Raw genomic sequence first — 101461 nt, forward strand, 5'->3', positions numbered from 1 at the left:
TTCAGACGGGCCTGGACATGTACTGGCTTAAGCAGGGGGACACGTCTGGCACTGCAGGATTTGAGATCTTGCGTGGAGCCCCAGATCAAGGGAGATTATCAGTGGTCTTGTATGTCTTCCATTTCCTAATAATTGCTCCCACAGTTGATTTCTTCAAACCAAGCTGCTTACCTATTGCAGATTCAGTCTACCTGCCTGGTGCAGGTCTACCATTTTGTTTCTGGTGTCCTTTGACAGCTCTTTGGTCTTGGCCATAGTGGAGTTTGGAGTGTGACTGTTTGAGGTTGTGGACAGGTGTCTTTTATACTGATAACAAGTTCAAACAGGTGCCATTAACACAGGTAACGAGTGGAGGACAGAGGAGCCTCTTAAAGAAGAAGTTACAGGTCTGTGAGAGCCAGAAATCTTGCTTGTTTGTAGGTGACCAAATACTTATTTTCCACCATAATTTGCAAATAAATTCATAAAAAATCCTACAATGTGATTTTCTGGAGGAAAAAAATCTCAATTTGTCTGTCATAGTTGACGTGTACCTATGATGAAAATTACAGGCCTGTCTCATCTTTTTAAGTGGGAGAACTTGCACAATTGGTGGCTGACTAAATACTTTTTTCCCCCACTGTATGTTGTTATGCTGTGTTGTCCTGAAAGGGCTATTCATTTGATTGTATGGTTCTAAAACCTATGGTTGTATTTGTATCATATGATTACTAGTTATATACAGTACATAGTAGAATGTATCTGGTGATGTATGGCTTGTTGGTCCTCATCCTCAGGTCATAGATAGTGCTGGTGTGACCGCAATAAATAAAACAGTAAAATGTAATGATGCACATCAACCTGTGCATTAATCATGGAGAAACTGGGCGAGTATTGTCAGTGTGGTTTCCTTAACTTACCCAAGAATAAGCAGCAAATTGGTGAAGCCAAGCTTATGTGAGGGAAGCAATGATCTCTCTCTCTCTCTCTCTCTCTCTCTCTCTCTCTCTCTCTCTCTCTCTTCTTCTCTCTCTCTCTCTCTCTCTCTCTCTCTCTCTCTCTCTCTCTCTCTCTCTCTCTCTCTCTCTCTCTCTCTCTCTCTCTCTCTCTCTCTCTCTCTCTCTCTCTCTCTCTCTCTCTCTCTCTCTCTCTCTCTCTCTCTCTCTCTCTCTCTTCAATTCAATTTAAGGGCTTTATTGGCATGGGAAACGTATGTTAACATTGCCAAAGCAAGTAAAGTAGATAGTAAACAAAAGTCAAATAAACAATAAATATTAACAGTAAACATTACACTCAGAAGTTCCAAAAGAATAAATAAATTTCAAATGTAATATTATGTATGTATACAGTGTTGTAACAATGTGCAAATAGTTAAAGAACAAATGGGAAAATAAATAAACATATTATTTTTGCCCTTTTCTTGTGGCAACAGGTCACACATCTTGCTGCTGTGACGGCACACTGTGGTTTTTCACCCAGTAGATAAGTGAGTTTATCAAAATTGGGTTTGTTTTCCAATTCTTTGTGGATCTCTGTAATCTGAGGGAAATATGTGTCTCTAATATGGTCATACATTTGGCAGGAGGTTAGGAAGTGCAGCTCAGTTTCCACCTCATTTTGTGGGCAGTGTGCACATAGCCTGTCTTCTCTCGAGAGCCAGGTCTGCCTACGGCGGCCTTTCTCAATAGCAAGGCTATGCTCACTGAGTCTGTACATAGTTAAAGCTTTCCTTAAGTTTGGGTCAGTCACAGTGGTCAGGTATTCTGCCACTGTGTACTCTCTGTTTAGAGCCAAATAGCATTCTAGTTTGCTATGTTTTTTTGTTAATTCTTTCCAATGTGTCAAGTAATTCTCTTTTTGTTTTCTCATGATTTGGCTGGGTCTAATTGTGTTGTTTTTGTTGTCCTGGGGCTCTGTGGGGTCTGTTTGTGTTTGTGAACAGTGCCCCAGGACCAGCTTACTTAGGGGACTCTTCTCCAAGTTCATCTCTCTGTAGGTAATGGCTTTGTTATGGAAGGTTTGGGAATCGCTTCCTTTTAAGTGGTTATAGAATAGAATCCTCTTTTCTGGATTTTGATAATTAGCGGGTATCGGCCTAATTCTGCATGCATTATTTTGTGTTTTTCGTTGTACACAGAGGATATTTTTGCAGAATTCTGCATGCAGAGTCTCAATTTGGTGTTTGTCCCATTTTGTGAATTCTTGGTTGGTGAGCGGACCCCAGACCTCACAACCATAAAGGGCAATGGGTTCTATAACTGATTCAAGTATTTTTAGCCAGATCCTAATTGGTATGTCAAATTTTATGTTCCTTTTGATGGCATAGAAGGCCCTTCTTGCCTTGTCTCTCAGATCGTTCACAGCTTTGTGGAAGTTACCTGTGGCGCTGATGTTTAGGCCGAGGTATGTATAGTTTTTTGTGTGCTCTAGGGCATCGGTGTCTAGATGGAATTTGTATTTGTGGTCCTGGCAACTGGACCTTTCTCTCTCTCTCTCTCTCTCTCTCTCTCTCTCTCTCTCTCTCTCTCTCTCTCTCTCTCTCTCTCTCTCTCTCTCTCTCTCTCTCTCTCTCTCTCTCTCTCTCTCTCTCTCTCTCTCTCGTGCTCTCGCTCTCTCCCCCCCCTCCCCCACATCTGAATTTTGAATTCAATAAAGATTGAACTACAGGTAACTGCTAAAATAAAGGAAACACCAACATAAAGTGTCTTGGGCCACCATGAGCCAGAACAGCTTCAATGCACCTTGGCATAGATTCTACAAGTGTCTGGAACTCTATTGGAGGCATGCGACACCATTCTTCCACAAGAAATTCCATCATTTGGTGTTTTGTTGATGGTGGTGGAAAATGCTGTGTCAGGCGCCGCTCCAGAATCTCCCACGTGTTCAATTGGGTTGAGATCTGTTGACTGAGACGGCCATGGCATATGGTTTACATCGTTTTCATGCTGATCAACCCATTCAGTGACCACTTGTGCTCTGTGGATGGGGGCATTGTCATCCTATGGGGGCATAGCGATGGTAGTCGTTTTTATACATGACCCTAAGTATGATGGGATGTTAATTGCTTAATTAACTCAGGAACCTCACATATGTGAAAGTATTTGTATTTGTATCCCTCATTTACTCAAGTGTTTTCATTATTTTGGCAGTTACCTGTATACATTTCTATCTGGTGTACATACTATGCTTTATTTGTCCTTTCCTATTTTCTTGTCTGTTTCTTTTTTTTATTGTCTGCTGAAGACATGTCCATACAAAAAAGTATTCCTATATTATAAGAAAGACATTGCTTCACCAGTAATTAATATCCCCCTTTGTATTGTGGATAGAAGCAGGAATGACCTCTATGCAGGAAAACCAGGCCTACACACAGATGGATGACATAGAGCAGAGGGTGAAGGTTATTTGCGTTACAGTATGTGGGTTTGGGTCTGGTCAGCCCCGCTGCTTCTCAGAAAATATTGGGGTCAGACTGGACCTACAGTACAGAACAGGGCCGTCTCTCCTCTGCAGAGGAGTTGGGTACACACTCATTAAAAACACATTTGTGACAGCAGAGTAGAAAAGTGTGCAACTGCTCTGGCCATCCACTGCCTCCCAGAGGTCGTATATCATCTCATTGAACATTTAAACCAAACCTTCTTTCATCCCCTGTCCACTATAGAGGATATTGACGACCCGTGACTGATCCCAGCCAGGTGTTGAACAGTAATTGGAATCAATGTTGATGCCCTTATCACCACGGTGACAGGTGCTGGGGCAGCCATATAAAAAGGTCAGATGGCGAGAGAGTAGTCCCATGGGATTGTGGATCCTCAAGGAAAAAACATATCTCACTAGCACCAACCAAACCTCTTTACATACACACTCACAGACACACATACACTCACGTGTGCATGCACAAACAAACACACACCCACACGCTCACTGACAATATCAATGCATGTTAATATAAGTCAATTTCCTTCACTATTCCCTGTCTCTCAGCTGTACAATTTAAGGCTGTCTCTCAGCCTAGGGTTTCTAATCTGACCCGTCTCTCTGAAGGTCACACTGTCCTCGGTCTCCACGGCTACGACAGGGAGATGAGATTCTGATGGAATAGTGTGACATGAACACAGTGCCCAGTCTACACAGGGGAACCACCCACCCACTGGATCCACTGAAACTAGGGCAGGGACACACACACAGTTTGGGTCACACACACACACGCACACACACATCAGCTGGAGGAGTGATCGAAGGCCTTTTTCCAGCTGTCTGTATAGTATAGTATATTTACAATAGCCCTGTTTATACCCGCCGTTAACATGCGTCCTTCGTCCTGATCTTGACCTGATCTTGTCTGTTTACACTTAAAAGATCAGATCACAATGCGTATTGTAATCGTCTACACTTGTCTAAAAATGTGGACACAATTAGAATGTGTACAGGACAAAGACTACATGTTAGAACCAGGTATAATCAGGGCTTAAGACTGATATGTGATTGTCTCACCTTGCTACCTTAAGATGAATGCACTAACTATAAGTCGCTCTGGATAAGAGCATCTGCTAAATTACTCAAATGTAAATGTAAAATGTAATCACCCTCCTGTGGAGACCAGATAAAGACAATGAACAGTAGCAGTGTGGTAGCCTCTCAAAGCCGCCTGATCCCGAGAGCTTGCATGAATGTTGCTGCACAGCGTGAATCAGTCTGGTACAGCTCAAGATAATACGCTGGAACCGTGGCCTTTTCTTGATTCCCTTCTATCTGCCTTTGAGTGTCGCAGTACGGAAGGAAGTAGGAGAAAACAGGGACCTGTTGACCCTTCCTAACAATAACCACACACATAGTGGTAAATACTGTATGCCTTGTATGTGAGGCTGACAAGGTGTGCAGAGTGAGTTATTTTCTATAGGGAACAGCCTCATTGTCATTCCTTCTTCTTTTACACACAATCCTTACGATATTCCAAAGTAATGCTAAAACAAACATAAAGGAGAAATTGTCTGTATCTTCGCTTGTTCCATGTAATATAACAATAAAACCCAAATCCCTGCAAAATCCTTCACCATTGGATGTCATTTTGGATTTGGTGGTCAGTCCAATACTGATGAGGCATTTCTTACAATGCTGAAAATCCATACTCTTATGGCTTCGGAATTCACTTAAAGAAAGACTCTGGAGGATTGTTGCTAATGCAATGAAAAACCTGACAAACTGAGCACTTTTTATTGCCCAGAACAACAAACGCAGTCACTGTGTCCTTGACTGGGAGGGATCACAGGTGTGTGTGCCTGAGGATGTGTCAACCCAGCAGCGCACCATGCAGGACTCAGGAGACACAGCCCAGCAGCCCCTGTATTAATCAACAGCTGGTTGGGGCTGCCAGCCCCTGTATTAATCAACAGCTGGTTGGGGCTGCCAGCCCCTGTATTAATCAACAACTGGTTGGGGCTGCCAGCCCCTGTATTAATCAACAGCTGGTTGGGGCTGTCAGCCCCTGTATTAATCAACAACTGGTTGGGGCTGCCAGCCCCTGTATTAATCAACAACTGGTTGGGGCTGCCAGCCCCTGTATTAATCAACAGCTGGTTGGGGCTGCCAGTCCCTGCTCTACTCCACCTCCTTCTCTTCCCCTTCCTCCTCCTCCCGGACATCAGCCTCCGTTCTCGTTAGGCGCTCAGCAGGAATGAATCATTAACAGATCGGTTACTCGTTAATTAAGACCTCCCCCAGATGCTCTCACAGGGGGAGAGAGAAAAGAAAGAAAGGGAGAGAGAGAGAGGAAGGAGGAAGGCACTCACAACACTGTAGCCAGCGTGTGGTGTGATATGGGTGTGTCAGAGAGGGGGAGCAATTATATAATTCCTATAGAGGCTCTTCTTCCTCAGAGATGCAGTGGAAGCGACATGAACATAGACAAGGCATATGCAGCCTTAGCCAACCTATTGACAATGAACCATACAAGGTTTAGCACACAGCAGGTACCAGGTACTTTCAATTCCAGAAGGCATAGATTATCACTCCAACTACATCCGTTTCATACAGGAGAGGTGGTAGACTATTAAGCAACACTACTGATGTGTGATGATCACAGGCCAATTTAAGTCACATGCTGTTTCTCTTCTCCCATGTGAAAAGTGCGCTGGTGCGGCACTCCACACAAAAGTGTCAGGAGAAGAACTGCATACCAGAGTGATTTCTCCCCCAATAGCCAATTCCTAAATTCTTCCTAGATTCCTTAGATTTTCTGTTCAAATCTACGTTCACAATGTATAACTTATAATACCTACAGAGTAAATGCAGTTGAGTGTAAAAGGGGCAGGGCTGTAAACCAAGGTAGATCAGTGTCCTGTCCAGTCTACTCTGATAAATCAAAGCAGTGGTGGGGCTGTGGAGCCGCCGCTCCTGACAGGGAAGAGCAGGGCCAAGGTTAACAGAGACATGACTGAGAGGAGAGAGATAGAAACAAAGAGAGGGGGAGAGGGAGAAAATAAGAGGAAGGGGCATGGTGGGAACATCATGAGGGAGATGGTACTGCCTGTTTGGGGGGTGCCTTAATGAAAACGACTATAAAAATGTTCAAGAAGAGCTCAAGTGGGTTCTATTATAATGCCTATCAGACAGGCTCTCTGATAAAGAGTCAATGCAAACACCTTAGCCAACAGTAGGCATGTTGTGCTGTGCACTGTGTAGAAACAGTGCTCTGTGCTCATCTGACTAAGTCTTATATAGAGGCAAATGTAAGACATCTGTTGTTTGAACTAGATAATTGTTTAATTGTCTAGTTTTTTCATAGACAAGTGCAAGGGGTATAGGGTTTGTCTAAGGAGCATAGCATTTGGTTGCAAGTGCAATGAGTGAAGCATATATATTTTTTAAGTACATTTTGCATACATTTCTATCAACCCTGGATACTAATTCAATTAAACACTCCATGACCATGAATATTGTAAATGATATGTCAGAGGTGTAGTTTTTTTATTAACTTGTAGATAGAATTTCAAGGTGGTGAATGTTTGGTACTCACCCATGTTACTCAAATCAATGTGGCTGGTAACTCAGATCAATAAAGAGTTTGTGTTTTATCAAGAGAACAACTCAACACTGCTGGGACAAACACATTGGTTTTTCGAGAAAATTGCCCCACAGTCAATGTAAGGCTAAGAGTACTGTTCTTTGACAAAGGCTTTAGTGCATTTGCATATGAAAGACAAAAATCTTACAAAATTGATCAGGCACATAAAAAACATATATGCATTTTAGTGCTGACATTTTACAAGGAAAGTAACAGTCAAACATATTTAGGGACAGTGAGGGAAAAAAGTATCTGATCCCCTGCTGATTTTGTACGTTTGCCCACTGACAAAAACATGATCAGTCTATAATTTTAATGGTAGGTTTATTTGAACAGTGAGGGACAGAATAACAACAAAAAAATCCTGAAAAACGCATGTCAAAAATGTTAGAAATTGATTAGCATTTTAATGAGGGAAACAGCATGTGACTTAAATTGGCCTGTGATCATCACACATCAGTAGTGTTGCTTAATAGTCTACCACCTCTCCTGTATGAAACTGATGTAGTTGGAGTGATAATCTATGCCTTCTGGAATTGAAAGTACCTGGTACCTGCTGTGTGCTAAACCTTGTATGGTTCATTGTCATCAGGTTGGCTAAGGCTGCATATGCCTTGTCTATGTTCATGTCGCTTCCACTGCATCTCTGAGGAAGAAGAACATTACTTAGTACTTGGTGGCAAAACCCTTTTTGGCAATCACAGAGGTCAGATGTTTCTTGTAGTTGCACACATCTCAGGAGGGATTTTGTTCCACTCCTCTTTGCAGATCTTCTCTAAGTCATTAAGGTTTCGAGGCTGACGTTTGGCAACTCGAACCTTCAGCTCCCTCCACAGATTTTTTATGGGATTAAGGTCTGGAGACTGGCTAGGCCACTCCAGGACCTTAATGTGCTTCTTCTTGAGCCACTCCTTTGTTGCCTTGGCCGTGTGTTTTGGGTCATTGTCATCCTGGAATACCCATCCACGACCCATTTTCAATGCCCTGGCTGAGGGAAGGAGGTTCTCACCCAAGATTTGACGGTACATGGCCCCGTCCATCGTCCCTTTGATGCGGTGAAGTTGTCCTGTCCCCTTAGCAGAAAAACACCCCCAAAGCATAATGTTTCCACCTCCATGTTTGACGGTGGGGATGGTGTTCTTGGGGTCATAGGCCGCATTCCTCCTCCTCCAACACTTTCACCCAGTTCTCCTCTGAATCATTCAGATGTTCATTGGCAAACTTCAGACGGGCATGTGTATGTGCTTTCTTGAGCAGGGGGACCTTGCGGGCGCTGCAGGATTTCAGTCCATCATGGCGTAGTGTGTTACCAATTGTTTTCTTGGTGACTATGGTCCCAGCTGCCTTGAGATCATTGACAAGATCCTCCCGTGTAGTTCTGGGCTGATTCCTCACCGTTCTCATGATCATTGCAACTCCACGAGGTGAGATCTTGCATGGAGCCCCAGGCCGAGGGAGATTGACAGTTATTTTGTGTTTCTTCCATTTGCGAATAATCGCACCAACTGTTGTCACCTTCTCACCAAGCTGCTTGGCGATGGTCTTGTAGCCCATTCCAGCCTTGTGTAGGTCTACAATCTTGTCCCTGACATCCTTGGAGAGCTCTTTGGTCTTGGCCATGGTGGAGAGTTTGGAATCTGATTGATTGATTGCTTCTGTGGACAGGTGTCTTTTATACAGGTAACAAGCTGAGATTAGGAGCACTCCCTTTAAGAGTGTGCTCTAATCTCAGCTCGTTACCTGTATAAAGGATACCTGGGAGCCAGAAATCATTCTGATTGAGAGGGGGTCAAATAATTATTTCCCTCATTAAAATGCAAATCAATTTATAACATTTTTGACATGCGTTTTTCTGGATTTTTTTGTTGTTATTCTGTCTCTCACTGTTCAAATAAACCTACCATTAAAATTATAGACTGATCATTTCTTTGTCAGTGGGCAAACGTACAAAATCAGCAGGGGATCAAATACTTTTTTCCCTCACTGTATCTGCTAATCTCTCATCTTAAAGGTATGACCTACCCTTAAAGATAGAATCCTTAGTTGCTACATCAATTTTTTGACTAATAAATTAATGATATATACCCATTGATTATTGAAAAATATAACTTGTGAATTCCTCATGAGCATAGTTCAACTGTTGTACCCCATCAGTACTCCAATGTTTGTAAACAATGTAAATGTGAACAAACACTGTATAGCCACAAAACATGGTTAAAACTATAATTTTTATATCATGGGTGGTCAGTCCTTGCATCCATAAATCTGTCTATGAATTTGAGAGTGGTTACATTTATCCAGGCCCATCCCTCAGCTTTTTACCAAAACAGAGACGGGGATTCAGTTTTGCTATTGTTTCAACTGCAGATTATAGTTTTAACCCAGACGGTATGGAAGGCACCAATCCACTTGGCACACACTGGTTGAGTCAACGTTGTTTCCACGTAATTTCAATGAAAGTCTGATTTTAAAAAGTTTACTCACAGTGAAAGGATACAGTTGAAGTCGGAAGTTTACATACACTTAGGTTGGAGTCATTAAAACTCGTTTTTCAACCACTCCACAAATGTATTGTTAACCAACTATAGTTTTGGCAAGCCGCTTAGGACATTTACTTTGTGCATGACACAAGTAACTTTTCCAACAATTGTTTACAGACAGATTATTTCACTTATAATTCACTGTATCACAATTCCAGTGGGTCAGAAGTTTACATACAGTAAATTGACTGTGCCTTTAAACAGCTTTGAAAATTCCAGAAAATGATGTCATGGCTTTAGAAGCTTCTGATAGGCTAATTGACATAATTTGAGTCAATTGGAGGTGTACCTGTGGATGTATTTCAAGGCCTACCTTCAAACTCAGTGGCTCTTTGCTTGACATCATGGGAAAATCCAAAGAAATCAGCCAAGACCTCAGAAAAAATTTTTTGGACCTCCGCAAGTCTGGTTCATCCTTGGGAGCAATTTCCAAACGCCTGAAGGTACCACGTTCATCTGTACCAACAATAGTACGCAAGTATAAACACCATGGGACCATGCAGCAGTCATACCGCTCAGGAAGGAGATGCGTTCTGTCTCCTAGAGATGAACGTACTTTGATGCTAAAAGTGCAAATCAATCCCAGAACAACAGCAAAGGACCTTGTGAAGATGCTGGAGGAAACAGGTACAAAAGTATCTATATCCACAGTAAAACGAGTCCTATATCGACATAACCTGAAAGGTCGCTCAGCAAGGAAGAAGCCACTGCTCCAAAACCACCATGAAAAAGCCAGACCACGGTTTGCAACTGCACATGGGGACAAATATCGTACTTTTTGGAGAAATGTCCTCTGGTCTGATGAAACAAAAATAGAACTGTTTGGCCATAATGACCATCGTTATGTTAGGAGGAAAAAGGGGAAGGCTTGCAAGCCGAAGAACACCATCCCAACCGTGAAGCACAGGGGTGGCAGCATCATGATGTGGGGGTGCTTTGCTTTAGGAGGGACTGGTGCACTTCACAGAATAGATGGCATCATGAGGAAGGAAAATTATGTGGATATATTGAAGCAACATCTCAAGACATCAGTCAGGAAGTTAAAGCTTGGTCGCAAATGGGTCTTCCAAATGGACAATGACCCCAAGCATACTTCCAAAGTTGTGGCAAAATGGCTTAAGGACAACAAAGTCAAGGTATTGGAGTGGCCATCACAAAGCCCTGACCTCAATACTATAGAAAATGTGTGGGCAGAACTGAAAAAGCATGTGTGAGCAAGGAGGACTCCAAACCTGACTCACTTACACCAGCTCTGTCAGGAGGAATGGGCCAAAATTCACCCAACTTATTGTGGGAAGCTTGTGGAAGGCTACCCGAAACGTTTGACCCAAGTTAAACAATTTTAAGGCAATGCTACCAAATACTAATTGAGTGTATGTAAACTTCTGACCCACTCGGAATGTGATGAAATAAATAAAAGCTGAAAGAAATAATTCTCTCTACTATTATTCTGACATTTCACATACTTAAAATAAAGTGGTGATCCTAACTGACCTAAAACAGGGCATTTTTACTAGGATTAAATGTCAGGAATTGTGAAAAACTGAGTTTAAATGTATTTGGCTAAGGTGTACGTAAACTTCCGACTTCAACTGTATGTCACAGTACCATTGCAAACCAAATGACTCGCATGCTTTCTACATGTTGACATTTTCAATACACTCCTGATCCTGAAACAGGAACTACCATTCTAGGGTTATGTTCAGTTTCACAACAAATAGATCAAATGATTTACATCCTTCCAGCAATTACAGCTGCAAGTCTCTTGGGGTATGTCTCTATAAGCTTGGCACATCTAGCCACTGGGAGTTTTGCCCATTCTTCAAGGAAAAACTGCTCCAGCTCCAACAAGTTGGATGGGTTCCGCTAGTGTACAGCAATCTTTAAGTCATACATTTACATTTTAGTCATTTAGCAGAAACTCTTATCCAGAGCGACTTACAGTTAGTGAGTGCATACATTTTTCATACTGGCCCCCCATGGGAATTGAACCCACAACCCTGGCGTTGCAAGCGCCATGCTCTACCAACTGAGCTACAGGAGGCCATACCACAGATTCTCAATTGGATTGAGGTCTGGGCTTTAACTAGGCCATTCCAAGACATTTAAATGTTTCCCCTTAAACCACTCAAGTGTTGCTTTAGCAGTATGCTTAGGGTCATTGTCCTGCTGGAAGGTGAACCTCCGTCCCAGTCTCAAATCTCTGGAAGACTGAAACAGGTTTCCCTCAAGAATTTCCCTGTATTTAGCGCCATCCGTCATTCCTTCAATTCTGACCAGTTTCTCAGTCCTTGCCGATGAAAAACATCCCCACAGCATGATGCTGCCACCACCATGCTTCACTGTGGGGATGGTGTTCTCGGGGTGATGAGAGGTGTTGGATTTGCGCCAGACATAGCGTTTTCCTTGATGGCCAAAAAGCTCAATTTTAGTCTCATCTGACCAGAGTACCTTCTTCCATATGTTTGGGGAGTCTCCCACATGCCTTTTGGCGAACACCAAACGTGTTTATTTTTTTCTTTAAGCAATGGCTTTTTTTCTGCCCACTCTTCCGTAAAGCCCAGCTCTGTGGAATGTACGGCTTAAAGTGGTCCTATGGACAGATACTCCAATCTCTGCTGTGGAGCTTTGCAGCTCCTTCAGGGTTATCTTTGGTCTCTGTGTTGCCTCTCTGATTAATGCCCTCCTTGCCTGGTCCGTGAGTTTTGGTGGGCGGACCTCTCTTGACAGGTTTGTTGTGGTGCCATATTCTTTCCATCTTTTAATAATGGATTTAATGGTGCTCGTGGGATGTTCAAAGTTTCTGATATTTTTTTATAACCCAACCCTGATCTGTACTTCTCCACAACTTTGTCCCTGACCTGTTTGGAGAGCTCCTTGGTCTTCATGGTGCTGCTTGCTTGGTGGTGCCCCTTGCTTAGTGGTGTTGCAGACTCTGGGGCCTTTCAGAACAGGTGTATATATACTGAGATAACGTGACACTTAGATTGCACACAGGTGGACTTTATTTAACTAATTATGTGACATCTGAAGGTAATTGGTTGCACCAGATCTTATTTAGGGGCTTCATAGCAAAGGGGGTGAATACATATGCACGCACCATTTTTCCGTTATCTATTTTATTGAATTTTTTTGAAACAAGTCCTTTTTTTAAATTCACTTCACCAATTTGGACTATTTTGTTTACGTCCATTACATGAAATCCAAATAAACATCCATTTAAATTACAGGTTGTAATGCAACAAAATAGGAAAAATGCCAAGGGGGATGAATTGATTTCAAAAAAGCTTTTGACTCAATTTGGCATGAGGGTCTGCTATACAAATTGATGGAAAGTGGGGTTGGGGGAAAAACATACGACATTACAAAATCCATGTACACAAACAACAAGTGTGCGGTTAAAATTGGCAGAAAACACACACATTTCTTTCCACAGGGCCGTGGGGTGAGACAGGGATGCAGTTTAAGCCCCACCCTCTTCAACATATATATCAACGAATTGGCGAGGGCACTAGAACAGTCTGCAGCACCCGGCCTCACCCTACTAGAATCTGAAGTCAAATGTCTTCTGTTTGCTGATGATCTGGTGCTTCTGTCACCAACCAAGGAGGGCCTACAGCAGCACCTAGATCTTCTTCACCGATTCTGTCAGACCTGGGCCCTGACAGTAAATCTCAGTAAGACAAAAATAATGGGGTTCCAAAAAAGGTCCAGTTGCCAGGACCACAAATACAAATTCCATCTAGACACCGTTGTCCTAGAGCACACAAAAAACTATACATACCTCGGCCTAAACATCAGTGCCACAGGTAACTTCCACAAAGCTGTGAACGATCTGAGAGACAAGGCAAGAAGGGCTTTCTATGCCATCAAAAGGAACATACAATTTGACATACCAATTAGGATCTGGCTAAAAATACTTGAATCAGTTATAGAACCCATTGCCCTTTATGGTTCTGAGGTCTGGGGTCCGCTCACCAACCAAGAATTCACAAAATGGGACAAACACCAAATTGAGACTCTGCATGCAGAATTCTGCAAAAACATCCTCCGTGTACAACGTAAAACACCAAATAATGCATGCAGAGCAGAATTAGGCCAATACCCGCTAATTATCAAAATCCAGAAAAGAGCCGTTAAATTCTATAACCACTTAAAAGGAAGCGATTCCCAAACCTTCCATAACAAAGCCATCACCTACAGAGAGATGAACTTGGAGAAGAGTCCCCTAAGTAAGCTTGTCCTGGACCTCTGTTCACAAACACAAACAGCCCCCACACAGCCCCAGGACAACAACAACAACAACAACAACACAATTAGACCCAACCAAATCATGAGAAAACAAAAAGAGAATTACTTGACACATTGGAAAGAACAAACAAAAAAACAGAGCAAACTAGAATGCTATTTGGCCCTAAACAGAGAGTACACAGTGGCAGAATACCTGACCACTGTGACTGACCCAAACTTAAGGAAAGCTTTGACTATGTACAGACTCAGTGAGCATAGCCTTGCTATTGAGAAAGGCCGCCGTAGGCAGACCTGGCTCTCAAGAGAAGACAGGCTATGTGCACACTGCCCACAAAATGAGGTGGAAACTGAGCTGCACTTCCTAACCTCCTGCCAAATGTATGACCATATTAGAGACACATATTTCCCTCAGATTACAGCGATCCACAAAGAATTCGAAAACAAACCCAAATTTGATAAACTCCCTTATCTACTAGGTGAAAAACCACAGTGTGCCATCACAGCTGCAAGATTTGTGACCTGTTGCCACAAGAAAAGGGCAACCAGTGAAGAACAAACACCATTGTAAATACAACCCATATTTATGTTTATTTATTTTCCCATTTGTACTTTAACTATTTGCACATTGTTACAACACTGTATATATACATAATATGACATTTGAAATGTCTTTATTCTTTTGAAACTTCTGAGTGTAATGTTTACTGTTAATATTTATTGTTTATTTCACTTTTGTTTACTATCTACTTCACTTGCTTTGGCAATGTTAACACACGTTTCCCATGCCAATAAAGCCCTTAAATTGAATTGAAATTGAAATTGAATTGAATTCTTTTGAAAGGCACTGTATCGATCATATCTTTAATCTGAGCCTAGAGGAAAGTCTTTGTCCACAGGCCTGGAGGGAAGCCAAAGTAATTCCGCTACCCAAGAGTGGTAAAGCGGTCTTTATTGGTTCTAACAGCAGACCTATAAGCTTACTGCCAGCTATTAACAAACTGTTGGAAAAAATTGTGTTTGACAAAATACAATGCTATTTCTCTGTAAACAAATTAACAACAGACTTTCAGAATGCTTATAGAGAAGGGCACTCAACATGTACTGCACTGACACAACTGACTGATGATTGGTTGAAAGAAATTGATAATAAGAAGATTGTGGGTGCTGTACTGTTAGATTTCAGTGCAGCCTTTGATATTATTGACCATAACATGTTGTTGAAAAAACGTATGTGATATGGCTTTTCAAACTCTGCCATATTGTGGATTCAGAGCTATCTATCTAATATAACTCAAAGGGTTTTCTCTAATGTCAAACATGTAAAGTGTGGTGTACCGCAGGGCAGCTCTCTAGGCCCTCTACTCTTTTCTATTTTTACCAATGACCTGCCACTGACATTAAACAAAGTATGTGTGTCCATGTATGCTGATGATTCAACCATATACGCATCAGCAACCACAGCTAATGAAGTCACTGAAATTCTTAACAAAGAGTTGCAGTCTGTTTTGGAATGGGTGGCCAGTAATAAACTGGTCCTGAACATCTCTAAAACTAAGAGCATTGTATTTGGTACAAATCATTCCCTAAATTCTAGACCTCAGCTGAGTCTGGTAATGAATGGTGTGGCTGTTGAACAAGTTGAGGAGACTAAATTACTTGGAGTTACCTTAGATTGTAAAGATGGGGAGATGTCTGTCCGTAATAAAGATTGACACCACACTCCAAAAAGCAAGTTCTGCAGGCTCTAGTTTTGTCTTATCTTGATTATTGTCCAGTCGTGTGGTCGAGTGCTGCAAGGAAAGACCTCTTTAAGCTGCAGCTGTCCCAGAACAGAGGGGCATGTCTTGCTCTTCATTGTAATCAAAGGGCTGATATAAATACTATGCATGCCAGTGTCTTTTGGCTAAGAGTTGAGGAGAGACTGACTGTATCACTTCTTCTTTTTATAAGAAACATTAATGTGTTGAAAATCCCAAATTGTTTGCATAGTCAATTTACACACAGCTCTGACACACACTTAACCCACCAGACATGCCACCAGGGGTCTTTTCACAGTCCCCAAATCCAGAACAAATTTAAGAAAGCGTACAGTATTATATAGAGCCATTATTGCAGGGAACTCTGTTCCTTGAATAAACAGAAAACCTGGTTTCAAAAAACAGATAAAGCAACACCTCACGGCACAACACCACTCCCCTATTTGACCTAGATAGTTTGTGTGTATGTATTGATATGTAGGCTACATGTGCCTTTAAAATAATGTTCATGTAGTTCTGTCCTTGAGCTGTTCTTGTCTATGAATGTTCTGTATTATGTAATGTTTCATGTTTTGTGAAACATTACATGTTTTGTGTGGACCCCAGGAAGAGTAGCTGCTGCTTTTGCAACAGCTAATGGGGATCCTAATAAAATACCAAAATACCAAATGTCCATCTTTCAGGGTTATGACCAATGTTCCCTCTTAATGTTTTTTGTCACTGAGCAAATTTCAGGTCTGCTGAGCGCAAACTTGAACATTGTGAATATTCTGTGCAACTTCCGGCGCGCGTTTACTGTGAACGCTGAGGCTGTACCCAGCTTTAAGTTACAGTTTTAACCGTATTCAAGTTGGCTACTGTGGCTATTTGAGGATAATGTAGGCCTTCCAGAGTCACCTACCATCAAAAACAATGGAGAAAATGCATCCCATAACATTTTAACATGGAAATATCTACAGTAGCAGTCAAAGTGTGGCGTTCACACTTAGACCACTCCCGAGTGGCGCAGCAGTCTAAGGCACTGCATCAGGGCTTGAGGCGTCACTACAGACCCCCTGGTTCGATTCCAGGCTGTATCACAACCAGCCGTGATTGGGAGTCCCATAGGCGGCGCACAATTGGCCCAGGTTTGGCTGGTGTAGGCCGTCATTGTAAATAATTATTTGTTCTTAACTGACTTGCCTAGTTAAATAAAAAATACAAATGTAGGCCTACTTTTGAAAAAAACATGAAGGGGTTGACATTAACCTGTTTATCCACTTGTCTTTTAGACAAGGAAGTGACTTAAATGTTGTTGTGTTGTTTGAAGCAAGAAACAACTTAACAAAATAAAAATGCAGCATTATTCCCATACCATTATTACAGAGAATCAGACAAATTATGCTACCCTCTGCCTATTGGCAACTTAGCTTACTCAAACCTGTCTCAAAATGCAACATAGCCCATTTAAGACAAAAAAAAGCTATTTACCTGACTCACTTTTCAAAGATGGCTAGAAATGCACACGCTTTGTGCTCTTGTAGGAAGCAATCACTCCCCCATTGCTGACTACAAATTATATATAACTGGGCTAATAACTCACTAACTAGCAAAGGATATTAACAAATGTGCACACGTCGCTATATGTAGCTCTCGCTTTAATCTCAAAACAAAACAAGCATATCTACTCATGACTGCTCATGCTGTAAAAACAGTCCAGTTCAAAGTGAATGGCACTGATCCATATATGGCAATGGTCTATTTGCATGTAGGCCTACTGCATCTCTGATTGGTTATAGGGCACAGGTCTGTGTAGAGTAATGGCCTGAGTCTTTGTGAATTTTTGTGAATTTGTATTAGGAACGTTACGTAATGTTAGCTAATCTTCCAACACCAATTAATAACACATTACAAACAATTACAAACTAAGACTTTACAAACATTTAACAAGTAGACAATACAGACAATTAAAATACCTGACAGGTAACACATTTAACATTCAGTTGATGCTTTCTATTTCCTGTCCAGTTATATGGTCTATCGCATTAGATGTTCTTTTATTTTTTTCTTGAAGGTGGATTTACTTTTTGCCAGTGAAATATGGATTGGTAAAGAGTTCCATTCAGCTATGGCTCTATATAAAACTGTAGATTTAAGGCGATTTGTCCTTGGCTAGGGTTGTCTTAGATGCCTTGAATTTACCTGTCTGGTTTGGTGGTTATGCATGTTGCACACCTACCGAGTGGCACAGTGGTCTAAGGCACTGCATTGCAGTGCTAGCTGTGCCACTAGAGATCCTGGTTCAAATCCAGGCTCTGTTGTTGCCCGCCGCGACCTGGAGACCCATGGGGCGGTGCACAATTGGCCCAGGGTAGGGGAGGGAATGGCTGGCAGGGATGTAGCTCAGTTGGTAGAGCATAGTGTTTGCAACGCCAGGGTTGTGGGTTTGATTCCCACGGGAGGCCAGTATTAAAATAAAAATAATGTATGCACTCACTAACTGTAAGTCGCTCTTGATAAGAGCGTCTGCTGAAATGTAAAAAAAAAAAATGCTAGATTGTACTAACTGGTCTGAAAAATACTGTGTTTTTTTAAAAAAAATATATAAATTCCCTTACCTATCTTAATATTGTTATTATCTATGTGTTCTGACCATGATAAAGCTGCATCCAACATGTAGTTCCGTTTTTTTCACTTGCTCTACATGCGTTCTATTCATCGACAAATTCAATTGGGGATCATCAGCAAGCATGGGGTGGCAGGTAGCTTAGTGGTTAAGAGCGTTGTGCCAGTAACCGAAAGGTCGCTGGTTCTAATCCCCGAGCCGACTAGGTGAAAAATCTGTCGACGTGCCCTTGAGCAAAGCACTTAACCCTAATTGCTCCTGTAAGTCGCTCTGGATAAGAGCATCTGCTAAATGACTTAAACGTAATTAATCTTGAACCAAATACAATACATTTAGTTTTAGAAATGTTCAACACCAATTTGTTCATATCAACCCACTCAGACGCCGTTCTTAGTTCACTACTCAGTCTGTTAATCTGTTAACTCTGGATGGAAAGATAGCTTTCCATCCAGGATAGAGCTGCAGACTTAAAACCATAACATTTGAGTTTACCTAGCAACAGTTCATGATCAATTACATCAAAAGCAGCACTGAAATCTAGCAACACTGCACCAACTAACTTCCTGTCATCCATACTCTTTAACCAATCATCTGTCATTTGTGCTAAGGCCGTACTCGTAGAATGCCCTTCTTTGTATGCATGCTGGAAACCCGTTATCAGACCATTACATGAGAAATAATCCTTGATTTGTACTGATACAATTTTTTCCAATTATTTATTTAACACAGGCAGCAAGCTTATAGGACGACTATTAGGACCAGTGAATGTAGATTTTTTATCCTTAGGTAGTGGAATAACCTTTTACTCTTTCCAGACTTCTGGGCACACCCCATACATCAAGCACTTATTAAGAAAAAGATGAGAGATTGGGGTAGATATTTGGTTAGCTGTAACACTAAGCAATTTGGCGTCAAGATTATCTGTACCAGGTGACTTGTCATCCAAAAGAGACAACAGCATCCTTTCAACCTCTTCCCTTTCTACTTGGTGAAATTCGAACATGCATTGCCTCTCCTTCATGATACAGTCTTTTATAAGGGTATATGACATGGAGCCATCAGTTGGACTCATGGCATTCCTCAACTTCTCCACTTTGCCTGTAAAATATTAATTAAAGTAGTTTGCGATGTCGTGAGGTTTTCTAATAAATATACCCTCTGATTCAACAGAGGCGGACATGTTCGAATTCCTACCAATAATAGCGTTCAACGTTCTGCACAGTTTTTTCCCATCACCCTTTAATTCATCAATTTTGTGCTGATAGAATCCCTTCTTATTTCCTTTGTTTAGCTTGGTCACAAGATTTCTTAATTTACAATAACTTTGCTTATCAAACAGAGTGCCATATATATCTGCTGCTTTTTTGGCATCATCATGTTGAATCATTACATTTCTCAGCTCATCATCAATCCATGGGGCACCGTATGACCTCACAGTGCATTTTCTTAAAGGGGCAAGCTTATCAGCAAAACTCATAAATAATTTCATAAACAAACTTAGTGACATTTCAGGATCATCCTTACTACACTTCTAACCATTGCACATTCTTAATCTCATCCACAAATGAGTCCTGATTGAACCCTCTGTAGGACTTTCAGTAGATTACCTTAGGGCCAGCCTTTGGTATTTTAGTTTTCCTAGTGAGTGCAACCAAGTTATGATCACTACAACCTAGTGCCACTGATACAGCTTTAGAACAATGTTTGATGATGTGATACCGGACCTATTAGTGAACGTTCTGGTTGCTAATGTCATAACTTGGGTCAGGTTACATACATTGGCAACAGAAATACGTTTATTTCTCATTGGACAGTTGGTGTTAAAAACAATCAATATTAATATCTCCCAAAAAATATATATTCCCTATTTTCATCAGATACCTTATCCAACATTACACAAATTACATCAAGATATTTCACATCAGCACTAGGTGGCCTATAGCAACAACCAACTAGTATAGGATTGTACTCCTGAGTGGCGCAGTGGTCTAAGGCACTGCATTGCAGTGCTAACTGTGCCACTAGAGATCCTGGTTTGAATCCAGGCTCTGTCGCCGCCGGCCGCGACCGGGAGACTCATGGGCGGCGCACAATTGGCCCAGGGTAGGGGAGGGAATGGCCGGCAGGGATGTAGCTCAGTTGATAGAGCATGGCGTTTGCAACGCCAGGGTTGTGGGTTCGATTCCCACGGGGGGCCAGTATAAAAAAATATGTATTCACTAATTGTAAGTTGCTCTGGATAAGAGCGTCTGCTAAATGACTAAAATGTAATAGGTGGTAAATGCACCTGTACCCTTAGCACCTCTAATCCATTCAACATTAAGTCTTTACATTGTTTTGCTGGAATATGACTCTGGATGGAAACTGCAACTCCACCCCCATATCTATTTATGTCCCTCCTGAACAGATTGTATCCATGTATAGAGATCTCAGCATCCTCAAAAGAAGAGTCCAAGTGAGTCTCTGATATTGCTAATACATGAATATTGTTTGACTGCACTAGACAGCATATTTCATGAATCTTGTTCCTTAAACTGCAAATATTCATGTGAGCAATTAACAGACATTTCTTTGGTAGATTTACAGTATTTATATGTCCAAACAGCAGAATCAGCTGTTGGAATCTGAGAGGGTGAACCTCAGGTAGTCTATGTCACCTCGTTCTCTTGCAGCCTTCATAGCTGGTATTAGTTCCTTTCTTCTTTGACAGACTGCATCAGAGAAATTCTCATTGATGGAGATGTAGGACCCTTTAAGGCATTTGGCTTTTTCAAGAACTGCAAGCTTATCCTTGAACCTGAGGAATTTCACTACAATTGGCCTGGGTCTGGTTCCATTGGCACCACCAGTGCCCCCTGGCTTCCCAGACCGGTGAGCACATTCCAGCTCAATCTGTTGATCCAATTGTAGCTTCTCATCAGTGCAATATAATCCTACTCTGATATTTACATTTTAGTAATTTAGCAGACGCTCTTATCCAGAGCGACTTACAGTTTCATACTGGCCCCCCGAGGGAAACAAACCCACAACCCTGGCGTTGCAAGCGCCATGCTCTACCAACTGAGCTACAGGGACTATGCATTCTGACTACAACAGAATCCATTGCATAGTTTGTTTTGTTTCGGTATGTTGCATTGAAAGTAGCTAATATTGTGTTGATTCGATCGCAATTTTTACAGTAAAGGGAAACGTTGATCGGTGTTAACTAACTGGGAAAACTCCAGAAAGTTTAGTGAAGTTCAATCTCGTGCTTCTCTGAACAGGGCGGGCTGATATTTATTCTGTGAGGCAGTCCGGGGGGAGCTATGCGCCCACACATACGCAGAGTTTAGATGGAACGTTGGTTATGACAACAAATATCTTTCATCAAGCATCTTTTAAAAAAAGACAAAAAGTAAGAAATATAGTAGCATTTTGGCCAGGGAAGATATTGGTAAGAGGTGGCGCAAACTTGGCTGTATATATTTGGCCAACTGTGTTCTCTACATTATTATCCCAGTAGCTAGGTTTCCATCCATTTGGGGACCGATTTTCATGCGAATATTCTAAAATCCCAAATGAATTAAAATATGCGCAGATTTTCCACCAAACTGACTGTTGGCCGAAAAAAATCAGTGCGTGACGACATAATGCACATACAATAACAAAATGTTTTCATGTACCGAATACAAATCTCAAGTTCAATGTGTTTCCATCGCATTTACAACTCTACCAATAGTTTTGTCACAAAAACTGCTGCGTTAAATAGCAAATGTGCCAAAATGTGCCTACTCTGGTGTTGGCACCCGCCTCTAGCCAACAGCTAGCAGATACAGTGTGAGTAAAATAGTCTAGGCTACATGATGAGATTATTATGGATAAGAGCAAGAATATTTTTATTTGTCAAACTGCAGTCAAGGATCGATCAAGGATGTCACCAGAATAAGACCCTCGAGCTCATCAACTGGCACTTGAATCACCCCATGAAGTTCATTTATGTATTTTTCGTTATATGTCGGACCCCAGTAAGAATAGCTGTCGCCATTGGCGTTGTCTAATGGGGATCCTACTAAATCTAATCTAATCATAATTTATTTCATCTGTAGACTAATAAACTGCATAGTTTCCCTGAGTCGTAGTGGGAGGACCACACACCAAATCATCACCTGAGTCCAAGTTTACTTCGATTTGATGGTTATTAGGCCTATATCAATATTTGCGCATAAAGTCGTTTCAGCCGCCATTTCGCGCATATTTAATTTTACACACAAAAATATCCCACCATAACCACGTTTCCATCCACAGTTTTTATGTGAGTAAAGTCATACCATATTAAAAAAAAATCATGACAGCTGTGACGGAAACAGGAAGTTTCAGTACAATTTGATAAATGCCGACAGATCATTTGTTCGTTCTACATGGTGAGATCTTTTTGTGTCGGTAAAATGAATTATGCGAGAAATGGTTATGGAAATGTCTTAATGCACAAATATTGATATAATAACCATCATATAGAAGTAAGCTTGGAGTCACGTGATTATTTGGTGTGTGGTCCTCCCGCTACGACTCTGGAAACTATGCAGTTTATTAGGCTACAGATGAAATAAATTATGAACTTCACGGGGCCATTTTAGTGCCCGTTAATGAGCTCCAGGTTCTTATTCTGGTGACTTGCAGTTTATTAGGCTACAGAATAAAAAACGTATGATGAACTTCACAGGGTGGTGAAAGTGCACGGTGATCTTGATGCTCCTTTCCAATCAATATTGAGGGTCTTATTCTGGGGACATGATGATCGATGCCTGACTGCCGTTTGACCCCAAAAATGTTTCGCTCTTAATAATCTCATAATGTAGAGTAGCCTATCCGCACTGTATCTGTTGGCTAGAGCAGTGGTTCCCAACCAGGGGTACTTGAGAAGACTCATGACACCATATGCTTACTGGAAAAATGCACAGGAGGGGGTACTTCATGGGTAATCCGGGCAGAGCAAAATTCAGTTGATGGTACAGTAACCGAAAAAGGTTGGGAACCACTGGGCTAGAGCATGTGTGCCAAAACCAGAGTAGGCACATTTGCAATTTAACGCAACCGTTTTTGTGAGTTGAAAATGCGATGGAAAGATACAACTTTAGATTTTTATTCGGTACATTTTGTGTGCACTACGTCATCACTCACTGATTTTTATTCTCAACAAATCCATTTGTTGGACACACCACTGGTGGAAAAATTTGCAGATATTCTTTATGCAGATTTTGGAATAGTCGCAAGAAAATCCGTCGCCAATTGGCAGGAAACCTAGCTAGTGTCGAACAAGCAAATTATCTGCTGGCATTTCAGTACAACTTTGTTTCCATCACAGCTGTCATGATTATTATTATTTTTTATAAGGTAGGACTTTCCTCGCATAAAAACTGTGGATGGAAACATGGTTAGTGCTTTGTACCATAAAATCTGAAACTTAATCACAGCTCTCATTTTACTGTTGGGCAGTGACTGGGGTCTATCATTCAAGTTTACATTTACATTTTAGTCATTTAGCAGACGCTCTTATCCAGAGCGACTTACAGTTAGTGAATACATATTTTTTTATACTGGCCCCCCGTGGGAATCAAACCCACAACCCTGGCATTGCAAATGCCATGCTCTATCAACTGAACTACATCCCTGCCGGCCATTCCCTCCCCTACCCTGGACGACGCTGGGCCAATTGTGCGCCGCCCATGAGTCTCCCGGTCGCGACAGAGCCTGGATTCGAACCAGGATCTCTAGTGGCACAGTTAGCACTGCGATGCAGTGCCTTAGACCACTGCGCCACTCAGGAGTTATCTCCATATGCCAGTGTGTGACATTACCCAGAGCATCAAGCATACATGTCCTATTATTTTACCATGACAGTGAGTATTTAGATCAGGACATTATTGGTAAGGAATTGAATGAAGCACAGAATAACAGACAAAGGACAGATACCCATATGAAAAGAAGACTGAATTGGCTTTGAAAAAACACATCATTTACCAAAAACATTATGGATGTGATGGATTCCTTCATGAAACCATGCATTTCCAAGAGAATAAAGTGAGTGCTGTGCTGTGCTGTGCTGTCTCTCAGGAGTTTGCTGCTTCAGGCTTTTAGGGGTTGGCTGAGCTGGTGGTCTGGTCCTGCTGGTCAATGGACTGGTACGCATCTCTGTTTTGTGTTACACTGGGGACGCCTGCTGTGTAGAGATAAGACAAAGGTCTTGAAAATAAAGTAGCTGGTACAGTACATTATACCCAAAAAACCTGTTTCACTTCACTGACATTCATATCACTCTTAAATATGTTGATAATTTGAACTCAAGGCTTCTCACCTTCTGGCTACATATTGATCATCCAGTAGGACACATTTCTGAATATGGTAAATCAAATAATGCTTGATTGAATGTACTCTTTGAGCCTCAAATAACGGTCAAATGTTCTATTACAGATTTAACAAAAAACAAAAACGGAACATCAACTTCATTTTGAGGAGGTTAAATGTTCCTTCAGAAAATTGCAAATTACATTTGAATGAGACCAATCTGAAGGACTCACACACAATTGTGTCTGTGTTCAGAGGAGCCACAGTCAAAGAATAGAGAAGAAAAAGATTGGAATAGAACACCACCTAGGAGATAAAGGACTGAATGTTTTCAAAGTCAGACTGCTCAGGAATTGTTTAAACTGAAAACCCTGTATATATGAGCCACTACAAACATTACAAACATGATTTAAAACACACTTTTAAAAAGTCAATATGTGGGGATAAACCTACTAAGACAGGGTGCAGAATTCCACTAGTGCATACTGAACAGTTCCCCAGACAGAATACCAATGGCTGCCTAGAACCTTGATCACATGATCAGAGCTGCAATGTAAACAATCAATTCTATCTTATAAGAGCCAACCTTGGCTTTCACAATATGGATGTGAAAATCAGATAACAAAAACAGGCAAAACAAAATTTAGCATTTTCACTTAAATATAATTTATTAAAAATACAACTTCAAAAATGTTCAGCATAAATTAATTAGCATGCTAGTAGATACCCATAGACTCCCAGTCATTGCGCTAACGCTAGTCAGCATTGGCTCACAAAACTACCTCTAACATTCTTCAATCTGGACACAGACATAAAAATAGTATCCACTAGTTCATCTGACTCTGGGGAAGTATAACTTGCCAAAATCCTGAAGTATCCCTTTAAGTACTCAAAGTTGTGTTAAAATCTCCAACCATCTGTTTATGACCTAAATTGTTCAACCTTATTCTTAGCTATTTTGTCTTACAAACACAAAAACACACATAAAAGCACAAACATCAAGCAAGAATATGTAAAGATCATTTTCATGGAGTGTAGGGGGCAGTGATGACAGTTTCAGTATTTAGATAGGAAGGAGGGACATGTAGATAGTATGTGATTGGCAGAGGAGTATGAATGGGAAGACATGAGTACAGAACACTGAACTATAGATTTTGCAGTCATGTGGCCAGAGGTAAAAGAGTGGACAGTCAGAAAACAGAACAAAAAGTGAGGTAGGCCTGTAGTTCTTCAGCCCAGCGGTTTCCTTTACTTTCTGTGTGAGGGGAGGAGAGGATGGAGGAGAGGATGATGGAAGGAAAGGAATGATGAAAAAGAAGAGGATGGGGATCAGTAGCGGCAGCCAATAAAAGCACTGTCAGCACTATCCGTGGTGCAGCGACTGTCCACTGAGGTCTCGAAGTCTGAGGGGTCAGAGGCCAGCAGCAGAGGGGAGACAGATGGAGACAAAATACAAATAGGGTCAGAACATAACACACCAAACAGACAAGACAGAGGAGAGTTTCCACTCACAGACATAAAGCTACTGACAACACTCAATCACAAGCAGTGAAATAAGTGAAAAGGAAATGGTGACAGTGAGATGTTTGGGATTGGATGATGAAAACTGACAAAATCAATAGGGTTTCATGCAGACTTAATATTCTTGATGAAAGTGGAATAATTCCCTTAAAAGGTTTACTTACTCTGGATCTACTAATTCAAGGATCTTTCTTTATTTTTACTATTTTTTACATTGTTGAATAATAGTGAAGACACACAACTATGAAATAACATATGGAATCATGTAGTAAACAAACAAAAAAAGTGTTAAAACAAATCAAAGTATATAAACAGAGGAAATGGAAACAGACCAAGGAATCAATGGTACCGACCACAGCAACAGACACCAGAATGGTGGACCAAGAAGACCAGGTGTCTGCTGGAGGTGCAATCAATCAGGACATACAAGAAGGAATTGTCCCACCAAGCCGCAGTGGCCTAGGCAACCACAACAGGGTAATTGGCAAGGAAATGGGCCCAGCTTAGCTGAATGGCAGCAGTCTCAGACACAGGCTCCACAGAGCCTAGTGAACACGTGGGGAGGACCAAATAATGGATACTAGGGATGCCCAGGGAATCCTAAAGGGGAGGGTCAGCTAGTGGCAGTAACTATGCAGGCTGATGAAGAACCTATGCTAAAGGTTCAGGTGAATAATAGAGGCACACCAATGATGATAGATACTGGAGCAACTTACTCATGTGTAAGTCCAAATTATGCCTCTCACCTCCCCATGTCAGGCAAAGATGCACAAACAGTAGAATTTATGACAAACGCAGTTAATACATATGACAGTTCCAGTAAATTAAGAAGCAGGAAAAAGCTACATGTATACCTACAGTGGGGAGAACAAGTATTTGATACACTGCCGATTTTGCAGGTTTTCCTACTTACAAAGCATGTAGAGGTCTGTCATTTATAAAAAAATCCAGAAAATCACATTGTATGATTTTTAAGTAATTAATTTGCATTTTATTTCATGACATAAGTATTTGATCACCTACCAACCAGTAAGAATTCCGGCTCTCACAGACCTGTTAGTTTTTCTTTAAGAAGCCCTCCTGTTCTCCACTCATTACCTGTATTAACTGCACCTGTTTGAACTCGTTACCTGTATAAAAGACACCTGTCCACACACTCAATCAAACAGACTCCAACCTCTCCACAATGGCCAAGACCAGAGAGCTGTGTAAGGACATCAGGGATAAAATTGTAGACCTGCACAAGGCTGGGATGGGCTACAGGACAATAGGCAAGCAGCTTGGTGAGAAGGCAACAACTGTTGGCGCAATTATTAGAAAATGGAAGAAGTTCAAGATGACGGTCAATCACCCTCGGTCTGGGGCTCCATGCAAGATCTCACCTCGTGGGGCATCAATGATCATGAGGAAGGTGAGGGATCAGCCCAGAACTACACGGCAGGACCTGGTCAATGACCTGAAGAGAGCTGGGACCACAGTCTCAAAGAAAACCATTAGTAACACACTACGCCGTCATGGATTAAAATCCTGCAGCGCACGCAAGGTCCCCCTGCTCAAGCCAGCGCATGTCCAGGCCCGTCTGAAGTTTGTCAATGACCATCTGGATGATCCAGAGGAAGAATGGGAGAAGGTCATGTGGTCTGATGAGACAAAAATAGAGCTTTTTGGTCTAAACTCCACTCGCCGTGTTTGGAGGAGGAAGAAGGATGAGTACAACCCCAAGAACACCATCCCAACCGTGAAGCATGGAGGTGGAAACATCATTCTTTGGGGATGCTTTTCTGCAAAGGGGACAGGACGACTGCACCATATTGAGGGGAGGATGGATGGGGCCATGTATCGCGAGATCTTCGCCAACAACCTCCTTCCCTCAGTAAGAGCATTGAAGATGGGTCGTGGCTGGGTCTTCCAGCATGACAACGACCCGAAACACACAGCCAGGGAACTAAGGAGTGGCTCCGTAAGAAGCATCTCAAGGTCCTGGAGTGGCCTAGCCAATCTCCAGACCTGAACCCAATAGAAAATCTTTGGAGGGAGCTGAAAGTCCGTATTGCCCAGCGACAGTCCCGAAACCTGAAGGATCTGGAGAAGGTCTGTATGGAGGAGTGGGCCAAAATCCCTGCTGCAGTGTGTGCAAACCTGGTCAAGACCTACAGGAAACGTATGATCTCTTATATCATGCAATGAAATGCAAAATAATTACTTAAAAATCATACAATGTGATTTTCTGGATTTTTGTTTTAGATTCCATCTCTCACAGTTGAAGTGTACCTATGATAAAAATTACAGACCTCTACATGCTTTGTAAGTAGGAAAACCTGCAAAATCGGCAGTGTATCAAAGACTTGTTCTCCCCACTGTAATTGGGTCATTTCACTGTGTGTGTGTGTGGGTGAAGTGGGAATCTAACCTAGGGTCGAATTGCTCGCTCTTACTTAAATCCATGGCTGTCCTACCTTAACAGAGACTGAAACCAGACTGTTGCCTAATGCATCTCTCCTCAGTGAACCTGTCATGTCCAACAATCAATCTTCAGGTCAAGCTCGGGAGAGCTGGGGTTGAACAGAGTTTAAACTAAATATGAGTGTTTTTGCAAGATAAGGGATTGATTGATTGTATTACTATTGATTCTGAACTGAATACAAGTTGAATTTAGCCGCCATCATAGACAAAGGAAGTGGGCGGAGCGATCGAGCGCGGGAAACTGAAGAGGGAAGGGTTTTGAGCTAGAAGGGATGAGAATGGGACTATATAGATGGGGAGCAGAGAGAGAGAGGGGGGCTACTCTGCAGACCAGCACGGCTTTGTTTGAATTGTAAATAAAGTCAAATCTTGATTCTACAAAAACTCTGGAAGAACTTTGATTTTTAATAAAGTATGGTGATTATTTTCCACATCATAATGCTACCTGCCCGAATGCATAGTGCCAACTGTAAAGTTTGGTGGAGGAGGAATAATGGTCTGGGGCTGTTTTTCATGGTTCGGGCTAGGACCCTTAGTTCCAGTGAAGGGAAATCTTAACGCTACAGCATACAATGACATTCTAGACAATTCTGTGCTTCCATCTTTGTGGCAACAGTTTGGGGAAGGCCCATTCCTGTTTCAGCATGACAATGCCCCTGTGCACAAAGCGAGGTCCATACAGAAATGGTTTGTCGAGATTGGTGTGGAAGAACTTCACTGGCCTGCACAGAGCCCTGACCTCAACCCCATCGAACACCTTTGGGATGAATTGGAATGCCGACTGTGAGCAAGGCCTAATTGCCCAACATCAGTGCCGACCTCACTAATGCTCTTGTGACTGAATAGAAGCAAGTCCCCGCAGCAATGTTCCAACATCTAGTGGAAAGCCTTCCCAGAAGAGTGGAGGCTGTTATAGCAGCAAATGGGGGGACCAACTCCATATTAATGCCCATGATTTTGGAATGAGATGTTTGACAAGCAGGTGTCCACATACTTTTGGTCATGTAGTGTAGCTACTAGAACTAACGCATTTGTAATCCCAATACAATCATGCAGTACAGTGTACAGCAAGCAGTTCATCAGTTACACAGGTGGGCCCCTGTTGCAATAAATTAATAAAACCAAAAGCTTACCTTGACCTGAAAGAGTTCCAGTGTTGGATAGCCTTAGCCAAATAGCTAACATAGCATCCCTCTCTGTTTGAACCGGGTTTGAGTAGGCTAAACTAGCTAGCTGCATTCACTAGCTAAGTAAGTGAAAAAAAAAATATATAGCTAGCTCTCCTTCTCTCTTGCTTCTCCTTCATTAATTTTTTTTGAATTTGTTTAAAACTGTTCAACTATTGTATTTCTCTCTCTGAGTCAACTACTCACCACATGTTATGCACTGCAGTTCTAGCTAGCTGTATCTTATGCTTTCAGTACTAGATTAATTCTCTGATCCTTTGATATGGTGGACAACGTCAGTTCATGCTCCAAGAGCTCTGATTGGTTGGAGGACGTCCTCCGGAAGTCGTCATAATTACTGTGTAAGTCTATGGAAGGGGGTGAGAACCATGAGCCTCCTAGGGTTTGTATTGATGTCAATGTACCCAGAGGAGGACGGAAACTAGTTGTCCTCTGGCTACACCATGGTGTTACCCCAGAGAGTGCTGTTGAGGTTACTGTAGACCTTCATTCCAAAACAGTGTATTTTAATCCATTATTTGGTGACATTTGAATATATTTAGTATAGTTTTATCTAAAATGATGACTTTTTAAATGTTTAATTATTTTTCGGAAATTCACTGAGGATGGTCCTCCCCTTCCCCTCTGAGGAGCCTCCACTGATGTACTATACTTATTCGTATCAGCGTTAAATGGTTTTAAATCGACACACACCTTATTGCTTTGGTGTGTAGCACAGCAGGAGGCCACCTTGATCCCAGAGACTTCCCAATGTCAAGCAATCAGAGAGCATTTAAAACAAACAGAGTCAACATATCAATTATTACTGTTCATATATGAATGGCTTTCAGGTGTGTCTTACTGGTTTACGGGACAACTTAACATACCATTCCTGTTCCAGTGAGGAGTGAGAACCGTCTACAAAAACACCCAAGACTTGTGTTGTGCTAACATCTCAGTGTGACTCAGACCAACAGAATGGAGTTGAGAAGGGAGCTGGTTGATTTCTGCCACTGCCATTATAGATTCTACTGTCTAATTGTCCTTTCTTTTATACTGTATTTGTTTGAATTGAGATCGGATTATTTTGCTAATCGATTATATAATGTAACCTGGCTACAAAGGCATAGCTCTTCTCTAACTGGTCCACTAGTTAGTGGGTGTATCCGGTGCATTTGTCTTGTGACCGTCTTTGTAACTCAATTAGCTTGACTCTGGTTTGATCTGCATGTGCTCTACAATTCTCTCATGGCCAACATCATGAAACAGCCCAGGCAAGAGCGCAGCCTGGAAAATGTTATTTCCTCTCTACAACTCCTTGGCACTAGGATGGTATTTGACTGAGGCACATGCATCACACCCTGCTTCTGATTTTGTCCAGACCAGTTCAGGGTTAATCCTTTGTGTGAGACTAGATGTACAAACCCCAAAACCTTATTTTTAACACTTGAAGCTACAGTAACTAGCTTTACTGTAAACTAATGGTTAACACTTGCTGCCTCTACTCACACCTAGTCATACTCACCAAAGTTGACGTTGTAATCTCCTCCGCGCTCTCTGTACATTTGGTAGATGAAGAAGCAGGAGACAGGTTTGAGTAGCAGGCCCAGGATGGCCATGCCCGCACTGAAGCGGAATGTGTCCCGGTTCCTCTCAGATAGACCGTCAATGAGCGGGTAGTAGATCCCAAAATGGATAATGTCTGTCAGTATCGTCACTGCAATCCCAATCAGAAACTGGAAGAGAAACGCAGACGGAGATACAAGACGAATATGTATTAGAGCCCGATGAGGTAGGATGATTCTTATTGATAGCATGTCTGGAACAGCAACACCAAGGAGTTGATATACTTCAAAACTAACACACAAGCCTCCTCTGGCCAGGGCCCATGGAAATAGAATGGATAGAATGATTCTACTGTTGGCTGCTGTCTCAGATAGTACAGGAGTATGAGGCTGTGATTCACCATAAGTACAGCATCAATGGAGTCCCTCTGAGCGATGGCCCACACGCCCACAGCCAGGACACTGAAGTTACCCCAGGCATAGGAGGACGGCAGCCAGGCCATGCAGCCCCTAGGAATCACACAAACACGCAGTCAGAAATAACAACTGACACTTGCATATGCTTCCAAATGTTTTCAGTATATACTAGCGTCTCTAAAAGAGTAGGCCTAAATATAATTATCCAGATGGACAATTTTAATTGACAAACTCTGGAGGCAAAGCAGGTAGGTGAGAAATGGTCCATACAATGTAGGCCTGCGATTAAAGACAGCCTCTTGTGTGACTGACTGGAACTATATGAAGTCTTCATGCAGGGCATTATGTTTATGCAGCCACCCATAGAGAAAACACATCACAGGTGAAGCATGCAGAGTAGACCACTTTCCTCAGTTGGAGAGGGCAACAAGAGAAATTCAACAGGTATATAAAAACGTTTTAAAATCCTTGAGAGGAGCCAACCCATCCACTTACCAGACGGTCAGTAGCCAGTGCACTAGTACTATGGCCTGTGGGGACAAAAAAAATATGTCAAAACATATTACAAAATGTTTTATTCCCCGTGAAAGGGAACCTGCCTGCCGTCAACTCCACTTTAATTGATGCCTGACATTTCATTAAACGATCAGTGATTCACAATAAATAAATAATTGTAATTGATTGGAAACGTTTAACCAGGGACTCAACATCTCGTCATAAGCCCCCGAGTCATTTCAAATCCAAATCAAATTACATTTTATTTTTCACATGGGCCGAATACAACGGGTGTAGACTTTACCGTGAAATGCTTGCTTACCAGCCCTTCCCAACGATGTAGAGTAAAAATAAATAAGGATAATTGTAACATAAGAGGAATAAAATGTCACGCATTATACAAGGGAGAAGATTGTTACACTTGTTCCTATTTTGTTATCTACAATAACGGAGCGCTCATGCTCCTTTAACTGTCACATTGCGGACGTGACAAGATGATAAAAGAAAGATACAAATGTAACTACTGTCGAAGTGTTTTAATTGCAGTGTAAATACAGTGATCATTGTAAATATGTAAACAACCGACTTTACCTTGATGCTTATGGCAGGAATTTCCATATTTTCAGGCCAATGCAGATGTAGTTTGGCACCCTTCGTTTTTTGAGGACTTCATAAATAACTGTTCAACTTCTCTCTGACTAAAACTTCTCAACCACTCCTAACCCGGCAGGAAACACAACCCATGTGACAACACCCTGACTCCCTTCACGTGACCCTTTGCGTCCATCTCCCCTCTCCATGTTATTATTTCATACTGCAATAAAGACGTGAGCATCTGCCGTTGGTGGTCTTGGTCACCATTCAGTAAATCAATTATCATTAATATTAGACCATGTATTTATTGGAATGTGGGCAAAACTGTTCACATCCAAACACACCAACTGTATTATAGGCATTCTGGTTGAATTGGTTACAGTGGCCACTTTTCATAGATGTCGCAATAGAGTGAGGTGTTCAATAGATATCACAAGTTGAATATCCTGTGTTCCCATAAGTCTATAGATGGCTGTTCCATCTAAAATATACGTAAGTATCAAAAGTAAAAGTATAAATCATTTCAAATTCCTTATATTAAGCAAAGCAGACCATTTTCTTGTTTTAAAAATGTACAGATAGACAGGGGCACACAAATTATGCCTTTGTGTTTAGTGAGTCCGCCAGATCAGAGGCAGTAGGGATGACCACTTGTTCTCTTAATAAGTGCGTGAATTGGACCATTTTCCTGTCCTGCTAAGCATTAAAAATGTAACGAGTACTTTTGGGTGTCAGGGAAAATGTATGGAGTAAAAAGTCCATAATTTTCTTTAGGAATGTAGTGAAGGAAAAATGCAAGTTGTCAAAAAAAATGAAGAGTAAAGTACAGATACCCCAAAAAACGACTTAAGTAGTACTTTGAAGTATTTTTACTTAAGTACTTTACACCACTGCTCTGCAGATATGAGCTGACAGAATCATATTACAGCTCTTGACATTTCCTCCTCAGACAGACATGAAACCTCTCTCACTGACTGAGGTGATCTATCTAATAACATCAAAATCCCATGTCAAGAAAATACTGAATCTCTCAGAACAGCATATGCTTCAGAGAATTGCTTTGTATCTCATCTCTCTGTAACTCACCTTAAATGGTTTCTTAATGGACAGTTTGTCATGTTCCTCGTGAAATCAAAAACTCTGAGGCAGATATGAAACTTTACTGTAAAGTATATTGTATACCAGTCACCCTGTTATGTACTGTATCTCTACAGGTCAATCTCTGTAGAATAATAGCTGTTTCTGAGGTGCACCACCAACCACTGAAAATCCTTACCCCATTTCTTATTGAAGCCAAAAGAGACAACCTCAATTTCCTTTACTATTAACTCAATTATAATCAAAGTCTCAGTCAGTGTGGGAGCTAGGACTGTGACTGGTAGCATTATAAATGAAACAGGATTTTTAACATACATTGACTGTACATTCTAGTAGACACATCTCATAGATTGAAATGAAAGCCTTTCCAAATGTGGCCATGTATAGGCCCCACTTTTATGATTGGCCGGATATCCTAGAGGGGACTTCGGAGGGAGGGATGGAGAGAGAGAGAGGGTGGTCTATTACTTAATTTGTGTTGTAAATTTGTTTTACACTTGGGAGCCAAATCAATCACCAGAATCTAATAGAATTGGAAAACAAGTGACCCTTTCTGGTTGTCACCTCCCAATAGAGTGATAGATTGCACATACAGTGCCTTGCAAAAGTATTCATCCCCCTTGGCGTTTTTCCTATTTTGTTGCATTACAACCAGTAATTTAAATAGATTTTTATTTGGATTTCATGTAATGGACATACACAAAATAGTCCAAATTGGTGAAGTGGAATGAAAAAAATAACTTGTTTCAAAAAATTCTAAAAAGTAAATAACGGAAAAGTGGTGCGTGCATATGTATTCACCCCCTTTGCTATGAAGCCCCTAAATAAGATCTGGTGCAACCAATTACCTTCAGAAGTCACATAATTAGTTAAATAAAGTCCACCTCTGTGCAATCTAAGTGTCACATGATCTGTCACATGATCTCAGTATATATACACCTGTAATGAAAGGCCCCAGAGTCTGCAACACCACTAAGCAAGGGGCACCACCAAGCAAGCGGCACCATGAAGACCAAGGAGCTCTCCAAACAGGTCAGGGACAAAGTTGTGGAGAAGTACAGATCAGGGTTGGGTTATAAAAAAATATCCTAAACTTTGAACATCCCACGGAGCACCATTAAATCTATTATTAAAAAATGGAAAGAATATGGCACCACAACAAACCTGCCAAGAGAGGGCCGCCCACCAAAACTCACGGACCAGGCAAGGAGGGCATTAATCAGAGAGGCAACAAAGAGACCAGAGATAACCCTGAAGGAGCTGCACAGCTCCATAGCGGAGATTGGAGTATCTGTCCATAGGACCACTTTAAGCCGTACACTCCACAGAGCTGGGTTTTACGGAAGAGTGGCCAGAAAAAAGCCATTGCTTAAAGAAGAAAATAAGCAAACACATTTGGTGGGAGACTCCCCAAACATATGGAAGAAGGTCATCTGGTCAGATGAGACTAAAATTGAGCTTTTTGGCCATCAAGGAAAACGCTATGTCTGGCGCAAACCCAACACCTCTCATCACCCCGAGAACACCATCCCCACAGTGAAGCATGGTGGTGGCAGCATCATGCTGTGGGGATGTTTTTCATCGGCAGGGACTGGGAAACTGGTCAGAATTGAAGGAATGATGGATGGCGCTACATACAGGGATATTTTTGAGGGAAACCTGTTTCAGTCTTCCAGAGATTTGAGACTGGGACAGAGGTTCACCTTCCAGCAGGACAATGACCCTAAGCATACTGCTAAAGCAACACTCGAGTGGTTTAAGGGGAAACATTTAAATGTCTTGGAATGGCCTAGTCAAAGCCCAGACCTCAATCAAATTGAGAATCTGTGGTATGACTTAAAGATTGCTGTACACCAGCGGAACCCATCCAACTTTAAGGAGCTGGAGCAGTTTTGCCTTGAAGAATGGGCAAAACTCCCAGTGGCTAGATGTGCCAAGCTTATAGAGACATACCCCAAGAAACTTGCAGCTGTAATTGCTGTAAAAGGTGGCTCTACAAAGTATTGACTTTGGGGGGGGGGGTGAATAGTTATGCACGCTCAAGTTCTGTTATTTTTTGTCTTATTTCACAATATAAAATATTTTGCATCTTCAAAGTGGTAGGCATGTTGTGTAAATCAAATGATACAAACCCCCCCAAAATCCATTTTAATTCCAGGTTGTAAGGCAACAAAATAGGAAAAATGCCAAGGGGGGTGAATACTTTCGCAGGCCACTGTACACAACAACACTCCTCTGAAGCATCTTCCCATACACTAAGTGTTAAAGAACAATTCCCCACTCCTTCTGTTTACAGGCTGTTTTACAGTCTAGGCAGGTCCATTAGTGATGCCACCGTTCCCTATGTATCCTGCCACCATCTGGCTGGGGGTGATCTATCATTCGATTGGCTGCTCTCCAAGTTCCAGCAGTGCACTCAGTAGCACTGCACTTTCTCTGAGGTTATTATTGAATACATCACAACCCCTTTTTTTTCCAAGGCCGTAAATCAGAGTGCTCCCAGTGTGCTGATTGTTTGGGAAGAAAAACGATTGTTACTCTGCCTGATCAGATATTGATACAGGTACAATTGTGTGGTGGGAGTGGGAGCTAATGTTTCACTCACCAATACACATTATACTGTGCTATGAAAAAGTATTTGCCCCCTTTCTAATTTTCTCTACTTTTGCATATTTGTGATACTGAATGTTATCAGATCTTCAACCAAAACCTAATATTCGATAAAGGGAACATAAGTGAACAAATAACACAACAATTACATATTTATTTCATAAACAAAGTTATGCAACACCCAATTCCCCTGTGTGAAAAAGTAATTGCCCCCTTACACTCAATAACTGGTTGTGCCACCTTTAGCTGCAATGACTCCAACCAAATGCTTCCTGTAGTTGTTGATCAGTCTCTCAAGTCGCTGTGGAGGAATTTTGGCCCACTCTTCCATGCAGAACTGCTTTAACTCAGTGACGTGTGGGTTTTCAAGCATGAACTGCTCGTTTCAAGTCCTACCACAACATCTCAATTGGGATTAGGTCTGGACTTTGACTAGGCCATTCCAAAACTTCCAATTTGTTGCTTTTTAGCAATTTTCATGTAGACTTGATTGTGTGTTTTGGATCATTGTCTTGCTGCATGACCCAGCTGCGCTTCAGCTTCAGCTCACAGACGGATGGTCTGACATTCTCCTGTAGAATTCTCTGATACAGAGCAGAATTCATGGTTCCTTCTATTAAGGCAAGTCGTCCAGGTCCTGAGGCAGCAAAGCATCCCCAAACCATCACACCACCACCACCATGCTTGACCTTTGGTATGATGTTCTTACTGTGGAATGCAGTGGAATGCAGTGTTTGGTTTTCGCCAGGCATAATGGGACCCATCTCGTCCAAAAAGTTGACTAAAGTTTGTCAAAAAGCACCTGGATGATCATCAAGACTCTTGGAAGAACGTTCTATGGACAGATGATTCAAAAGTATAACTTTTTGGACGACATGGTTCCAGTAATGCCTGGCGAAAACCAAACACTGCATTCCACAGTAAGAACATCATACCAAAGGTCAAGCATGGTGGTGGTGGTGTGATGGTTTGGGGATGCTTTGCTGCCTCAGGACCTGGACGACTTGCCTTAATAGAAGGAACCATGAATTCTGCTCTGTATCAGAGAATTCTACAGGAGAATGTCAGACCATCCGTCTGTGAGCTGAAGCTGAAGCGCAGCTGGGTCATGCAGCAAGACAATGATCCAAAATACACAATCAAGTCTACATGAAATTGGCTAAAAAGCAACAAATTGGAAGTTTTGGAATGGCCTAGTCAAAGTCCAGACCTAATCCCAATTGAGATGTTGTGGCAGGACTTGAAACGAGCAGTTCATTCTTGAAAACCCACACATCACTGAGTTAAAGCAGTTCTGCATGGAAGAGTGGGCCAAAATTCCTCCACAGCGACGTGAGAGACTGATCAACAACTACAGGAAGCATTTGGTTGGAGTCATTGCAGCTAAAGGTGGCACAACCAGTTATTGAGTGTAAGGGGGCAATTACTTTTTCACACAGGGGAATTGGGTGTTGCATAACTTTGCTTATGAAATAAATATGTAATTGTTGTGTTATTTGTTCACTTATGTTCCCTTTATCTAATATTAGGTTTTGGTTGAAGATCTGATAACATTCAGTATCACAAATATGCAAAAGTAGAGAAAATTAGAAAGGGGGCAAATACTTTTTCATAGCACTGTACACTTGATGTCATTGATTTCATTTTCTTTACACTCTGTAGTGCAAGTCTTGAGAGAGAGAGGGTGAGAGAGAGTGAGAGGATGAGAGAGAGCGTGAGAGAGAGAGAGCGCATCTGTCCTCCTCCAGGGAACCTTGGGCCTTGACACACAGCATCCCACTGAGAGCGGGGGGCATATAGAGCCCCAACCTCAGAGCTCGTGTGGCTCTTTGGAACCAACTATCACATCCGTCTCCACAGAGTACTGAGAAGAATTATCCTCACTGGTGTCATGGAGTATAACGTTTCATAAGACCCTGAGCCCCATGACTAAGCATACTGAACATATAGAGGCAACATGATGATAAGAATCTTAACCAAGCCTGTCTCTGCCCTGCCTGTCCATGAAATGGTTGAAGGACATGAACTCCCATTGACTGCTATGGGCCATAGCTCTCTCTGTATCATGTGAAACCCTGTAGGATGATGTAACATGAGGTCCTGGACATTTGACATGTCTAAAAAAATCATCCGTCCATAAGATGAAGAAAACACTCAAGAACACTCAGAACAACGGTCATCAATGTACAAGAATTTAATCACATAAAATGAGGTTGAGAAAACACAATATAGACATAGAATTCTGTTCTAAGTATTGTATAAATAAAACATATATTAAAACATAGAAAAGGAAACTCAAACAAACATTGTTGGTTATCATACTAATCACCTTTAAAGAGTAGTGTGACAGTATCAGTAGAAAAGCAATTGACAATCTATCCATTCTCAGAAAACACATTCATATGTTCAGGACACAGATAATCAGACACTGCACAGTTGTTGTTTTGGAACTAATGTGTACATGTATGTGATTCTGTGGCACTGAAGTGGGGGAGACCAGATGAGTAGTATGACAATTCTGAATGAACTATCTCTAGACACTGTCTGTCTGTTATGTCAGAGAGAGTGGTCATGTTCAGTGTGTGGTGTGTGTTGGGGGCTTCTGGTGTGTGTCTGTGACCCCTCACACTGTGATGAAGGCCCCCTGGTCACTGTTGGCTGACTCTGGCACCACGCAACGACCCCTTCGCCTGGTCACACGACGCTTCCGGTGGAATTTGGCATAGCAACGGAACCCTGAGACAAATTAATATGAACGCTGTCAGAAGATGGACAAGCAGGCTACTGACATCAGAAACTGAGCCCTACAAGCTCTGGAAAAAATTAAGAGACCACTGCAAATGTTTCTTAAATCAGCATCTCTACATGTATGACAGCCATTCCATTCCAGTGTCTGTTGAATTCCAACACAGGCACACCTCATTCTACTGAATGAGGTACTGATTAGGTGATCACATGAACCAAATCTTATTTAACAAGGAAAAGTATAAAAACCACTGCTGTGGTCATCACTATCCTCTTGCAATAGGACCAGCTGGATGGCAAAAACAGTGCTAATAGTACCTCAAAAGTAATATTAATAAAAAATAAAAAAACTATTGACCATGCCAAAAGAGTTGAAAAGGAAAGTTTTGAGTGAGGAAAAGAAGGGTTCAATTCTGGCTTTACTGACAGAGGGATACAGTGAGCGTCAGGTTGCTTCCATCCTTAAAATTTCAAAGACGGCGGTTCATAAGAACAAGGTCAAGCAGCAGACATTGGGGACAACAAAGCTACAGACCGGCAGAGGGCGAAAACGACTCTCTACTGACCGGGATGACCGCCAACTCATTCGAATGTCACTCAACAACCGTAGGATGACATCAAGTGACCTACAAAAAGAATGGCAAACGGCAGCTGGGGTGAAGTGCACGGCGAGGACAGTTCGAAACAGGCTCCTAGGGGCAGGGCTGAAGTCGTGCAAAGCTAGAAAAAAGCCCTTCATCAATGAGAAGCAAAGAAGAGCCAGGCTGAGGTTTGCAAAAGACCATAAGGATTGGACCGTAGAGGACTGGAGTAAGGTCATCTTCTCTGATGAGTCCAATTTTCAGCTTTGCCCAACACCTGGTTGTCTAATGGTTAGACAGAGACCTGGAGAGGCCTACAAGCCACAGTGTCTCACACCCACTGTGAAATTTGGTGGAGGATCGGTGATGATCTGGGGGTGCTTCAGCAATGCTGGAATCGGGCAGATTTGTCTTTGTGAAGGACGCATGAATCAAGCCACGTACAAGGTTGTCCTGGAAGAAAACTTGCTTCCTTTTGCTCTGACATTGTTCCCCAACTCTGAGGATTGGTTTTTCCAGCAGGACAATGCGCCATGCCACACAGCCAGGTCAATCAAGGTGTGGATGGAGGACCACCAGATCCTGTCATGGCCAGCCCAATCTCCAGACCTGAACCCCATTGAAAACTTCTGGAATGTGATCAAGAGGAAGATGGATGGTCACAAGCCATCAAACAAAGCCAAGCTGCTTGAATTTTGCGCCAGGAGTGCCATAAAGTCACCCAACATCAATGTGAAAGACTGGGGAGAGCATGCCAAGACGCATGAAAGCTGTGATTGAAAATCGTGATTGAAAATCAGGGTTATTCCACCAAATATTGATTTCTGAACTCTTCCTTAGTTAAAACATTAATATTGTGTTGTTTAAAAATGAACATGAACTTATTTTCTTTGCATTATTCGAGGTCTGACAACATTGCTTTTTTATGTTATTTTGACCAGTTGTCATTTTCTGCAAATAAATGCTCTAAATGACAATATTTTTATTTGGAATTTGGGAGAAATGTTATCAGTAGTTTATAGAATAAAACAAAAATGTTAATTTCACCCAAACACATACCTATAAATAGTCAAACCAGAGAAACTTATATTTTTGCAGTGGTCTCTTAATGTTGGTTGTGTTCTCGCTTACATTTTCTGATGCTCTGTGGCCTTGGCCTGTTACGTCCCTTACTCACCTTCCTCGCACATGCAGTCATCATAGCACTTGTTGTTGAGGCCGCGGTTGTGAGGCTTGCACTCGTGCTGTCTCAGGTCACAGCAGGAGCCTATGGGTGGGGTGGAGGGAGAAACGTAAGGTTATTTGCGTAACTCTGGTTCTCTGATAATATGAGTGAAGTATATCACTATGGGGTGCCTTTTGGGGCAGTCACAGGAAGCTTCAATCACACAACTCTGTCGAAAACAGACAGGAAGCGTGGTGAATAGTGGGGAACCCCACTCCTTATTATTAAACCTTTATTTTTACAGGGCCCCATAGTCATATACTAGGGTATATTTTTCAGATGAGCCCTGCATAAATACATCAAACATATATGCAACATACAATATACAAAATTACAAAACATAATAAGAAAAACAGACACATTTATCAACAAAGAGGTCTCTGATCATTTATCTGAACTGACCATAGGGGACCAGAACATCTAATTTCAGAGATATCTGTGAACAAAAAAAAACTAAAAGCAGCTTTACCCAACTCCGTGGAGACCGAAGGGGCCTCCACTGTTCCAAGCCTGTGACCGGGTTTGGTAATTTGTAAATCTAAATTGAATTAACGATGATAGATACATAGGAAGTTTCTGCATGAGAGCTTTGTAAATAAACACAAGAGAATGCTGCTCTCTCCTTACATACAAAGAGGCCCAACCTACTTTTTGATACAAAACAGACTTCTAAGGGCACAATGGAAAACAGCATCTAGTGGTTTAAGTGTAGATGCTGCTGCATGCATATAGATAATATCCCCATAATCTAAAATAGACATAATAGTGGTCTGGACAATTTCCTTCCTATTAACAAAAGTCAGACATGCTTTGTTTCTGTAACTTGAACTTCAACACCAGCTCAGTGACATGTTTTTTTCTTTTTTGGGGGGGTACTTTTACCCCTTTTTCTCCCCAATTTCGTGATATCCAATTAGTTGTTACAGTCTTGTCTCATCGATGCAACTCCCCTACGGACTTGGGAGAGGCGAAGGTCGAGAGCCATGCGTCATCCGAAACACGACCCTGCCAAGCTCTGCACTGCTTCTTGACACACTGCTCGCTTAACCCGGAAGCCAGCCGCACCAATGTGTCGGAGGAAACACCGTCCAGCTGGCAACCGAATTCAGCTTGCAGGCACCTGGCCGCCACAAGGAGTAGCTAGAGCGCGATGGGACAAGGACATTGCGGTCGGCCTAACCCTCCCCTAACCTGGACGACGCTGGGCCAATTGTGCACCGCCTCATGGGTGTACCGGTCACGGCCGGCTGTGACACAGCCTGGGATCGAACCCGGGTCTGTAGTGACTGCGATACAGTGCCTTAGACCACTGCGCCACTTAGACCGCTGCACCACTCGGGAGGCCCTCAGTGACATGTTTTTTAAATGACAGTTTATCATGAAGCAAGATACCACGATATTTGTAGGAAGGAACTCGCTCAATTTGTGTACCGTTCAAACTAGTCATTACAAATTCATTTAAAACTGGGTTATGGGACCTAGAAAAAAAGCATGCATTTTGTTTTGTTTTGCTTTTAGCACTAACTTTAGATCCAGAAGTGATCTCCGCAGTGCTAGAAAATCTGATTTCAAATTTGAAAAGGCTTAGCCAACCGATGGAGCAATGGAATACAACACTATCATTTGCATACAAACAGTAGTGGGCCGAGTATTTGAACCTTGGGGCACCTCTTTATGTAACTCAATGAACTCAGATTTGACCCCATATACCTTGATGGCCTGAGTTCTGTCGTTGAGGTCATTATGAAACCATCGGCAAGCATAAGTACCCAACCCTATAGATGACAGCTTATTCAACAGAATAACATGGTCTACAGTATCAAAAGCTTTTAACAAGTCTACAAACATGGCGGCACAATTCTTTCTATCATCTAAGGCATTTACAATATAATTTACAACAAGCATGGTAGCCATAGTTGTACTATGTTCAGGTCTGAATCCAGATTGATTAACATTAAGAATACCATTTACAGATAGAAAATAACGTAGCTGTTTGTTGACAAATTATTCTAGGATTTTCGCAAGACAAGGGAGCATGGAAATAGGTAGATAATTATCAAGATCATTACTATCCCGCCTTTATGGAGTGTCAACACAAAAGCTGCTTTCCACACTTTTGGAATATTTCCTGATACTAAAGTTAAATAAAAAATGTGTGTTACTGAGCAAGCAATGAGGGGTGCTGCAAAGACGGGTCCAAATTGACAGCCCCTAATGACATCTTGGTGTCAATAGCTAATAACGCAGAAATAACTTCTGTTTCTGTGAGTTGCCAAAAAGAAAAACCCGGACTACCATTTCCCGAGTCGACTGATTCCATCGAGGCAACTGAAAGCTGTATGTGGGAAGAACAGTCAACTGACTCGCCAAGACCAGTTTGACCACCAAATCTTTCAAGTAAGAAACCAGCTGAGATAAAATGCTGATTAAAAGCATCACAAATCTTAACATTTTCAGTAATGATGCTAAAACTACTTGCTTAGGCAGGGAGGTAGAGGAATTACCCCGCTTCAGTGAATTAACGGTTATCCAGAATTTAGAGTGATCACTAACAGAGTCTGCCACAGCGCTAAGGAACTAGTTTGATTTCACCTGTTTAACCGAGGCAGTGCACCCATTTCTCAACTGCCCAAATAGCTGCCAATCAGCTAACGAGCCAGTTTGTCTTCGCCCAGGCTTGATTTCTTACCAAGAGGAGGTCTGAGAGTACAGGAGAGTACCATGGATTAGTTCGGTTTTTGACTCTGAGTTGCTTGAAAGGGGCATGTTTATCAGCCAGAGAGGTCAAAATGGATGAGAAAAATGAAAGTGCCAAAACTGGGTCCTGGTATGCAGCTAGTAAAAAAAAGCTTTCTCAAAAGTGAGGTTACAAGTTTATCAACTTTCAAAGCGGAATTACTTTCCCATTGTTCCTCAACTGTAGTGTATGATATACCATTTTCTAGCTCTGAGTCTCTACTTTTATCCAATGTAAAAAACACAATTTCAAATTTTGCTACGTAAGACCGAATCAAGCCGGTCGGTCACATACAGTGAGGGAAAAAAGTATTTGATCCCCTGCTGATTTTGTACGTTTGCCCACTGACAAAGACATGATCAGTCTATAATTTTAATGGTAGGTTTATTTGAACAGTGAGAGACAGAATAACAACAAAAAGATCCAGAAAAATGCATGTCTAAAATGTTATAAATTGATTTGCATTTTAATGAGGGAAATAAGTATTTGACCCCCTCTCAATCAGAAAGATTTCTGGCTCCCGGGTGTCTTTTATACAGGTAACAAGCTGAGATTAGGAGCACACTCTTAAAGGGAGTGCTCCTAATCTCAGTTTGTTACCTGTATAAAAGACACCTGTCCACAGAAGGAATCAATCAATCAGATTCCAAACTCTCCACCATGGCCAAGACCAAAGAGCTCTCCAAGGATGTCAGGGACAAGATAGTAGACCTACACAAGGCTGAAATGGGCTACAAGACCGTTGCCAAGCAGCTTGGTGAGAAGGTGACAACAGTTGGTGCGATTATTCGCAAATGGAAGAAACACAAAATAACTGTCAATCTCCCTCGGCCTGGGGCTCCATGCAAGATCTCACCTCGTGGAGTTGCAATGATCATGAAAACGGTGAGGAATCAGCCCAGAACTACACAGGAGGATCTTGTCAATGATCTCAAGGCAGCTGGGACCATAGTCACCAAGAAGACAATTGATGACACACTACGCCGTGAAGGGCTGAAATCCTGCAGCGCCCTCAAGGTCCCCCTGCTCAAGAAAGCACATATACAGTGGGGAGAACAAGTATTTGATACACTGCCGATTTTGTAGGTTTTCCTACTTACAAAGCATGTAGAGGTCTGTCATTTTTATCATAGGTACACTTCAACTGTGAGAGACGGAATCTAAAACAAAAATCCAGAAAATCACATTGTATGATTTTAAGTAATTAATTTGCATTTTATTGCATGACATAAGTATTTGATCACCTACCAACCAGTAAGAATTCCGGCTCTCACAGACCTGTTAGTTCTTCATGACATAAGTATTTGATACATCAGAAAAGCAGAACTTAATATTTGGTACAGAAACCTTTGTTTGCAATTACAGAGATCATACGTTTCCTGTAGGTCTTGACCAGGTTTGCACACACTGCAGCAGGGATTTTGGCCCACTCCTCCATACAGACCTTCTCCAGATCCTTCAGGTTTCAGGGCTGTCGCTGGGTAATACGGACTTTCAGCTACCTCCAAAGATTTTCTATTGGGTTCAGGTCTGGAGACTGGCTAGGCCACTCCAGGACCTTGAGATGCTTCTTATGGAGCCACTCCTTAGTTGCCCTGGCTGTGTGTTTCGGGTCGTTGTCATGCTGGAAGTCCCAGCCACGACCCATCTTCAATGCTCTTACTGGGGGAAGGAGGTTGTTGGCCAAGATCTCGCGATACATGGCCCCGTCCATCCTCCCCTCAATACGGTGCAGTCGTCCTGTCCCCTTTGCAGAAAAGCATCCCCAAAGAATGATGTTTCCAACTCCATGCTTCATGGTTGGGATGGTGTTCTTGGGGTTGTACTCATCCTTCTTCTTCCTCCAAACACGGCGAGTGGAGTTTAGACCAAAAAGCTCTATTTTTGTCTCATCAGACCACATGACCTTCTCCCATTCCTCCTCTGGATCATCCAGATGGTCATTGGCAAACTTCAGACGGGCCTGGACATGCGCTGGCTTGAGCAGGGGGACCTTGCGTGTGCTGCAGGATTTTAATCCATGACGGCGTAGTGTGTTACTAATGGTTTTCTTTGAGACTGTGGTCCCAGCTCTCTTCAGGTCATTGACCAGGTCCTGCTGTGTAGTTCTGGGCTGATCCCTCACCTTCCTCATGATCATTGATGCCCCACGAGGTGAGATCTTGCATGGAGCCCCAGACCGAGGGTGATTGACCGTCATCTTGAACTTCTTCCATTTTCTAATAATTGCGCCAACAGTTGTTGCCTTCTCACCAAGCTGCTTGCCTATTGTCCTGTAGCTCACCCCAGCCTTGTGCAGGTCTACAATTTTATCCCTGATGTCCTTACACAGGTCTCTGGTCTTGGCCATTGTGGAGAGGTTGGAGTCTGTTTGATTGAGTGTGTGGACAGGTGTCTTTTATACAGGTAACAAGTTCAAACAGGTGCAGTTAATACAGGTAATGAGTGGAGAACAGGAGGGCTTCTTAAAGAAAAACTAACAGGTCTGTGAGAGCCGGAATTCTTACTGGTTGGTAGGTGATCAAATACTTATGTCATGCAATAAAATGCAAATTAATTACTTAAAATCATACAATGTGATTTTCTGGATTTTTGTTTTAGATTCCGTCTCTCACAGTTGAAGTGTACCTATGATAAAAATTACAGACCTCTACATGCTTTGTAAGTAGGAAAACCTGCAAAATCGGCAGTGTATCAAATACTTGTGTGCAAACCTGGTGGCCAACTACAAGAAACGTCTGGTTTTGCCACCAAGTACTAAGTCATGTTTTGCAGAGGGGTCAAATACTTATTTCCCTCATTAAACTGCAAATCAATTCATAACATTTTTCACATGCGTTTTTCTGGATTTTTTTTGTTGTTATTCTGTCTCTCACTGTTCAAATAAACCTAATATTAAAATTATAGACTGATCATGTCTTTGTCAGTGGGCAAACGTACAAAATCAGCAGGGGATCAAATACTTTTTTCCCTCACTGTATATGTAACAGGCCAAGCTCTCTGTGAGATTTGAAAACAGCAGGAGTATCCATGTTGACACAAGAGTCAATAGAATTGGATGAGCTTGCCACAATGGGCTTCCTGATTGGATTCAAAGTGACAGAGCTAAGTAGAATTCAGATAAATGTGCACAAGATTACTATTGACAAATCCCAGTGCTTAATTTGAGCCGGATCCTGCCGGAACAGAATCCGGCACCTCTCCGTTTTGGACTGTTTTGTTCCGGAACCTATTTGGCCGGATCCGGTGCCTCTGCTGGCATGACAAATAATTGTCACTTTTTGCAATGTAATATTTTGAATAAAAGCAATCAAAGTTCATTCGAGTTGCCTCTTAGTTAATTCTTCACAGTAGCCACCCTTTGCCTTGATGACAGTTTGGCACACTCTTGGCATTCTCTCAACCAGCTTCATGAGGTAGTGACCTGGAATGCATTTCAATTAACAGGTGTGCCTTGTTAATTTGTGGAATTTCTTTCCTTCTTAATGCGTTTGAGCCAATTAGTTGTGTTGTGACAAGGTATACAGAAGATTGCCCTATTTGGTAAAACACCAAGTCCATCAAGCACTATGATGAAACTGGCTCTCATGAGGACCGCCACAGGAAAGGAAGACACAGAGTTACCTCTGCTGCAGAGGATAAGTTCATTAGAGTTACCAGCCTCAGAAATTGCATCCCAAATAAATGCTTCACAGAGTTCAAGTAACAGACACATCTCAACATCAACTGTTCAGAGGAGACTGCGTGAATCAGGCCTTCATGGTCGAATTGCTGCAAAGAAACCACTACTAAAGGACACCAATAAGAAGAATAGATGTGCTTGGGCCAAGAAACACGAGCTATGGGCATTAGACCGGTGGAAATCTGTCCTTTGGTCTGATGAGTCCAAATTTGAGATTTTTGGTTCCAACCGCCGTGTCTTTGTGAGACGCAGAGTAGGTGAACGGATGATCTCCGCATGTGTGGTTCCCACCGTGAAGCATGGAGGAGGTGCTTTGCTGGTGACACTGTCTGTGATTTATTTAGAATTCAAGGCACACTTGACCAGCATGGCTACCACAGCATTCTGCAGCGATACGCCATCCCATCCGGTTTGCGCTTAGTGGGACTATCATTTGTTTTTCAACAGGACAATGACCCAACACACCTCCAGGCTGTGTAAGGGCTATTTGACCAAGAAGGAGAGTGATGGAGTGCTGCATCAAATGACCTGGCCTCCACAATCACCCGACCTCAACCCAATTGAGATGGTTTGGGATGAGCTGGACCGCAGAGTGAAAAAAAAGAATCCAACAAGTGCTCAGCATATGTGGGAACTCCTTCAAGACTGTTGGAAAAGCATTCCAGGTGAAGCTGGTTGAGAGAATGCCAAGAGTGTGCAAAGTTGTCATCAAGGCAAAGGGTGGCTACTTTGAAGAATCTCAAATATAAAATATATTTTGATTTGTTTAATACTTGTTTGGTTACTACATGATTCCATATGTGTTATTTCATAGTTTTTATGTCTTCACTATTATTCTACAATGTAGAAAATAGTAAAATTAAAGAAAAGCCCTTGAATGAGTAGGTGTGTCCAAACTTTTGACTGGTACTGTATGTTTGAGACCGACACTTAAAGAATCATAGCCACACAAAGGATTCTGAACGAACCGCAGCACCCCTGATAAATTTAAATACATTTGCCAAAGTTATAGAATTACTGCTGTCTCTTCAGAAATAAATTAAATAATTCAGAATAGCCTACTACACCATGAGAAGGCCTATAATTTAGATACAGATGATCAATAGCTGTGGATTGTAGCCCAATAACAAGGAATAGCTTACAGTCGGGTGTGTCAGTGAAAAAACAGCACCCAGACAAAACAGGCCTTTCGCAATATTTCAAATACAATCGAGGGAAAACACAGGTTAGAAAGCAAATGGCTCCTTCTGAAAAGAGAAGACTATGCTGTAGGCTACCAAAATATATGATAAACGTACAAATATTGTTTTACAAAAGAGAGAGAGGGGCTTTTGGCACGAGCACATCGGCCATCACCTGTGAGTGAGCTGCGCACCATTGGGTGAGTCAGTGAAACTGGAAAACATTTTTAGGACTAATTTCCTCCTCATATAGCCTACAATATGTCTCCACACACCTAGGCCTAGGCTATTGATGGATTCAAGACAAGGTCGTTTTTATTGATCTCAGATTATCAATTTGTCAGTGTCAAAGTAGCCTGCCATTTCGATAATTTGGGCGGTATTAAAAAATATTCTGCCAAAGTCTCCAGTCATGTAAAATGACATAGAATTGCATGAAATGAGTTTATAAAAAGGCCAACATTTTCCTGGACCCTAGGCTACTAAACATTTTCCCCATGTGTGCAACTTCAATAATGCAGCAATACGATCGCTTGATATACACATAGGGGGAGCTAACAACAGTGGGTTCCTTTTTTAAAAATTGTATTTTACCTTTATTTAACTAGGCAAGTCAGTTAAGAACAAATTCATATTTACAATGACGGCCTACACCAGCCAAACCCGGACAACGCTGGGCCAATTGTACGCTGCCGTATGGGACTCCCAATCACGGCCGGTTGTGATACAGCCTGGAATCTGTCTGTAGTGACGCCTCAAGCACTGAGATGCAGTGCCTTAGACCGCTGCGCCACTCGGGAGCCCAATGGAAATTACAGTGGCTTGCGAAAGTATTCACCCCCCTTGGCATTTTTTCTATTTTGTTGCCTTACAACCTGGAATTAAAATGGATTTTTTGGGGGTTTGTATAATTTGATGAACACAACATGTCTACCACTTTGAAGATGCAAAATATGTTTTCTTGTGAAACAAACAAGAAATAAGACAAAAAAACAGAAAACTTGAGCGTGCATAACTATTCGCCCCCCCAAAGTCAATACTTTGTAGAGCCACCTTTTGCAGCAATTACAGCTGCAAGTCTCTTGGGGTATGTCTTTATAAGCTTGGCACATCTAGCCACTGGGAGTTCTGCCCATTCTTCAAGGCAAAACTGCTCCAGCTCCTTCAAGTTGGATGGGTTCCGCTGGTGTACAGCAATCTTTAAGTCATACCACAGATTCTCAATTGGATTGAGGTCTGGGCTTTGACTAGGCCATTCCAAGACATTTAAATGTTTCCCCTTAAACCACTCGAGTGTTGCTTTAGCAGTATGCTTAGGGTCATTGTCCTGCTGGAAGGTGAATCTCTGTCCCAGTCTCAAATCTCTGGAAGACTGAAACAGGTTTCCCTCAAGAATTTCCCTATATTTAGCGCCATCCATCATCCCTTCAATTCTGACCAGTTTCCCAGTCACTGCCGATGAAAACCATCCCCACAGCATGATGCTGCCACCACCATGCTTCACTGTGGGGATGGTGTTCTCGGGGTGATGAGAGGTGTTGGGTTTGCGCCAGACATAGTGTTTTCCTTGATGGCCAAAAAGCTCGATTTTAGTGTCATCTGACCAGAGTACCTTCTTCCATATGTTTGTGGAGTCTCCCACATGCCTTTTGGCGAACACCAAATGTGTTTGCTTATTATTTTCTTCAAGCAATGGCTTTTTTCTGGCCACTCTTCCGTATTGCCCAGCTCTGTGGACTGTACGGCTTAAAGTGGTCCTATGGACAGATACTCCAATCTCCGCTGTGGAGCTTTGCAGCTCCTTCAGGGTTATCTTTGGTCTCTTTGTTGCCTCTCTGATTAATGCCCTCCTTGCCTGGTCCGTGAGTTTTGGTGGGTGGCCATCTCTTGCCAGGTTTGTGGTGGTGCCATATACTTTCCTTTTTTTAATAATGGATTTAATGGTGCTCCGTGGGATGTTCAAAGTTTCTGATATTTTTTATAACCCAAACCTGATCTGTACTTCTCCACAACTTTGTCCCTGACCTGTTTGGAGAGGTCCTTGGTCTTCATGGTGCCTCTTGCTTGGTGGTGCCCCTTGCTTAGTGGTGTTGCAGACTTTGGAGCCTTTCAGAACAGGTGTATATATACTAAGATCATGTGACAGATCATGTGACATTTAGATTGCACTCAGGTTGACTTTATTTAATTAATTACAGTGGGGAAAAAAGTATTTAGTCAGCCACCAATTGTGCAAGTTCTCCCACTTAAAAAGATGAGAGAGGCCTGTAATTTTAATCATAGGTACACGTCAACTATGACAGACAAATTGAGGGAAAAAAATCCAGAAAATCACATTGTAGGATTTTTTATGAATTTATTTGCAAATTATGGTGGAAAATAAGTATTTGGTCACCTACAAACAAGCAAGATTTCTGGCTCTCACAGACCTGTAACTTCTTCTTTAAGAGGCTCCTCTGTCCTCCACTCGTTACCTGTATTAATGGCACCTGTTTGAACTTGTTATCAGTATAAAAGACACCTGTCCACAACCTCAAACAGTCACACTCCAATCTCCACTATGGCCAAGACCAAAGAGCTGTCAAAGGACACCAGAAACAAAATTGTAGACCTGCACCAGGCTGGGAAGACTGAATCTGCAATAGGTAAGCAGCTTGGTTTGAAGAAATCAACTGTGGGAGCAATTATTAGGAAATGGAAGACATACAAAACCACTGATAATCTCCCTCGATCTGGGGCTCCACGCAAGATCTCACCCCGTGGGGTCAAAATGATCACAAGAACGGTGAGCAAAAATCCCAGAACCACACGGGGGACCTAGTGAATGACCTGCAGAGAGCTGGGACCAAAGTAACAAAGCCTACCATCAGTAACACACTACGCCGCCAGGGACTCAAATCCTGCAGTGCCAGACGTGTCCCCCTGCTTAAGCCAGTACATGTCCAGGCCCGTCTGAAGTTTGCTATAGTGCATTTGGATGATCCAGAAGAGGATTGGGAGAATGTCATATGGTCAGATGAAACCAAAATAGAACTTTTTGGTAAAAACTCAACTCGTCGTGTTTGGAGGACAAAGAATGCTGAGTTGCATCCAAAGAACACCATACCTACTGTGAAGCATGGGGGTGGAAACATCATGCTTTGGGGCTGTTTTTCTGCAAAGGGACCAGGACGACTGATCCGTGTAAAGGAAAGAATGAATGGGGCCATGTATCGTGAGATTTTGAGTGAAAACCTCCTTCCATCAGCAAGGGCATTGAAGATGAAACGTGGCTGGGTCTTTCAGCATGACAATGATCCCAAACACACCGCCGGGCAACGAAGGAGTGGCTTCGTAAGAAGCATTTCAAGGTCCTGGAGTGGCCTAGCCAGTCTCCAGATCTCAACCCCATAGAAAATCTTTGGAGGGAGTTGAAAGTCCGTGTTGCCCAGCGACAGCCCCAAAACATCACTGCTCTAGAGGAGATCTGCATGGAGGAATGGGCCAAAATACCAGCAACAGTGTGTGAAAACCTTATGAAGACTTACAGAAAACGTTTGACCTGTGTCATTGCCAACAAAGGGTATACAGTATAACAAAGTATTGAGAAACTTTTGTTATTGACCAAATACTTATTTTCCACCATAATTTGTAAATAAATTCATTAAAAATCCTACAATGTGATTTTCTGGATTTTTTCTTCTCATTTTGTCTGTCATAGTTGACGTGTACCTATGATGAAAAATACAGGCCTCTCTCATCTTTTTAAGTGGGAGAACTTGCACAATTGGTGGCTGACTAAATACTTTTTTCCCCCACTGTATGTGACTTCTGAAGGTAATTGGTTGCACCAGATCTTATTTAGGGGCTTCATAGCAAAGGGGGTGAATACATATGCATGCACCACTTTTCCGTTATTTATTTTTTTGAATTTTTTGAAACAAGTAATTTCTTTATTCATTCATTTCATTCACCAATTTTGACTATTTTGTGTATGTCCATTACATGAAATCCAAATAAAAATCAATTTAAATTACAGGTTGTAATGCAACAGAGATACAATCAGTTCTTCAAAATCCTGTTTCAGCCGTTCCAAACTACCATTCCTAATGTCTTTAAATTCCACTTTGACTACAACAGCATCAATCTCTGTGTGCTGACGTAGAATGGTAGGGAGCAGCCTAGTAATATCCTGTATTCGAGCTCTGGAGTAGCACAGAGTTTTTGGTCCAGGAACAAAGACATTTCCTACCATAGAGCTGCCTAAAACAACAGCCGGCGAGATGAGAGGAAATACGCCCATTCCTACGTCTCGCATGATTTGTGAGACCCGTCGAGGACTAGTGAGAGGCGGAATCTCACATGCTCGCAACTCTTGGCACCCGGTTCAAGCCTCCCATAACCAGCGAAATGTCATTTCCTGTAGAAGCCACCGGCAAGGGAGACAGAACAGGGGATGAAGGTGCCGGAACCTCTTGATCCAGGGCGGCGAAGCTGTTTGAAGTCTTTATCTGGTCCGGACTTCCCACCGCCAAGGAGGCCCCTATTGCCAAAGGTCGCTTCTTTCGACATCCATGATGTGCCTCCATGGCTGGTTGGTAGGGTCAAGAATAGGAACATCCAATAAGTCATCCAGAAGCATCCTACCAACTCCATTCTCCAGGGAAGGGGTAGACCCCTTCGGGGAGGGATCCTTGCAGAGCACCGGCCAGTCGGCTGTGGAGAGACGACACGGCAGCGACACTCCCACCAGAGCGGCATCCAGCAACTGGAGTAGAGGAAAAAGTAGGTGGACATGGATTCCCCAGTAGATTATGTAAATTCGCTACTTGTTTGCTAAGAGTAGCCACTTCGCCCCTGTAGTCCAATGCAAGCAAACAGTTGCTACATTGAAAGTCTGGATGGTCCACATTGTCCCAGAATAGAACAAAATAAGCACAGCTCCTGCAGCTTTGAAAAGATTTGTTAGCAACCTCCATTTGAAACTACAGGCTAGCTGGGCTTCTGTGTCTCTCTTGTTTACAGGAATTTACTAAAAGTTTTTTATAAGCTACAGTGGGTTCGTAAATACAGCCCGCACCCCGCTTCCTGAAACAAGCACATCCAGTGAAATGGCAAACACACAAGCAACACACACCCGAGTCACACACCAGTACGGCAAACAGAGAGAAAGCGGACGACTTGCTCATCGTATGGATCCTGGCTGCACATACACTATATGAGCGGGAGATGACCAACTCGCAAGTTGGTGCTGTAGAAACAAGCAGTAAATTGCGGGGCAGTGAGCCAAAACACAGGTCAACATGTTATAAGGCTCCACGGTCCCACACTCTACTTCATTATCAAGCATATGTTTTCATCCTTACGCACAGTGTGAAGGGAAACGTAGTGAGATACTTCACTCATATTATACTTCACTCATATTATTATTGTCGGTAGAACCTCATAAAAGGTATGAGGGGTAGCCCAAAATGCCGCATTACAGATCTATTGGATAGAGATGCCTTTGAATAGTGCCCATGATGCAGCCATACCTCTGGTGGAGTGGGCTCTCAAGCCCTCCGGAGGTGGTAAACCCTTGCTATTATAAGCCGATATAATAGTCTTCCATATCCAGTGGGATAGACGCTGGCTAGAAATGGGCCTGCCCTTACAGAGCCCAATAGACAAAGAGCTGGTCGCTCTGTCGTAGGTCTCTCGTCATTGCCATGTAGATGCGCAAGGTGCACATTGGACAGAAGTGATGGAGATGCTCTTCTTCCGTGCAGAAAAAAAGCGGTGGGCGAAAGGTTAGCAACTCCAAAGTGAGGCAATTGTAAGCACCGCTAACCTTAGATGTAAAGGCAGGGTTAGGTTGTAAGGTAACCTTTGATAACCCCAGGGCAAATAGCAGGTACGAGTGGTGGACTGACCGTGCGTGCAGCTCACTCACCAGCTTTGCGGACGTAATGGCTAAAAGTAATGCAGTTTTAAATGAGAGATATCACATTCCTACGCTTTCCAGCGGCTCAAATGGTTGCTGTGAAATTACCTCAAGCACAATAGGTAGATCCCACGATGGGACTAATGGCTTGGACACTGGGCATAAGCGACACGTGCCCTTCATAAAATGACAAATCAGGGGGTGTTTTCCCGCTGTATTATTGTCAAAGCCTATATGACAGGCAGAGATTGTAGTCAGGTACCCCTAGTGGAGTGCCTCCAGCAAAGACAGAGCGGTCCCTCCAGTGGCGGAGAGCCACCACGCAAGGTGAGGTCACTGTAATCCTCTGATTGAGGTGACAGTGGGGACACAGGCGTCGAGCAGACACCAAGCACTGATCATTTCTCATCCTCAATAGTCACAACGGAACTACTGAGATGGTGGAGGCCATCAACACCAATGAACCCTTATGATCCCATTTGAACATGGAAAGGCACTGGCGAAGCGTTGTGATTTGCCTGTTTGATAGCGTGGCCCGGAAAGAAAAATAATTCAGTCCGAAGCCCAGAAATTCTATTTCTTATGTGGACACTAAACAGCTTTTTATCTGATTGATCCTGAAACCTAACTTTGTGAGGTAGGTTACAAGGAGAGCTGTGTCTCTCACTGCCTGCTCCTGTATGTATGAGCAGAGCAGGTAGGCATCTATGTAGGCAGATATTCTGAGTCCCCTGCATCTCAGGGGAGTTAGGGCCACGTCTACACACATGCTGAATGTCCGAGGGGCTAGTGCTAGCCCGAAGGGGACAGCGAGATATAGGCTGTGCCCTGATAGGCGAACCCGAGAAATCTCCTGTGTGCTGGCAGAATACTTATATGAAAATAAGCGTCCTGCAGATTGACTGTAGTGAACCAATCGCCTTGCCAAATGGAGGGAGACAGCACGTTGTGCGTAAGCATATGTAATGTGAACTTTCTTAGATAGTTGTTGAGGACCTGTATGTCCAAGATGGGGGTTTGCCAAGGGATGGACAGTGCATGTGTGCCAAGCGGAGAGCTACAGTATGGAGGACACTCGGTGGGAAAGTGGGCTCCCTCCGTCTTCACTGTGCGTGGACACAAAACGATGGGTCGCTGCTTTGTGGGGGGAGGTGGAAAGTCTACCTTCTGCCCGAGAGGGGGCAGGGCCAGACACCATGTGAGCTGTGCCCTGCTCCCTTTTGCCGCTGGGAACAGACCCCAGGATGGTTGCCCCCACTTCCCTTCCAGGGTAATCGCCGGGGTGGGACTTTGAAGCGGCTGCAATGAAGGACCGCTTGCCCCATGACCTGCCTCTGCTCTGAGACCTCGCAGTCTGCTGCGACGGTGGGGGTTCGGAGCCCCTGGCACCAGTGTACTGCCCTCGTCCTGCCGTGAAGTTACGCGGACTCGTTGCAGGGGACGTCGGACCGTGATGAGGCCCGGGTCTACGTGGCAGGCAGAAGTTGAAAGTCTCGCCTTCTGTCCTGCGAAGTTCCACCCTACACATACACATTTTGGAGGATGGAGGAAGATAAACATTCAGGCCAGGGAGAGACATGCTGGCAAGGGAGCAGGCACCGTGTTTGGGGTGGAGGTGGTTAGCTAGAGAAGGTTCTACTGGAGGGGTTTGCAGAACCTCAGCTCCTCCATACCCTGCATGTCCATGGCAGCAAAGTCCCTAGCTGGGACCTTGCCCGACAGGGGCTTTTCCCAGTTGTGTTTGGCCTCAGCCAAGCATGCTGGAATCGCGGGGACATCCTGTTTCCCAGGGACGGTACAGGATGGAAGTCTCTTCCAATCGATTCAGTCTCTTTCAGCATTTCACTCAATCTTGAGCTTGGCTGCATCCCGTTTGTACACATGGAGCAGCCCGTACTCCATACTGGGAGAGAGGGGCCCTTCCTCCCCAGGGGGGTCTTCCTCCCCTTCTTCATCCTCTTTGTGGAAGTGGTGCAGAATACTGTCATCCTCCTCTTCGTACATCCCCTTGTCTCCCTTCCCTGTTGCTAGTTTGTTGAACAGCGGGTGGAAATCCGGGAGGAGACCGTACATAACCTCAGCTCAGCTGGTTTCATTCAGGGTTGTTGGGTTGCCTCTTCGCCTGAAGGCTGGGAGGAAGAAGAGCCTCGGGATGGGCAGCCTGGCTCACCCTACTTTTGAGACTTGACTTAGGCAACTCCTTGCCATGCTTGCAGGACTCGAGGTTAGCAAGAGCGGCCTGAACATGCTCCATTCCCAAGCAGTCAACACAGATGGTATTGTGTGTCCCTCCCTGACATGTAGGACCCGCATGGGCACGAGCAAGCCAGAGGTCTGCTGGGTTCACCCTGTGCAGGGGTAGTAGTAGCCATAGCTCTGGCTAGTGGGTCCAGGCTATGCTTGTGCTGGCTGACGCTTAGCCGTATAGCTAGCTAGTCCTGGCATTAGCTAGCCAGCATTCACCTCGTGGGCTAATTGCTAGCATACTGCTAGCTGAAGAAAAAGTATGTGGCATAACTCTTTGGTGAGCTAGGTTTGCCTTGCAGCATGGGCTAACCAAATATTAAAAGTATATTTTCTCTTTCACCGTGGTGGGAAAAAAGCAGCACAAAGAAGTTAGCTAAGTGGGCTTTTGGGGCGAAGGCTAGCCGTGTGGTGCTAGTGTTGACTGTAAACTGTGAAGGAAACTTTTCCTTTGGGTAAGTGTGCTCAATTCATGCAATGCGAAGCTGTTATCCTGTGCTAGGCAACGCGTCCTGTACGGGTCCCCTGTGAACAGTTAAGCAGGAAAGCAGTGGTTCATGTCGTGCTGAGGAGAGATAGATAGAGCTTGTGTTCTCCGTTAAGAAACGGATAATGAAGTAGAGGGTGGGAAGGAAGAAACTGATAATGAAGTAGAGGGTGTTACCGTGGCATTTTATAAGGAGTGTGGTTCCCCACTATTTGCCACGCTTCCTGTCTGTGTTTGACAGACGTGTTATTGGAGCTTCCTGTGACTTCGCCACCCGAAGGTATGTCCCCATAGTGAGATACTGAAACAAGTATTTGAAAGAGAACCACATCACACGGGTCAGCTTCAAACACTACTCATGCCAGCCAGACTGTCCCTCATAGTCTCTCAGATTGGAAGACTGCACTTCATCTACCAACAGTGTGGCGGAGGTGAAATCACAAAGAAAAGTGACTTTCAGTTGTAAATTCAAACGCGAATGTTTCGACCATCACATGGCATTTATCATAATGAGCTTTCATGAGACGATGACCTGAGTGGCCAGAGGTCAAGGGTCAGGGGTCAGCAGAGAAGTGGATAGGGGACAGTTTAGTCACTGACCTGGGAGGCAGTCCAAGTGGTGGTCACATGGCTCGATGGCATCAGCGTCCACCGTCACGTTGCCACTGCTCAGGTTCTTACTGCGCCGCTTGTCTTCAGCACATGCAAAGGGATCATTAGGATTTTTGGGGGAGTGAACACTTATTCATGTGTGACTTTCAACCAACATTAATATTAGCTGTATCTTCTCAAACTGAGATGACTAAATGTGTATTTGAAGAAAGTGCTGACCTTTCTTCCTGGAGGATGGCCAGGCATCCACTGGCTTCATGTCCTCGTAGTCCGTCCAGTCAAACAGTGTCATGTCCAGAGTGGGCATCACCTCTCCTTGCACCTTGTGGCCTGACTTCTGTAATGCAGAGAAAATATTATAGCCACACTTAAGTAGTCTATAACTACATTCCCGTATGTCTCTGTTGGGGAGGATGTGAACAGACACCTGGCAGATAAAATGGCCTGTTAGTTGTGGACACTCAGGACTTCACAGCCCAGAGTGCTTTACAGGCAATCAGTGGGCTTCGGAGGACATGGCTTCCTACTGCACTGTTTATGGCCCTGAGGCAGCATACATGCATCGTACTAAACAGTGTTACTACTGGTCAGAGTAGAAGGCCTGTGAATCACTTTCACACAGCTGTGATTTTACCGGTATGTCAATGTCCTTCAATATCACACCCTGAACCAAAGCAATTTAAGCATGAGTCAATATTGAATAAAACTCCTCAGAGGATTACTTAGCCAAAACTGATGTCATAAACTTCAACGAAGCTCTTTACATAACTCCTTTCCTCTGGACCGTGTTGACAAAATAATAGCAGGTTATAATGAAGTCAATATGACATTGAGAGGTCTCCATGGGATGTCTAGAGAGAATGGACCTGAGAAGAACATCTATCAGGAAATAAGGGTCTGTGCCAAACAGACTCCTTGTGCACATTGATCCCAGCTCATTTCGTCTCACCCAGAGGAAACATTGAGGAACATCAATTAGATGAATGGCGGTGGGATACTAGTGCTTGGCTGTTCATTTAGCCATCAGCCGGGATCGAACGTTAATTAAGAACTCTCGCAGCGTCCCTGTGTCATTGAACCCAGGTCCACTCCAAGTGAGGCTATCATTTCCACTGCAGGCCGGTATCTGACAGCTCCTGAATAAAGACATGCACACAATATCCAATGCTCTCTGGCAGCTTGTAAACAGCATACCAAGCAGTCAGACAGTCCAGACATCAAATACTCACAGGGGCCAGTAAAGCCAGACAGGGCTTCAGTAACTATGAAACTATGGACCTGGGATAGGCACCACAGAACACCAGCCTGGAGTCAGTCAGACCTCAACATTGGCTGAGTACTGTTATTTACCAGTTTGATGAGTGTATTGGTGGTTTAATAGCATCCTGAGAAAAATAGAGGGAGGATAGAAGAGGGGGAGCATTTGTATAAGTGAGAAGCAGGGAAGGGATTTATCTATCTATCTATCTATCTATCCGGGTGAGTGATAATTGTGATGGCAGGCAGCATTCTGGGAGAAATTGAAGGAGAGATGATAGGTAATTTAAAAAGCCTGTCTCCTCATTTCTCTGAGATGAGCAATGAGCTATGTGATACATTAAGCCCATTACGGAGCCTAGGTATTTTCAAATAGGACTCTTTATTTACCATGAATAGCTCTACAAATCCTACAACACTGAATTACAATATACAATGTTGTTTTGAATAAGCACTCATATGTCTTTATGGGGTACCTGGGGTTTGGTGGAGGCTGGGGGCAGCGTTGGGGGATGTTCGCTCATCACCATGGTAAACGCAGAGGCGCCGGAACCAAAGATGGCGGAGGAGACAGATCCCTCCTTCAGAACAGAGCCTAGCTCAGGCTCAGGGAGGAAACCTATAGGAAGGATGGATGGACAGAACAGGGGTGGGGGAGGAGAGGAAAGACCAGACATTATCATATCCACCTGAGAAGATTTCTCCCTGTCGACAAGGAAATGCAGTTTTGTTTAGTTTTTTAAGTATAAGGTCAACTTCACACTTAACCTCTTAAACCATGGCGCCCTCTGGTGGCATTTTCTAAACAACGCATAATATTGTATATTGTAAACGCATGTTTAGTACTGTTAGAAAGGTAAAAACTGTGGGATTCTGATAAAGGTGTCAGAATTTTTTTTACTATTACAGAGCCAAGTCAAATGTTGGGGAGTAAGAGATTTGAAAGTCTAGGTTTGAGATAAAATATGTCACCAAATACTGTCCCAAAACGATGTATTAAAAAACCAAACAAATGGTCAGATCTTTTACTTAACCCTCCCGTTGTCCTAGGGTCAAAATGACCCGCCACTGTGTTGAACCAACTTTATTTAATTTTTATATTTGGGGGATCATTTGTGAGAAGGAGGCAGTGAGACTTTAAAGAAAGTATCACTGCCTCCTTCTCACAAATGATCCAAAAAATATACAAATTAAATAAAGTTGGTTCAACACAGTGGCGGGTCATTTTGACCCTAGGACAACGGGAGGGTTTTAATGGTGGAGCTCTAAACATGTACAAATTCCCATAGGAACACAGCCATTTTAAAAGCGCAGGGCTTGTACAATGTGCCATGCCTTCATTTTTTGTCTTACAGGAATGATATACATACAGTGCATACAGAAAGTATTCAGATGCCTTGACTTTTTCCACATTTTGTTATGTCACAGACTTATTCTAAAATTAATTAAATTAAAATTTTCCCTCATCTACACGAAGTACCCCATAAAGACAAACCAAAAACAGGTTTTTAGAAAGTTTTGCAAATTTATAAAAAATCAAAAACAGAAATACCTTATTTACATAAGTATTCAGACCCTTTGCTATGAAACTCGAAATTGAGCTCAGGTGCATCCTGTTTCCATTGATCATCCTTGAGATGTTTCTACAACTTGATTGGTGTCCACCTGTGGTAAATTAAATTGTTTGGACATGATTTGGAAAGGCACACACCTGTCTATATAAGGTCCCACAGTTGTCAGTACAATGCAGCTTGGACGCAGCTACCAAGCTGTCTTCCCACAAGAGTGCCATACTACGCAGTGTATAATAACAGAGAAATTAGTATTCCATAGCAATGAGTTGTTTATGGCAACACTATAGCTACATCGTTACTCAACCATTGGTCAAGGTCTGCCCACCCTCATCAATGTAATGCAAAGCACCTCTTCTACCATATAAAACAACATTAAAAACAATCTGACTATATTATAAACCAAACATTTCCAATCCAATCACATCACAGAAATCAAGCAGTAAACTTGGCAGCAACGCCAATTAAGAAAATCACATCTACGCCTATTTCTGACATTTGCCACGCATTTCCAAAAGCTAGCAAATAACAAAATAATACAAGCCCAGCCAGGCTGCCTGTTCTTACCCAGATTCAAAAGAGTTGCATCCGCCTTGATGCTATGTTGAACCTCCTCAGCAGCCTCTCGTTCCAATCCCCACGGTATTTGCTTGTAAGATCTCTCTCAAATGCCAGTTCAATCAGCTGCGCTTTCCTCCTGTGCAACATGCTCCGTCTGTGCTCACTGAATACGTTTTTCAATGTTGAAAAATAGTTCTCGCAAGTTGCCGTGGATGCTCCAAATGTTAATCCCAGCTTAAATGCCATCATCACAGTAGGCATTGCCGTTAGAGGCCTGGAGTATCTATCCAAAATGCTCTGCATAGTCAATTTTTCTCCTCCAGATCGGGCGATTTCAGTCTGTAGAAACTGGCGTGCGACAGTAAACTCAGCTTCCACAATGTCTCCTGAGATTAAGTCCAGCAGTGGTTTCACCTTTTCCACATCCATAAAGGTTTCATTATCTGGGTGCAAGGCACACAGGGCCTCAACAAGTTGGCTGTTTCGTTTGTTAAATCTTGCTGACATTTCTCCCAGTACAGCATCCAGAGTGCTGAAAAACAGTATTTTGCACTCCTTCTCATTATCCTCTTCTTGCTGGCCCATTGTTGTTTCGACTACATATTCTTTCAGATTACTACTCACTACTCTTTGCCGTTTGCTTGGAGCGGGGGTGTCCGTGTGTTTGTATTTCTACCATAACTCATCAAACTCACTGTCACGTCGCAGTTTTTCCACGCAATTGTGGGCACTGCAGACGACTCGGATGCCAGTGTACAGATCAGTTGCTTCAGCCTGAAGTAACTTGTTAGGGGGGTCGAGCAGGCTGAGGACTTTGGGGACCATGAAGGCAATGAATCTGAAGCTCGGCTCGGAAACAGCTTTAAATAGGCCCACAGCCTCAGTCGCACCTCTGTACCGTAGGTGCGGGTACTCTCGATTTCTCTGAGCAGGTGGATGATGCTGTCCAGAGATTTTATAATGACACTCACCGTGGCCAGATGACCAGTCCATTGCTGCTCAAGCAACTGTTTCAGTTTCTCTCCCATATATTGCGCAGCCACCGTTGGTTTCCTGAGAAACACACATTAAAAAAGTCATACAATTCACCCTCAGAGGACATAGCGTGCACTATGACTAAATGCAGTTGGTGGTTAAACCAATGCACATATGGCACTTCCCATTTCAGCTTGTCCTGTACTACCTTTTGCATGCCCCCATGTTTACCAGACATCACACTGGCCCCATCATAAAATGGACTAAGAATCTTCTCGGTGCCAAGGCCAACATATGTTAGCTCTGACAGGACCAAGTTAGTCAGCGATAAAGCATCACATTCTTTACTCGTTGCCATTGACAGTAGCCACTCACAAACACGGTTGTTTTCGCCCACGTAACGGAGTACAATTGAAATGTTCTTGCACCCGGTTGGGTCTTTAGTCCCATCCACTTTAAGTGTGTACCATGAATCACCTACTTCCTTCACAATTTCCTCTGTGACTACCTCACTCATGAGCCCAATTATTTCGTTCTGGATGTCATGAGATGTGTATGTGGCATTGCAGGGAATTGTGCTTAAGGCACTAGCAAGTTCCTTGTCTTTCCTGAGCGTATAATATAACATCACCAGGAATAGTCCACCGCCCCCCTCCCCTCTTCCATCCATCGCATCCAAAGTTCCCCTGAGAGGAAGCTCGTTGACAGCAAGAAATGCCACAATGTCCACAATCGATGACAAATATCAATTTTTTGCAAGGTGTGAGGAATTCACAAGTGTTGAAATCTCCACTCTCTGTGCATTCCTTGCTTGTCCTTCTGTCCAAAGTACCATGCATTTCAAATGTTCTTTGCTTGATGCGTGCCTCCCCAGTCCCTTGTTGCTATCAATGGCATGTCGCCAGTTATTATATCCAGTTTGGGTGAATGCCTTATCGGCGTTAGCATTGGAGCCGATGTAAAATTTTCGACAAGGCTAGCAGAAAGCTGCATCTGCCCTGCAGGAATATTCCAGCCACTCTCTGCCTTTGAACCATGCGATACAAAATGCCAGTTTTCTCCCACAGTACAAGCGGGTTGGGTATTTCCCCAGACAAACCTGCGCTGGTTCCTCATCACCGAGGTCGTCAGGCACTAACGGAGGCGTCGGTGCTTATAATATCCTGGCGGTGCTGCTGCTAGGTTCAGTCTTGGCGGCTGCAGGCCCCTCCTCGGGTTGGTTACCTCCTATGTCACCAGGCTGCAAGACTGTTGCGCAGGTGCCTTAGTGTCGGCTCAGCGGCCTTGGCCTCTGTGGCAGGCTTCTCCCCCTCCCTGCCGCTTTGATCCTATGCTGCCATTGTGCCCTGGCGAAGCCACTTTCTAATATCCATCATGCTATCAGCTACCTACCTAACTGTTAACATAAGCGAAATTCCATCCAGTAGAACGAAACGTTGAAAGTAAACCTAAACGGTCAAATTGACCCCGCCCTTCTATCGTTTTTTTCAACTGGTAAAATATGTATGACGTACGTATGATGCGTGCAAGGGAGTTGCATGAATGAAGCATACAAAATAAATTGGTTGGGCATAACAGAGGGAGCAGATTGTGGGACAGAATAGGGATACAAAACTGAGGGGGCATTGCCCCCTTTTGCCCCCTCGTGGTGCTGGGCCTGCCGCCCGGCCAAACTGAGCATTTGGAGGAGAAGAGCCTTGGTCAGGGAGGTGACCAAGAACCTGATGGTCACTCTGAAAGAGCTCCATAGTTCCTCTGTGGAGATGGGAGAACATTCCTGAAGGACAACCATCTATGCAGCACTCCACCAATCAGGCCTTTATGGTAGAGTGGCCAGACAGAAGCCAATCTTCAGTAAAAAGTCACGACAGCCCGCTTGGAGTTTGCCAAAAGGCACCTAGACTCTCAGACCATGAGAAACAAGATTATCGGGTCTGATGAAACCAAGATTGAATGCCAAGCGTCACGTCTGGAGGAAACCTTGCACCATCCCTACGGTGAAGCATGGTGGTGGCAGCATCATGCTGTGGGGATGTTTTTCAGCAGCAGGGACTGGGAGACTAGTCAGGATCGATGGAAAGATGAATGGAGCAAAGTACAGAGAGATCCTTGGTGAAAACCTGCTCCAGGTTCACCTTCTAACAGGACAACGACCCTAAACACACAGCCACGACAACGCAGGAGTGGTTTCGGGACAAGTCTCTGAATGTCCTTGAGTGGCCTAGCCAGAGCCCAGACTTGAACCCGATCTAACATCTCTGGAGAGACCTGAAAATAGCTGTGCAGCGACACTCCCCATCCAATCTGAGAGCTTGAAAGGATCTGCAGGTGTGCCAAGCTTGTAGCGTCATACCCAAGAAGACTCGAGGCTGTACTCACTGCCAAAGGTGCTTCAACAAAGTACTGAGTAAAGGGTCTGAATACTTATGTAAATGTAATATTTTTTATTTGTATTTTTTTATATACATTTGCAAAAATGTCTACAAACATGTTTTTGCTTTGTTATTATGGGGTTTTGTGTGTAGATTGATTTAATCAATTTTAGAATAAGGCTGTAATGTAACAAAATGTGGAAAAAGTCAAGGGGTCTGAATACTTTCCGAATGTACTGTATGATGAGAAAACTGAAGTCTCTTCCTATCCAATGATGTAAATACACTGAGAACACCTTCCTAATATTGAGTTGCACCCCCTTTTGCCCTTAGATCAGCCTTAATTCGTCGGGGCATGGATTCTACAAGGTGTCAAAAGCGTTCCACAGGGATGCTGGCCCATGTTGACTCCAATGATTCCCTCAGTTGTGTCAAGTTGGCTGGATGTCCTTTGGGTGGTGGACCATTCTTGTTACACATGGGAAACTGTTGAGCGTGAAAAATCCAGCAGCGTAGCACTTCTTGACACACTCAAACCGGTGCGCCTGGCACCTACTACCATACCCCGTTCAAAGACACTTAAATGTCTTGTCTTGCCCATTCCCCTCGGAATGGCACACATACACATTCCATGTCTCAATTGTCTTAATTCTTAAAAATCCTTCTTTAATCTGTCATCTACACCGATTGAAGTAGATTTAACAAGTGACATCAACAAGGGATCATAGCTTTCACCTGGATTCACCTGGTCAGTCTATGTCATGGAAAGAGCAGAGTGTTCCTAATGTTTTGTACACTCAATGTACACTACCAGTTATTTCATAGTTTCGATGTCTTCACTATTATTCTACAATGTGGAAAATAGTAAAAATAAAGGAAAACCCTGGAATGAGTAGGTGTACATTGAGTGTGTCTAAACTTTTGACTGGTACTGTATGTCCCCTGTAATTCCCACTTTGTCCACTTGATCAAACTTTTTGGGGCCAGGGACCCCTTTTGTGATAGTAAATTCATCAGGGACCCACTCATAACTCGAGTGAGATAAAATAGCATACAAGGAGTTTTACTATGACTTCAGAAGTGCATGGTCGGGCGAACTAAGTCTCGGGCCCTGGGAAGGAACATTTTAAAGGCCCACCTCTTGGCATTGGAGAAAAAAGGTTGCAGTTTTCAAGCTAATTTCCTGCAGGTCTACACATTTTGTCATGGGGCAGAGAGATTTGTTGTTGTGCAGCATTAAAGCTAATATCCTGCAATTTTACAAATTTTGCCATGAAATCTATTCCATGGATCCCTTGGAATAAAATGTGTTAAATCTGTTGTTGCTAATAATATTCTTTAAAAAAACAAAAATTGAGATCTGGCCGCGGACCCCCTGTAGGACCTCGGGTCTTCGGACCCCAGTTTGAGAACCCCTGCACTTGATAGCAGTAGGAGGTCACATGACGTCTCTTGGCCACTTGAAACCAGTTGTGTCTGGTTTGGGTAGTGAGTCACTTAGCCAAAATGGCTGAGCGGATTTTCAAGCCTGACATCTTAAAATGACCTTACCAATCAGGGCTTTTAAGTTATGGAGTTTTTATTTATTTACAGGTGAGGAAACTTATTTTCCTATTGTAAACGATGAGCCAGATCAATGGCACATGTGGAGGATGCATACAAGGTATTGTGGATGGAGAAGGAAGTGCATTGCTTCACAATAAACATCAAGGTGTACCCTTTCCAAAAAGACAAGGGCTGTAGCTTTCAAATTATATGTCACTTTATATTTTCATTTGGGCTCTTTCCCAATCATATGTATCATATGTAAACAGAACTAATCCCAAACAGGCTCACGGCTCATTATCTGATAACCCTAGATCCTTTGGTGACTCACCTTTAGTGTGCCGACCCTTGTCTCTCCGACCTCCATGTCTCCTGTGGTCAAAGTGGTGCCCATGTCCCTGTCCCCTCCCCTTGCGTGGCCCCAGAGGGTGGTTGTCCCGAGCATGAGATGGGTTCCTGAAGCCCCCGTGACCCTTCTCCCTCTCCCTGCCTCCAGGGCCCATCTCCAGTCTCACCGGGCTTAGGCCCTCCAGACCAGTCCCATCATCCTCAGGTCGAGTTGCGGGGTGCAGGGGACTGTGGGAGAGGAGCCCAGCCCCAGTACTGGCTTTGGCACTGCGGGCCCCCTGGCCCCCATGCCCCCCTTCACGCTCCCTGCCGTGCCCATGGCTCAGGAAGCCCTGCTCAGGGTACTGGAGGGCATTGCCATTTCCTGGCGAGGGCTGTGCCAATCTCCTCTTGGCGTGTGTGGAGCCGGGCTCGGCGCTGTGTGAAACGGCAAGGGTGGAGACCAGGAGAGCCAGAGGCAGACACCAAGAGGAAGTCATTGCCTATAAGCACAGCGCCACCTGCTGGAAAAATACAACAGATTTCAGTACACTCATTCTATATGCTACGTTTTACTCAAGAAAAGAGAGGATGGGCAGAAGCAGTTACGGTATGATGACACAGACACACTATGGACCATACCCTCACCATACTTCTCAGCAAGTCCAGAGTTCATTCAAATACATGTAGACAAACTAGGCTCTTCCCTACATAAGAGTATTTTCTTGGGTGAAACATCCGGTCACAGCTGATTGGTGTGATATCTCTCTGTGACTATCTGTGGCTTTGAACCTCTGCCATGGCATCCATCACAAGGCAGCCAGACTATAATCTTCTGAAGGCCCCAGACAGTACACGTTGTTCCCTTGTCCTTTTTTCCCAGAAGCACTCAGTTCCACCATATCATAGCCTCCTCACCCCTTCACGCCATCCCTGATGCTGTGCTACGGCAGCACTCATCAGTCCTGGCAGTAATCATCAGCCTCTTGGGCTACCCTCTCAAGCTGCAGTGGCTCTTTAGGAGCCTATAAAGACAGAGACAGGCAGCCCCTTAGTGCTTGTGTTGTAAATGCCTTTCCCTGTCTGTCTGTGGCCTTGGAACATCCTCTTCATCATGAGATCCTGCAGCCGTTCTCCATCACAGCCTTGTATACCTGTAGGCTCTGGGACTAATGGCACTGACTGCACTTGGTTGATTAAAAGGTGCTTGGTATAGTAGGATTTGCTGGAAATATTCCCAGCAAACATGCCCATATTGGCACGATGTGGGCAAAAATATTGGACCCATGTAGGCTGCCCATATCTGGTGAGGGCAGCCCTCACCTTGCCTAAAATAAGCAAATTTTTTCCCAGCAGAAATTCCTACGTTGGCACAATGTGGGCTAACATATTGGCCCCATGTAGGCTTCCCACCTTGGGCCAATGCACCTTTGCTATTTAATAGGAATGTATTTATAATTTATTTATAAAAATGTAATTCAATGCCTAAATTGCATAATTTAAGCCTTAAAGGTATTTAGGGAACGTGATACATTGTATCAAAAAAACAACAATGTTGTTACTATCATACATATATTTTCACAAGAGAAACTGTTACATTTCTCCTATGTCACATGTACTTAAGTATTTTTAAAGACTTCATCATTGGCAGTGTACAAGATAAAACATGCTTTGGAATCACACAACAGAACACTTGAACCGGAACGACACCAGTAACGGTTGCACAAAAAGAACTGTGTGCAAACCACACCCCCAAATATTTGAATTAGCCCCCCTCTAGCTGGGCTTGGTGTGGGATGGCCCGTGCTGGGCTGTTGTAGGCTAGTCTTTGTTAGGCTGGTGTGGGCTAGCCCCTGTTGGGCTTAGTGTGGGCTAGCCTGTGTTGGGCTGGTGTAGGCTAGCCCATGTTAGGCTGATGTGGGTTTGGTGTGGGCTAGCCTGTGTTGGGCTTGTTGTGGGCTAGCCCGTGTCAGGCTGGTGTGGGCTTGATGTAGGCTAGCCTATGCTGGGCTAGCTTTTGTTGGGCTGATGTGGGATTGCTGTGGGCTAGCCCATGCTGGGCTAGCCTGTGTTGGGCTTGTGTGGGCTTGATGTGGGCGTGACGTGGGCTAGCCCGTGCCCACCTTTCCCACCGAATAACCAGACAGGGCCAATAGAGTAATGTTTGCTGGGTTGGTATGGGGCTCAAGGAATCCTCACGGGGGGCCAGTATAAAAAATGTAATCAAAAATAATAATAATGTATGCACTCACTAACTGTAAGTCGCTCTGGATAAGAGCGTCTGCTAAATGACAAAAATTTAAAAATGTAAATGTAATAACCACTAACTGACCAACTTAATTTGTATTCAACTCAGGATATCCTAATGCTGTTTCTAACCCCCTGGTCTAGTTCATGTGAGTTCATTTGGGTTGTTTATTAAAAGAACAGGGTGGGATTTCTGTTCCTCTCTGATGGGTTGGGACCGTCCATCACCCTGGCAATGCAGCATGAATGCTGTGCCCCGGCGGGCCACTCCTTTGTGTTAAAGATGGATGGCGGTGTGACCCATACAGAAAATCAATCGGGGAGAAGTATTGAGCCGCTGCTGCTGGGGTGTTGTGGGTCGATAGCCTTGCCTCCATCATCCCATACACATACACACTTTCAAACACCCCACCCTGAGGTTTACAGTGGGTTATTTATGTGCTTCTAAAAATGGGCCAGGACTAGGAGATTGCATTATTGGGAGGAGGGGAAGCAACTGCTGTCAGGGGAAATGTGTGGTGCTATTGCAGGCAGTCCTGCTGGGGGATTAGACACAAACTGCTTTCTCCAGCCCATCTCTGGGAGGGAGTTCCACCAGCTGTGCAGTTTGCAAACAACAGTGGGACAGTAGTTGCTGAGGTGAGACCTTTATCTTCTCCAACCTTACAGTGTGTGTCAGAGAGAGAGGCACTGTGCCATATCCCACATAAAGTGTTTGGTCAGGCTTGATCTAATTTCCAGCCCTGTACATTTGACTAGGTTGGCAAAGCTACCGGTAATTTACCAAAATGTTGGTAATTAACAGAAGATCTATAGCAATCTATCAAAACTTTGGTAATTTATACTTGAATAACAAACAAAATATAAAACAAATATAATATATATATATAAAATCTGTGTCCATATTGTCCATGAGGTTCTAGTAGATAGACCATATGGTTCAAGAGAAAATAGCCTAATTAATGAAAAAAGCATCTAATCAACATTGGCATTATTTTCAATTAACTCTGCAACTCGTCCAACTATTGACTTTTTTCACAACTGCTATCAGTTTGATGCCAAAACATTGAGAGCAAATACATATTGACATACTAAAATAAATGTGTGTAATTTAAAATATATACAGTGGGGGAAAAAAGTATTTAGTCAGCCACCAATTGTGCAAGTTCTCCCACTTAAAAAGATGAGAGAGGCCTGTCATTTTCATCATAGGTACACGTCAACTATGACAGACAAATTGAGGAAAAAAAATCCAGAAAATCACATTGTAGGATTTTTAATGAATTTATTTGCAAATTAAGGTGGAAAATAAGTATTTGGTCACCTACAAACAAGCAAGATTTCTGGCTCTCACAGACCTGTAACTTCTTCTTTAAGAGGCTCCTCTGTCCTCCACTCGTTATCTGTATTAATGACACCTGTTTGAACTTGTTACCAGTATAAAAGACACCTGTCCACAACCTCAAACAGTCACACTCCAAACTCCACTATGGCCAAGACGAAAGAGCTGTCAAAGGACACCAGAAACAAAATTGTAGACCTGCACCAGGCTGGGAAGACTGAATCTGCAATAGGTAAGCAGCTTGGTTTGAAGAAATCAACTGTGGGAGCAATTATTAGGAAATGGAAGACATACAAGACCACTGATAATCTCCCTCGATCTGGGGCTCCACGCAAGATCTCACCCCGTGGGGTCAAAATGATCCCAAAGCATGACAATGATCCCAAACACACCTCCCGGGCAACGAAGGAGTGGCTTCGTAAGAAGCATTTCAAGGTCCTGGAGTGGCCTAGCCAGTCTCCAGATCTCAACCCCATAGAAAATCTTTGGAGGGAGTTGAAAGTCCGTGTTGCCCAGCGACAGCCCCAAAACATCACTGCTCTAGAGGAGATCTGCATGGAGGAATGGGCCAAAATACCAGCAACAGTGTGTGAAAACCTTGTGAAGACTTACAGAAAACGTTTGACCTGTGTCATTGCCAACAAAGGGTATATAACAAAGTATTGAGAAACTTTTGTTATTGACCAAATACTTATTTTCCACCATAATTTGCAAATAAATTCATAAAAAATCCTACAATGTGATTTTCTGGATTTTTTTTTCTCATTCTGTCTGTCATAGTTGACATGTACCTATGATGAAAATTACAGGCCTCTCTCATCTTTTTAAGTGGGAGAACTTGCACAATTGGTGGCTGACTAAATACTTTTTTCCCCCACTGTACCCTCCCTTTGCAACCCTACATTTGACACGAGCTACTGCTGTGGTGGAAGTCATAGGGTATTTTTTTATCTAACAACAGAGAGACTTCTCAGAAAACCTGGCATCACTAGAAAACACTCTTGCTTGTCAGTCTGCTCAGTTCTGGAGGAATGAGCTCCATGAGGCCTTGCTGCCAAAATGAACCAACCAACTAGTCCAAAAAAATTTACAATCAAAATGCACAGGATACATATTGACTGAGCCAAGACTCATTTTGGAAATCACTGAGTCCTTTGAAATGAGCGTGGAGATAATAGGCCGCAGACAGAGGCTGAGCAGCAGTCTGATTGAATGGCACCAAAATGATTTCTCTCACACAAAGAGAAAAGTGATGCCTTCATAGAAACAGAGTGAACTGCTTGTAGCAGCCTGAGTAGTCCTGCTGCCTTAAAAGAAAGCTGGTTGGTGACAGAGGGGCACAGAGAGGCACAGAGCATCCCTGCCAAGCGAAACCCCTTCTCCTTTGGCCCTTTCATATAGCCACTAAGAGGTGGACCCTGAGAACTCAGGATGGGGGTGGTAATGGAATGCTCTGGGGTGAAGTTCTCAGCATCATCTGATGATTAGAAGGCTCTATCAAAGTGTATTATAGAGCGCTGTGTGATATAGGTAGGACGCAGCAGGGGTTAGCATCTGGCGCTGAGGCTGTGGGGGGCCACTTTAGCAGGGTTAGCTGGATAGTGGAGGAGAGTGAAACTCTAATTCTGAAGACAGAGAGGGCTTTGAGAAAGCATGAGGAAGAGTAGGACATGTGGTGTACCTTCACCTCATATACATGGAAAGCTGTGAACATGAACAATCCTGGAAGACTTTGTAGAACGACAGCATATCACCAGTTGGAGGCCACTAGCTGGGTTAAAACAATAGAGATGATTTAGACTGTTCAGACAGAAGTAGGGCAGGTGATGATGGGCAATCTAGCAGCAGAGTGCAAAGGGCCACCTCTGGAGGGCTGATTCATTAAACACTGTTAATGCTATCTGAGACCTCTCTCTGGTTCTATGACCAATCGGTCAGTCCTCAACGATACCAGGCCCCGACATGCTTCATAAAAGCCCAGCTAACAGCAGATCATGGATACAGCTGAAATGATCGTTTGAAGAGTGCCTCTGTGGTAGTGAGGGAAGCAGCAAGGCAAGGCGAAGCAGTGGAGGCACAAGGCCCTGGTCTGGCAGTGGTCTCTATTTAATGCGCATTGATAACTTCACCTGCTGGGCCAAAAGCCTCCAGAAGCCATCTGCTCCTTTCCTGTTGTCTCTCATAGCAACCAGCCGGGCCACAAGGAACGACCAAACAAAGACCTCAAGACCACCGGAATCATTCTGGGTTTACATAGAGATTACAGGCCCATTTCTAAAAGCAGGGACGTCCTTTTTTCCATTTCTATTCTATTATTTACCTGATTAGCAGTGTTCCGTCTGGTTGCTGAGTGTGTGCCTTCTGTGTAATGTGGTTAATTTAGGCCAGTCAATAACAGTGAGAGGACAATGGGAAGGTGTCAGGAAGGGAGTGGGTGGCAGGGCTCAGGTGGACTCCGGTCCCTGTCCCCATCACACACAGCTCAATGGAGAAGAGCAGAAGGAAGACTTCACACCAACCAGATCAGACATGCATGACTAATTCACCATCCTTTCTTTGCTCCTCCAGTGAACAATGCCAATAACCCCCCCACCTCCAAAACAAAACCAAATGTGAGGTTATGTGGTAAACACAGCTAGTGATCCACTGCAATAACTGTACACTAGTCAAAATAAGAACGCAAAGATAAAGATAATTCAATAGCCTGTATAAGTGAATGCCCAATCAATTACCACTGACTTAAGTAGTTTGAATTCTTCAGCACTCTGGAGAACAATATTTCACACCATCATTTATTTTCAGCTCTCAGTGTGCAGCATTATCTGTGGAGCCCCTGGAAACTGCTCAGGGTGATAAAGAGCCAGAAGGAAGGCCCATCTGTCAGCAATTGAGCCGATGCAGAGGAGAGGCACAAACTGATTGTGTGTCAATTTTCTTTCAGGTACAACAGAGGTGTATTCATTCTGCCGATTCTGTTGCAAAACATTTCTTAAACCGAAGCAAATGGAACGAAACAGGGAGGGACCTACCTGAATTTGTCCAATAGAAATTTGTTTGGTCTGTTTGCTTCCGTTTGGTTCTTAAACAGTTTCCGTGATGAATACACCCCTGATGTTGGGCGAGATCGAACATTGCCACGGTTGCACAGCAACATCACAGACATCCCGCAATGTAGCCCTTATCTTCCCGTAGAGCATGCTCAGTGCACATACACACACTCACAGCGGGGCAACCTCCTCCAGACACCCACAGAGCAGAGAGAAACACGTTCCAACAACGCTGAGACACAAACAGCACCAGGAGAACAGAGCTACAGACATCACACTGAGAGGAGAGAAAGACTGGGGAGAGACAAAGAGAGAGAGGGAGAGTGAGAGAAGGGGAGTAGGCAAAGATAACTTAGAGAGAGAGAATATCCAGGGCAGGGTTATTTGGAACAGTGACAGTGGAATCTTTCTCTCATTTGGTGGCACATAAGGAGACCAGCTGGGTCCACTGTTCCACAAAGACACTCCTTGGCTAACCAAAACACAACAACAATCAATCAGACTGAACCAACCTTGAACCAGCATCTCACACTAAAATACTAATTATAAGACATGGAGATGGTGGACACTAGTAGATCACCAATGGGGTCCATAGTGGATTTGCTATAATGGCACAGCTCACTACTTATAGACTACCCATTACATAAACACAGAGGAGGGAGGGTGATAATGATAAGTTATCTATGTAAGTGGAATGGGGGGGAATTACTTTTAGGTGAAAGAAGGCTTAGTTAGTGAACCATAAAGTCATGATTAATATTGTCCTTTGGTTTCCTATTCTTTTGATTAATTTTCCCTGATTAGTGATTGTAGACTGGGATGTGGCCCCCAGATCGCCCTTCTGGGATGAGGGCCCCAGATCGCCCTGCTGGGAGTTTCACAGTCAGGTCCCCCCACTGTTCTCCTTGTGATCACATTCACATTTCTGCTGATTGACTTGTTTTTAATTAACAGGCTTGTTAATGATGAGTCCACAAACACTGTACACCTGATGTGTCTGCTTTATATTCACTTTTAATTGCATGATCTGACATGGAGACTCCCCAACTAAATTATCTCTTTCTCGCCCTCTAATTATGTCCTTGAAATACCAATATTATTGAGTATAGTCTCAGATGTACATGCAAGAGGACATGATCGCAATATATGATTGTGTCATAATATATTCACATCATTAATACTCTTTGGGAATTTTGCCAGATACAGAACCAAAACAGAATATTTCCCACCATGCCAAATAATAGAAAAATACTTTTGTTCAAATATGATTAGAATTAAAGTTACCACTAAGTAATTACTAATATTGAAGGAACTATTGTGTATAATAAAAAGGCATACAATTTCACATTTCTTTCAATGTATAATAACTGGCCGCAACGGTTTATGTCTTGCCTTCTCAGTGGATTCCATTCATACAACTTTTTGGAAGCAACAAAAGTGCATGTTATTCATGCACTACTTAGTAGGCTATAAAATGTAGTCTAAATGCAACAATAAGCTAAATGAATGACACAGGTGGCACATTTGGTTGGCTATTCGTTAATGCGACAGAGAGCCTTGTTTTAACGCATGAATAAAATGACAAAAAAATGACCTCACCCGTGTTTCTTAATCCGTTGAGGGTGACTATTATTGCAAAGGGAATTCAGTCATATATGGGAAGACAGATGTAGGCCGAGAAAGCGCACAGGACTGAAATTCCGTCTGTGTGGGGTCCGTTCACGGTCGGTGTGCTGATCGTCGGGATTCTATCTGGTTTATGAGGAGAGTCACTGGATGGAAGCGCGTAACCGTATGCGCGATCGTGCGGGGACTGATGTCAGCGTTTGTCCCATTAGGTGAGTCGCAAGAGAATAGGCTACCTGGGCGTGGGATGGGATACGTCAAATTTGTCGCAAATAATTATCAAGTTCGTGAATTATTTCTGAACGTTTCCCACATGCATTGGGAACTGAACATTGAAACAACATAATTTGTTTGACAAGAAGCCTATACAGAATAGTTGAGTTGTACAATATTGTTACACAAGAACTGGCATCCGTGCACGTGCCAGTAGTAATGAAGGGGCAGAGGTACAGCATGTTATGGAGGAGGACTTCCTGCTTGGCACAGTGCATTATCAGCATATTACTCCCTGTCCCTTGCAAGAGCAGCGCGTGGTATTCTAGCTGGTATCAACTCCCCTCCCCTGAACTCCCCCAAATGCCATAAGTACCCCCCACCCCTCCAAAAACAAGCGAAATGGCATTAAAATATTCATATTTTAATTAAGTGACTGTCAAGAGAACAAAATACTTTCCCTAAATGTCTGTGCATCATGAACTCATAATGCAAATTAATTATATTGACCCACTTATTTCACATGTATATACAAAAATGATAATACAATATCGCAAAGTGAGTCCACAGGATAAGCAAAACGCCATGGAAACATTTGGACAGCAAGACCTCAACCCAAACAAACTTTTTGATTTCAGACACCTGGTTTGATGAATATAGTATGAATGAGTATCATCGGTAAGTAAATTAACCATCAAATTCTTTCAGCCACCTCCAATCACCCAGAGCATTACTTAATAAGAGCAGATATCTGTTATTGCCTTCGTTTAAACTATTTTAAGGATTGAAAGTTGGTCCCCTTTTACAGAACATTTTTGTAAATGACAGTGGTTAGCCTACTGTTTGACAACTTTAGTGTTTGTTGTTTGGAAGAATACCTAATTTACTAACGCTACCAATAGAATGATGATACAAAGATAGCTTAAACATTTGCAATAAAATTACCTGAAATACATGTTTTGAGTTTGACACAACACACTTTCAGAACGTCCATTGATTAACAAACAACATATTTCACATTTAATTTGAGTTGTTAGGTGGAACATATTTCACAGTAAAATACTGCCACCTTCTGGAATTTTAAGAACCTAATCATTTTAACCCCATCAATAAAGTGCTATTATCCACTCTGTTCAAACAAATTTCCTGAAGAAACATTTGAGCTTCTCAGGCAATGATCATCACACAATTAAGTAAATCATCTCAATTCCCCTAGTGGCAGTGATGAAAGGAGGAAAATCTTGGATTCAAAGGAAGACGGGGAGCATGAAACCAAATAAAATACAATTTCATGTAGCCTATGGTAACAAACCTCCATGCATTCCCTGCACTTTTGAATGAGCTATGCTTTTTATCACTCCAACCTCAAGGCACATTTACCATATTTTTGTGATGCTTCTCCACAGATTGCTGTAATTACCCTGGTAGCACGGCACACACAAAGCATCTCTTCACCACCGAAAGGGACACATTGTCATGGTAACCATTGGGATGCTGTGTGTAAACAGCAGGGTACAGATGATAACCTGTCTATAAATGCACAGTAGAGTATCTCACCAGCATTGACAGTCAATCTGCAAAGAGTGCACACCTCTACCACTGACAACCGTTGTCTGTTGTGATACCATAACTATAATTTAGGCTGTGATCTGCAAGAACACAACATGGTGCCAAGTATGGCTGTATATTCAAAAAATAAAGACATTTAAACATTCTGGTGTTTCAAAGCAATGTTATACTCGGCTTTGACATCCTTGCTAAAATAACCCACTAAGTTTTCAAATCAACCCAAGTCCACTGATTACCTTAACGCCTCCTTGTACAATCAGCATGTCAATCATCATGAGGTGGTCAAATCAACCCCATTACAGCCAACTGGACCTCTCCAACTAGTACCTCAACCAGTTCAACCTTTCCCATGATCATACTTCAAAAGAGAGTGATAAGATTATGAAGGCGTCACTGGAACATGATCCAGGGTGGTGGTTTTGTGGCCTGGTGGCACCTCGTACTTGAAGACCACACTGAAGAGCTTGCCCCCCAGCCGGTCAGCCAGCCAGGAGTTCTTGATGACTGCCATCTTGAGGCTCTCGCAGCTCAACATGGCGTAGTAGTTGGTGTGGATGGCCCGGCCCATGCCTTCGATGATCACCAGGTCTGTGTGGCGCTCTCGCACAACCCCAGCCAACACCTTGTCCAGACGGCTGAGGTGGGGAGAGAAATTATCACACATCTACAGGATTTGCTTCAGGTTATATTTTTAAACATAGTTAAGAAAGGTAGGTTTCGTTGAAATAGAATTCATGCTTAGGAAATAAAACAGACCTTAAGTCTAAGCAAGGGGAGCTGGAGCCACTCTGGACTAGCGTCAGCCTGTCCTCCTTCACAGCAGACCTGCAAAACAAATGAAATGGACATTGACATGCTGGTATAGGAAAACAGAAATAAAAAAAACGATCATTACTATCCTATCTTTTACATCCATAATCCAGTCACAAATGCAGTGCCAAAAGACTGAAATACTCACTGTATGACTGAATCCATTGCAGCTATTCTTTCAGTCAATATCTGCAGCTCACTGTTTGTTACATCATTCAGAGCTGGGCTAGAGTTGCTGGCAAGGACAACCTGGAAAACAGCATAGCAGGGGGTCAAAGGAAGAAAAAAGGAAATCTTGCTGCGTTCATGTTGTTTTATTAAACCCTGTGTGTATTTGAAGGGGTGATGAAAGTGACAGCTTTTCAGATATGAGGGGATGGACGGTGTGGCTCCTTACCTCTGTTCCCCTGCAGAGAAGCTCTCTGACAAATGGGAACACTCCAAGTATGATGTCTATTCCACTATTATCTACGAAAAACAATGCACACTTATGAGGTGGGCCCTGCAAAAGAAAACCAGCAGGCATGGTATTCAATTACTGTTCCACAGCATCAAGTCATTTACATCTTTGGGCAAAATCCTAACTTGAGATCCAGGCACACAACTTCTGTGGATCTCAAGTTAGGATGTGGCCCATAAACCGAATGCAGCTAATATAAATCACATTGAAACACTACAACTTCAGGAAACAGTTTAATTCCTTACCTTCAGTCTCTCGAGCCATTGGTCATAGGCATCGACAAGCCACGGCCGCTCTATGGAGAAAAAGGGACTGTCATTATGTAGCCTGTATAGGTTGCAGCAGCAGAATAAAATGCAGGATCAATATAAACAAATGTTTTCCCAGTCAATAAGGGCATTCATACCTTCCAACTGCAGTTTTGCATGTTCAAACCCAAACTCCGGATCAGACTCCAGAACACTATTACAAGTGAAAATGTGAGCATGAGCGAGAGTCTTTGTTAATCTAAAATGCAATTTTTCTCAAGAATGAACAAATACACACACACATATATATGTATATACATATACATACATACAGTACCAGTCAAAAGTTTGGACACACCTTCTCATTCAAGGGTTTTTCTTTATCTTTACTATTTTCTACATTGTAGAATAATAGTGATGACATCAAAACTATGAAATACAGTGAGGGAAAAAAGTATTTGATCCCCTGCTGATTTTGTACGTTTGCCCAATGACAAAGAAATGATCAGTCTATCATTTTAATGGTAGGTTTATTTGAACAGTGAGAGACAAAATAACAACAAAAAATCCAGAAAAACGCATGTCAAAAATGTTAAATTGATTAGCATTTTAATTAGGGAAATAAGTATTTGACACCCTCTCAATCAGAAAGATTTCTGGCTCCCAGGTGTCTTTTATACAGGTAACGAGCTGAGATTAGGAACACACTCTTAAAGGGAGTGCTCCTAATCTCAGTTTGTTACCGGTATAAAAGACACCTGTCCACAGAAGCAATCAATCAGATTCCAAACTCTCCACCATGGCCAAGACCAAAGAGCTCTCCAAGGATGTCAGGGACAAGATTGTAGACCTACACAAGGCTGGAATGGGCTACAAGACCATCGCCAAGCAGCTTGGTGAGAAGGTGACAACAGTTGGTGCGATTATTCGCAAATGGAAGAAACACAAAATAACTGTCAATCTCCCTCGGCCTAGGGCTCCATGCAAGATCTCACCTCGTGGAGTTTTAATGATCATGAGAACGGTGAGGTATCAGCCCAGAACTACACGGGAGGATCTTGTCAAGGATCTCAAGGCAGCTGGGACCAGTCACCAAGAAAACAATTGGTAACACACTACGCCGTGAAGGACTGAACTCCTGCAGCGCCCGCAAGGTCCCCCTGCTCAAGAAAGCACATATACAGGCCCGTCTGAAGTTTGCCAATGAACATCTGAATGATTCAGAGGAGAACTGGGTGAAAGTGTTGTGGTCAGATGAGACCAAAATCGAGCTCTTTGGCATCAACTCAACTCGCCGTGTTTGGAGGAGGACTGCTGCCTATGACACCAAGAACACCATCCCCACCGTCAGACATGGGAGGTGGAAACATTATGCTTTGGGGGTGTTTTTCTGCTAAGGGGACAAGACAACTTCACCGCATCAAAGGGACGATGGACGGGGCCATATACCGTCAAATCTTGGGTGAGAACCTCCTTCCCTCAGCCAGGGCATTGAAAATGGGTCGTGGATGGGTATTCCAGCATGACAATGACCCAAAACACACGGCCAAGGCAACAAAGGAGTGGCTCAAGAAGAAGCACATTAAGGTCCTGGTGGCCTAGCCAGTGTCCAGACCTTAATCCCATAGAAAATCTGTGGAGGGAGCTGAAGGTTCGAGTTGCCAAACGTCAGCCCTTGAAACCTTAATGACTTGGAGAAGATCTGCAAAGAGGAGTGGGACAAAATCCCTTCTGAGATGTGTGCAAACCTGGTGGCCAACTACAAGAAACGTCTGACCTCTGTGATTGCCAAAAACGGGTTTTGCCACCAAGTACTAAGTCTTTTGCAAAGGGGTCAAATACTTATTTCCCTCATTAAAATGCAAATCAATGTATAAAATGTTTGACATGCGTTGTTCTGGATTTTTTGGTTGTTATTCTGTCTCTCACTGTTCAAATAAATCTAACATTAAATGTATAGACTGATCATGTCTTTGTCAGTGGGCAAACGTACAAAATCAGCAGGGGATCAAATACTTTTTTCCCCTCACTGTATGGAATCATGTAGTAAACAAAAAAAAGTGTTACACAAATCATAATATATTTTATATTTGAGATTCTTCAAATAGCCACCCTTTGCCTTGATGACAGCTTTGCACTCTTGGCATTCTAATCAACCAGGTTCACCTGGAATGCTTTTCCAACAGTCTTGAAGGAGTTCCCACATATGCTGAGCACTTGTTGGCTGCTTTTCCTTCACTCTGCGGTCCGACTCATCCCAAACCATCTCAATTGGGTTGAGTTCGGGGGATTGTGGAAGCCAGGTCATCTGATGCAGCACTCCATCACTCTCCTTCTTGGTAAAATAGCCCTTACACAGCCTGGAGGTGTGTCGGGTCATTGTCCTGTTGAAAAACAAATGATAGTCCCACTAAGCCCAAACCAGATGGGTTGGCGTATCGCTGCAGACCGCTATGGTACCCATTCTGGTTAAGTGTGCCTTGAATTCTAAATAAATCACAGTGTCACCAGCAAAGCACCCCCACACCATAACACCTCGTTCTCCATGCTTTACGGTGGGAACTACACATGCGGAGATCATCCGTTCACCCACACCAAGTCTAACAAAGACACAGCGGTTGGAACCAAAAATCTCCAATTTGGACTCCAGATCAAAGGACACATTTCCACCGGTCTAATATCCATTGCTCGTGTTTCTTGACCCAAGCAGGTCTCTTTCTTATTGGTGTCCTTTAGTAGTGGTTTCTTTGCAGCAATTCGACCATGAAGGCCTGATTCACACAGTCCCCTCTGAACAGTTGGTTGAGATGTGTCTGCATTTATTTGGGCTGCAATTTCTGAGGCTGGTAACTCTAATGAACTTATCCTCTGCAGCAGAGGTAACTCTGGGTCTTCCATTCCTGTGGCGGTCGGTCCTCATGAGAGCCAGTTTCAAAGCGCTTGATGATTTTGGCGACTGCACTTTAAGAAACGTTCAATGTTCTTGAAATGTTTCGTATTGACTGACCTTCATGTCTTAAATTAATGATGGACTGTCATTTCTCTTTGCTTATTTGAGCTGCTCTTACCATAATATGGACTTGGTCTTTTACCAAATAGGGCTATCTTCTGTATACCCCCCCTACCTTGTCACAACACAACTGATTGGCTCAAACGCATTAAGAAGGAAAGAAATTCAACAAATGCACTTTTAACAAGGCACACCTGTTAATTGAAATGCATTCCAGGTGACTACCTCATGAAGCTGCTTGAGAGAATGCTAAGAGTATGCAAAGCTGTCATCAAGGCAAAGGGTGGCTATTTGAAGAATCTCAAATAGAAAATATATTTAGATTTGTTTTAACACTTTTTTGGTTACTACATGATTCCATATGTGTTATTTCATAGTTTTGAGGTCTTCACTATTATTATACAATGTAAACAATATTACAAATAAAAGAAAAACCCTTGAATAAGTAGGTGTTCTAAAACTTTTGACCGGTAGTGTGTGCCCCCCCCCCCCGCTGTTTTCAGGTCTCTCCAGAGATGTTCGATCGGGTTGAAGTCCGGGCTCTGGCTGGACGACTCTAGGACATACAGAGACTTGTCCCGAAGCCACTCCTGCGTTGTCTTGGCTGTGTGCTTAGGGTCGTTGTCCTGTTGGAAGGTGAACCTTCGCCCCAGTCTGAGGTCCTGAGCGCTCTGGAGCAGGTTGTCATCAAGGATCTCTGTACTTTGCTCTGTTCATCTTTCCCTCGATCCTGACTAGTCTTCCCAGTCCCTGCCGCTGAAAAATATCCACACAACATGCTGCCACCACCATGCTTCACCGTAGGGATGGTGCCAGGTTTCCTCCAGACGTGACACTTGGCATTCAGGCCAAAGAGTTCAATCTTGGTTTCATCAGACCAGAGAATCTTATTTCTCATGGTCTGAGAGTCCTTTAGGTGCCTTTTGGCAAACTCCAACTGGGCTGTCATGTGCCTTTTACTGAGGAGTGGCTTCTGTCTGGCCACTATACCATAAAGGCCTGATTGGTTGAGTGCTGCAGAGATGGTTGTCCTTCTGGAAGGTTCTCTCATCTCCACAGAAGAACTCTGGAGCTCTGTCAGAGTGACCATCGGGTTCTTGGTCACCTCCCTGAACAAGGCCCTTCTCCCCCAGCTCTAGGAAGAGTCTTGGTTTTAAACTTCCTCCATTTCAGAATGATGGAGGCCACTGTGTTCTTGGGGACCTTCAATGCTGCAGACATTTTTTGGTACCCTTCCCCAGATCTGTGCCGACACAATCCTGTCTCGGAGCTCTACAGACAACTGCTTCTACCTCATGGCTTGGTTTTTGCTCTGACATGCACTATAACCTGTGGGACCTTATATAACCAGGTGTGTGCCTTTCCAAATGATGTCCAATCAATTGAATATTTTTTATAAAAGTTTTATTTATTTAACCTTTATTTAACTAGGCAAGTCAGTTAAGAACAAATTCTTATTTACAATGAAGGCCTACCAAAAGGCCTCCTGCAGGGACGGGGGCTGGGATTTAAAATAAAAATATAGTCCTGTGTAGCTCAGTTGGTAGAGCATGGCGTTTGCAACGCCAGGGTTGTGGGTTCGTTTCCCACGGGGGACCAGTATGAAAAATAAAATGTATGCACTCACTAACTGTAAGTCGCTCTGGATAAGAGCGTCTGCTAAATGACAAAAAAATAAAAATAAAAAAAAAATTCACCACAAGAGAGTCAATACTACATAAACAGAGACTTAAGACAACACAGCATGGTAGCAACACAACATGACAACATGGTAGCAACACAAAACATGGTACAAACATTATTGGGCACAGACAACAGCAAAGGCAAGAAATAGAGACAACAATAAATCACGCGAAGCAGCCACAACTGTCAGTAAGAGTGTCCATGATTGAGTCTTTGATTGAAGAGACGGAGATAAAACTGTCCAGTTTGAGTGTTGTTTGCAGCTCGTTCCAGTAGCTAGCTACAGCGAACTGGAAAGAGGAGCGACCCAGGGATGCGTGTGCTTTGAGGACCTTTAACAGAATGTGACTGGCAGAACGGGTGTTGTATGTGGAGGATGAGGGCTGCAGTAGGTATCTCAGATAGGGGGGAGTGAGGCCTAATAGAGTTTTATAAGTAAGCATCAACCAGTGGGTCTTGCGACGAGTATACAGAGAATACCAGTTTACAGAGGAGTATAGAGTGCAGTGATGTGTCCTATAAGGAGCATTGGTGGCAATTCTGATGGCCGACTGGTAAAGAACATCTAGCCGCTCAAGAGCACCCTTAGCTGCCGATCTACAAATTAGATCTCTGTAATCTAGCATGGGTAGGATGGTCATCTGAATCAGGGTTAGTTTGGCAGCTGGGGTGAAAGAGGAGCGATTACGATAGAGGAAACCAAGTCTAGATTTAACCTTAGCCTGCAGCTTTGATATGTGCTGAGAGAAGGACAGTGTACCATCTAGCCATACTCCCAAGTATTTGTATGAGGTGACAACCTCAAGCTCTAAACCATCAGAGGTAGTAATTACACCGGTGGGGAGAGGGGCATTCTTCTTACCAAACCACATTACCTTTGTTTTGGAGGTTCTGAACAAGGTTAAGGGCAGAGAAAGCTTGTTGGACACTAAGAAAGCTTTGTTGTAGAGTGTTTAACACAAAATCCGGGGAGGGGCCAGCTGAGTATAAGACTGCATATAAATGGATGGGAGAGCTTCCTACTGCCTGAGCTATGTTGTTGATGTAAATTGAGAAGAGCGTGGGGCCTAGGATGGAGCATTGGGGTACTCCCTTGGTGACAGGCAGTGGCTGAGACAGCAGATGTTCTGACTTTATACACTGCACTCTTTGAGAGAGGTAGTTAGCAAACCAGGCCAAAGACACCTCAGAGACACCAATACTCCTTAGCCGGCCCACAAGAATGGAATGGTTTACCGTATCAAAAGCTTTGGCCAAGTCAATAAAAATGGCAGCACAACATTGCTTAGAATCAAGGGCAATGGTGACATCATTTAGGACCTTTAAGGTTGCAGTGACACATCCATAACCTGAACGGAAACCAGATTGCATACCAGAGAGAATACTACAGACATCAAGAAAGCCAGTCAGTTAATTACTGACAAGTTTTTCCAACACTTTTGATAAACAAGGCAAAATAGAAATTGGCCTATAACAGCTAGGATCAGCTTGATCTCCCCTTTAAATAAAGGACGCACCGTGGCTGCCTTCCAAGCAATGGGAACCTCCCCAGAGAGGAGAGACAGGTAAAAAAGTTCAGAGATAGGCTTGGCAACGATAGGGGCTGCAATCTTAAGGAAGAAAGGATCTAAACCATCTGACCCAGATGTTTTTTTGGGGTCAAGTTTAAGGAGCTCCTTTAGCACCTCAGACTCAGTGACTGCCTGCAGGGAGTGACTGCCTGCAGGGAGAAACTTTGTAGCGGGGCAGGGGAAAAAGAGGGAGAAGCGTCGGGGCTAGTCGCATTAGAAGGGGTGGGAGATGAGGAAATGTTGTACGGGCAATGATGCATGGCTGAGTCAAATAGGAATCCTGACTTAATGAAGGTGATTAAAGAGCTCAGCCATGTGCTCCCTGTCAGTAACAACTACATCATCAACATTAAGGGACATGGGCAGCTGTGAGGAGGAGGGTTTATTCTCCAGGTCTTTAACTGTTTCCAGAACTTCTTGGGGTTAGACCCACAGAGAGAGAACTGCTCCTTAAAGTAACTAACCTTTGACCTTCCGGATAGCCCGAGTGCTCTTATTTCTCATTTGCCTGAACATTTTACATTTTAGTCATTTAGCAGACCCTCTTATCCAGAGCGACTTACAGAAGCAATTAGGGTTAAGTGCCTTGCTCAAGGGCACATCGACAGATTTTTCACCTAGTCGGCTCAGGGATTAGAACCAGCGACCTTTCGGTTACTGGCACAACGCTCTTACCCACTAAGCTACCTGCCGCCCCAGAACGAGAGCCAGTCAGCCTGAGTATGCGTGTGCCGAGCCTTTCGCCAAATGGAATTCTTGAGGTGGAGTAACTCTGCCAGATCACGGTCGAACCAGGGGCTAAACCTGTTTTTAATTCTAATTTTCTTTATGGGGGCGTGTTTGTTAACAATACCACTGAAAATATCGAAAAAGAAGGTACGTCGAAGTGTTTGACAGAGGGGATCAAGCTGATTCTATACCAATTTACAGAGGCCAGGTCATGAAGGAAGGCTTGCTCATTAAAGTTTTTTAGCAAGCGTCTATGACAAATCAGGACAGGTCGTTTCCCTGAGCAGCCATTATGAATACAGTCTGTAAAACAGTGATCACTAAGGTCATTACAGAACACACCAGACTGATACCTATCAGGATTATTTGTGAGCATAACATCAAGGAGAGTAGCCTTTTCTGGGTGTTTGGAGTCATACCTTGTGGGATTGGTAATAACCTGAGAAAGATTTAGGGAGTCCCATTGCTTTAGGACTTGGTCAGGTGGTTTAAACATGTCCCAGTTTAGGTCACCTAGCAGGACAAATTCAGACTTAGTGTAAGGGGCCAGGAGATAGCCTAGGTAGGGTACAGACCGGTGCTGAAGGTGGATGATAACACCCAGCAACAGAGCTACTTGAAAGTTTAATGCTTAAAACCAGCAAATCAAATTGTTTGGGGACAGACTTGGTGGAGACAACAGAGCACTGAAGGTGTTCCTTGGTAAAGATTTCCACCTTTGGAAGATCTGTCTTGCCATAAAAAAAATTATAACCAGGAAGGTTAAAATCGGTGTTCAAAACACTCTCTTAACCAGGTCTCAGTAATGACCAACATATCTGGATTGGAGGTGTGAACCCACACTTTCAATTGATCAATTTGAGGTAATAAGCTTCTAGTGTTAACGTACAGAAAACCCAGGCTTTTACGAGAGCAGAAATCAGTGAAACAGATATCAGAGCACAAGTCAGAATTGGGGCTAGCAACAGTAGATGGCTCGGGTGTACATGCACATTTCCAGATATCATTAGCAGTAATACAATCAGGGCACGGCAGAGGACAGGGAGAGCTCTGCGGTGTTGATTTTCTATGTCATTTGAATGTGCATCAGATGGCAAAAAGATCATTTGTACAGCAATTTCATCAGTTAACATGAATACAAAGCCGGCGAGAGGTGGTTAGAACAGGATGGGAGGCCAAGAGTCCATGTAACCAATAGAGAGTCAGAGTCCCGAGTGTGGGAACAAACAGTCTGTCCCACGGTTGGGTAAACAAGCAAGTTAATACTCAACAAAGCACGCAGGAGTCATGAGGCAAATAGCATAAAGCACAAGAAAAAATATATAACGACTTGGGGCTAACCATTGTAAGTTCAAAGAGTCACTCGCCCAAACAAGATAACTTGAGAGAGCAGCTCTCGAGGAGTCCAGTAGGCTATAAAAGTATGAGATAAAATAAATAACGAGTAGGCCTATACTAGTTAATTAAAGCGTTTGAGTAATTTCACAAGTTAATTAGCCTACCTAAAATTCCAATCAGTCCAAAGACTGCGGTGTGTGTAAGTGTGTGCTGGAGGCGAGCGAAAGCTCGGGAGAGAGGGGGGAGTGTGGCGGGGGTACCTGTACCAGACAGGGGGAGACAGGCCAGGGCAGACTGGGAACAGATTGCCAGGTGGAATCCAAGCAGCAGTGCAGCAGGCAACGGGAGTAGGTGTCACACCCGGTTGCAAGAAGCTTTTTTCGGGAGGCAGAATCCTTGTGGAAAATCCCAGCTAGCTAGCTAGCTAACGTAGCTAGCAAGTCTCTGTCCACCGTTTTTTTTCCCACGTGCAAGAGGAGGTCATTAGCAAGCTATATCTCTTCAGTTTCGGCAAATGGTCCTTTACGACGTCCAAACAAAGTTTTCCTGTGGCCACAGGTGGACTGCAATCAATTAGAGAGCTCCGAGACAGGATTGTGTCGAGGCACAGATCTGGGGAATGGTACCAACAAATGTCTGCAGCATTGAAGGTCAAAGGTTCACCTTCCAACAGGACAACGACCCTAAGCACACAGCAAAGACAACGCAGGAGTGGCTTCGGGACAAGTCTCTAAATGTTCTTGAGTGGCCCAGCCAGAGCCCAGACTTGAACCCGATCGGATTTCTCTGGAGAGACCTGAAAAAAAGCTGTGCAGCGACGCTCCCCATCCAACTTGACAGAGCTTGAGAGGATCAGCAGAAATGAATGGAAGAAACTCCCCAAATACAGTTGTGCCAAGCTTGTAGCGTCATACCCAAGAAGACTCGAGGCTGTAATCGCTGCCAAAGGTGCTTCAACAAAGTACTGAGTAAAGGGTCTGAATACTTATGTAAATGTAATTTCAGTTTTTTTTTTTTACTACATTTGCTAAAATGTCTAAAAACCTGTTTTTGCTTTGTCATTATGGGGTATTGTGTGTAGATTGGTGAGAAAAAAAATAACAATTTAATCCATTTTAGAATAAGGCTGTAACGTAACAAAATGTGGAAAAAGTCAAGGGGTCTGAATACTTTCCAAATGCACTGTCTATGACCAGAATTTTTGTCCTAATAATATCCTTCAAAGTCCCAAGTTTAGGAGTGCACAGAGTGCAGCCTCATTAAGACTCACTCCGAAACAGCCTTGGCTCCCCAGTCGAAAACGTTCCCAGCCAGGAGGCCCCTGACCAGGGCAAACTGCCTCTGCTCCCAGCTCAGTTCCTCCAGGGACTTGACTGCCTTCTGGAAGTACTTGAGGGCCATGTCGTTCTCCCCCTGCTTGATCTGTGGGAGGGATGGAGACACAGCACTGAGACAGCAGCTTCCTCCCACTTCTCACTGATGACCTACCACATTAGCAAATCACGCTAAACAAGGCAAGTGGGCATGAAATTACATTAAAAGACACACAAGACCACACTTGTAAGCTTCATCGGATAACTACTTAAGCAAGTCCAGAAAAAGAGTAGCACTAGAACATTTACTGGAACCGTGAACAACGAGAGAGAAAAAAAGAGAGTTATAGGAAAGAGCTATAGAATCTACTCAAACCTTAGAGTAGGGGTCAGGGAAGTTGAACTCGTTTAAACAGTGTTCTCTTGTGTCTAACAGACTTCTGACAGTGAGGGATCCATAAGCACTAGAGGTGAGAAGAGAAGTACTCTACATTAGCAGATAAACGCATACAGATTGCAGAGGGAACAGTGAGACTCTTCATCTATAAGAGTCAATCTCATCCACTACTAGGATGCCTTTGGAGATATGCATCTATGAATAATCAAGAAACAGTGTTATGCTCTAGTTGGTCTAACAGCCTTTGAAAGCAATCTGCAGCAGTGGCATTTAGATCCTGGGGCTCCCCTTACAAAGGCTGGTGACGGAGGGTCTGAAGCTTGTGCTGGTACTTGTGACGGAACTTCTCTGCTCGTTCTATGGCCTCTGGAAGATCAGGCTGGCTGGCAACAGCTCTCTTCACCACCTATCCAAAGCACATCACCCAGATCAGCCGTTTCAAAAGTGACCAGGACAAGGACTCCCTGTCAATGCATCATGCAATGTGTGCATATTGATGAATAGACCAATGGCAGGTGCTCTGCCTCTTACCCCATCCAGGGCCTCCTCGAAGCAGTAGAGCCAGTACTCCCGTGCGAGGGCGTCCTCTGAGAGGTCCACTGTGTCTGGGATGTAGGAGGACGGGTCCTGCAGCAGGGGCAGGTTCACCAGCTGCCTCTCCAGACGGTCCATCTCCAACATGTCAAACTGGAGCCGGAGAGGAGACACACTGAGCACTGTACATACTGCTAGGCTAATGCACTCATGCACACTTAGATGGGTTGCCTGACAACGTCACAAAAATGATGTGCGCGCATCGCAGGGGTAAAAGGCTGTGTGTTGTTATGATTCTGAACGGTCAGATAGCTAGCAACAATGACAAGAAGCTGCTTTGTGGGGAATCGTAGGTGGCTCGTTTCAGCCAGTTGTATCTTGTTCTTGATACCATGTCTTGTTTTGAGGTGTTTTGACTAATGTCACGTCTATGCTAATATGGCTAAAATCCTTTAGTTAGCTAACCAACAACTGTAACGATGTATTTGAGAGACAAGTGCTTATTGTGCACATATATGTTTTCAATAAATATTTGGAGCCTAAATATAGTTTACATGTTGTCAATAATCCTTTGAATGTAAGCCAACCCAGTCTGTTTTGCCCCAAAGTTGTGCACGCATCGGTGTTGTCGCTAAACAACCCCTCCAAAGTGAAACCAAAGCAACACGACTCCTTCAAACATAGATATTTCCCTAAATCTGTTTTCAGTATGCCCCCTAGTGTTCAGTGAGCTGAGCTGACAATAGCAGTCGACACACGCATCAAAGTTCAGAAATATAGTATACCAACTCCTCACACCAGTCACATCCGTGCAGTGAGTATGATTTCATGTACAATTTCTAAGGTGAACAGACCTTACTATTCTCCACAGTGTCACACAGGTTGGTTGACTATAAGGTTGGTTTTAACATGTTAGAACACAATTCAAAACATGACTACATAAAGCAACACTTCAAAGGCTGTTAAGCAATAAATATGTGAAAGGAAAAGGCTGGCATATAGCAGTTACAATGCCACAGCTGTCTCTCTGAAACTTTATTTAACCCAATGTGAATGTGAATGCTTGGGCAGGTGTGTAGCTACAAAGCCAGAAGCATGAGGAAACATATAGCCCTAATCAAACCACTACACACAGAGCATGGGAAAGTACTTACGGAAAACTGAAGGTAAGGGTTACAGTAGGTAAACAGAGGTAAGAGATTGTTGATATGAAGAGAAGAGATTAAAACAATAAAATGTTAGATTGAAAAGATCAACGAAGGATGTTGTCATACCAGGCTTGTGGATTTTAAAAGGACAGCATTGGTGACATTTCCACAGAAAATATCAAATCCACAATCATCTCAGAAAGAGGGTGGGGGGAATTGCTAAAATGGTCAATGAAATGACACCAAAATTAAATAACACGTGGGTTATGAGTGCACCTTGGTGGTCACAAACTGACCTTACAGTATTATAATATTTTCTTTTCCAATGGACTTACTGTTCCACTGCGTGCACGTTGCATTGGGTTCAGGTCAGGAGAAGTACTCATCAGGCCAGAGCTCCCAGCATAGTTCTCCCCCCAACTGTACTGGTTAGGATCTAGATAATGTGAAAAAATAATAACAGTGAATTAGACTCAAAAGAACTTCCCATCAACAGGAAAATCCTTACAAAACCTAGGGTGTGATAAGGTATGGATTCCTGTGCCACATTATGTCATGAAGAAACCCCATAGAGGAAAGCATATTGACCTACTGTCTTCCTCTGCTCCCTTAAGGAAGGCTCCAATAGTCCCCAGATAGCCTTCATGCCTCAGGAAGAGTGCCTGGACTGCACCCTGCAAAAGCACAATATACATATCCACTCCAATGGAACCATTTCTAACTCTAATTACACTCACAGATTGTATCATTTAAAAGTAGCCTATGGACACAATAAAATCAAACCTGTCATATCAATGTTTATGTATTATCTTTTAACTGCCCACTAGGGTTGGGCACGGTTAATCGAATATCTGGATATCCGAACGGACGTTACTATTCGAAACCTTGAGTATTCATTTTTTTGGATATTTTGTTGTGTGCCTATTTTAACAATGAAAAAGCTCTCTCTAAATTAAATTGTCCATGTTACATTGTTACACACAAGGACATGACATTTGAAATGCTTAATTTAATTAAACAAACTTTTTTAAATGTAGTGTTTATGTACAGCTACTGCTGCTTCAGATGTCACGTGGCTTTGACAGAACATTGTTTACAGTGGCGCACTGTAATTGTAGCCTCCAGTTCTGAGGACACACATTGGCTGCGATTACACAGGCAGCCCAATTCTTATCTTTTTTTTCACTGATTGGTATTTTGACCAATCAGATCAGCTTGGAAAAAGAGCTGATGTGAAAAGATCTGTCATTGGAAAAAAATATCAGAATTGGGCTGCCTGTGTGACAGTTTTATTTTCAATTTTCTCATTCTATAGGTTGCGTTTTACATGAAAAGGCATTTTACCATCATAGCCCTCCAGTCAGCCCTGACAAGGGTATGCCATTTCCCCCACTTCAAATAGCGACTAGCCTACAGATGAACACCAACAGAGGGTCCACAAGACCTGACACAGATCAATGCAAAACACTCACCAGAAAACTTTTTTAAATGCAGAATTTATATGGATGGCTAAAATCAGACTTCTCTTCCACTGTTGCCGTTAGCCTAGGCTACCGTGAAAACAAGTGTGCAGTCTGCTGTTGTAGCATTTTGAGTCATTCTGATTGGTCAAGAAAGTAGAGCAATTTATATCACAGGAAAAAGGGTATATTTGCATAGTACTGTGTAAATACTGCAGTTCAGATTTGATTGCTGCTTTCAAGCTCTGAACTAGGCACAAGGGACATATCCCTGAATTTAGTCAGTTGCCATCAGATTCAGCTCTGTCAGTGCTAAATCTAGAGCTCAATCAAATGTACCTGGATTGAGAAAGACATGCTTGTTAAGAAGGTACATGGGGGGGGCTTGCCTTAGTGAAGAAGTTGATGCTGTAAGTGATGGTGTGCATAGTGACAGGGTGTCCTCGGATGAAGAAGCCCCCGAAGTATACCCTGGTCAGGTTGTGGAGCCGGGCATAGAGGCAGGCCAGCTGCCCAATGTCATTGCTGATCATATGGAGCAGACTCTTAGCCATGTCTTCTTTAGAGAACTCTGATTCAGGAGGAGACAAAAGTAAAGGTATGTTAACATACAGCCAAGTGAAGCACCAGAAACATAACTAGTCAACAAGCCCAGGTCCCATTGAAGTACGTACAGTGTTGGTTTACGTATTGGCAGTTTGTGACAGGTATTATTGGCACTACATGATAAACATGAACGATCTAATAGAGTGAGTGAATTAGTGGCTTTCTTTGCCATGGCTGGCTGACTCGTCTACATTTCTCAATTGTAACAACAACCAACCAGCCTATAAGGGACAAGGTCTCAGCAACTGGGTAAGAGGTCATCAATCAGTTAGTGCTCAAGAGGAATGTAGCCTACATTACAGTAGATAGCATGCCAGGGAGTCTGCTCCTGAAGACGGTGCCATGAAAAACATGTTATGGGGCAAAGAGTAAAAGTACTGCAAGTGCTCTGCTCTCTCTTTACCTTTGTCAGGAGTAGCAGATTTTCCGAAGCTGCTTGCAATAAGGTCCCCAGTCAAGCCCAAGGACCCATAAGATCCCCCGTAGATGTCTTTGACAAGCATGTCAACATTTGTGTGCTGCCCCTTCGAGGCCAACTGAAGTAGTTCATCAAACCTCTGTAGGAGGGGCGAGCAGGTCATGGGAGTACAGTAATTTTAAAAAGAGCCCTTTCACCCAGATAGCCTAACTATTTTGTAACCACCCTATTCAGAACAAGAGTTAAGTACAGAGGCCAGTCTTCCAGATAATAAAAAGTTGCAGTATGGTCAACTGGCAAGATAATAGGCAAGAACAAACAGAAAATAAAAATGTTAATTCATTTGAGTAGCCTGACCATTTAAAAAGCCTATTGGGCTTGAAGTCTCAGCATGGGGGTGAGGAGGGGTTTTACCTTTGTTTTGGTGAGCAGAGCTCCAAGGCCCCAGAATGTCCCCCCACCTATGGAGCTTCCTCCAACACGCTCAAATGTATCCTCTGATTCAACCTTTGGAGAGAAAGATTGTTTGTTGAAGTAATGGGTACGTCTACATAGGGCACATGTCACACCAGATCTGGAGTTGTGTCAGACATTGGTACCTTGAAAATGGACACCCCTGAGCCAATGTTGATGAGCAGGTAAGGGAAGATGTCAGGATGAGTGTTCTGGAAGCGGAACTCAGAGTCTGCATGCTTGGCATAGACAAAGGCCTCGTGGGTGATGTTCCTCAGCACAAAGTTGCAGCCCTTGATCAGGCATGTCATTTCATCCTCCTTGTCCACCCTAGTCAAAACATAAAGAGTAGCTACATTATAATAAGCAAAACCTGTTTGTTTTAGGTTAACAATATTCAATTTCTCACCTGAGTTTCAGTTTCTTCTCTATGAGATCTTTAAACTTGTGAGCCCCTCCACCGGTGGCTTTGATGACTTTGGTGTCAGTGTTGACCAGGTGGTCTTTGATAAAGTCCAGGCAGGTTTCGATGTAGGCATTTTCAAACTTGATGAAGTGAAGGCGAGCCGAGACCTCCTCCTGCATAGAGATCTCATAGAGGGGGTCACCCTCAGTCTCCTGGTAGAGGGAGACACAGTTAAGGGACCAGGTCAGCACTGCAGAACTGAGACCACCAGGGCAACCTGAGTGGGCTCAGTAAGACCTTTAAGTCAACACCTTCACTGTCCCAAGGTACAAACCTTTTTGATGGCCTAGATCATGAATCAGTAGCCTATATGTCTAACACAAAACCCACACTGAAGCAATCCCCTATTGGCTACTCTCCAACTAACACAAGCTTGATTAGTTTACTTTTCTGTAGCTACATTCACACATTTTTATCAGGTAGACCCATTGGAGACCTCTGACAAGAAACACAGTTCAATCTGCTGCGATATATAGGCCCAACTCTTCTGGCAGGAGTCCTCCAGGCCTAAACACTGTAATAACACTTCATAGCAGAGCACTTTGGCAGCAAATCCCTTTAGCACCTCAATTGAGCACTGACATTTGATGTCATTGTTGCTGAGTAAATGGCTTAAATGGCACACAACACATTAGGCAAAAGTCTGTCCTTCGTCCTCTCTCCTCCGCCCTCAGTGACCGGGAAACCGATGGTCGAAGTGGTCGAGTGATGTGTCAATTCGTTAGTAGCAAACGTAAGATGGTCCTCCCCTCCTCGATAGCCTCCTTTTGGCGAGGAAGCGCAAGAGTATCTAGCTCTAGAAAACTATGCGGCATTCTGCCTTCTCCCTAAAGTTTTGACTCGTGATCAACAATCCCGACACTGTGTTTTAACGTTTAGAAATGTCAATAATCATCGCTTGCGATATGGCTTTCAAAACATATGGCCCTTATCTTTTATCAGCGAGAAAAAAAACATCTCAAATATAAAATATTTTGATTTGTTTAACACTTTGATTACTACACGATTCCATATGTGTTATTTCATAGTTTTGATGTCTTCACTATTATTCTACAATGTAGAAAATAGTATAAATAAAGAAAAACACTGGAATGAGTAGGTGTGTCCAAACTTTTAACTGGTACTGTAGCTCAGCTGGTAGAGCACGGCGCTTGTAACGCCAAGGTAGTGGGTTCGATCCCCGGGACCACCCATACACAAAAATGTATGCACGCATGACTGTAAGTCGCTTTGGATAAAAGCGTCTGCTAAATGGCATATTATTATTATTATTATAAACGTATAATTCATACAAGCGCATTTTCACTAACTTTCCCTCTCTTCGATTACCTTTGACCTTTTTCAAAAGGAAAACAGGATGGAGGAGAGAGGATGCAGGAGTTGAGCAAATCCAAAAGGGAAAAGGCCACCCTCTTATGTACTGCATGTCCTCTGCTTAATTGGGCCTCAGCGCTGCAACCTGGTCTCAGAGCATTTAGTATTATTCTGTACAGTTGCTTGCGAAAGTATTCACCCCCCCTGGCATTTTTCCTATTTTGTTGCCTTACAACCAATAATTAAAATTGATTTTGGGGGGGGTTCTTCAAGGCAAAACTGCTCCAGCTCCTTCAAGTTGGATGGGTTCCGCTGGTGTACAGCAATCTTTAAGTCATACCACAGATTCTTAATTGGATTGAGGTCTAGGCTTTGACTAGGCCATTCCAAGATATTTAAATGTTTCCCAATAAACCACTCAAGTGTTGCTTTAACAGTATGCTTAGGGTCATTGTCCTGCTGGATGGTGAACCTTTGTCACAGTCTCAAATCTCTGGAAGACTGAAACAGGTTTCCCTCAAGAATTTCCCTGTATTTAGTGCCATCCATCATTCATTCAATTCTGACCAGTTTCCCACTCCCTGCCAATGAAAAACATCCCCACAGCATGATGCTGCCACCACCATGCTTCACTGTGGGGATGGTGTTCTCGGGGTGATGAGAGGTGTTGGGTTTGCGCCAGACATAGCGTTTTCCTTGATGGCCAGAGTAGCTTCTTCCATATGTTTGAGGAGTCTCCCACATGGCTTTTGGTGAACACCAAACGTGTTTGCTTATTTTTTTCTTTAAGCAATGGCTTTTTTCTGGCCACTCTTCCATAAAGCCCAGCTCTGTGGAGTGTACAGCTGAAAGTGGTCCTATGGACAGATACTCCAATCTCCGCTGTGGAGCTTTGCAGCTCCTTCAGGTTTATCTTTGGTTTCTTTGTTGTCTCTCTGATTAATGCCCTCCTTGCCTGGTCCGTGAGTTTTGGTGGGCGGCCCTCTCTTGGCAGGTTTGTTGTGGTGCCATATGCTCAGTGTTTTTATTGCTGGGGGACATTGGTCACGTCTCAGGGGAACAGGTGGAGGGGTGGTGGGTGATGGAGAGTGACTCACAGAGCGCCGTGTGAATCTGGGAAAGTGGTGACCCCCAGATCTGCTGCTTAATGTTGGGATCAAAAGACACAGACATTGATCCCATAACTTACATATGTGTGAGAAGACACATATCTTTAAAGTACTGGTAGGCTACTCATAATGTTGTAACTTTTACTGAAAGCTGTTTGAGACAGTGACATAGTACTGATCTGATTGGAGTCCTTTCAGACTTGTCCGTCTGTAGTAGATGACCTTCCAGGTAATGTGACTCCATCAGAGTGCAGCAGTTCTGAGGTGATGACCTACCTACCCACCTACCTGCCTGCCTGCCTGCCTGCCTGCCTGCCTGCCTGCCTGCCTCTCTCTCTCTCTCTCTATCTATCTATCTATCTATCAGTGGTGAATGTGACGAAAGTTCCAATAACTCATGTGACAACATTTACCTCTAGTGAACATGTTTGTGTTTGTCTATTTCTTCATTGAGAAATATTGTACTCATGAGCTTTATTCCAAAGGGCTTGTTGGGAACTGCTTGTGTAGAGATGAATTAGCATTTAACAAGGCACACTTCAATTGTTAATTTGAAGCTATCGCAATGGGCAGAGTGTGGGAAAGCTCTGGAGAGCAGAGACAGTTCATTGTCATTAGCATCATCAGTCCCACCAGCACCTGTGAGTCTTAGTGGGGGAATAGGCACACTTCAGGAAGGGAATGAAGCAACAATTTACAAGCCTGAAAACTGAGGTTGTTTTGGACTTAATAGTATTACATTATATATAAAGCAGTACATTTATTGAAAAATAAAATGTATATTCTCTGATAATATACTCTCTGATAATATATTCTCTGATAACTCATAATGTTGTAACTTTTACTGAAAGCTGTTTGAGACAGTGACATAGTACTGATCTGATTGGAGTCCTTTCAGACTTGTCCGTCTGTAGTAGACGACCTTCCAGGTAATGTGACTCCATCAGAGTGCAGCAGTTCTGAGGTGATGATGACCTCCTGTCTGTCTGTCTATAGGCTCAGGTTTCCCAAAAGTCCCAGGCAGCACACTTCCCTCCTCTGAGCTCCACAGCACAGCTTGCTCCCTGCACAAAGCTGAGTGTGCCCCAGTCACAAGCCCTCCTCTCTGGAGCTTGGAGCCACAGAGACACACGGCTTCCCACACTACTGCATGTAGTCTGCTGAGCCCTGACACACAATAGAAGTGTGTCTGCTATCACAACGACCCACTGCATGGCAGGAGGGGTTTGAATGGACGTTGTTGGGGTTCCCAACACATTCCAAATGCATTCCTCATGCTCTTTCAGCCATCGATTAATATCCTCAATAGTTTCTTTATATTTACAATTCTGAGATGGCTCTCTTAATTTCTCCTTTAAAAGCGAACATGTGAAGCGCTTTATTTTAAAAAGCACTTTCATCAGTGATTTGTAAACATTTCTTGTGACTGTTTCATAGTTACATTCCAAATTCTATGATGAAAATTAGCTGGCTGGCTAAAACGGGCACTTTTACAGTAATGTTGATTAATGTCCAATGTCCCTGTAAAACTCAAATGTAATTAAGTAAAGTAAACCTTTCCACTGTACACTGTCTTCCATTGTTTCTTATTAGTCGTAAATGAGATTGCCACCACTGTTTTGATGCAGTGGTGAATGTGACGAATGTTCCAACAACTCATGTGACAACATTTACCTCTAGTGAACATGTTTTTGTTTGTCTATTTCTTCATTGAGAAATATTGTACTCGTGCGCTTTATTCCCAAGGGCGTTGGGAACTGCTTGTGTAGAGATGAATTAGCATTTAACAAGGCACACTTCTATTGTTTATTTGAAGCTATCGCAATGGGCAGTGTGGGAAAGCTCTGTGGGTCAAGCAGAGATTGAATTTATACTAAACTCAGCAAAAAAAGAAATATCCCTTTTTCAGGACCCTGTCTTTCAAAGATAATTTTAAAAATCCAAATAACTTCACAGATCTTCATTGTAAAGCGTTTAAACACTGTTTCCCATGCTTGTTCAATGAACCATAAACAATTAATGAACATGCACCTGTGGAACGGTCGTTAAGACACTAACAGCTTACAGAAACACCAAAAGAAAGATGCCCAGGGTCCCTGCTCACCTGCGTGAACGTGCCTTAGGCATGCTGCAAGGAGGCATGAGGACTGCAGATGTGGCCAGGGCAATAAATTGCAGTACTGTGAGACGCCTAAGACAGCGCTACAGGGAGACAGGACGGACAGCTGATTGTCCTCGCAGTAGCAGACCATGTGTAACAACACCTGCACAGGATCGGTACATCCGAACATCACACCTGCGGGACAGGTACAGGATGGCAACAACAACAGCCCGAGTTACACCAGGAACGCACAATCCCTCCATCAGTGCTCAGACTGTCCGCAATAGGCTGAGAGAGGCTGGATTGAGGGCCTGTTGGCCTGTTGTAAGGCAGGTCCTCACCAGACATCACTGCAACAATATCGCCTAACGGCACAATCCCACCGTCGCTGGACCAGACAGGACTGGCAAAAAGTGCTCTTCACTGACAAGTCACGTTTTTGTCTCACCCGGGGTGATGGTTGGATTCGTGTTTATCGTCGAAGGAATGAGCGTTACACCGAGGCTTGTCCTCTGGAGCGGGATCGATTTGGAGGTGGAGGGTCCGTCATGGTCTGGGGCAGTGTGTCACAGCATCATCGGACTGAGCTTGTTGTCATTGCAGGCAATCTCAACGATGTGCGTTTCAGGGAAGACATCCTCCTCCCTCATGTGGTACCCTTCCTGCAGTCTCATCCTGACATGACCCTCCAGCATGACAATGCCACCAGCCATGCTGCTCGTTCTGTGCGTGATTTCCTGCAAGACAGGAATGTCAGTGTTCTGCCATGGCCAGCGAAGAGCCCGGATCACAATCCCATTGAGCACGTCTGGGACCTGTTGGATCGGAGGGTGAGGGCTAGGGCCATTCCCCCCCAGAAATGTCTGGGAACTTGCAGGTGCCTTGGTGGAAGAGTGGGGTAACATCTCACAGCAAGAACTGGCAAATCTGGTGCAATCCATGAGGAGGAGATGCACTGCAGTACTTAATGCAGCTGGTGGCCACACCAGATACTGACTGTTACTTTTGATTTTGACCCCCCCCCTTTGTTCAGGGACACATTATTCAATTTCTGTTAGTCACATGTCTGTGGAACTTGTTCAGTTTATGTCTCAGTTGTTGAATCTTGTTATGTTCATACAAATATTTACACAGTTTGCTGAAAATAAACACAAAGTGAATGGCACAGATCCTACTGCAGCTCTGATTGGTTATGGTGCACCGGTCTGTGCAGAGTACGGGCCTGAGTCTTGCCTGCCAATGCAATAGAATGCAATGTAATAGAATCCTACTCTGATGTGTTCTGCCTACAACAAAATCTCTTGCATACTAAGTCTTGCATAGTTTGTTTTGTTTCGGTATGTTGCATTTAAAGTGGCTAACATTGCGTTGATTCGATCACAATTCCCACAGTAAAGGGAAACGTTGATAGTGTTAACTAATGGGGAAAACTCTAGAAAGTTGAGTGAAGTTCAATCTCGTTCTTCTCTACGTGGCTGATGTTTCTTCTGCGCGGTAGTCCCGGGGGAGATGCATACACATGTGCAGCTTAGAGGGAACATTGGTTGCTAGACGTTCACGTTATACACCCACCCATCCACCCCACTTTCGCTTAAGTAACCATCTGTCTTATGTAACCATACCGAACGTAACAATTTCTGTGTTGCAGATTTACATTTACTATGTTACGTCTAGTCTATGAGACCAGGCTGAGTGTACTGACAGCATTCCAAAGTTTATTTACGCCACCTACCTTTGCAGTATGGTCGAATGACCGTACTTTCGCTACTTTGTGTTGAACAGTGGAGTAATAGGCGAGTTTCGTCAGAGATCCACCTGTGGGGGAAAAAAATACTTTGTTCTCACGTGAGATAATTGATGGTAGTAGCTACCTAGCATGGAGTAACGCTAATGTCAGTCACTCAGTGTTGACAGCTCAGCCACTTTGACCCAGCGGTCAAATTAGCTAACTTAGCTAGCTAGCCAGTTGAGAAAACTGCAGCTATCTAAGTTGACCCATAAACAAAAGTTAATTACCACTAGCTAACATGTATGTCTGTGGCAGGCCAGTGGCACTAAGGTAACTTCGCAGCTACCGGTACTTCATCTAAACACTGCAGCGCTAGCTAGCCAGACAGAAAGACAACACGTCGTTGCTTGCTAGCCTCTAGTGAATGCCTGGCTGTGTATTTGTCAAAGTAAGTGAATATACTCAAGTACCGATAGAAAGATGCAACTTAGTGTGTAACATTACCTATGTCTATTGCGAACCTCTTTGCATTTTCCAAATTCCTGAAGATCTCGTCGGGTGGAAGAGTTATGCTTTTATCCATGCTGTGTCTACTCCTGTCCACTTGCTCACACCCCGCCGCCATCTTGGAAGTAAATATTGGGAGGATTCGATTATACTGAGCCGCGGGGCACTGACTATTGCTCGTGACGTGAACGGGCAAAAGTGGTGAGGGAGGAGCGCCTATATCAATCGAATACTAATCTGCGCCGCTAGTAGCCTGGCTGACCCACTTGACTACCGCTCATGTTGTCAACAAGGCAGCATGGTGCATCGTCCACTAGGGGGCAAAAGGTTGCTTAGACCCCTCAGTTGAAACATGTGCTCCCTCAGTTTTAGTTTTATGTCCCTATATAAAAATAGCAAAAAAGTTCAAATGATTGAGTGACAGGTTGGCGCAAAATCCGAATATCCGCTGTACTGCATCAGCACAATGGAGAGTGTGCAGCGGTGTGATTCGTCCAGAAACATACATATTTTCTATAAAATATATGTTTGATTTTTCAAACTAGTTTTCATTGGGAAGGCAGATAAAGCGTTTAAAAAAAAATAAAAAATCACTTTAGCTTGTGAAAAAAATTGAATCCTACTCATTACTCCCCGGGACCACCCATACACAAAAATGTATGCACGCATGACTGTAAGTCGCTTTGGATAAAAGCGTCTGCTAAATGGCATATTATTATTTATTATTACTCCACTGGGGCCCGGGAGCCCGCTTCCAAAACGAATGCAATCAACTTTCACCTGGTGCAATACAGTCCCTATCCTGGCGCCTGGGCCAGATTAATCAAATCCCCTCATTGGTCGTGTTCCTCTGCTCAGACGTTGCATGCATCAACCGTTTGGCATGTTCCGCTGCCCAGGCGTTGCTGACGCATGCCTGATCTTACAACGCCTGGATAGGTATTTTACGTATCAGCTAACCACATCATATGTTATAGCAATGTGGTGCCCGACCGTTGGTTGACGCATGCAACGTCTGAGCAAGGGCACAATACCTATGGTTGCGTGCCACATCATCATCGACTGTGTAATCATGTCTATAACATATGATGTGGTTAGCTGATACTTAAAAAACCTATCTAGGTGTTGTAAGATCTGGTAGGCGTAGCAACGCCTGAGCAGAGGAGCACGCCCATTGTAACAGACGTGTTGCGGAATGGTGTTCAGGTAGCTACGAAAAATAGAAAATCCCTCAATGGAAAAGGCCGCGTCCAGAGCTTAGACGTTGCTGATGCCTGATTGATCATACAACGCCTCAATAGGTATTTTAAGTATCAACTAACCACATAATATGTTATAGCAATTTGTCAGTCGATGACACAGTCACCTCGCCTTAGATGTGGAACGCGTCCACTATCTATAGGGCACGTTCAGCAGGACGCAATGTTTTGAAACATTCAGATGCCTCTCTGACACGTAGAATAAGGAATCACATTGGCTCTATCCATGGCATTTCTATCTGCAACGTTCAAAAACGTTTGGCAACTGAACATAGCCCTGAACTTCTGTGATATTTGATGTA

General features: G+C 43.3%; 3 protein-coding genes across 7 annotated transcripts; all 3 read right to left on the bottom strand.

Annotated features, from left to right (window-relative positions):
• Nucleotides 1-24147: 24147 nt before the first annotated feature.
• LOC121578555 (angiotensin II receptor-associated protein) lies at nt 24148-32886 on the bottom strand. 3 transcript variants are annotated; one of them, XM_041892923.1, is made up of 5 exons: nt 32738-32886; nt 32147-32181; nt 31636-31744; nt 31195-31405; nt 24148-24391 (listed from the first exon to the last, which is right to left on the bottom strand). In XM_041892923.1, exons 1-5 carry the CDS (start codon nt 32762-32764, stop codon nt 24309-24311), a joined length of 465 nt encoding a protein of 154 aa, XP_041748857.1. In that variant the 5' UTR covers nt 32765-32886; the 3' UTR covers nt 24148-24308. The 3 variants fall into 3 exon arrangements, with proteins under 3 accessions (XP_041748857.1, XP_041748856.1, XP_041748858.1); XM_041892922.1 differs by having other exon boundaries at nt 24148-24394; XM_041892924.2 differs by lacking the exon at nt 24148-24391 and adding an exon at nt 25189-25922.
• Nucleotides 32887-38627: 5741 nt separating this feature from the next.
• Nucleotides 38628-74894, bottom strand: LOC121577716 (draxin-B). Of its 2 annotated transcripts, none has more exons than XM_041891533.2 (7): nt 74688-74894; nt 66457-66973; nt 59578-59720; nt 58064-58181; nt 57833-57925; nt 40952-41041; nt 38628-39184 (listed from the first exon to the last, which is right to left on the bottom strand). In XM_041891533.2, exons 2-7 carry the CDS (start codon nt 66950-66952, stop codon nt 39072-39074), a joined length of 1053 nt encoding a protein of 350 aa, XP_041747467.2. In that variant the 5' UTR covers nt 66953-66973; nt 74688-74894; the 3' UTR covers nt 38628-39071. The 2 variants fall into 2 exon arrangements, with proteins under 2 accessions (XP_041747467.2, XP_045079968.1); XM_045224033.1 differs by having other exon boundaries at nt 66457-66976; nt 74688-74893.
• A 436-nt stretch (nt 74895-75330) lies between these two features.
• Nucleotides 75331-100059, bottom strand: LOC121577715 (4'-phosphopantetheine phosphatase). 2 transcript variants are annotated; one of them, XM_041891531.2, is made up of 20 exons: nt 99898-100059; nt 99397-99479; nt 93084-93292; nt 92821-93004; nt 92636-92728; nt 92207-92360; nt 91587-91768; nt 90330-90411; nt 90073-90173; nt 89744-89749; nt 88587-88742; nt 88349-88461; nt 88035-88122; nt 87616-87767; nt 78173-78228; nt 78012-78061; nt 77704-77808; nt 77455-77555; nt 77253-77321; nt 75331-77131 (listed from the first exon to the last, which is right to left on the bottom strand). In XM_041891531.2, exons 1-20 carry the CDS (start codon nt 100016-100018, stop codon nt 76876-76878), a joined length of 2361 nt encoding a protein of 786 aa, XP_041747465.2. In that variant the 5' UTR covers nt 100019-100059; the 3' UTR covers nt 75331-76875. The 2 variants fall into 2 exon arrangements, with proteins under 2 accessions (XP_041747465.2, XP_041747466.2); XM_041891532.2 differs by lacking the exon at nt 89744-89749 and having other exon boundaries at nt 99898-100058.
• Between the last annotated feature and the right edge of the window lie 1402 nt (nt 100060-101461).

This window comes from Coregonus clupeaformis, chromosome 12 (assembly GCF_020615455.1).
Source record: "Coregonus clupeaformis isolate EN_2021a chromosome 12, ASM2061545v1, whole genome shotgun sequence".
NCBI classification, from domain to species: Eukaryota; Metazoa; Chordata; class Actinopteri; order Salmoniformes; family Salmonidae; genus Coregonus; species Coregonus clupeaformis.

Excerpts from the sequence above, each read along its gene's own strand:
- LOC121577716 (XM_041891533.2), bottom strand. The coding sequence starts at position 66,952 with ATGACTTCCTCTTGGTGTCTGCCTCTGGCTCTCCTGGTCTCCACCCTT. Across the intron at positions 41,042-57,832 it reads CCACTTGGACTGCCTCCCAG|GCTCCTGCTGTGACCTGAGA; the intron begins GTCAGTGACTAA and ends CCCCACCCATAG. Across the intron at positions 39,185-40,951 it reads TGACTGCATGTGCGAGGAAG|GGTTCCGTTGCTATGCCAAA; the intron begins GTGAGTAAGGGA and ends AATTTGTCTCAG.
- LOC121577715 (XM_041891531.2), bottom strand. The coding sequence starts at position 100,018 with ATGGCGGCGGGGTGTGAGCAAGTGGACAGGAGTAGACACAGCATGGAT. Across the intron at positions 88,123-88,348 it reads ACCCTCCGTCACCAGCCTTT|TGCTTATGGATCCCTCACTG; the intron begins GTAAGGGGAGCC and ends TCTCACCTCTAG. Across the intron at positions 77,132-77,252 it reads TCCCCTTGCTTAGACTTAAG|CCGTCTGGACAAGGTGTTGG; the intron begins GTCTGTTTTATT and ends TCCCCACCTCAG.
- LOC121578555 (XM_041892922.1), bottom strand. The coding sequence starts at position 32,764 with ATGGAAATTCCTGCCATAAGCATCAAG. Across the intron at positions 31,406-31,635 it reads CCATTGATGCTGTACTTATG|TTTCTGATTGGGATTGCAGT; the intron begins GTGAATCACAGC and ends TTTCTCTTCCAG. Across the intron at positions 24,395-31,194 it reads AGATTACAACGTCAACTTTG|CAGGCGTCCCCAGTGTAACA; the intron begins GTGAGTATGACT and ends ATCTCTACACAG.